The sequence below is a fragment of the Neomonachus schauinslandi genome, chromosome 1 (assembly GCF_002201575.2).
Source record: "Neomonachus schauinslandi chromosome 1, ASM220157v2, whole genome shotgun sequence".
Taxonomy (NCBI): Eukaryota; Metazoa; Chordata; class Mammalia; order Carnivora; family Phocidae; genus Neomonachus; species Neomonachus schauinslandi.
The window spans coordinates 196,085,761-196,216,349 of NC_058403.1; the positions used below are offsets into that span (position 1 = coordinate 196,085,761).

At 43.7% G+C, this 130,589-nt stretch overlaps 2 protein-coding genes across 5 annotated transcripts; both read right to left on the minus strand.

The window, feature by feature from the left end:
* Positions 1-10,411: 10,411 nt before the first annotated feature.
* Positions 10,412-44,851, minus strand: RBM5 (RNA binding motif protein 5). 4 transcript variants are annotated; one of them, XM_021686880.1, is made up of 25 exons: positions 36,486-36,592; positions 35,083-35,153; positions 33,304-33,469; positions 31,957-32,112; positions 27,061-27,130; positions 26,499-26,572; positions 23,937-24,020; positions 22,450-22,510; positions 21,915-21,980; positions 21,495-21,655; positions 20,950-21,047; positions 20,248-20,335; positions 19,992-20,069; positions 19,840-19,912; positions 18,918-19,003; positions 18,447-18,531; positions 18,141-18,232; positions 15,231-15,392; positions 14,637-14,786; positions 14,483-14,554; positions 13,711-13,890; positions 13,319-13,393; positions 12,224-12,321; positions 12,016-12,145; positions 10,412-11,065 (listed from the first exon to the last, which is right to left on the minus strand). In XM_021686880.1, exons 2-25 carry the CDS (start codon positions 35,097-35,099, stop codon positions 10,940-10,942), a joined length of 2,448 nt encoding a protein of 815 aa, XP_021542555.1. In that variant the 5' UTR covers positions 35,100-35,153; positions 36,486-36,592; the 3' UTR covers positions 10,412-10,939. The 4 variants fall into 4 exon arrangements, with proteins under 4 accessions (XP_021542555.1, XP_021542554.1, XP_021542553.1 ...); XM_021686879.1 differs by lacking the exon at positions 36,486-36,592 and adding an exon at positions 44,826-44,851 and having other exon boundaries at positions 12,016-12,321; XM_021686878.1 differs by having other exon boundaries at positions 12,016-12,321.
* RBM6 (RNA binding motif protein 6) lies at positions 44,686-121,393 on the minus strand. The gene is given in 20 exon segments (XM_021686877.2): positions 44,686-44,932; positions 45,692-45,821; positions 48,537-48,634; positions 49,564-49,638; positions 51,803-52,063; positions 53,234-53,299; positions 53,301-53,330; positions 54,423-54,569; positions 55,097-55,182; positions 55,427-55,508; positions 55,649-55,691; positions 56,378-56,475; positions 57,465-57,625; positions 58,037-58,309; positions 60,310-60,370; positions 66,927-67,001; positions 100,059-100,132; positions 117,213-117,282; positions 118,484-118,573; positions 119,993-121,393. Coding segments are annotated over 20 exon segments (3,147 nt in total). The 5' UTR covers positions 121,094-121,393; the 3' UTR covers positions 44,686-44,806.
* Positions 121,394-130,589: the final 9,196 nt, after the last annotated feature.

Consider the following 130,589-nt stretch of genomic DNA (forward strand, 5'->3'; position numbering starts at 1 on the left):
TGCCCTCTGCTCAAATCTGGCCCAGGGTTCCACTAGACTAAGCTCCTTAGCGCCAGGATACAGCATAAACAATACCTGTCCCCTATTGTCCTGGGGTCTGGGCCCTGGGGCCTTGAGATCCTCAGAGACACAGGTCGGGGGGGGGGGTCTCTGCTGATTCTCACTGCTCCTGCGTAGGCACATGGCCACAGGGGCTGCCCCCTCACCCATGCAAAGCCCTCTTCTTCTCACCACAGACCTGGGCCTGGAGAGGGAATGGGGAAGAGGCTGCCCTATTCTCCAGGGTCTAGCCCGGGTGGAGTAGTCGGGGAGGAACGAGGCCTGAGTATTTCCACCAACCCCTCTGACCTTCTACCTCCGGCTAGTGGTTGTAGCAAACCCCCCCCAAAACCCAACCTTCTAAGATTCAGAGAAGAAAAAAGAAGAATGAGGTGTCAGAGGATGAGGATTGAGGGGTGGAAATTACCTCAACTGAATTTTAAAAACCCCTGGCTGGTTGCCACGGTAACAGAAAGGTGCATCCCATTGCCATGGCAACAGGCAAACACCGAGGTCTGCCGCTGGGATTGGGGATTTGGGATGTGGCCGGAGGGGGCTGGCGGAGGAGGCTGGGTCTGAGCTAGAGCAGATGGGGGTGCTATCCGGCCTGGGATCACCCAGCCCCACCATTCCAGTGGCCAGAAGGCCAGGCATGGGGTCAGAGGAGAACCGGTCATTGGGGGAAATCCCCTAGCTCCCACCACCCACCCCTATCTCACAGGTCTCCACCCCAGGAGCCCCGAGTGGGACCCTGCGCCCGCTGAACTGGGCTCCAAACCGGGCAGAGCCTGGGGTTTGGAGACCATCCAAGTGGGTTCCTGACCTCAGGGAGGGGCAGTCTGGGAGTCACCATTATAGTCACTGGTCCCGAGAAACAAGTGCACAGCCAGGAATCCGCTCTGCCAAGCCTGAAGGACACCATGTAACATCTGAGGACAGTTACACCCACTTGAGTGGTTGTTACTGCGCACTCCTGGAGTATGACCACACACACCTGGACGATGGCTCCTCAGGGTAGCTGTCCTGCCCTCCAAGAGCCACAGCCCCTGGGACTCTAGCCCTATCACTGGGACCCTGGTTGAGTGCGAAGGTGCAGGGAGGGGCAGAAAGGCTCTTGTTCGGACACTACCAGGGACACTCTCAGGAGGCCCGGACAGCCTGGCAGCCAGAGGCACAGGTCCCATTCAACAGGTCCTGGTGAAGACTCAGGACTGACAACCCCCGGGGGGCTGACCCTCTCACACCCACAGGCTCCACGCGAGGGGCTCACTGGACCCATGGCCTGACATCTACCGTCAGAGGCCGTCTCTGGGGATCCCAGTGACTCCAGAAGATGCTTGTTAGGCACACCTGGGAGCTCGTGGCGTCTCAGGCTTTTCCATTAACGCATTAGTGTAGCCAAGGTTTGGAGATGCTGTGGGCTGCCCGTGGCCTTGGAGATGTGGCTTTGTGAGCAGGCACGGCCGTGTGCGCGCCGGTCCGTCAGCAAAGGAGGAGGGGGGAGTTTACCTTTCCAGACTTGTTCCAATCTAGACTCCCAGACCCTTCCGCGGAGAGTGTGGCCTGGGCACAAGAGTGCTTGGGAGACACTGGAGCATCAGAGAGGCTAGGCACCCCCCCACCAGGAGTACCTGGGTGGGTGGAGAATGGAGGGGAAAGCAGTCCTTGCGCAGGTAAGAGATGCCTCCTGACTCTGGAGAAGTAGGAAAGAACCCCAGGAACTCTGAGGCCTCCTGCCCCGCTCAGTTGCCTTGGCCTGCTCTTCTGGGAGGCTGGTTAGCAATGGTGAGAGGGACACCTAGAGGGGTCTCCGTCCGCAGAAGCTCTTCCACGGAGCTCCGAGAGCGGAGATCCAGACCAGGGTGGCCCCCCCAGAGTCCTGCCTCCCCACTGGCCCAAGTTGCTCTAGGTTAACAAATTTTGCTTGTACGGCAATAGCAATTCTGCTAAGCACAGAAAACATCCTGGTGGAGGCCCTGTGCACCCCAGCTTGGCCCGGCTCTGGGGACAAAGTGCCTGAGTTGGCTCAGATGGGGCATTTATCACGGGGGCAAAGTTAGCTCCGAAGCGTGGCTGGAGTTATGGCTGGCAGGCTGGGGGTGCACCCAGGCCCGCCTCTCACTCACACCCCTGGGCGCCCACAGGGACTGATGGCGCAGTGCAGCCAGCCCGTGGGTACTCAGGACCTCCAGCCTCCTGCACTGGCCCCAACGTGGCTGAGCCCTCTTCAGAGCAGGGACCCTCACCCCCAGGCAGAGCCTGCATCGGTCTCCATCCCCCCCTCACCCTAGGCCAAGCCAAGGAGGGCACAGCCGCCACTGCCCCAGGCTGGCATCTGATGCTTGGAGCCCCTGGGGCCACGTGTAAGAGACCAAGCCAGGTGCTGGGGACCCCAGCCTGGGCTAGTCCATCTCGGCCGGCCTCTGCCTCCGCGCCAGAGGAGCCTGGCCTTTCTCGCAGAAGGCTCGCCACGGGACACCCAGGCTCCCAGCACCAGTAAGCAGAAGGACAAAGATCTGGGGCCCCGTTAGGCAGGACCCAGAGCATGGGAGAGGTGGGGACTCCTCCCCCAGGCTTCCTGAGGCTGCCCGCCCCCCTCTTCATCACCAGGGCTTAGCCCAGCTTGGCAGAACCGAGTGGGCTGCCCTGTGGGATGGCACTCTGTGGGCAGGTTTAGAATCCACGGGTGACCCCATGGATCACTTGGGCCCCACCCCTTGGGCCAGGAACGCTCAGGGTCTCCCTGGCCTCACCATTATTGGCGTTCTCTTTTTAATTTCAGGGCTGCTTTGAATACCTCAACTAAGGACTGACCCCTAAATGTGGCTTCAATCTAACCCTGGGTAGGGTGGAGGGCAGGGTGCCATCCTGTCCATGCTAGAGCAAGAATTCGATGTGTCTCAAGTACAGTATGTACCCATGTCCCCACACGAGACCTGCCAGGGTTGGGGGGGATCGCTCTTGGCCAGTGGGGCACCTTGGAGGAAGCTTCCTCACTCAGCTCCGAATCCTGGGCGAGGTCCCATCCCAGCCCTCTCCCTGGCCTAGGAGGCCTACCCTTCAGGCTTGCCCCTACCCTGAACCTGGAGACCCAGCCTCTGCCCCCAGAAACTCAAGTTTTGACCCTGCCTCCCCCTCTGGTTCTCGGGACAATGGTTTGGGCTGGGACCTGGCAGATCCTGCTTATCTTGTCATAAATATTTATCAGGCTCTAGAGGCCAGAGCCTGCAGCTGGCTTGGAAGAGGGGGTGCGGGGGGGGGGCAGATGCTTCAGAAGGATCTCAAAGCCCTTCCCTAATGAGGGTGCCATGAGGGGAGTGTGCCACCTGGGCCTTGGAATCCTTGGGGAGGGGGAGGACAGATGGACAGCGGGACAGAGTCAGGGGAGCCTGGGGGGACTTGGGCATGCTCCAGCAACCAGACCTCCCCATGCACCCCAGGAATGTGGGGGAGGAAGAGTCAGAAGAGACCAAGGCTAGGGAAGACATGGCAAGCTCCTCCCTGGACTGTCCTTTCACAGAGTGTTCCTGGGAACTGTGCTCCCCACACATCAGGCCCCAGACTGTGCTCTTGCTCTCATAATTCTCCCCACAATCCAGAGCTGTGTTTCCCGCATCACATCATTTGAAGCTGTGCTCCCACCATCATCCTCCCAGACTTGTGCTCCTACAGATTCTTCTACCTGCAGAGCTGTGCTCCCTGAATACTGTCCATCTCCAAGGAGCGCTGCCGCACACAAACCTCTCCCCACCATCTCTGGTGACCCCACACCTGCCTCCTGGAACTGAGTCTTCCCAGGACTGTGACCCCAAAAGGGGCTACTCTGCACTCTCCATCGTCCAGAGCTGTGCTCTCCACACATTCAGGAGCCCCCCCTGCCCCGGTCATAAGCCCCTCTCCTGGCCCAGTGGGAGTCTGACCACAGGGGCTCTGGTGAGTGGAGCAGACTCCCCATCCCAGGGGTCCAGCCGCCGCTCAGTCCCAGCTTGCCTGTGTGCCGAGCAGCCGACCCCCGCCTCCCTCATTGGCATGCTAGTGGGACCCACAGGTGGAATCAAAGCCCTCTGCTCAGAGCCCGAGCCGAGCTGCACAGCGGGGAGCTGGGAGCTTTTGTCTCCCCAGCCCTGGGGGTGCAGGGAGCCCGGGGCAGAGAGAGCACGTTTTGGGGCCCAGAGCCTTCTCCTCACTGCCGTGGGCAGGCACAGCTGCAGACAAGGGGGGCAGCCTGAGCCAGTGAGCACCCCCAGTAGATAATGAGGGCCTGTGGGGGAAGGGACAGCCTCAGGCACAGCCTGGGGGGGGAAGGCTGCCTCCCAAAGCCCAGAGCGCTCATTAGTGGAAGCCTGGGAGGGGAGGCAGCTAAGTGGGTCAGTCTCCCTCCCCCAGCCTGCCTGACAGGTGTGGGTGGGAGGGAGGCTTGCCAGCCTATTGTCCCCCGTTAAAGTCGGTCCCCCTCTGAATCCCCCCTCCCCGAAGCCCCACCCCTCCAGCCCGCTCCCCCTTGGAACCCCCTTTCCCTCTCTGAGACCCCCTGTGTGGCTTCCTCCCCTTCCTGAGACCCCTCCTGAGCCCCTCCCCTCCCCACCACCCCCTCCCCCAGGTGCTGGCCCCTCAGCCAGCCTCCCCAAGGCATCCTCCAGACTGAGCCACACCTGGGAGAAATTGAAATCTTAGACTCTTCCCCTACCCCCGCCAATGAAGCAGACATCCCTGTCCTGGCCACGAAAGGCAGTAAAGCACAGCTCCACTGGGGCCGGCGGCCCAGGCCTGGGCCAGAACAAGCATCCAGATTTGGGGGCGGGAGTCAGGCGGGGCGTGCTGTGGGCTCCAGGCCGGGGCTCCTCTGTGCCCCCAACCTCCCAGACCGCTGTCTCTGGGGGCCCACTCTGAGCTGTCCAGCTCCCTTGTGCCCCCCCACCCCCAGTCGGGAAGATCACGGTCTTGGCATATCTATCTCGGGAGTAAGAGGCAAAGAAGGGATGGGGGGCATCACAGAGGGGGAGTCTTCTCCCTCAGGGTGGGGCGGTTCAAAGAGAAGGTGTCTGCTGCCTGGGTCCACCCTCCCAACTCAGGAGAGAGCCCGATGAGGGCAGGATGGACAGTGGAAATGTCAGCGGCCCACCTCCTCAGCCTCCTTGCCCCTCCAGTCTGTTTGGCTGGGCCCCTCCCTGATCAAAGGCCTGCTAGGGCTCCCCATTTCCTGTCAAGGCCACCTTCCTCAGGCTCTGAGAAACCTCTGGACCCACCCAGCTGGTCCCGGGGAGGAGGAGGGCTCTGCCACCCCTGCTCTTGTGGGGACACAGTTCTGGGAGAGCTGCGTGACCGTCCCGGTTCCCCCGAGCCCCACCCCAGCCTGAGGCCGCAGGGTCACTGCAGCCTGATGAGTCCTGGTCTGGCTGCACAAGAGTTAATCTCGGGGTGGCCCCCCCCACCACGTGTGCACAAATTCCAGGAACGCTTTCCATTAAGGACGCTTGCTCGGAGCGGATTTCATTTACATTAATAAGAACCAGAAAAATCTGGGTGGGGGGGCAACAGCGGGCGTGTGGTAGCTGCTCACGTTTTGCATCTGAGTTTGGTAGAGCCTGAGGGGCTCAGGCTGGGGCTCGTAGTTTTAGAAGAGAGGCCCCTCCAAGCTAGTCCAAGGGGAGTAAGCAGAGTCCATCCAGCCCTGGGAGATCCCTGTCTGAGGGAGGAGGCAGAGCCCAGCAGATTCTGGGGACCCCAAGGCTTGGGGGGGTGGTAGCAGAGCCATCCTGGCCCTAGGCTCTCCCGGTCTGAGGGGATGGCAGAGCCCAGCCTTGGGTGGGATAGGACACCAACCCGTGGGAATAACTAGGGGCAAGGGCAGGAGCTGGTTTCCACGAGCTGTTAGCAAACTTTATTAGCCAGGGTTTGCTGCTACCCATCTCTGAGCCTCAGTTTACCAGTTTGTTTGAGAAGGCTGCTTCCTCCCCTCCCCACTAGGTGTGGCTGCAGGTATTAGAAGGGAAGGTTCTGAGCTTTGAGCCAATCTATTTCAGGAGTATCGTGCCACCCTAGAGCTGAGTAGTGGACTCTGTTAAGTGAAAGAGCCTGGTCAGGGTGGAAACCCCCCAAGTCCTCCTACCTGGGGAAGAGGGAGCCACAGAGTGAGTGCATGCGTGCACAAGGGTGTACCTGGCCTCCCCCTTCCCAGCTCCCAGCTGGCTGCCAGACCAGCTTTCCTTCCTTGGGGGGCAGCAAGAGTCTGATTTCCGCCCCCTTGGGCCAGAGCAGCCTGCACGCGTGTACAGAGGTGAGCTTTCCTGACTGGACCTGGCCTGCCCACGTCCAGGTGGTCAGGGAGAGGTACGTGCAAGCTGGCATGCTTCACGCATGTGTGTGGGGGGTGTTGGGGTCTGCAGGCATCTGCGTGTCCTTCCCCCCCAACACACACACGTCGGCGAGGGTGGGTGCCGGGGAAGTCGGCCTGCTGCTGGATGACGATCCGGGCCTGTGCGTGCATGTGCGCTCATACTCCTGCTTGTGAGCACAGAGGGCTGACCCCCAGCCCAGGGAGTTGGGCAGAAAGCAGAAGGGGAGGAAACCCCCAGCCCGGTGCCCCGGGGATTTGGGTCCAGCCCTGCCTTCCTCCCGGCTCCACAGATGGGCATCCTGGGGCGCTCCGCACTGAACCCAACACTTGCACAGCAGGCGGGGCTCCCACAGCTGCACCACCCCCATCAGGGCCCGAGCAAGAGGATAGTGGGGGGACACTTAATTACACCCATGAATCATTCTCAAATAGCTCCTGTCCAGCCAGACTCAGGGGTGGCGGTGCCTGGGAGCCCGGAGCTGGAGCTGGGAGCTGGCCTGGGTGCACCAGGCTCTTGGGGGCCTTTCAGTCTGGCAGGCAAGTGGGGGTCTGGGCCAGGCCTCCTGGCCCCTCCTCCTCCCCCGCCTGCTGTGGCCTCACCTCCCCCATCAGTGTGCAGAATTCACCACTGCTGCTCAGCTGTCTTATCTGGGCGGCTGAGGCCAGGGGTTGGAGCGGGACGGACTCCCCCAGACCCAGCCGCCCCTACCCCTCGTTATCTTGCCCCTGCAGCCTCCTCCTGTCCCTTGCAGCACCGCAGATCTTTCCTGCTCCTCTTCCCAGCATCCTCTAGGCCTTGCTTTGTCTGCAGTTGTCTTTTTTCTCTGCCTCTCCCAGTCTGTCCTCTCTCTCTCCCCAGAGCATTATGGTGGTGGTGGTGGTAAGGGGGGTGCGTCCCAAGGCCCAGCTTGCTCCATCCCCAGCTCCTCAGCTGGAGCTGGAGCTAGTCCTACCCAAACCTGAGCCTGACCTTGGGCCTGCAGCTAAGGGCTCCCTTCTCCATGGAGTTCCTTCTGCCCAGGGGCCAGCTAGGCAGGAGCCCCTAGGTTGGAACCCACACTCAGCACTTGCCAGCTTGGTCACCTCCAGCAACTGTTCTGCTTTGAGCCTCAGTTTCCTCTTTAAACCAGAAGAAAGCAGTGCAGGGCCTAAACTGGGTAGGAGGGCCCTGCGTCTGGTTTGTGTCTCCGGGTGGAAAGCTCCCCCGCCTTTCCTTCCATCTTTGGGAAGCTGGGTGAGGGTACGTGGGTATCCCCTGCCTCCAGCTGAGAGCCCTGGGTGAGCTTGCCCCCACTCCCCCTGACTGTAGAGACTGGTCGTGGGCTCTGCCAAGAGAGTATTTCTGTGAGTCAATAATCAGGCTGGTGGGTGAAGGGTGTGCGAGAGGCAGAAATGCATTTTATAGACCATAGAAATTATTTACCTGCTTTGGAAAGAAATGCTGAGACTGAAGCACTCATTGTGCATGGGGCCAGCCTGGCCCGTGCCCCACAGCTGGGCAACAACTTCCCTTCTAGTTGCGGCAGTTGCGGGGCGGGGGGAGGGGAGGGGGGGAGGGTGGCGGGCAGCACTGTCGGTAGGGGACCTGTCAGGAACCTGTGGGGTCTGACAACTTGTTGCTTGCCTGGCTCCACATAGAGTTCCAGTCAGGTCTTCCTGAAATCTCAGAGACCTGGGAGAGGCCCTGGGCCCCTCCAGCACCCCAGAACCTGCCGAGAACCCCCCCACCCCCTAAACCAGGTGGCCCGATAGACGATGGGGTGCTGCCACCTGGTGGCCACCAGCAGCAGTGTCCTTCTCCAGGGCAATCTTCCCCCTCACACCCCACCTTGTCCGTGAGGACACTCATCCCTCGGGAATCAGGTTGACCAGTGGCTGGGCTCCGGGTGCCCTTGAGACCCCCCCAGCCAGACTGCGTGCCTGGGGAGCTTAGCTCAGGCCTGGCTGCTCATCTGGGCTTTGAAACTCGTTTGATGCATGGCCACGACAGCTGCTCCTGGATGGCCCTCAAAGCCTGAATATTGCAGCAGTTGTCCCAGCCAAGTGCAGGCTGGACTTGGGATCCCTGGAGGATCCCTCCAGTTCAGCAAGAGACCCTCCCAAATTTGGCATTTGGGTTTCCCTGACGAGGACATCTGCGCTGCCCTCACAGCTCCCCGTCAGGCATGGGGAGGAAGACCGGCAGCTCTGTGGCCGGGGCACGTTGGGGCAAGGCAGGCCACAGCACACACTCGTCGCTGGCCCTGGGGTTGGAGCAGACCACGATGGGCTGGTAGCGGGGGATGCCTGGGCCCTTGGGGCTTCAGCCTCAGGTCCTCAGGGTGAGAGCCGTTCAGTACCCAGGACTCCCAAATTTGGCCTTGCATGAGAGACCGGAGCCAAAGGTACTGTCAAACTTCCAGAAATGGGCTCATGGGTTCAGATGGAAGGCGAAGGCTGCAGTCACCTGGTTGGGTATGCTGGTGACAGGTGTGGCCAGTGCTGGGAAGTGGGAGAGGGGGCCTCCAGCTTCTTTGAACGGCTGGCTCAGACTGCTAAGGAGGCATGCAGACTTCATGTTTATAGGGGAGCCCATGTCAGGCTCAAAGATGCTATGGTCCAGAGCAGTCTTTGTGGGAGCCCTGAGCCCCTGAAAATGGCGTTGTGTCCGCACCAAGCGGTACAGGACAGATCCAAGTGCCCTTCCTGGTGTGGGGCAGCCCACGTGGGGCTCAACATGGCTCATGGGCCCTGGCTCCCCTGCCAGTGCTCAGCTGTGCCTCAGCGCCACACCCCCCTCCCCCCAAGAGGCTTCCAGTCAGCCTTTGATGAACTGGGTGCATGTAATTAAGAGCTTCCCAGGTCGGGCGCCTGGGTGGTTCAGTTGGTTAAGCGACTGCCTTCGGCTCAGGTCGTGATCCTGGAGTCCCGGGATGGAGTCCCGCATCGGGCTCCCTGCTCGGCAGGGAGTCTGCTTCTCCCTCTGACCCTCCTTCCCCTCATGCTCTCTTTCATTCTCTCTCTCAAATAAATAAATAAAATCTTTAAAAAAAAAAAAAGAGCTTCCCAGGTCTCAGGATGTATGTCTTCACCTGGAAGACCCTTCCAGGCCGGCTTGGTCAGCTGCACTTAATTAGGTTGCTTGTGACTGCCCCCAAGCTCCAAGAGCAGCCCCATGTGCGAGATGCATGAAAGCTCTGGAAGCCAGGCTGGTCTCCTCGCTCCAGCACTGACCCTGGAAGGCAGGACTCTGTCAGCTGGACCCTTACCTTGTCATCCCACAGAAGCCCAGCTGTGGGGCTTCTGCATTTGCCTCCTCATCTTCCAAGCACCCCTGGGAGCCTGGGGTGAGGGCCCCATGAGCACTCTCCTTTCAAGTGCCTCCTGAGTACTTTTCATCCTTTTACAAGGGCCGGGCCTACCTCAAAGTAAGAAAACGGGACCACCCACAAAAGCTGTGACGTTCTAGCTTTGAGAATAAGCTCCCTCCCTGACTATATGCCAAACACGGAGCCCAAGCACTCAGCTCAGTCAGACTGGCAACATGGATCCCCCATCACCACATCCAGCCTCAGACACACTTCCTGTCCTCGTCAAGATGAGGACAAGGATGGGATGACCCCATTTACCATTCAGAATGGTAAACTCTGCAACACCCCTCAGCAGTTCCTCAGCAGCTGAGGTGAGGGGCAGAAAGCGAGTGGAGTGCCACGGAGGGGGACGGGGGCCTCCTCAGTCCCTGCCCCTCTCAGCAGAGCAGTTAACAGCCCGACGCTGCATGCTGGAATAGTCTGGAAACTGGAGACACACAAGTGCTCACACTCACTTTGCTCTTTAGAAAATGGAAGTGGAAAAGCTGACTCCGTTATGACTGAGTTTCCATGAAGAATTTTAAAACACTCTTGAACTTAAGAATCTGAACATGCTTGGGGTAAGGAAAATAACATAAAATACTATTTATAAATGACTTTTAACACACTTATTTCACCACCAGGCTTGACTAGCTCAGACATGCTCGGCACACCTGGTCACCTGAGAATAAAGAGACACAGACACTCATTTTTTAAGGTATTTCTTTTGTAAAGGAGCCAGATTTGGCAACTAGACTGAAAATCTTCCAAAATTCTGTACAAATGTGTAATATACAAATATACACAAGGCTTTTGCCAAGAAAAGACAGCACAACAAATGACAGAGGCGGCTTTGGTGTCACATAACCACCTAGGGCATCTCAACACCCCCTAGGAGTGTGAGGGGCTGACAGACGATGACATGGGCTACACACATAAAACACACTACATTACACTATGTACACTGAAGTATAAAAGACCCACTGTCCCCCCCCGGCCAGCTCACAAGCCCTCTGGCAGGAAGGAAGGCCATTCGCCAGACAGCCCATATAAGGAGAACTCCTTTAAGTGGGAGAACCTTGTAGAATGGAGTGGTTCGCCCTAGAAACTATTAACAGCACAAGGCATGCCCTTAAAGAGACAGGTGCTAAAAAGTGAATTCAGGAGACGGACCCCTCCTTGTGCTCTGAGGAGCTCCTCGTCATCTTTCCCTCCCTCCCTCCTTCTCTGAGCCTCACTCCATCTCAGTGAACCGAGCAAACATGGCCTTCCGGACAGCATCTTTGTAGGAATCTGCACCCGACAGTCCGTATGCACTGCCTTTGGCTCCCAGGCCAGCTCCTTTTAGCCGGACTTGAGCCTAGGGGAACAAAATTTCTGTCAGCAGCTGACAGGTAGGGTGTGGACTGCTCCAACTCCTGCTCGTCCAGGCGACTCCCAAACAGGACCACCCACCAGGGACAGGAGGGAGGAAGCTTGGGAGACCTGGAGTAGGTTTAAGGACTGAAGGAATAAAATGGGCTAAGGAAGATATGCAGAGAGAGACACATCCCCTAACCCTGCCCCCCAGTGCCTGCTCGGCAAGCTTCTGTGCCGAGTAAGGGCTCCAAAGCACTCCACTGAAGCCTAGGAAGGCCTGGTAATTATGGGCACAGATCATAGCAGGACAGCCCGATGTCAGCAGAACTCGCTTGCACAAAACAAACATGTTCTGTCTATAACAGTCTGACCTAAGCTGTGTTGCCAGGTCAGAGAGGGATCGATCACTGGTGGTGCTCTGGTCTAGAAGGCCAGTGGGTGGGGACCTCGGATCCTGAGATTATATCTCAATCTGAGTAAACTCTGACCAACTAAACGATTTCTTATCATGCAAAAAATCCTACTAAATCAAAATTTATTTTATACATAACCAAGATCACTTAGAAAGAAATTAAAGCACAGTACACCTTTTAAAAAATCCAATCTAAGCTACATGGATCTGAGTCGGTGTTCAGTAAGGGACTGTTTCTAACAAAGGACACAGACATACACAGTTCTCAGAAGATGGCTTTTACCCAAAGATACCAAAAGACCAGAAAAATCAAGTAGGGTACCATCCCCAATCCTCCCAACTGACATCTTAAAGGGGGGTGACATAAGCAGAGGCTGCAGGAAGGGAGACTCCCACTGGGTGGGGGGCGCAGCCCAGAGGAGACTGCCCTGTGTGGTGACATCAACCCTCCCCTGGGCCCCAGGCCGTCTGGCTGCTTCCATCTCGTCTCCTCACTAAAATAAGCCTGCAAACCACTGAAGCCCAATCTTACTGCTTACCTCGATGGGGGCTGTGATGCCTTGACACTTTCTTCCCAAACCCGAGCCTTCCCGCCAACCCATGGCCTGCAGCATCTTGTTGCCAATGTTACTGTGGTCAATGCCATCTTTGGTGGGCTGCTCGTAATTCCTGCCAGTGGCAAACACACAGTTACTAAAAACAGCCAGAGCCCCTGCTAACGGAGTGGAAAAGGTGCACAACACATACACAGTGCCAGCATCAAACTGCTTCTTGCGCTTGGGCTCCGGAGGTTCTGGAATGCCGTACTTCTCCCGTCTTTCTGCAGCTCGATCTCGGTATTTCATCTACATCGGAGAACAAACGATGCTAGAGACATTCAAACTTTAATCTGCCACAGCCTGACGTACTCAAACTTCATGATTACCACCCTCAAGGACTTTCCCCATCTGTAGCTTGGCCCCTCAGAGTGGTCTGAAACACCAAACACCCTTGTTTTCCCCCTCACTGCCCTTAGTCCGATCCACTGCGTGTGGAACCTGGCGCAGAGCTACTACATCTGCAACAAGGAGTTTTATTTAATTAGCTGTCGCTGGTCAAGCACTTCGAGAGGCCTGCTGGGCTGTCGGTGCAGCCCAGAGGAGGGCAGAGCTGCCGCTCCTCTCACCACTGGGGACAGACGGCACTAAGGAGGCTTCCAGAGACCTGCCCATCAGTCCCTGGGGAGCTGGCACCATAAACAGTGGAAAAGAACAGGAAAGCAGAAGCCCTAACTAGAGACAGCCAGAACTACAAAATTCTCGTGGGCTGAGAAATCTCAAGTAACTCTGCCCACTGGTTCATTTCTAACCCATGGGCCTCTCTTTGCATTTTAAACCCGGCTGGCATCAACCTGCCTCATGAACTATCAAATGCTTGTCCATTATTGGCCTCACTTTTGCCTCCTTCACCCCAGACCCTGCCCTGTCTACTGCTTCCTTCCCTATCACCTGCAGTTGTCTTATGCCCTGATGTCTCCTGGGCCTAATGGGAAGCCTCCCTCATCACAGGCCGAACAAAATCACTTTCTCCTTACTAAAACCCAGTGTCCTCAACAGCAAGTACTTGGCATGCAGGACCCGTGAGCAGTCTTCAGGATGTGCTTCTGTGCATCCTCACAGACTCAGTGCAGAGCTCACAACGCACACAAAGCCCCCGGGTCCAGGCTACATGAGCCAAAATGGCTGGGTGACAAGTATGTGACAAATCCTACCTTGCCCCTGGGACCCAGAACTAAGTGCTACAAATAAAAGCTAAAGGCAGATACAAGACACTCCTTCCAGTGGCAGAGTGACCCTCAGTCACCTCTCTCTCCCTCAGCTCCAAGGCTTCCAACTCCTGCTCACTCAGCCGGGACCGTCGGTAGATATCCATGTTTTGCTGTACAAGAGATTTGACAGACACAGTAAGAATGCAGACCATCCTGATTTGAAATGTCTAGTTCTATCGGTATCTATTTACTCTAAGAGTCAAAGCCCAATTCAATACAGCACGGCACGAAAGCCAGAGCCTGCTGTATATGGAGCCACCATGCTCCTTGCCACTCTTTGATCTGGAATAGACCATATTAAGAACAGCCTTCTGAAAGGCGATCACTCCAGGCAGGGATCTGCTGAACCTTCACCACTGTCAGGGCACCCGTGTCGCCTCGCTCCCTCCCCTCCCTGCCTCAGATCAGCGCAGAGAAGCACGGCCACCTTGTGAAGGTCTGAGAGCTGCTGGTGCCGGACCAGGGCGTCTCTGTTGGGGAATTGGCGCCGGCAGAGCAGGCAGGCCATCTTCTTCCAGTCGGCCAGCTTCTCTTCCTCACTCTCAAGTCTCTCCACCAGCTCCTCTTCATTGTCACTGTCACCACTGTAAGCAGCAACCAGACCCCTCTGGGGACAAGAGGGTGGTCACTGGACACATACAGTAGGAAGGAGCCATGACTACGTATCTGGGTAAAGTAACGTGTAATTCCAGATGTGCGAGAACCCTCACCCGTGCCATACTTGGACAGCGAACTGCGTTTCGTTCAACTGTGCGCAAGTCAGGTCCTCAAGCGCGGGGCCTGCCAGCCTCCTGGTACCAACCCTCCTGGGGCCCAGGAAAAGTTCCCGGATGGCTGTTTTCAAACTCCTCACCATGAATGAAAACCCCAAATAGAACAGATCAGAGTAATGGCCCACCTAGACCAGTATCTATCCAGCAAAACATGTTTTACTGTCTCAATCTTCTCTTTCCAGACCGTTAAAACACTCTATTTACAAATGCAATAAAACTCAACTGAGCTTAGGAATCCAGCTCTCCAGCTCTCACCCAGAAAACAAAGCCCTGGACATGGATTCCATGTGCAGGAACTGCTCTAAATACCCACGAACAGTGAGCACACCCAGTTTTAAGGAGGAATCACAGCCAAGATGAAGCTTAGATTCCCAGGGAGACACAAAGCACACATACGGCCGTAAGACACCGGTGGTCCTGCCTTACCTTGAGAGGATTCTCCTCGTCTCCATTCCGCACCAGTTCTGGGATGAGCTGCTGCCTTTCTGCTAAGGCTCCCTGGGAAAGAGAGAATAACTCATAAGCCTCAAGTTTTACTTAAGTTCCCATCACGAAGTGCGGCCATTCATGCTACTGTTACCTTTTTCTCAAAGAGAGCAAAGCCAGCATCTGCTGCAGCGGACTCTCTCCTTTCTTCTTCCCTCAAGGAATTAACAGGTTGAAAGCTGTTCTTAAAATTTTCTTTCTGCTTGTTTAAACTCTTAGCCCAGCGTTCCATGTCTTTGGCGATCTAATGCCAAACAACCATGAAAAAACCATTTAGATACATGACTTTAGAGAACAGTCTCCTGTGCCACAGTAAGCAGCCATTAAGAGTCTCACCTCAATCACACGCTCTGCAACAAAACCCCCTTCGCCCTTACTTCTACCTACAAATATCTTCAAGAGATGTTACTGCATACGATCAAAGTCATTAACGAATATTGCTCAAAAGCCTGTGAATATTCTAGGATATTCTTCCCTCTAAGTATGAATACAGGCAGCCGACAAACAACGTATGGTAACATTAGAAAATTACAAAATGCTCTGCGAACTTAATGTAAATAAGATGTGTGGCCCAGTTTTTAAAAAAATCCAAATAAAGCTGACACATGTCCCAACAACAACGAAAAAAGACCAATCCTCCAGAGAGAACTGAGTCCCCTGGCTGGGTCATGGGGTCATGGTCTCGAACCTGCTGAGCTGTTTTGCTCTTGGGTTTCTCCTTCTTTTCCTTCCCCTCTTTTGCAGGAGGTAGGCCCGTCTGCTGGTGGGAGCTGGACTCTGCGGCTGGCACGTACGTCTCCTTCTCTCCATCCCAGTAAAGGTACTGCTGGGTCAAGGAATTGTAGTAGTACTAGAAACAAAGCACAATTAATGCAGACTTCCTGCTTTGTCAAACCATTAAAGGAATATTTTGTTAAAAAGGTATGTCAAGATTGTTTTGTCAAAAAAATTAAACATAGGGGCGCCTGGGTGGCTCAGTTGGTTAAGCGACTGCCTTCGGCTCAGGTCATGATCCGGGAGTCCCTGGATCGAGTCCCGCATCGGGCTCCCTGCTCGGCAGGGAGTCTGCTTCTCCCTCTGACCCTCCCCCCTCTCATGTGCTTGCTCTCTCTCATTCTCTCTCTCTCAAATAAATAAATAAAATCTTTAAAAAAAAAAAAAAAAATTAAACATAAACAAAACATGTTGCAGACCAGTAGTATTTCCTGCCCAGAGAGAAACTACTGTACATGTTGGTATGGTAAGGATGAAGAACCAGCCAGTGAAGAGGTGTGAAACTTCTTGGGCAAAGGTTGAATATGGTTTCTAAAGAGTGTAGTTCCATTAATCTAATCCCTGGGCCTGGAGGGCACCCAAAGAGCTATGTGTCTGACTCCTTTCCACAGACAGACCATTTTATACAAACCAGGTGGCCAGAAGAGGTGGTTTCATTTTTTTTTTTTAAGATTTTTATTTATTATTATTTTTAGTAATTTCTACACCCAGCGTGGGGCTTGAACTCACAACCCTGAGATCAAGAGTCCATGCCCCACCAGCTGGGCCAGCCAAGCGCCCCCTGTTCAGGAGGAGCTTTTAATTACACATCCTCCATGACAACCAGTTAATAGTTCATCATCGGGTTCAACCACCCAGAACCCTTTGGACACCCAGGTAAGCAAACATAGGGTTGTAAAGAGCCAGCTCAGGAGCCTGAAAGGTGGTAAGTGAAGGAACTAGATCTGACGTATGTAGGAAGAACTGCAATGGTGGATAGGTAGCACCCATCTCTCCTCTTCTTTATTCCCTAGTCATTCGCTCTACCTGCTCAGCAGGGACCCAGGAGAGATGGTCTGTTACGTCTCTTCTGGGGAAGGTGGCATGGATCAGACAGAGGAGTCATAACTGCTATGGTCACTAAGAACTGCTTGGGTAATGGTGGTCAGACTTCACAAGCAAGAGAAGTAGAACCATGCAAGGCTTAGCTTGCTCAGGTGGGTCCCTCACTGCTTCACACCTCACTCTCAGAAACCACAAGCTCTCAATGCCAAGTTCCTGTTAAAAGCACTTATTTTACTATTCTATATATACAGATCCTAGTCATAAGTAATTGCTTATTTATGGAGTGTTAAAACTGCCCTTCCTCTTTAAAATAATATACCACTACCCAAAATTAAACATCACCCAGAGATCTAATTTCTACCCGCAAGAATACATTAGGATGCTAAGTAAAAGAGGCTGGACACAAGAGGTCACATGTTATCTGATTCCATTTACATGAAATGCTTTTAGAAGAGGCAAATTTGTAGAGACAGAAAGCAAACAGTGGTTGCTGGGGTAAGGAGGGACTAAGGAGTGACTGCTAATGGGTACAGGGTTTCTTTTTGGGGTGATGAAAACGTTTTGGATTACAAACAAATAAATAGCAAAGGGTATCTGGCTGGCTCAGTTGGTAGAGCATGATCTTGATCTCAGGGCTGTAAGTTCAAGCCCCAGGTTGGATGTAGAAATTACTTAAAAATAAAATCTAGGGGTGCCTGGGTGGCATAGTCAGTTAAGCGTCCAACTCTTGGTTTTGGCTCAGATCTGATTTTGGGGTCATGGGATTGAGCCCCATGTCCTACTCCACGCTCAGTGGGGAGAGACTGCTTGGGTTTCTCTCTCCCTCTCCCTTTGCCCCTACCCAGTGTGTGTGCATGCTCGAACGTGCCGTCTCTCTCACTGAAGTTTTTTTTTTTTTTTTTAAAGATTTTATTTATTTATTTGAGAAAGAGAGCACAAGTGGGGGGTGGAGGGCAGAGGGAGAGGGAGAAGCAGGCGGGAGCCCGACATGGGGCTCGATCCCAGGACCCCAGGAGCATGACCTGAGCCGAAGGCAGACGCTCAACTGACTAAGCCACCTAGGCGCCCCCAAAATAAATAAATCTTAAAAAAAAAAAATCTTAAGGGGGCGCCTGGGTGGCTCAGTCGGTTAGGCATCTGACTCTTGATCTCAGCTCAGGTCTTGATCTCAGGGTCATGAGTTTAAGCCCTGTGCTGGGCTCCACTTTGGGCGTGGAGCCTACTTAAAAAAAAAACAAACAAAAAACCCCCACATACCTAAAAACAAACAAGCAAGGAAACAGTGAATTTTATCTCAATTAAAAAAAAATACACAGGAAGAGAAACCACATTTTCAAACTTCTATCTTTACATAAACACTAACAGCCACCTATAAATTTTAACTTGATAAAATAATCCATGGTACTGTAAGTCAGACTAGAGGTTACTGAAGAGGGCGGGTACTGACCAGCAAGGGGCATGAAGGAACTTTCAGCATGCCAGGAATGTTCTCTCATCTCAGTGCTGATATACATGTGTATACGTGTAAACATTCAAAGAAACGTACACTTCAACTTTGTGTATTTTTCTGTATGTACATTGTACCTCAAAACATTTTTAACCTTTAAATTAAAAATTAAAATCCTAAAGTAGAAATTACATCTTGGTGAGTCTGAAGAACTTAAAACTAATCCGGGCCACTCGCTCCTTTGCAGGAGATACTTCAAGTCATGCCTCATAAATGGATTAAGTGAAACGAAGACATTTCTAGTGAAACTGGGGAGGAAAACAGTGTATGTACCTGTGAGTTGGGGTCATAGTACAGCCCTGTCGTCGGATCGTAGTAATATCCTGACGATTCGTCATACTGGTAAGTGGACGTGTCGGGCACTGCTGCAAAAACAAAAACCAGCACACAGTCATTCCCGGTAAGAAGCGAGTGTTCCTTCAACCTCTAAGCCACTGAGATGCGGCAGGCCTTAATGGTTGTCTTCTCTCATATCCCCAAGTGTCCCTCTGGCACCCACAAAGGGAGAGGAACTCTTACTAGACACAGACAACAACTAGGACCTTCCAACTGTCAACAGCCCCATGAGGTTTGGCTTACCATATTTGGTACCAGGAACTACACCAGTGGGGGAAGCGGCTGGGGCCTGTGTACTTGTGCTAGTGCTAGGCTGTGCTTCCTCAGTCTGGAAAGAACAGCAGCTTCAATATAATTTCAACTGTAAAGCCTCTAAAGAGAACTAAATCACTGCAATCATCCAGGTGGAAGGGCTCCCCTGACAGACACACTGTAAGCAATGATCTAAGGCAATCCTTGAACAAAACACATGCTGACAACTTTCTTCCTAAAGGTCAAGTCGAGGCATGCAGAAAGCATACACCCTGTTTGGAATCTTATGTTTTAAATACATACCCCAATTATGATCTAATACTACATGACAGAGAGAAGTAACGTTGGAATGTCTGTGTATTATTCAATCCTGGCTCACATAGCAGGAAAGGATAATACTTGGACAGAAAAACAAAGTTTCCCCCACAGTCACCAGTTCTGTATTTAGGACGACAGGATTACCGGAGAGCTGGGTGGATTGGAGGTCTGATTATACAGCTGGGGACTCTGGGACACTACGGCCGCTGAGGTGGTGGTCACTGCTGTGCCTGATGATAAACACAGGTGGTTAGCAAGGGCCAAGGCACTGAACTCCAAGCCAAACATCTTTATCTGTAATGCCCAAACTAGCCTTCTGTCTTGGTATATGTCAGGTCTTTTTTTGTTTGTTTGTTTAAAGGTTTATTTATTTTTAGAGGGAGAGAGCAGTGGGAGGGGCAGAGAAAGAGGGAGAGAGAGTTTCGAGCAGATTCTGTGCTGAGCATGGAACCCAAAGCAGGGCTCGATTTCATGAGACCAAGATCATAACCTGAGCCAAAACGAAGAGTCAGCCACTAAACTGACCACGCCACCCAGATGCCCCATGGATGGGTCAGTCCTTAATAACCTAATTCCTACTAAATATCCTGGAACCTGTAACATTATCATTTTTATAATCCTACTAGAATGCTACACACAAAGTTAAATATTCTGCATGATTGTAACAAGAAGGAAGAATCCATAACTGGTCTGGGGTTCAGAAAAGATTTAACTATAAGGCTTTTATAATTCTAGAACAAAAACTAAAGCAAAGACTTCTTACAATGACCTTTCTGACTGATGTCTGGGCACCAGACCACATCCTCTGCTCCCATGAACCTATGTGGGCTCCCATGATTCCAAACATAGCCAGGGGAGATAACAAAGTTGAATTCTAAGAATGAACACTCATCATAACAGTCTCTAAGAAGCTGTTATCCATTCCTGATCTTGCCCAGAACCTTAGGCACACAGTGACAACCCTGAATGTGCACCCTCTGCCCCCGCCCTGCAGGGAAATGGACACGTCCTATCTCCTTAACCACAGCTACTTAAAAAAAGCTAAAACAGAGATGAAGTTTACTACCTGATGCAGATGATGCATCAGATTCCAATCCTCCAGCTTGTTGCTGATAAAACTGTTGGTAATCCTGTGAGTACTGAAGAAAAGTCCACTGTTAAAGCTGCTATTCTCAGACATGCTCTGGAGAGTAGCTGGATGCTGGTTAATCTACCTACCTGAGCATACTGGGCATAGCCATCTTGGCCCGGCTGCAGGTAACTGTAGTCAACACCGCCTCCTTCACCGCTCTGAGACTACAAAATGTCCAAAGAGGAGGACACACAGGCGAGGTTAGTGGACATCAAGGAAAGAAGGCAGGAAGTACTCCCTAAAACTGCCCCTGGAGAGCTCCTAAGACACAGCGGAAAGATCACTTCTGTGACTTTGGGCACCAACACACTACTCTGAAAAAAAAAAAACCCTCCACCTTACCTGGGTGGATGACCACTGAGCAGCAGCGATGGCTGTGCTAGCCACAGAGAAGGCGCTGACCCGGTTACCATCTGGCAGGACCAAGTCTCTGAAACCACAAAAACCTAAGCATGTGGCTCTCTCTCAGTATGCTCCCCATCTGTATCCCCCACACTGCCAAGGAAGAGCAATTCACTCTAGCCTTTGTTGGGAGCCCTCAAATGCTAGCAAGGCCTCATTTCAGAGCAGGAAGGGGTCTCCTTGGGTGAATTCCTTAGTGGGCAAATGTCTCTGTAGTATCACTGTTTACTCTGTATCCTGCCATCTAGTAAGGTGTCTGTTGGATGAGTAATGATACTACAAACAGGAAATTTAAATCTCTAGACTGAAGCTCATTCTATAGGAAGCTATAAGCATGCTGTTCTGGAAAGAATTATTTCAAGATAGGTTTGCACTATCCTGAAGCGGTTTGCACAGCACATATTCTCAACCCATCTGCCACGTGTGCCTTTGTCCTGCTCTGAAGTTTTCTGGCAACTTTTTTCAGGACAGGGGGGAATACACTGTAAGAGAAGAAAGACAACAGTCTCCCTCCCGACCTTGGCAACCAGGGAGGATTGTGTCTCAGTGTCGAGAACATGGGCTTAGGGTACAGTCAGCAAAGCAGCCATGCACAAGTGTGCAAGTACAGCAGTTTGAAATAAGGACAATAAAGCCACTCACTTTCTGGCACTTTTTGCAAAATCAACCCCAATAGTTTTGCCGTCAATTTTCAAAGGCGGATGGAGACTCTGTAATATCTGAAGCAGCTGAGAGGCATCCTGAAGGAGAATGTCAAGAAAGACAATTTTGTCATGTAATTAAAAATCTTCCCCTACCACCTACCCCATTCAAAGAAGTACAGCTTTCTATTAAAAAAAAGCAAAAACAAAAAAACACACACAGTAATTATTGTCTGTGCATATGAAACCTTGAAGAAATAAAAAAAAAAAGCCCTCTGTCCTCCAGCACATTAAGGTATCCCATATTATTAAAGGAGTAAATGCTAAACCAATCTAAAACAAAGCAAGAAGGAAAAATTAAGCTGTGGCTCAAACTTCACTTCTGCCAATTATCTACAGGTATACACATTATTTTTACCACTTATCATATGCAGCCTTAAACTTTGGGCTCCAGGAGCCTTACACATAGTATTACAGTTACATGAACCACATTTGCCTCGCACAACCCAGTTTCTTTTAAAAGGAAAGATTCGGCGAGCACCTCACCATTGCAGAAGACAGCTGCACAAACGCGAAGCCTCTGTTCTGCTGGGTCTGTTTATCTTTTATGAGGCGAATGTTATTGACAGCTAAGGACGCATAGGGAGACAGCGCTGTCATGATGGAATCCACCACAGTGTGCGGGGCTATGTTTCGAAGTATGATTGCTGGTGAAAGAGACAAATGACATATATGTGCATTCCCACCACCAGTGCTTTCCAAGGCAGGCTCAAGGACAAACACAGGAATACATTTTGGGAGATTCCCAGTATATTTTGCACTTTGACATGGAGAAGACTCTAAAACCAATCTTTTATGGGACAAACTTGAAGCCATCGCTGTTCATTAAAAAAGGGTAAGAGAACAAAAACTTCCAACTAAGGTCAACTTCTACCACAAAGGCCAAAAGAGCATAGTGGGACTTACTATCACAGTAGTAATCCACAGACTGAACAGATTCTGTGGTTCCAGGGGGCACTTCCTGTTCAGAGTCTACAAGGGAAGGAGACAGGGAGACTCAGTAACTGAAGACAAAAAATAAACCAGTGTATTTTTAGTAAAGAAATATATTCAAACCCCAAAGTTTTAATTATAAGTAAACGTAGCAGTCATTTTTTCCTTTTTAAACCATCTGTGGCTATAATAAAACATGATTAGTTTTGACGTGATAAATGTGGAATGCAAAAATTGGGCCGGTGGAGGACTGACAGTACCTCAGTACTAAAGAAAAGCAGATGCAGAACGCAAACCAGCGTGAGCTGGCTTAATTTTGGAAAATAAAAGAACTCTCTGCACCCACAATCATCAGAAGCATCTACCCAACGTAAGGTAAGAAAATTTAAGGAGAATATATGAATTACTTGTTGAAATGCCCTACAATCTATACTTTTCCTCAGGTTCGCAGACATTTCAATCAGTCAGGTTTTTAATGCTTATTCCAAACAGCTGAGTTTGGGCTTACCAAACTTGTCCGCTCCACATCGGAAGCATTTTAGTCTTTTCCTGAAATTGTTAAGGCAGCACTGGAAGAAAAAAAGTTTTCTCTGTAATTATTTCTCACAGTAGGCCAGGCTTACTAGTAATGAAGTGGGTTAGAGCAATAGGGCCATGGACAAGTCCCAGTAAGCAAATAAAAAAGCAGAGAGTGATATCATGTAACCAAGACAATGGGGTATTCACCTAAAAATTTAAAATGTTTCACTGTGAAATTTTCCAAGAAAAACAAATCTTGACAGATTTTGAAGTATAATTCCATTTTTATCAAGTTGGGGGAAAGCTTCAGTTCACCCAAAAACCCTACAGCAAACCCTATAGTGGCGAAGTTTTTTCTTGTATCAGAAGAGCACTCACTATATGGACCACTCTATATACACAAACACAATGTAAATGGAATACTGTCTAGTCCCCTACTAGACACGGGCCACATGCAAACAAAGAATCCAAGTACTTTCAGAATGTCAATGGCAACACCCAAGCTCAAAATGGTGCATTGGTGGGGCACCTGGGTGGTTCAGTTGGTTAAGCGTCTCTCAGTTTCCGCTCAGGTCATGATCTCAGGGTTGTGGGATCAAGCCCTACGTCAGACTCACCACTCAGCAGGGAGTCTGCTTGAGATTCTGCCCCACGCGCCCAGCCCACCCACCACTCGCACACGTGCTCTCAAATAAATCAATCGATCAATCTTAAAAAAAAAAAAAGGTGCACTGGTGACAGGACCATAATGTTCTTCTTTTAATTTTTATTATTTTTTAAAGTAAGCTCTATGCTCAACATGGGGCTTGAACTCATGACCCTGAGATCAGGAGTTGAATGCTCTACCAACTCAGCCAGCCAGGTGCCCCGACAGGACTATAACCGATCTTTCATAACTTGAACAGGGTCAGAAGGATTTAGTTAATTTAATTAAGAGACTATGCCATAAGTTGACAGAGACCTCTAGAAATCAAGAAACAGTAAAGTGGAACAAACCTAAAATCCTAATTGAAACACTGAGCTTAGAACCTGGATCTTTTTTTTTTTTAATGTAATCCTTTTTTTTTTTTTTTAAATTTCTTATTTATTTATTTGAGAGAGAGAGAGAGAGAGAGAGAAACAGCATGAGAGGGGATAGCGTCAGAGGGAGAAGCAGGCTCCCCGCTGAGCCGGGAGCCCGATGCGGGACTCGATCCCAGGACCCTGGGATCATGACCTGAGCTGAAGGCAGTCGCTTAACCAACTGAGCCACCCAGGCGCCCTAGAACCTGGATCTTAATAAATAAAACGGCTAGTGTTCTACAGACTCTATTATCTACACAGGAAAACCCAAAGAAAGTCACAAAGCATGAAAATTCCCCTAGGATTAAAAAGCTGGTGATTGTATACTTTTTAGTTTCCTTGTTCAGACAGACAAAGTAAAAAACAACAAAAACCTGAAGGAGTTTTGCCTGTTTGGTAAGAGTACATGCTTACCTTGTTACAAAGCCAATCTTCAAACTTAGGTCTGGGATTGCTATAATGCATTGCAATGTGCTTTCCTTGAATCACCAACTTTTTCTGTAAAAAAAGAAGTAATTAGTTATTCCCATTGTGAGGAACATGTGTCCATTTTCCCAGGGCAGAGCACACTTCGGAAAAATCAGTGCTCTGGAATTAAATGGACAACATACGGGGAGGACCAACCACCGCCACCTATACTCTGCCCATCCAATCCTTCAGATAGGCAGTAAGAGAATGGGATGCGGAGTAAAGGTAAACGGAGTCAGGGAGTGCTGAGAAAGCTGCCAAACTCTAACCGCTGACATGCACCAGGCCGTGTCTCCAGCAGAGACAGAAGTCCTAACATTCAGCATTGCCAGGCTGCCTGAGAGTGACAGTCTATTTCAAAAAGCAGAAGACACAACTCTCCCAGTTCTGAGATTGCCTCCTACTTTAGCCTCAGTATGGTGTCCTTGGGCTTTGCTTCACTTTTCCCCCAGTCCCCCGTCCTTATGCAAAGTAAAAGCTTTTCTATTTCCTCTTTTCCCCAAACTCCTGCTTCAGGATGTGTCCTCTGGGGGACGAGGGGAGGGGAGCTCAGTTTTAAAGGGAATGTGGTTACAATTCTTTCTTTGGAGGGCCTATTCTGAATGCCATCGACTCTAAAGCAGCTAAATGAGATTTCTTCCTGCCAACTGAAACCATGTTTTATGTCCTAGGTGACAGATGTGTTTTTCCCTGAAATACAAGGTACCCTCTTCAAGATGAGTAACCAGGAGGCCAATGAAGTTTCTTCAGGGGGGTCAGAAGAGTTCGTAAATGTATACACCACCTTGCCCTTCAAGTCAAGCATGTGACTAAAAGGGATGCAACTTTAAAAGGTCAAAACTTCGAGCTCAATCAGTCTAGCCAAGAGTATACCCAGCACCTGCCCCCAAAGAGCCTTCATTTAACAGGAGCACCTTTTCTTTTGCTTTTTATGGGGCGGCAAAGGGGGGAGGGAGCGGGTGTTCTGACACTATCAGAACAGATTTAAGGAGGAGGTTAGATATCCAGATTTTTAAAAGGAGTCTAACCCCTCTAAATATACATACTGTTGAGCAATTTGGTTCTTGCAAATCCTGGAAGAGTTAAGACATGCTGTGAATGTTGTCTCTGCAATATCTAAAGGCAAGACTGCATGTCTGGCCAAGAGGAAAGAGCTGAAGGGCCAGCCACTCACTGTGTTGTACAGAAACAAAAATGAAGCTGGGAGATATGTCAGAAGATCATCCCAGTAGGAGGGGTGTGTGCTGGGGGAGACTCCAAACTATCACTGAGTCCCTAATCCTATTGGCCTTTTATTTCTGGAGTGAATTTGAACTGTAATGAAATATTACACGTGAACTTAGCTTTGTATACATTAAAATTGTGGAGATTTTTAAATGTCTTGGGTTTTAATTTCCTTGGAGTTTTAAACTCCCAGGCAAGCCATTCTGATACAGCCACTGCATCAAAAGATGCTGTCACGTCAAGAAAGCAGACTCACATGAAGCCTGTGTGTAAGTTCTGAATTTACTAGGATGGTGTCCACAGTATGAAATGAATGAAGTTCTACTTCTGTAAGTTCAGGCTGTCATCTCTGGTTTAAGAAAATGAGAGGCTTAAAAATCTAACAAATCATTCAATCAAAATGATACCCTCATTAGTGAGTCTTTGTTATAAATAGCAATATATTACCAAAGAATATAACTTATTTATGGGTGATAAATCATAAAATGCTGCAGAAAAGCAACATAATGAGTTAAGCAAACCTCCCAGAACGCACTTGTTTAAGGCATTCAATACTGTCCTTTGGAGTTTTGGCAAAAAATGTTATTTAAGTGCCAAGTACTGAACGTCATCTTGACAAACTGTAGAACACTTCAGTTAATGCTACATCAAAGAGCCATCAATGATTTGCTTTGAACAGAATATAAAAGGCATTCTCAGGGAGATTAGGATGTTAATGCCACTTTAACTAGATCAGACAGCAGCAGGACACCAGCTCCCAGGCTAATCTCATCAGACTTATTGTTCATAAATTCCATGAGGTCCTTAAATAGTCCTTGAAGACCCACATGAGCACTTAGGCCTCCTGGAGGCTTGTGGCCTCCAAGCAGAAATAAGGAATAACTTCAAAATGCCTGTAGCAAACTTCTAGTGTGTTCTCTTCACTGTCAAATCGAGAGTTGGATATTTTAATATTACTCTCAATGGACATAATGAATAGGAACATAATCGGTAGCGGAAAAGGGAACGTCAAGATGTTCTGATAATCACCAGACAGGTATTCAGTGATTAACAAAGCTCTGCCAGGCAGCCATGTTTAAAGGCAGAGCAAATTCTACAATGCAGTCCTTGCTGCTGTATTTATCCTAATACTATCAATTTTAATATATACAAAGCTTTTCTTTAAAAAAAAAATCACTCCTTTGGAACAAACCACTCCTTCAACCTTTTTGTTTGTTTTTTGTTTTTAAATTGTACAGACTTGTTCCATTTTCATGAATATCTAGACTTGGTGAGTGAAGCAACCTGATTGGCTTCCATCCAGCTGGTAGCATCTTGCAAGTGATAAAACTCCACGAAGGCGAAACCACGGCTTACACCTAGAGACAGCATTCAGATATAGACGGGATACTCGTGTTAGTCAGTTCCTTTATAACAGGTGAATCTCTCTCCCACTGCTTCAACACTGCGTGACAAAGCCAATTGGGAAGCAGCTTTACAAATGTGACTTGACTTGGGGATCTTCTTGATACTTTGCCATGGCAAGGAACCAAGCCGCCTGAACTAAGTGCCACTCGATTTGATTCCACGCTTAAAAAGTAACCATGCAACCGACTACAAACAGTCAAACAAGGAGTTTATAAATCACTACTTACCGAAGGAAAAAAAAGTCCCTAAAAACAAAGTTTTTAAAAAGGTCCTCAGGTGCTCTCTAATATCGTTTTCAAAGAGTCACATTCCTTAGCCATGGCAAACCTTTCATTCTGAATTCATGTGCTTGAAGACTGGGGGAATCAGGATGGTCTTTAGGGGCTGAGGTGGGAATGGGGAAGAGAGCCAGAACAGCCGGAACTAAGCAAGCTCTCACCTGTTTTCCTCTTCATCAACCTCACGTCCGCAGGCTGAGGACCTTCAAAGGACTCCATCATTTCTCGAATCTGCAGAGTTTTACACATTTATAGTTAAAGCTTGAGCCATAAACTATTCCACATCAAAGAAAGTTCAAGGACCAGAAACTGCATCAACTGCTTAATCAGCCAAGTTTTTAACTTCTACCACCAAAATTTAATCATTTTAAAAACAGAATAAGGGGCGCCTGGGTGGCTCAGTAGGTTAAGCGGCTGCCTTTGGCTCAGGTCATGATCCCAGGGTGCTGGGATTGAACCCCGCCATCGGGCTCCCTGTTCAGCGGGAAGCCTGCTTCTCCCTCTCCCTCTGCCTGCTGCTCCCCCTGCTTGTGCTCTCTGTCAAATAAATAAAATCTTAAAAAAAAAATAAAAAAAATAAAAACAATAAAAAAAAAAAGAACACTTCTCATAGAAATGAATGTACTGTAACAGCCTCGAAAGCATTCTTTATATGCTGCCTGGGAATTTCTTTCAGGTACAAGTATTTATGTTACAATGAACAGTCTTGCTGGGGTGCCTGGTGGCTCAGTCGGTTAAGCATCTGACTTGATTTCAGCTCAGGTCATGATCTCAGGGTTGTGAGATCAAGCCCCGTGTTGGGCTCCGCACTTGGCGGGGAGTCTGCTTGGGATTCTGTCTCCTTCTGCCCCTCCCTGCTGGGTGCACTCTCTCCCTTTCTAAAATAAATCTCAGGGCACCTGGGTGGCTTAGTCGGTTAAGCATCTGCCTTCGGCTCAGGTTATGATCTTGGGGTCCTGGGATGGAGTCCCGCATTGAGCTCCCTGCTCAGTGGAGAGTCTGCTTCTCCCTCTCCCTCTGCCCCCACCCCCAGCTCATGTGTGCTCTCTCTCAAATAAAATCTTTAAAATAAATAAATCTTAAAAAAAAAAAAAGTCTTGCCCATAGCATGCTGTCCTATAAGCCTCTCTTAATCTCACCTCGCTGTCCTTTGTTCTAAATGCCCAGAAAGAAAATGAGATTTAGAAGAGGCAGAGGATGTGGCATTGTCCTCTGAAGTATATGATCAAGAATCAATAGCCAGGGTGCCTGGGTGGCTCAGTCGGTTAAGCGACTGCCTTCGGCTCAGGTCATGATCCTGGAGTCCCGGGATCGAGTCCCGCATCGGGCTCCCTGCTCGGCAGGGAGTCTGCTTCTCCCTCTGACCCTCCTCCCTCTCATGCTCTCTGTCTCAAATAAATAAATAAAATCTTTAAAAAAAAAAAAGAATCAATAGCCAAAAACAAGGAACTCTCTCAAACATTTTTTGCACAATTATCTTAAGAAAATAGTTATTTTCTTACATTTACACTAGTGCTGAAAATTAACAAAGCTCGTAACATTCCTAGGCTCCTAATAAGTCAAAATAAACATCAACTGAGCCTAGAAGAATGAATTTGGGCTGGTAGGTTGTCATTTTTTTTTTTAAAGCTTTTTTAAAAAAAATTTTTATTGTTATGTTAAGCTCCATACATTACATCATCAGTTTTTGATGTAGTGTTATATGATTCATTGTTTTTTTAAAGCTTTTATTTATTTATTTGAGAGAGAGAGAGGGAGAAGCAGACTCCCTGCTAAGCAGAGAGCCCAACGTGGGGCTCGATCCCAGGACCCTGGGATCATGATCTGAGCCAAAGGTAGACACTTAACTGACTGAGCCACCCAGGCACCCCTGGTAGGTTTGTTACTGATGTTAGACCAAGCCCTTACTGCAAAAGGCAATGAAATACACTAGTCTCTTAATCATGCCAGGCAGAAATACTCCCAGGAAAAAAGGAAAAACAGGGCCAAATTTGTGAAATAAATTCTTAGTGGTCCCCAACTTTCCATAATTACATGCAAAGGCTACAGGATTATATACTATTGATCCTCATTATTTGTGGATTCCGTATTTGCAAATTTGCCCACTCACTAAAATTTGTAACTCCCAATCAATACTTGTGCTTCCAAGTCATCTGCGGACATGTGCAGAGGAGGGAGAGATTTGAGTCGCTTGATGCACATGTCCCAGGCCGAGGCAATGCTTTGCCTTGTTTCAGCTTCCATAATGTAAAGAAGTGTCCTTTTCACAGTCTATTTAGTGCCAAGTTTTTCAAATTTTCATACTTTTTGTTAGTGATTTCACTATTATTACTATTTTTTTTAAGTAAGCTCTACATCCAACATGGGGTTTGGACTCCTGGCCCTGAGATCAAGAGTTGCATGCTCTACTGACTGAGCCAGCCAGGCGCCCCAGTGATTTCTCTATTTAACATGGCTCTCCAAGTGTAGCACAGGGAGGCTGTGATGTCCCTCAGAGAGAAAATACACATTGTTGGATAAGCTTCATTCAGGCATGAGTTACACTGTTGTTGCATGTGAGTTCAAGGTTATTGAATCAACAATATATATTAAATAAGGCATCTCTAAACCACAATGCACCTAAAACAAGGTTATGTGGGGCGCCTGGGTGGCTCAGTTGGTTAAGCGACTGCCTTCGGCTCAGGTCATGATCCTGGAGTCCCTGGATCGAGTCCCGCATCGGGCTCCCTGCTCGGCAGGGAGTCTGCTTCTCCCTCTGACCCTCCCCCCTCTCATGTGCTCTCTCTCATTCTCTCTCTCAAATAAATAAATAAAAAATCTTTAAAAAAATAAAAATAAAAAAAATAAAACAAGGTTATGTGTTGATCTGTTGATGAAAATGGTTGTGACCAGAGGCTCACAGGAACCTAACTTTGTATTTTCCCTAGGAGTGATGGTTCAGTATTCAGTATTCTATCTGTTGTCACTTTACAGACCATAACAACCACCAATAAAAAGAACTGACTATGTCTATTTTTTCCACAGAGTAGAAGTTCTACACTGAGCCAGACCCCATCATGTGACTTAGGTCCATGCTTAGTAACATAGTAATTGAAAAGTTAGTCATCAGAGTAACTAAAGACAGTTACTATAAAAGTGGTGGTAACAGTAACAGATATAGTAACATAGTAACTAAAGATACTCTAAGAGTTCACATATCAGTGGGAGGGCTAAACTAAAAAACGCAAGCAATGAGTATGATAAACTGAAGTTCAGGAGATTAAATACTATAATTTTAAAATGTTTTAAAGACTTCAACATGTGAATTTGCTAAGAATACTGCACAATTTGGGAACCTCAGAAATTCTGCTTTGAAAACCAGCCTTCTTATGGTAGGCACTTCTATTTCCCTGAAGAAGCCTGAAATACAAAAGCATTAAATCTTGTTTCATTGCCAGCAGGGAGGCCCCCCAAAGTCAGTGAGGGCACTGCTTCCCCATGCCACTCACTTCCTCGGCAGACTCCCAGGGCCATAGGCCAGCAGACTACTCAAGGGAGCAACCTTCTTAACAAGCAAACTTTCCTGAATTGACTCCTCCTGTAGGAATTCCTGCATCTCCTACTCCACATGCCCACTGCCGCCCCTACCTGAGCTCAGCTCTGCCTTCCCTGTCCTCCCACTACCATTCTTTCCCTCCAACATTCTAACCTGCACAACTCTTGCTACCAGACAAAGCCCTAAGTAACTTCTTTTATACTTATCTGGGCTTTCAATGATTCTAGCACCTGGCCTCAAAAGCACCTTCCCACCCACCTCTCTCCTGCCAAAAGCCTTTAAATTCAACCAAATGAACCTGATTGAAAGGCCTTGTCTACATTCAGAATCCTTCTATTCCCAAGTTTGCTTGTGTGATCCTACTGCCTGGAGGGCCAGTCTACCACACCTTTCCCCTAGTTCTCCACCAGACCCAAACTTTTAGATCCCTTAAGAATCAGCTCAACTAAGATCTCCCTGGAACCCTTCTTTACCCTACACTAGTAAAAACCTCCCTTAAAGAAGCTTCCAGAGGGCGCCTGGGTGGCTCAGTTGGTTAAGCGACTGCCTTCGGCTCAGGTCATGATCCTGGAGTCCCAGGATCGAGTCCCGCATCGGGCTCCCTGCTCGGCAGGGAGCCTGCTTCTCCCTCTGACCCTCCCCCCTCTCATGTGCTCTCTGTCTCTCTCATTTTCTCTCTCAAATAAATAAAATCTTTAAAAAAAAAAAAAAAAAAGAAGCTTCCAGAAACATTCCTTTTTTTTTTTTTAAATAAATCTTTCCCCAACAGGGGGTTAACCTTTACACCCCCAAGATCAAGATTTCTATCCCCCCCCCATTGAGCCACACAGACCCCCCCCCCCCCCCGCTCCTTTCCCCGAGACATTCTGCAGAACCTCTTTCAACATCAATCTGCCTTGTAGATCAGAAAAGGCCTCACATGATGGAGACTTCAAGCAGAAAAAGGCACACTGGTAGGATTAAAAACATGTCCAAAGTAGCTACAGGGGAGGCAGGTGGTGGATGTGGCTGGAAGAAATGGGTGAGGGCCAGAGAAGAGACTGCCACTGGAAATCAGGTAGCGCCCAGTATACCAAGCCCCTAGCTGGCCAGTCTGAGGAGTGGGGAGCCAGGGAATGGCCTTCCTTTTTGACAGGCTTCTCAGGTTTCAAATGGATAGCATACATTTCATCAAATCAAAGGGTAGCCAGATCATGAAGTGTTTTTACTGATACATCCTCACCAAATAAGTAACCAGTTCAATAAAAATGTACTGATTACCTTCTATGGGCTACTGAAGGAACAAGACCTGCTCCCTGTAGTTAAGGAATTTCTGAAAACTCAACTCTGTGTTGAACTTCAAAGCCTAAATATAAATGGTAATTTACCTCTGAACCAAGCTGAAAAGAACTCCACCCTAGAGACAGAAATATATTTCACTGGCTGAGATGTTAACTTGAGATAAAACAATAGCATGAGAAAACAGTAGAAGCCCCAAATCTGCTGGGCTGGACTGCTTGTTAGAACTGCTGTTTCCCCTTACATCGCTCTCCGTGATGGTGATGGGAAGGCCGCGCAGCATGATGGTCTTACTCTCCCTCTCATCACTGATGTCATGTCTGTAGTCATGCTCGCCATAGTCACCATCTGAATGGTAGCCGTCTTCGGATCGGTCACTGTTCCTTCTTTCACGTTCTCTCTGATTTACAATAAACAAAATTACAATTAAAACAATGCTGGGTTTATACCCTTTGATCCAGGCCCTCTATTCCTAGGAATTTATCTTTAGGAACAACAGAGAGGGTACAGGAACTCCATGATGATGTTCACTGTACTGTTTCTAAACTGGGGGGGGGGGGGGGGGGGGGGGGTGGGGGAGGAGGAGAAAGAAGGGCCATTTAGTTCAGGAAGAATGGTTTCACAACTCACGGTACAGTATTCACTACCACACAATGAAATACCACTACCTGTTACAATATGAAGATTACATGCATGGAAAATGAAAAAAAAACCTGCAAAATTACATGGGCAGCGCAATTACTTCTAAACAAAGCTACGTTTACATATAGAAAGGAATAAGAAGGGGCGCCTGGGTGGCTCAGTCGTTAAGCGTCTGCCTTCGGCTCGGGTCATGATCCCGGGGTCCTGGGATGGAGCCCCGCACTGGGCTCCCTGCTCAGCAGGGAGCCTGCTTCTCCCTCTCCCTCTACCACTCTGCCTACTTGTGCTCTCTGTCAAATAAATAAATAAAATCTTTAAAAAAAAAAAAAAAAGAAAGGAATGAGAAAGAACTATGCTGACTGAAACAACAACTTTTAAAAATATTTTTTTTTTTTTTTTTTTTATTTGAGAGAATGAGATAGAGAGAGAGAGCATGAGAGGGGGGAGGGTCAGAGGGAGAAGCAGACTCCCTGCTGAGCAAGGAGCCCGATGCGGGACTCGATCCTGGGACTCCAGGATCATGACCTGAGCCGAAGGCAGTCGCTTAACCGACTGAGCCACCCAGGCACCCCTGAAACTACAACTTTTAGAAGCAGCAGCCGAGGCACAGGGCTGGTATATTATTATGCTCCAATTGCCTCATCTTTAAAATGGGAAGACACCTACCATAAGGGATTAATTAAGTTCATGTAAGTCAGGTGCTCAAATGAGTGCCTGGTGTATGGTGAGCCCTATGTAAACCCTGGCCAGTATTTCTACTACCACAAGCTCAGTTTATCTTTGAGGATTAGAGTCACCTCAACAAATTTCAGAATAACAGAGGGTTTGAATATAATACTCAAGAGGAGAGTTCCACACTTGATATACTTATTACATTTCCAGAATCTTACAGGCTTTGTGTATGCAATTCATAATTCTAACTACACCATACCAGCTGCTGACCACTCACCTCTGGGCTGTCATAATCTCGGTAGTCGTCATATCTGTCGCCCCTCCGATCATCACTAGATCTTTTGTAATCTGAGTCCCTCCGCCTGCTTCTGGATTCACGCTCATCCCGATCATCCCTGTCTATGATGGAACCGTACCTTCCACTACGCTCTGTTCTACTCACTCTGCCAGGGAAAATAATTTTCATTTACTCTAAAGTACATCACATTTTATACCTTTAGAAAACACGGTTGAAAATACCCCCCTCCCCCACCACAGCTCAGTGTATAAGATATCCAAATAGTTTAACGTATCCCTTAAAATTTATCCCCAAACTCCAGTTTATAAAAACAAACACTAGGAAAACATCTACATCCCTTAAGGCAAAGATAATTTTCAGGAAATCATGCTAAATTTGATTTTATGGTTATCACATGTTTGGGTTTAATACTTTTTTTTTTCAAAAAAGGTCAGGTTGTCCAAGTTCATCCTGTATATTCCAAAGCCTGTAGTCTACACATATCACCCTTTTTATCACTGATTCAGATCTTAGTGATCAAAAATAGGAAGAAAGCAATTTTTAGCATTTCACCCAATTTCAAAGGAGAGTGTGTTCTGACTCATCTACTCTCAAGGGTATCACACTACTGGGAAATGGACCAACAACCTGGATGAGTTAAATTAATTTTTTTTCTTCATCAGGCAGTTAACCAAGTTCATTTGTTAGACATAAACAGCACCAGCAGAGAATATTATTTCCTATAACATCTGGTTTATTTTTGGTTACTGGATAGCACTGGGCCTCACAGGAAAATCTAGTAACAAGAGGCTTAAACCCACTTGACTACAGATACAGTTCTTTCACAAATTGTTTACCAGGTTCATAAAACTACTGTGTAAGGACAAGACAAAGGAAAGGCTTAGAAGGGCCTCATTTACAGTACACAAATTTAACAAAAAGACACCAATGAAACAAGTAGTCTAGGACTACTTCATAATGCGAAGTATGAGGAAGAAACCCTAAAAGGGTAAATGTTAATTTAATAAGTTATTTGGAACCACAGACTGCTAACACAGCACTAAAACAATCACATCACATGACACGAACATCTCCTGAGTCTCTCTGGGCCATCAATTTGATCTATCACTGGGACGAGACTCAATATTAAGTAGGAAGGTGGCTGAAAATGGTCGTATGTAAATCAAATAGTCTGAGTGGAAGAATCCATAGATCACATGGTAGCCAAATGCTCTCATCTTAATTCTCCACTAATTCTTTAGTAACTTTTCATTTATTTTTCATGTAACCCACGGTCCATCCAAAGCTTCTATAAATCTGGATCATCTTGCCACAGAGGGAACAATGACAAGAACTAGCATTCACTGATTGCTTGCTATAGCCAGCTACTGTGTAAAGTGGCAGACTTGTATGATATCTCCTGGTTTCTGCACAGGCTGTTTTCCACACTGGGAACCCTCAGTGACCCACTCCCTCCTCTGCCTAGTTCTTACTTACCTTAGAAAACATTTTCTCCAGGAAGCTTTCCTAGATGTTTCCAAGAAAACACATGCTTCCTATGTGTTCTAACAGCACCCTCGACTTCTCCTACATAGCACAGTTCACACAGTACTTCACTTCTCTCACTAAACTGCATGCTTGTAAGAGCAAGGCTCATGAAGGCACTAACAACAATGTCTGGCGCAAAATAGACACTCAAATATTTGATAAACAATTTTTTAAAAAATTTCAGTCCCCGATGAAATGCTGAAATCAAAGACATGTACAGTAGTAACTTACCGTTTGTCTGAACCCATTGTCCTACTGAAGATGTAGCACTCTGTTCCAAAAGGTTCAAATTTTGTTTTGTTCTAGGAAACAAAAGAGATTGGCTGCTGAAAATTTGAGAGATCACTTAAGTCAATCTTTCTGTAGGCTAGGACACTACTGAGGTTGGAATTTCATCAGACTATTAACAGTGATTATCCAAGGTGGGGGCAGGAAGGTGGGGGGATCAACTGTCAACATGAAAATCATTTGTTGAAATGAGCATAGCAGGAAGATGAAGCATACCTTAAAACATCAGATTCCCTATTCAATAACAAACTCATAAAAGGACGCAAGCAGAAGACTCCTTCCCTTCTCCTACTTTAGGATTACGAAGCAAAAAAGGGCAGAGATGCAATCAGCTCCCTGTGTTCTAATCAAAGCAACTCCGGTGGGGTAGTTGGCCGTTAAAACATAATCAAAGCGTCTTTACTAATACAAGGAGCAACATAAATTTCAAAATCTTCTAATGCAAAGTTTAAATCTTTTCGAAGCCGGGGATACTGCACTAATTGAAATCTACTCTATTTATAACGAAACGGCTGATCCTAAGCTATTTCAATGAGACAAGAGCAAACCTCGACACGACTTAGTTCCTCAGTAACAATAACCACCACTAACCCTTGAGGCTGCCAGCTGGGCCCTGCAGCGCCCCGGCGGTGATAAAACACACAGCTAGACCGCGTTCAATTCGTGGAGGTCTGAGAAACTAGTTTCAGCCGTCTCTGGCGCCTGTTCCAGAGTAGGCGCTCAACAAACATTTGCTGAATTAATAAATGGAAGAGAACCACCTGGGAGAAATAAGGCCCTGGGCAAAACCTCTAATGCCGCCCCTCGTCGCCCAGGCAGTGCCTGGACCCATCTCTGTGGGGTGTTGCGGCCGAGATGGCGGCGCCACAGCCTGCGCGACTGACTCGGGCGTCCGGCTTTCCCTTTCTGTCTGCACACGCCCCTCCCGACGCCCAAGAGGCTCCCCCAGCCTGCAGATCAGCCTTTACCGAACAACCTCCCGGAGAGGGCGGATTCAGATGCAGCCGCGAGGCGATGGCGGCTAGAAACTGCCGGTCGCCCCTGAGGAGTACCCGAGGGACAGGCGACGGCTCCACGTTCAGTTGGGCTGGGGACTCGGGAGACGCGTCCCGGCAGAGGCACAGTCAAAAGCCCGAAAGAAGCGGGCCTCAGGTGGCGCGGGAGGACGCCCTCTGAAAGCTGACAGCGCAGGCGGCAAGGAGGGGCGCGGCCCGCCAATGCCTTGGGTAGCTACTCGAGATGCGGCTGGGGCTGATCGGCCGCCACCCGCGGCTGTCAGGGAGGCTGCACAAGGCCTGCCTCAAAAGCAAGAACCGCGGATCGTTACGGGCGGCTGCCGCACTTACCCCCAGAAGAGACCAAAGTGGCAGAAGTAGCGGTTTTGTGCCCCAGATTATCCAACAGGGTACGGCCGCCTCACAAAATGGCGCCTCGGTCGACGGCCGTCTCCTACCCACAGCACCTCGCGCCTGTCCCCTCCCCCACGCCACCCGCCTCCCGAGGAGGCATCCAATCCTCGACGGTGTCTGGCTGCGCGAGGGCTGCTGGGAAGTGTGGTCGCTAAGGCATCCTGTCACTCACTACGCCCAGTGTTAATTTCCTGCGTATTTCTCTTTTTTTTCCCCCCAAACCAAGGGCGAAGTTGCCAGTCTGCCATTTGCAGACCCTGAATAGAGCTCTTATTTTTATTGGTAATTCTTTGTCTTTGCTACTAAGGCTTCAGAGAGCACAGTTTGCTTTCACTAACACAATGTAGAACATCACGTTTAATCTGGTTTTAAGAGAAGTCAGGTTAGTTGACTATTGTATTATTGGACTCATAGATTGTTGGGCTAGATGCTTTACAAATATCTACTTTCATTCTCGTAATCTATGAAATGGCTATTAAACCCATTTTGCAGGTGAGGAAAATGAGGTTTATGGAAATTAAGAGCTTTTTTTTTTTTTAATTTTAAGTAACCTCTATACCCAACATGGGGCTGGAACTCACAACCCCAAGATAAAGAGTGGTATGTTCTACTGAGCCAGCCAGGCACCTCCAAATTAAGAGAATTCTTTTTTTTTTTTTTAAGAAAGGTCTTCAGAGTGTCATTTGATTGATATTTTCTAGTCTAAGGCAAAGGCTCAGGAAAGTCATTTTCCAGGGTTAATTTAACAGTACTTGGGATGCCTAATAGCATCTCAAAAGTTGCAGCCAAAACTCAACCTTAACTCCTTCACAGCCTTCCTCAGCTCATAAATGGTGACTCCCTACTTCCAGTTACTCAGGACAAAAACCCTGGAGTCATCCAGGACTTTTTTCCTTGCACCCAATCTGTCAGTAAATCCTGTTGACTCTGTCTTCGAAATGTATCTAGGATCCTACCACTTCTAGCTGCCTCAATTGTTGTTTACCTAGTTAAAGCCATCATCACTGTCCTTGTTTGAGACAGAGTAGGTCACACAGAGTTAATAGTAGTGGAACTGGGATTTGAATTAATAAATTTCATTTCAGAGTCCATGCCCTCAACTACTAGACTGTAAACTCCAGAAGGGCAGGGACTTGTGTTTCTTTCGTTCACTACTGTATGCCTGGCACATGGTATGTACACAATAGATATTTTCTGAGTAAACAAATGAATCCATTAACAAAGAAAGCTAGACATGTAACGTTTGGGGCTGAAAAAGGCAAGGATTCTTGGGTAATTAAAAGAGGTATTCTGGACTGGGACTGGTCAGTGAGATGGTGGTATTGCAGTGCCTCTAGTTAGGATAATTTGCCCTTAGGCATTATTTATAGACATACTTTTAGTGGAACTAGTTTTTCAGGTCACATATACAGACATGAAAAATTAGACCATGATAAGGCAGAGGAAGGTATCAGTTATAGAACACTGCACTATACTTTTTTTTTTTTTTTTTAAAGATTTTATTTATTTGAGACAGAGAGAATGAGAGACAGAGAACATGAGAGGGAGGAGGGTCAGAGGGAGAAGCAGACTCCCTGCCGAGCAGGGATCCCGATGCGGGACTCGATCCAGGGACTCCAGGATCATGACCTGAGCCGAAGGCAGTCGCTTAACCAACTGAGCCACCCAGGCGCCCGAACACTGCACTATACTCTTTCTGATTAAGAGATCTTTCAAGAATAATGGAAGGATGGGGCACCTGGGTGGCTCAGTTGGTTAAGTGACTGCCTTCGGCTCAGGTCATGATCCCAGGGTCCTGGGATCGAGCCCCGCATCGGGATCCCTGCTCCATGGGAGGCCTGCTTCTCCCTCTCCCACTCCCCGCTTGTGTTCCCCCTCACGCTGTCTCTCTCTCTATTAAATAAAATCTTAAAAAAAAAAAAAGAATAATGGAAGGATGGGGGCACCTGGGTGGCTCAGTTGGTTAAGCGACTGCCTTCGGCTCAGGTCATGATCTCAGGGTCCTGGGATCAAGCCCCGCATCGGGCTCCCTGCTCCGCGGGATGCCTGCTTCTCTCTTTCCCACTCCCCCTGCTTGTGTTCCCTCTCTCGCTGTCTCTCTCTCTGTCAAATAAATAAATAAAATCTAAACAGAAAGAAAGAAAGAAAAAAGAATAATGGAAGGATGTCAGTGAGTAGATTCCAAACCAGAAGCTTCAAATACACTGGAAAATCTTTTTCTTGGAAAAGCATCCAGGAAAAATGTTCTTTAAACATGTTCTTACTATGGACATTCTACATTAAGGGCATTAAGTGATGGACACTGGAAACTCTTTGGGTAATTAAAAAACCTAACAACAGAAGGAAAGGGAGAAATTTCTGATTTTGGAACAATGGGTAACTTAACTTCCTTTCCCTCTTCCTATCTATCTATCTATCTATCTATCTATCTATCCATCCAACCATCCATTCATCCATCTCCGTTCAGGCTGCTATAAAGAAATACCACAGACTGCGTAGCTTATAAACAAAAAATTATTTCTCACAGTTCTGGAGGCTGGGAAGTCCAAGATCAAGGTACCAGCATGGTCAGGTGAAGGCCCTCTTCCGGGCCGCAGACTTCTTATTTTATCCTCACATGGTAGAAGAGTCTAGGGAGCTCTGTAGGATCTCTTTTACAAGAGCACTAATCTCATTTATGATGATTCCATTTTCATGAGCTTAATCATTTCCCAAAGTCCTCACCTACTAATACCATCACCTTTGAGAGTTAGGATTTCAGTGTATGAACTTAGGGGGGAGGGAACACATTCAGATCATAGCACTATCTACACACACACACACACACACACACACACTTCTACTTTTCCATATGTGTGTATGTATTTACATATAGTGTCCAATTTATGGGGAGGAGTAGATGTATGTAAAACTTCCATCATCAGAAAAAAGTAGAAGCATGTGACCAACAGAAGGCACCCAAATATGTTTAATGAAATTTAAAAGTTACACATCAGTAGGGTCATTGTAAACCCTGCAATGGATGATGTAGATGCCAAGAATTCAGAACCTGCTAGACTTAATGGCCACTAGCAGTTGACTGCCTTGTTCCCAAAGCAGTTCAACAAGCACTTCTGAGTATCCCTGAGGTGCCTGCTGGGTTGAGCTCCAGAGCAGTGCCCCCAAAAGCCTGTCTGGCAGCTGATGTGGGTCTGGGAAAGTTTAACAAGTCCCAAGCTAATAAAGAAAGAAAACAAAGACAACAGTCAGTTATTTTCTTGGGGCGCCTGGGTGCCTCAGTCGGTTAAGTGTCCAACTATCAATTTCGGCTCAGGTCATGATCTCGGGGTCATGGGATTGAGCCCCATGGCAGGCTCCGCACTTAGTGCAGAGTCTGCTTATCCTTCTCCTTCCCCCGATGGCTTTCATTCACTCTCTCTCTCTCAAATAAATAAATACAATCTTAAAAAAAAAAAGATTTTATTCTTAAGTCATCTCACACCCGACATGGGGCTCAAACCCACAACCCCGAGATCAAAAGTTGCATGCTCCACCAACTGAGCCAGCCAGGCACCCCTGTTTTTTGTTTTATTTATTTTAAAGATTTTATTTATTTTGACACAGAGACGGAGAGAGAGCGAACACTAGCAGGGGGAGTGGGAGAGGGAGATGCAGGCTTCGAGCTGAGCAGAGAGCCCGATGCGGGGCCCGATCCCAGGACCCTGGGATCATGACCTGAGCTGAAGGCAGGTGCTTAACGACTGAGCCACCCAGGCGCCCCTGTTTTTTGTTTTAAATAAAGCCATGTAGGGGCACCTGGGTGGCTCAGTTGGTTAAGCGACTGCCTTCAGCTCAGGTCATGATCCTGGAGTCCCAGGATCGAGTCCTACATTGGGCTCCCTGCTCAGCAGGGAGTCTGCTTCTCCCTCTGACCCTTCCCCCTCTCATGCTCTCTCTCTCTTATTCTCTCTCTCAAATAAATAAATAAAATATTAAAAAAAAAAAGCCATGTATGTTCAATATTGAGGAAAGTTTTTTTTTTTTTTTTTAAGATTTTTATTTATTTTTTGACAGAGAGAGAGAGAGACAGCGAGAGAGGGAACACAAGCAGGGGGAGTGGGAGAGGGAGAAGCAGGCTTCCCTGCCGAGCAAGGAACCCGATGCGGGACTCGATCCAAGGATCCTGGGATCATGACCTGAGCCGAAGGCAGACGCTAAATGGCTGAGCCACCCAGGCACCCCGAGGAAAGTTTTTTTAAGACTGCTTTTCCTGGGGAACCTGGGTGGCTCAGATGGTTAAGCGTCTGCCTTCGGCTCAGGTCATGATCCTGGGGTCCTGGGATCGAGTCCCGCATCGGGCTCTCTGCTCCTTGGGGAGCCTGCTTCTCCCTCTGCCTCTTTCTCTCTCATGAATAAATAAATAAAATCTTAAAAAAAAAAAAAAGACTGCTTTTCCTAACGTTCTGAGGTTTAAAAAAAAAAGTCCTCTTAACGAAATGATGATCTTATCTTTTTTTCCTTAATTTTCCACCATTTGGCAAAAGAATAAAACTAGTTCACATATTTTGATCTCAGGCGGGGAAATACTGATCCAGAATAAGTAAAGAAGACTTACATGAGAGAACTCTTGCCTATACCAAGAAACTAATTTCTTTTGTCAAAGATGGGCTTTGATAAACTGACAGAGATAGGCAATCAAAATTTAATTCAACATGCATTTTCTATAGACCTATGAACAAGGCATTATTCACTCATTTATTGGCTGCCTACTGTGTTAGTCCCTAGGGATACAGTAGTAAAGAAAATTACCCAAGATCTCTGCCCTTAGGTAGCTGGCATTCTGATCAAAGCCTCAGGGAACTGCCCAGGGACATGCTAGGGTGACACACTTTTCATTTCCATTCCAACTTTCAATACCCAAAGTACTGCCTTAAAAATATATGGAGCACTTTAGACCTTATTTCCAACAGCAAAATTTCTATTTAAGTGGCAAAATAAAGCTGGAAAACAAAATTAGGCAAACTAGTCTGAGGTCTGAGCTTTAACACTTTCTTCAGGGAAGATGCTGCCAATAGCTTGCTGTACTGTCTCTCATCACATTAGTAATTGCTCAATGTCCATCTTCCTCAGTAGACTAAGTCCCATAGGCACAGAGACCAACACTGATCTTGCTATAAGCCCCAGTGACAAGTAGAGTAGGCTCTCAAAACATTCATAGAATGACCACTTAATAACTCAATGGTGGTGGGAACCTGGGTGGCTCAGTCGTTAAGCGTCTGCCTTCGGCTCAGGTCATGATCCCAGGGTCCTGGGATCGAGTCCCACATCGGGCTCCTTGCTCGCCGGGAGCCTGCTTCTCCCTCTACTGCTCTGCCTGCCGCTCCCCCTCCTTGTGCTCTCTCTCTCTGACAAATAAATAAACAAAATCTTAAAAAAAAAAAAAATAACTCAATGGTGAAAAAAAAACAAACCTCAATGGTGTTTCTGCTGGGCAGCCAATAACTGGTGTTAACTAAGCAGCCCATAAAGGAGTCTTCAACAGTGGAGCATTTGATGTGTTCCACAGTTTAGGCCCAAACAGATAACACAAAGTTAGAAGGAAAACCTGGTCTGGCCAGTTTAGGACAAACTTGGACCAGCTTTCAAAAAGTATTCTGACGTACTCATTGATGTACTCAAAAAAAAAAAAAAAGAAAAAGAAAAAGAGATGCACCACAGAGGTACCTGCAGGCCATCAGACCAGAAGGGCTCTTGGACTACATCTGTCTGCAGCTGAGAGTCCAATGGCCCATCCTCTGTAATGCTGCACTAGTGGTAGCAAGGCCCAGAACTTGGGGCTCTTGATCCCTAAGCCAGTGTGCTCCTGATTTTGTTTGTTTTCCCTTTGGGAGGGGTAAAAAGACTTACTAAAGATTAAGAAAAAGGGATTATATTTGGACACTGCATGGCAAACAATTTAACTTCACATTTATCATTCCTGTTGCTAGATATGTTTTCTCCTTGGTATATACCTACCTCCCCTTACACCTCCTACCCCTCACTGCCCATCCCTTCCAAAATGCTAATACCTCCGTGCTATTTTTACAGAGCTCTCCTTGGTTCTGCCTTATGCAACCAGATTACACCCTTAGACCCGTGGGCGAATTCTGGCCTGCAAACTTTTTGTAAAGAAAGTTTTATTGGAATTCAGCCACAATCACTTGTCTATGTATTGCCTATGGCTGCGCTCTCACTACAATAACAGGGCTGAATAGTTTCAACACAGATCATCTGACCTGTAAGGTCTAAAATATTGACTCTGGCCCTTGATGGGTAAGTTTTTTTTTTTTTTTTTTTAAGATTTTTATTTATTTGACACAGAGAGAGAACACAAGCAGCGGGAGTGGGAGAGGGAGAAGCAGGCTCCCCACTGAGCAGGGAGCCCGATGTGTGGCTCGATCCCAAGACCCTGGGATCATGACCTGAGCCGAAGGCAGATGCTTAACCGACTGAGCCACCCAGGTGCCCTTTTTTTTTTTTAAAGATTTTATTTATTTATTTGAGAGAGAGAGAATGAGAGAGAGCACATGAGAGAGGGGAGGGTCAGAGGGAGAAGCAGACTCCCTGCCGAGCAGGAAGACTGATGCGGGACTCAATCCAGGGACTCCAGGATCATGACCTGAGCCGAAGGCAGTCGCTTAACCAACTGAGCCACCCAGGCGCCCCATGTTTTTTTTAAGATTTTATTTATTTATTTGAGAGAGCGAGCGAGCGAGCACAAGCATGGGGAGGGGCAGAGGGAAAGGGGGAGAAGCAAGCTCCCCACTGAGCAGGGAGCCCAACGTGGGGCTCCATCCCAGGACCCCAGGATCATGACCTGAGCCGAAAGGCAGACACTTAACCGAATGAGCCACCCAGGCGCCCCACCTTGATAGGTGAGTTTACAAACTCCCACCTTACACAACAAACTCTTCTAAACCTGCAGTTCTCTTCCTAAAAACCATTCCTCTGGAGACATCTGAAAAGTGCAATTCTTAGTACTCTAATATGTTATCTGGAAGAATTACTTTTTGAAGTTTTAAAGATTTATTTATTTGAGAGAGAGTGAGCGACTACAAGCTGGGGAGAGGGAGAAAGAGAATCCACAAGCAGACTCTCCACTGAGCGAGGAGCCCAACACGAGGCTTGACCCTAGGACACAGATCATGACCTGAGCCAAAACCAAGAGTTGGCCGCTTAACTGACTGAGCCACCCAGGCTCGTTTTTCAAAGTTTTAATAGTTCATAGGATATAGTCCTTTTAACTGCAAAGAATTTTATTTATTTATTTTTAAAATAATATTTATTTATTTGACAGAGAGAGACAGTGAGAGGGAATACAAGCAGGGGGAGTGCGAGAGGGAGAGGCAGGCTTCCTGCTGAGCAGGGAGCCTGATGCGGGGCTTGATCCCAGGACCCCGGGATCATGACCTGAGCCGAAGGCAGACGCTTAACGACTAAGCCACCCAGGTGCCCCATTAACTGCAAAGAATTAAAAAAAAATTTAAAACAACCCTCTCTTTTGAAGCAAATCCTGTGAAATGGTATGAGTGATATGGTAGAAAATTAATAAAGATTTGAAAGAGAGTGTCCAAAGACACCTCTTTGGAGAATTTTAGCCAAGGAGGGAATGAAAACCTGGGGTAGCAGCTGGAGAGGAGTGATAATGCTTACTATGCCAACTCATTGTGGTGATCATAACATGTGACACATTGAGCTCCCAGCAGGCACCCAGAAAAAGAGCTACCACACTGCTTCTCCCCCCAAACCCCCGCTAACAATGGGGAAGTCAGAAGATGACTTTCAAAGGTCTAATCAGCAGTTAACCAACATATGGAAGTATGTTCAGTCTCAGTAGTTACCAAAGAAATAGAAGCAAGCAATAATGAGATGCGGTTTTCATTAATTAGATTAGGAAAATAATTTTAAAAATCTGACAGTACTCACACAAGCTAGAGTTCAAAGGTCACAACACATCCACTCACACTGAGAAGAGGTGGTGTCTCAGGGCTCATGGTAGCACTTGCTGCCATTTCAGTGCACCTCAAATGGGCTGCACCAAGGCGCTCTCTCCCTCCTACCATAAGCCCCACCCCCACCCATCTATGGGAGAAAAATATAACCACCAAAAAAAAAAAAATCACATTGAAAAAAAGTTTATTTAAAAAAGTTCTAGCAGCAAGAACAGTAACAAAACAAAAGGAGAGACAGACAAACAAAACAAGAAGGAGGTTGTGTCCTATGGGACTTGTCTCCATTCTTTAATCTAGTTCTTTATACCGAGCAAACATGACTCTTCGCACAGCATCTCGGTAAGTCTCGTTGGACTGTCTCTTGCTGGTTCTTCCCGGAGCCCCCACACTGGGCCCCCTCATCCGGCCTTCAGTCTGTAACACAAAGACAAACAATGAAGTGGGCTCTATCAACTAATAAGATTTAGGGCTGGCCTTTGATTACAAGCATTTCTGGACCAGTAAGGATCAGGATTTCGGGGAATTTTTTAGAATGTTTAATTAGTAAACAAAACCCAAGATGAATAAGGAGGGTAGTGACATCATGACTTCAGGATACAGGATTTAATAATACCAGACATATGAGAAGCCAGTCTCCTCTAGTTGGCATTTTCAGAGGGGGACCAAGCCAACACAAAATGGGCATCGTTCCCTCTTACCACCTTTGCTCTCTTTTCTTCCTGAAATAAGTGAGGCAGAGCCCTTCATGAGAACCAGGACTAACCTCACACTCCTCAGATTTTAGCCATTTTAGCTCCTCTGATGATGATGCCTCTCAGAGATGCTTTTGTACCTTTTATTGCAGGTTCCCTGGTTCTTGTCACCAAATGATTCGTCAGTCTCAAACTGCCTGATTCCCATACTGCCCCATCTCTTACTCCACGGAAGAGTAAGATGAGCCCCATTTCCACTTCTTTCTCCCTTTCCCACTGGCAACCAAAATTACAAAGGGCCCAGAATGCCTAGCTATCATCCAATAATCAAGACTGATGGGCTCCTTCAGCTCCTGTGTCCTTCACTGGCAGTGGAGAAAGCCCAGCTAAAAGGCAAAGACACAGCTCTGAGCCACAGAGTGAGAGAAAGTTAAGTATATTCCAGGTTCACGCCACCCCCAAAAGATGGAAACCATTTCACCTCCTCTGCTGAAGCCAATCCGGGATGGCCATACCCGAGGCCCGCCCCCTTCCTCCAGCCAGCGGTCTGCTGGACACAGCCTCCTTTGTTGCTACTGTCGATTCCTTCTTTACCAACAGGTTTGCGATCACTGCGAAAGGAGCAGATGTACTTACATACCATCACTTTCAAAGTGACCTATTTGTGAGCCTAATAAAAACCTCTGTCCTCTTGATTCACATTTGCTTCCTCTTAAGTATATTAGGCAATATTTCTGAGTACCTGCTATCTATGCAATAGGCTTTTGTCCTGGGGATACAGAGATGCCCAAGACCCAACCCTGTTCACGGGGAAGGACATGAGAAGGATAGTATGTCCATAGATGCCTATAACACAGTGAAGAGCTCAGCCATGGATGTGGCACCAGGAGACATCTCCTATGGAAATACATCAGAGAAGACAAACTCTGAAGGAGCTTCACCAAAAATGATGAATTCCAACAAGAGGGCACATCTGAACTGACAAAAAGCATGAGAAGAAAGGAGGCCACAAATAAGAAGTGAAAGAATACAATTTGTCCAGGAGAGGAATGGTAGGAACTGACAAAACGCTTCCTGGGCCAGACTGAAAAGCCTTGAAACATCATGCTAAATCATGACTCTGGACTTCTTCCTTTAGGCAAAAACAAAAACAAAAACCCTGGACTCCAGACCTCCCTCTAAGCAAGGTATGTCCTCACAAAAAGGCAAGTTTTAAGAGATTTCTGTTCACAAAGATGATTTTGGTGCCAGGGTAGAGAGTACACTAGACGTTGAAGAAGAGAGACTGAGAGTAAGGAATCCAATTTGGAGGTAAGCTAGAAAGGGGGAAAAGCTTAATTAGGGATGTGGCCAGTAATGATACAGGGCATAAAGGAGGAAGACTGGATCAGACCAGGCAGGCCATGATGCAGTGATGTCACTACTCTGAAAGAGGAACACACAGCAGGTTTAGCAGGACTGGACCTGAGTATGATATGGAATATAATGCTGAGTAATTGTTTAGAGTGAGGAGCCTAAAAGGTCTCCAAAAGGACATTCCCAGGAGGTAAGTGGAAATAGTGATTTTGGGCTCAGAAAACCAAACTGCCTTAGAATGGAGTCATAGGGACCTATTAGCTTGTTAGTGATGGTTGTGGCCTTGAGTCTAGGTAAAGAGGGTGGAGCAGCAAGAATTAAACAGCACTGAGGGCAGAGTCCTGGAGAATATCTGGAGCTGCCCAGAAAACCATGAAAAGCAGGGGAGAAGACTAAGAAGGAAGGGAACCAGTAGAATGTGGTATGATGGGTGCCAAGAATACAGAAAGGTGTCTTTCTGCACCCAGCCCAGCTCACTCAGGGCTAAGGTGTCCTTCTTCCTCCTGAATGACTCCTTCACCTTTGGCTTAGCCCAGTATATTTCAAATTGCAGAGATGACCTAGTGGGATGTTACATTGATTAAGCAGTCCTTCCTTAGCACTTCTTAAGAATGCAAACAGGGGCACCTGGCTCAGTCGGTTGAGTGTCTGGCTCTTGTTTGGCTCAAGCCATGATCTCAAGCCCCATGTCAGGCTGCACGCTCAGTAGGCAGTCTGTTTGAGATTCTCTCTCTCTCCCTCTGCCCCTCCCCCTGCTCGTGTGTGTGCGCACTCTCACTCTCTCTCTCTCAAAATAAATAAATCAATCTTTTTAAAAAGTCACTCATCCTTAAAAAAAAAAAAAAAAGAATGCAAACAGAAAAAGCTAGAATAAAAATACCAGAGTTTATCGCACACACTAGGGAAGTATTTTTCATGAAGATTTCTTTTTCAGGTACTTACACACACATGATTATTGGGCCATGATTAAAAAATAATCTCTTACTGTGGGCAGTGAGCAAATAAGTCAGAATGCCACAATCCCAGACCCCATCAACCCTCCTTTGGGGCCTTTCTCCATCAATGGTCTCCCCCATCCCCACAGGCATAAGTTACCCTGGCTACTAGCTGCTCTTTTGCTTACCCCAACATAAAGACCTGTTTGAGTCTCATCAGATCAACACCCTCCTTAGAATCATTTCATAACGTCCCACTGCCCCAAGACAAAGTCTTAGCATGGTGTTCAAGGAGTATGAACTTCCTGAGCTGGCCTCCATCAAGCTACTGACAATTTCTCAAATGCATCATATGACTTCCATCTCTCTCATCCACAGCATATGCCATTTCCTCCAAATGAAATGCCCTCCCATTCTCCACTGGAATTCTGCCTGCCTTATGAGACACAGCATCACCTAAACCTTCCTTATTCTGTGTTCAGATAGTCAAGGATAATATATGTCTTGTCCACCTGAGTATTCCTTGAACTTAGTGCAGTACCTAGACACGATGGGTTATCAACAAATTCTATCTAACTCTGCTGGGCTCACGACTCTCAACTACCTGACTGGAAATAAGCACAGGAATCTAGAGATCATATAGGTCTATCAGCAACCAACCACTCATTCAACAGCTATGTGTGAGGATGGAGGTTCCCTAGAGAAAAAGCCTGAGAGAGTGTGACATTCTTATCAGGTCCATAGGAGGTACAGCATTACTGATGAGGAGAGAAAGAGTTCCCAACCATGGCCACTCCAGCCCTGGCTTTGAGCAGCTAAGTAGCCAGCCAAACTTCCATGCAAACACACATATTCCCTGAGTAAAGCTGGGTGGTCAGAGGTTGGAGTGAACCTCATGTTCAAGGAGTTCAGAAAGAACCTGCTCCTGCTGACTTCAGTTATCCCTGAGAGAGAAAAAAGCATCACAGCTGGAGAAGAAGATGGTTTCACCATTCGGCCTTGAGGCCTAGGCTGAATGAAAAGTTCCTGGCTTACCTGTCAGTTTCCCTGGAGTATTTAATTCGTTTCCTTTCTGGAGAGTCAAAAGATTGGAGCTTTTCCCTGCGATCACTTCCTCTTTCTTTAAACCTTCCCTGTTGGTAAGCAGAATAACAGATCTGAGATTTCCACTTAAGGGAGTTGAGTGGTGGGGAAGTTTCGCTTTATTCCTTATATTCCTTCTAAAGTGAAGGGAGTTCAACTGTTAACACCTGGAATCTTTTGCTCCTTCACATACTCTTCTTGAGAAAGCAGTGGCTTCTCTGACTGGTAAATTTGAGAAGAATGAGCTGGTGGGCTTGTCTCACAGCTGTGTTTACCTCTTCTGAGGAGGAGGTGCTCTCCAGTATACCTCCATGGGAAGATTCCTACCCATGACATAAGACCTGGCCCGGGCAGTGAAGCTTGTGGCTATGTAGGTGAGTCTGCCTAACTATGTAATCTAGGTAGCAAGTCCAACACTAAACTACTTCTACTAACTCAGCCTCTGACAGTAAAAGATGGTATTTCAGCAGCCCTATCCGACACTCCTTCATTGATTTTAAAAGCTGGGCAGGGAAGAAAAATGCTATTTATTTGACCTGTTTGGAGACCTTGAACTAGCACCACCTTTAAAATATATGTATCAGGGCGCCTGGGTGGCTCAGTTGGTTAAGCGACTGCCTTCGGCTCAGGTCATGATCCCAGGGTCCTGAGATCGAGTCCCACATCAGGCTCCCCCTGCTCTGCGGGGAGCCTGCTTCTCCCTCTGCCTCTGCCTGCCACTCCCCCTGCTTGTGCTCTCTCTGTGTGTCAAATAAATAAATAAAATCTTAAAAAATATATATGTATCAATTTTATTAAGGTATAATTTATAAATAATGAAGTGTACCCATTATAATGTAGTTTGATGAGTTTTGATAAATGTATACACCATCTTTTAGGGCCTCTTCATTCTGTCTTTAGCACAGCCTACAAATTCCACACCAGAAAGTAATAAGGGTTGGGGTCAAGGGAGTTAACAGGTTCATCAAAACTTACTTACCTCCTGTTCTCTCCTTTCCAGATAGGCTAGCTCCTGCTCAGACTGTTTTATCTTCCGATGGATTTCCAGGTTTTGCTGAGAAGAGAGAAAGTTCTATGAGTACAGGTCTAGAAAAAGTGGTCTTAGAAAATGCCTCTAGGCCTTTCCCAACAGCTGTTTTAGGACTGTGGCTTCTTTCGCTGACCACCTCTCCTGAGTGATCACTGTATCCTGCAATCAACAGTTCCTAACTGGACTGGCTTTAGGCTCACCAATGGGAACCCAAGTTGTTATACTGGCTTGTCACGCAGATTAGTTACATGGTGTGGCACAAGAGAGCCCTTCATTCTACTCCCCGAATGTAGAAAACAGGGGCACCTGGGTGGCTCAGTCAGTTAAGTGTCTAACTCTTGATTTCAGCCTCAGGTCATCTCAGGGTCGTGAGATCAAGCCCCGAGTCGGGCTCTGTGCTCAGCAGGGAGTCTGCTTGAAATTCTCGCCCTTTCCCCCCCCCCTCCTGCCCCCACACCCCACTATCTCAAATAAATAAAACTTTTTTAAAAATGTAGAAAACACAAAACTGGTTTATAGGTCTTTATCTAAAGTAAAAATTATGAGAGAGGGGAATCTGAGCACACCAGTGAAGAAAACTTAATGCCCACATGCTCTTCCTACCACTACCACTACCACCCACCATTCTCAGACACTATTCACTCTTTGAAGCCCCCAGAAAAACACGAAAAGGAGAACCCAAGGTCCTTAAAGAACAAAAAGACTGCTCTGAGAGTCCTGTATTCCTTAAGGGTCCCACACTTCTCAAGCATGGCTCTCCTACACAATACCCTCGAGCATATATTAAGAAACTTAAGGGGTCCAGAACAGCTCTTGTATGGACAGGGGATTCTTTGCACTGGATCACTACAAGGAAAGGAAAAAGTACCATAGTCTACTTTCCACTGTCCCAGGGTCAGTTCAATTTGTGGATTCACCAGATTTCTGGCTCCTCTTTCCTGATATTAGCCATTTATTAGCATTTTCATCAGACAGCTGAAATCTACTATTACTATTTTTAAAGATTTTATTTATTTATTTGAGAGAGAGAGAGACAGCGAGAGAGGGAACATAAGCAGAGGGAGTGGGAGAGGAAGAAGCAGGCTTCCCGTGGAGCAGGGACCCCAACGCAGGGCTCGATCCCAGGATGCTGGGATCATGACCTGAACTCAAGGCAGACGCTTAACAACTGAGCCACCCAGGCGCCCCTCTACTATTATTTTTTTAATTTTATATATCCTTTTGTTTTATTTATTTATTTTTTAAATTAAGCTCTATACCCAATGTGGAGCTTGAACTCACAACCCCAAGATCAAGAGTCACATGCTCTACCAACTGGGCCAACCAGGCGCCCCCAAAGAGCTGATATTTCAATGTGTCAGTCTCATGACTCAGAATTCCAGGTCAAAGGGACTTGGGAGGTAATCTGTTGCAGGGATTGTCAGGAACTTCTCAGACCCCTAAAAACTTTGCAGAGCCTCCACAGAGGCAGGGGCGAGAAGAGGTGTGCCTATTACCAAAAGCAGAGCTTCTCAGATTTTTAGCTACATTAAGACTTTAGATTTTATATTGAAGGAAAGTCTAAATCCGATCTCCTCACCAGCTCTAGCAACATCTGCTAGAGAAGGAGTGTGAAATAAATCACCCTATACTGAGAACATGAGTCTATCTAGGGGTTTTATTTGTCCAGTATTCCACTCTTTGGTCAGTACATCTGAACGGGAAGACTGCAGGGGAGGACCAGTGTATGTCAGTTTAACACTCCAACAATAGATGTTGGGCCGTGGCTTATAGCGGTGACTCACCACATGAAGGGATGGCAGAATGTGACCCACCTTTGGGAAAACTGCACAGTATCAGAACTAGACAGAACCAGAGGAAGCCACCAAATATCACAGAAGAGAAGAGGCTTATCTGAGGTCCACTTGTTAGGTTAATGGAAGAGCTCTGATGAGAAACTCAGCAAATAAGTTTCCTACTTCGTGACGCCCTCCTCTCCTGTCTTTAGCATGGCCACCGTGTCTGGTGCCCCAAACCCCAGCTATGCTGCCTGCCTGGGGTCTACATTCGAAGGTTCTTGAAGGTGGGCACAGCCTTAATGCAAAGCAACTCATGACAAAAGGTGGAGGAACAATTCACTTTGAAATCGGACTGTAATGCACGATGGTAAGAGTCCAGAGTTTGAAAGGTCAGGGCCCCTTCCCCATACCTTGTGCAGGTCTGAGAGCTGCTGGTGTTTGATCAGAACTTCTTTGTTGGGAAACTGCCTTCTGCAGAGCAGACAAGCCAGTTTATTCCAGTCAGTGAGTTTATCTTCTTCATTCTCCTTCTTGGTCAGCTCCTCCCTCTGTGAGGGCTGCGCTGTTCGGGGCTGTGGAGGAGGGGCCTGTTCCTCCTCTTCTTCCTCCTCATAGTCACTGTCTCCTCCATATTCACCCAGGAGGCCGATGAGTGGGTTTACCACCTTAGGCTGGAAGGAGAAGGCCAAAGATTAACACTAACCTCAACCTATATTGTGGGGCCTGTTTTCTGGATATTCCAATATGGCATCTCATTTCTTCTCTTTCAGTTTGAATAATGAACTGGGCTCAAAATAGGCCCGCTGACCACACTGCTCATTTCCCACAAAGAAGCAACATGGTTCAAGCTTGACTTTTCTCCTGGATTGTTGAGATAAACCAGAAAGATTCCCTTAGACGTGACTCTAGCAACAGAACAGTAAAGATAAAAAAGGGAAAGGGGAACTGACATAGAGGTAGGGAGAGTTAAAAAGTTACAAGTCACAAAGAGGAAGAGATAGCAGCAACCCCTCAAGTTACTGTAACCCATGGAGAAAAGGAAAGATAAACTTTATTAAGACTACAGTAACCCCTACAGCAAAAGGGATTTAGGAGGTGGATTAAAAGCAAACGAAGAATAAGCTCTCAGGTAGACATTCAGCTCCTGAGTGAGGCAAAGGCAAAGGCAAAGGCAAAGGCATGGTCAGGACTGAGGCTACAATGAACTGAACTAGTAATGTGACACAGGCAGAGTATTTATCAATAGTTCATAGGAACCGTGAAATAATGATGCATGGTCATTGGCTTGTGATCAATCGAAATAAAAAATAAAGCATGATCACTACTGCTACATATTTACATTTAATCAGAATCACCTGTGATTGCAGGAGACCATCACTTTAATGCATCTAAAAAATGGGTACCTATTTTAGCATTGTTGACTGTGGCCAGACAGGTAAACTGTAAAAACAACCATGCACGCACTCCACATCTGAGCTTCTTACAGAGCACCGAAAGGCAGGAAAAATCAGAGCCAGGAAAATGGGTCTCTTAGAAGAGAAGGATTAACAAGACCAAGATTATAACTTAAAAAGGCCCAGACATTCCCTTGTCTGATGGGAATGGTGCAGGGTACAAAGAAAGAAGACAGAAAGTTGCCTTGATTCTCCAGTTATATCCCTATTAGCAGGCAGGAACATTTATCTCATGCTCATACTCAAGAAAAGTCCTTGTTTGGGAGGTAGAACAAAAGGACCAACACCAAAGTGAAGCATCAGCCTTTGAACTTCCCTTCCCATTCAGAATCAGCCCCAGCCCAGCCCCAGCCCCAGCCCCAGCCCCGGGCCTTGGCTTAGCCTTACTGGTGGAGGACTTTCTTCCTTCTTCACAGTGGGAGGCAGGGGCTTCTTAAAGACGTCCTCTGGGGGGGGCTGTACCCTCACTGGCATTTTCCTGAAACTGATTAAACCCGTAATTCTTATATGATACTCATAAAAGCTGGGTTAAGAACCCTGTTGAAATTAATCAGATTTTCCAAAACTCCTAATCTGTGAAATATCTGTAATGCTGCCATAATGATTTCAAAAATAAAAAGCCTTTGAAAACATAACATTCAGTATATACTGAGTGATCGCTATATGTCAGGCAACAGATAGGACATTTATATGCATTACTGTCCTCAGCCTTTACTACAACCCTCCCAGATAGGCATTAATACCCTCATTTTACAAATGACTGGGAATATGGTTGGAAAGAAAAGTGGTAAAAGCTGAATCCAAATATTAAGCCAGCAGAACTCTAAAGTCTAAGTTCTCAGAAACACACACATATTTTCTCTCTCTCTGAATCTCTAGATAAACAACTAGCAGTATTAGAAGGGGAAACAGACAAGTTATAAATTGAGCCACAAGCAAATTCATCCATTTTCACTAATGCATAATCGGTGCCAGGGCAAATCAATGTAATTCTTTGGAAAATAATTTGGCTTTATGTCAGGAGATACCAAAATATTCAACATCTTCCATTTTGAAAGTTCATCCTAAGGAAGTAATTTAGAAGGAGAAATAAAAATGCTGAATGATGCATACTACAACAGAGTAAGACTAGAAAGAAAAGACCAATAATGCAGGATTGATGAAAATAAGGGTACAGTTTTACTGTGAGTTTTTACCATACAGGCATTAAAATAATAAAGAGTATTATAAAACCATGGAAAAACTACTTAAGATCAAATATAAACAGAGCAGAGAATACAGAATGGTAACCTCTGCTACAATTACACCTACAGAAACATGTATACAGAGTCACGCACTGAAGAGGGGGCGTAGGAAAGTGAAACTGTGCGGAGCCCAGGTGTTAGGGTTTGAGCTGAGTCACTTTGTTCTACCATCCACAGTTTTTGCATTTGTGAAAGAGTTACCACCAGCTGTAAGAGGCAAGGGGATTGCCTGCTTTTTGGTAACTTGACACCTCAACCCTACATCTCCTCTATGACTCTTTTATTTGAATCTGTAATTGTCTGGTAAAGAGCAGATTTACAAGTTCTATTACCCTTGTTACTCCTCGGTCTTTTTTCTCCTTGCCATCTCTTTTAGATGCTTCCTTCTTGCTACTTGACTTTCCTTGACTGGTGGACTTCTTTTCCTTGATCTCTTCTTCTTCAGGTGACCCAGGGTCCTGGGGCACATAGACTTCTTGCTGCAATACAGTTAGAAACTGTTAAGTCTACAGAATATCTCACTTTCCCAGTTAATTCTAGGTCTAAGGAACAAGTTCCCTTCTGGGAGAAAGAACAGCTCTCTCCCTCACAAGCCTAAGAAGAGACCACATCAAACAATCTTAAAACCCATTCCAGGGGCCAGGACACATCCAGACCACTCACTGTCCATTTTTCCAAGAGCAGCACTATTCTTACCTATAATGCCATATAGGTAACAGTTAACACAAAGGTCACCATCTTCAAATCCTGAATGAACACAACTCAATAAATACAACTCAATATAAGATGTGGACTTTAAAAAACACCAGACTAGACATGAGATACAGACAGTATAACAGCAGCTGCCAGGAATGGAGAAATATTTGAACTTCCATAAGATTTAAACTTTTCTACTTTTCATGTAATGAGCAACCAAAAAATCCAGGGAATAAAATCTTCAAAGTAACAAATTATAGGTACTTTTCTCAAAAGAATCATTGATAAAGTAAACAAACCAAAAACTCACCTGGGTGTTGGGGTCATAATAGGTTCCTGCCAAAGGGTCATAATAGTAGCCAGTAGCAGAATCATATATGTAGCAGTCAGATGATGCTAGTGGGAATAAAACCAGAGCCAATGTTAGTCCCTGTCCAGTGAAGCCCTGGCTGGGGACTCACTGAGAACAACCCAGGAATGGGGCTGGCCAACCCAAACAGGTACAGAACCTGTAGATGGTGCTCTCTCTGAATGTGCATCCCCAGTCAACAGTATCTCTTGCTAACTTTGTGACCACAAAGATTTCAATTAATGAGTAGTCAAGTCACAAAGAGCAATAGAAATAAAACAAGTGACTTACACTGTTGTCCTTGTCGATTTGTATCTGAAGCCCAGTCTGAATTTCTGCCTCCTCCTCTCCTATCTCGGAAATACTTTTTACCCTATCACAGAAAGGCTAGTTAAAATTATGGAACTTCTGATAGCTCTTAACCTTAACAGTCACCCACTGAAGAAAATTCAAGATCACTCTTTCAGTCACTTGAGGATTTTGACAGAGCACTCCCCAACTGCTGAAGCCTACCTGATAGTAGTGCATGTGGTCAGAATGGTCCCCAGAATCATTTCTGCAACAAATAATACAACACATCTTGAGTCTGCTACAAAAAGCCACTTGAGGATTGCCTAACCCTACAGATTTGCCAAGAAACTAACTTTCCCCCATTTTGGAGGGAAAGAAACCAACCCAGAGCAAGCAGGGCTGGCAGTACAGAGATTTCTACAAAGCTAATGCTGAAGCAAAACAGCAAACGAGTTGAGGGTGCTAGAGCAAGATCTGCCCCATTCCTGCAAGCCTGCCTCTCTGATGCAGCCATTTCCCAGTTACCACTCCTGGGTCAAGGTAAGTATAGGAATAAAGAGGAATTAGACTTCCCAGTACCATGGAGGCATGACCAGGGTCAGAGGAATGGGGAGTCAGGACAGCATTTTCTTAGGATTCTGAGGCGCAAGGATGTATCGAGATTTCTGCACATCCAAGACGGTATCATCATTTGGAACCCAAAGATACCAGGCAGTGAAGAGGGAAGGCACTTAAGTACCTAGTGCTGCTATTTAAGGAAAAACCAAACAAAAACAACAAAAAAAGACAACTAAAGTCAGAATAAGGCAAGCTTCATAAAAAGAAAACATGCACACTACCTGAAGAAACCCACATCGGAAGGTACCATGTCTTACCATCTCTACCTTTCAGAGTTGCCTCCCAAAAACTTGAGTAGGGGAATCACAAAGGAGCCCCACTCTTCTGCCTTACCTTCGTTTTCCAGTGGCCAAGTTTACAGCTACCATCTTCCCATCAATACTAAATGGTGGATCAAGGTTCTGCAAGATCTTCACTACACGAAGAGCTTCCTGGGAAACCAAAGACACATTGCAGCACAAAGAGAGAAAAGGCCATGTCCTCTGAAAGAGAACTGAACGTGGATTTTCTTCTCAAAAGAAAAATTTACTGAACATTATGTTCTGGTTGTAATTATAATAGTAAGAGCACCCTGGCAAAAACAGGCAACTCTTGATGAAGGGTTGATCAGAATAGTGATCATAGTAAACATCAGTTTCTGGTATTAATATCAGAAATTCAAATTCTCTTCTTTTAGGCTGCAACTCTCATTGCATCAGATCCAGTTTACAAAGTCCCTTGTGACTTCTGAGCATGAAATCTAAAAAATACCAACAAGGGGTGCCTGGGTGGCTCAGTTGGTTAAGCATCTGCCTTCAGCTCAGATTATGATCCCAGGGTCCTGGGATCGAGCCCAGCATCAGGCTCCCTGCTCAGTGGGGAGTCTGCTTCTCCCTCTCCCTCTGCCCCTCTCCCAGCTCGTGCTCTTTCTCTCTCAAATAAATAAAATCTTAAAAAAGAAAAATACCAATGATTTTCATTATTACTTTCCTGTTACCTCTATAGAAAAGGGCCCCACAACTAAAAATTTAAGCCACAAGAATCTCTTAAACAACATTTTATGGAAAAAGAGGAAATGTCCTGTTACCATCAAATATAAAACCATCTATGGCTGAGCAAAACAAATTTAAGAAACTAGAAAATTTGCTAAATCTTGCAAGGTTCAGTACACAGATTCTTCACAAGTAACTAAGTTCTCACGTTATTTTAATTGGACATTGTAAACGCCAAAAGACAAAACCAAATCTAGAAAAATGCTCAGAATTCTAACTTTCAAAGGCAGTCCCTTCCTCTGAATGAGCATTAAACCCAAAGGAAAGAACAAGAGGGTTTTGATACCAGGTAGCACATGAGAATTCCAATGATAAGGAAGTCCTTCAAACCTGCTTCAGGTTTCTATAGCCAGCTGTCCCTTGGACATTCCAAGGCAGAGGAAACTTACCGCATGGGAGTCGAGGTCAATAAAGCCGTAAGTGTGGCCCATGGGGCCAGTTCTGTTCTTGATGATACGGACATTGGCAGTAGTAAGGCGGACGTAGGGTTCCAGCACTTCCACTATGACCTCAGGTGGAGTGGAACGATAGATGCGCTTTAGCATAATTGCTGAACAAACCACATAGAAATGGGAGGAGCAAGGAAAGAGAGAAAGGTTAATTTCCAAAGCCCTCTGAGCCTGATTGTCTTTTTTTTTTTTACTGCAGATGCTATTCTGCTCCAGCAAGGCTGATTCTATAAAACAATGTTGGGTCATATACTTCAAACATTGCTTCACCAATACTCAGAAATCTAAAATGATGCCTTGCTGCATTTGAATAGCAACTTGCTATTTGGAGGATGTAGGTTCCTCCAACCTCCACTGGTACAGCAAGGCCTGCAGAAAGCAATAGCCTCTACAATCAGGCTGAGCAGTTTTACTAGGGTGTGGGAAACACCTGGTCCCTAGCCACAAAACAGGCCATCTATACTCGAACTGTGGTGGTCACAGTCTGGTTTGTGCCCTGACAAATCACTTACTTTTGCTCTCCCCATCCTGGCGTGTCTCCCCAGACCATGGCTCCTTTTCTCGGTCTCTTCGGAAGGTGAGCCCTTCCCTTCGAGGAGGCAGATACCTTTCTCCTTCTCTCTTTTGATGTCCCAAGCGTGGTTCTTGTCCTTCTTCCCGCTTCTTGGGTTCAGGTTCCTTATCAGCTGACCTTGGGGACTGGCTGGGTTGTTTTTCTGATGGTGCCGGTATGGATGTTTTCTGAGGCTGAGGATAGGTTATTAATTCTTGCTTGGCCTCTGTCACTACAGGAACAGAAACAGAAAGAGAATCTCCAGCAGGTTTCATCCAAAAAACACTACTGCTGTGATTCCTCCTTACCTGCTAACAAATACTCATACTGGAATGGTTTTAATAGTCTCAGAAATACCCACAAAAAAGTCCTTTAACAGATATTAAGCCAGGCCAATGATATAGCACATGAAATAGTTCAAAGAAACCCTTCAAGTACTTAAAAAATTTCATCTTACGAGTTTTCTATCACTTCCCAAACATTTAAATATAAGAAATACTTCATGAGATGCTGGGCCTGACTATTAAAACCAATGATAAGAACAGATATGGGAACAAAATTACCAAAGCTATGACCCTTGCCAGAAGTTTGGTAGAAACATATATCCCAAACGTATGTGTCTAGGAGTCTTGCTTCTTCCAGTGTTATGGTACTAAGACAGCTGTCTCCAATTCTGTAAGACCACAGGTCCCCTCTTCTCTGGGGAAGCTAACAGACCTACCTGCATATAGCTCATTCACCTGCAAATAATTGTAATGAGCAAATGTCCTTCAAAATATAAATGATTCATTCTCAATCTCTTTCTATAGCAAGACAATCTGTCCAATTAATTAGGAACATTTTTTTGCAACGAATTCAATTCTTGGGAAGGTTCACAGGAAGCCATGTAGTTCAAAAAAATACATTCTATAGGACCAATGTAGAGATAACTTAGCAGCAGTGATAGGCAACTAGTGAACACCTGTTTTACATGTTTTCAGGTTAAAGCTGTCTCAGCCCTCTTAGTGGTATGGTACCCAAGGATTTTTATAAACCAGCCATTCATTTGTTAGAATATACTGAGAAAGCAAGCCTTTCTTCAGGGAAAAAACCCACAATTTTGCGTAATCTGAATTGTAATACAAGCTAAAAATCTCAGTTATTTACTCACCTTCTCACAGGTTGGTTTGGTCTCTACAGCATCTAGAGCCTTCCTTAAAGATTTTCAGAACACCTGCTTCACAGTCCTCACTAGAGAGTAGAATCTCCACTATAGGCCAAAACCCCAGCTAAGAAACTCTTTGTAGACATACTAAGTCCTAAACTTGGAACAAACAGTCCTTCAGAAGGCTACCTGGATCCCTAAACTGAACTATATTTTATGGTCATGCCCTAGCTCTCCTGAAGGGGTAATATCAGAAACAGGCATATAATAGTCATTGCTGGGGCACCTGGGTGGCTCAATTGGTTGAGCACCTGCCTTTGGCTCAGGCCCCGATCCCAGGACCCTGGGATCGGGCTCCCTGCTCAGCAGGGAGCCTGCTTCTCCCTGTCTCTTTGCTGCCCCCCCTGCTTGTGCACTCACTCACTCTCTGTCAATAAATAAATAATCTTTAAAAAAGAAAAACAAACAAAAACAGTCACTGCTACAGATGCCTTTGACAGACTCTTCAAGGTTGCCTACCTAAAGGTTCTCTGGAGAAATTTACTTAAAGTTAAGTGACTGAGAAGCTGGTAGGTTTATTCCTTTATAAAAACAACATATACCCTCAATCCTGATTATTTTCTCTTGTTCATTTTTTACTGTTATTTTACAAATATTTTTCTGTTGAAGATCCTGAAATGTTTATATAGAGCGTAAATAAGAAAACAATCCCGATAACAGATGATTCTCAGTAACGCCAAAGCAGTGGGGGATAAGGGTCACATGGACGAATGCCACGGAGACTCTTTCTCAACCTAACATCCTTAAATGTATTCTAAATAACACTCCTACTGACCTCTGGTCAGCTGCCCACTTGGTTCCCTCAATGTGAGGATTTGGCAACCCATCTCTTTCCCCTGGTGGAACTGAGATCCACTATCATTCACTAACAGGTCACACGAAGTTAGAGATCACAATGCACTTTTAAGAGCTTTACAGATCAACTTGTCTTTAGGGATGACCACTCTTAAAAGCCAAAGAGAGCATGAAATTTGTTTTGATCAGTACATAAAATAAAAACTACCACCACCACCTCTAGCAACACTCACCTTCCCTTGGGCACTTGCAGAGTGAACATGAAGATCGGTGTCCAGCTACGCTGGCCTTACACTGCATGGGAAAGGGAAAGACTTCAATTTGACCAAAAACATTTAAAAAAACCTTACGTATATCCAACATAATAGCACCTGCCAAACATGAAAGAAATAAGCCATATCCCAGATCACCGTAAAGCCTAACAAATCTGATGTCCCCCCACTCATCAGAGCTGGCAGACAGAATGTGGGAAGCTGCTGTTTGAGAGCTGCCTTCTAACAGGGCACGTGGACCCCCGAGCAGCCCCAAATGCCTCTGTCAGGGACAAGGATTTCTTTCTTTCTTTCTTTTTTTAAATTTTATTTATTTGACAGAGAGAGACACAGCGAGAGAGGGAACACAAGCAGGGGGAGTGGCAGAGGGAGAAGCAGGCTTCCCACTGAGCAGGGAGCCCGATGCAGGGCTTGATCCCGGGACCCCGGGGTCACGACCTGAGCCGAAGGCAGACGCGTTAACGACTGAGCCACCCAGGCGCCCCAAGAGACAAGGATTTCTACAGGACATAAACTTAACTAGGAAAACTGGACTGTTAAATGGTTTATACGATACTACTGCCCCAAAGCCATTGCCCCTCATAGTCTGCATCCAACATTTGGTCCTAAACTGCTTATGAGAGCCCCATTCAGGCTGGGCTGGAACTGACAATTCTTGATGATCAACTCCCCTGATTTAAAAAAGGGGCAAGGAGGGGCACATGGGTGGTTCAATCCGTTAAACGTCTGCCTTTGGCTCAGGTCATGATCCCAGGGTCCTGGAATCAAGCCCTGAGTTGGGCTCCTTGCTCAGTGGGGAGCCTGCTTCTCCCTCTCCCTCTGCCTGCCACTCCCCCTGCTTGTGCTCTCTGTCAAATAAATAAAATATTAAAAAAATGATAATAAATTAAAAAAGGACAAGGAAAGAAGAGGAAGATACATAAGTAGTGCCTCTGGCAGCTCTTCTGAGGATGTTAAAAGGAAAAGGAACATTCATTCGCCCAAACAAGGGAAGAGACACTTTGCAATGTGAATGTAGTTCTTGTCTGAACCTATGAATAAAAAGGTAAGCACATTGCCAATCCCAAAGACACTGAACTTTTGCCAATGAGCTTCCAAGTAGTATGAGGACAGAGAGCTGACTGGCAGGAAACCAAAGAACAGGAACTGTGAAGAAAAGGCTGCTATTTGAGTAGGGCCTTGTAGGGTGAGCAAGGAGGGCATGCCAGATGGAAGAGAATAACCACCACAGCAGAAGCTAATGAGTAAACAGCACACACCAAGTACCTGGCCTGTTCCACAAACTATCACTTAAGTGATTCAGACAAACTCGAGTAAAGTCATTACAGTCGATTTTTTCCTTGTTCCCTTCTTGGTGCACGGACGGATCATACACACAGCCCTGCCCTCGGTCAAGCAACGGTGGTGTCTCCCTGCAGGTGAGTGCACTGCCCTCTCCGTTGGCAGCTTTGGCCACGTGTCTGGCTTTGGCCAACAGAGTGTGAGTGAACATGACCTGCACGGGCCTGGCAGAAGCTCTGAGAGCCATTGGTTGGGAGAATGAGCCTCTCATTCTCTCCCTTAGCCAGGGGGACAGCAGTGCCACATTGGGACTGCTCCTTCCAGCTGGGTCCCAAATTGAGGGGTCATGGAGCAGAACAAGCAATGACCCATAGTTCCAAACATGTAACTTAAATGAAGAATATGTCTGTGCATTTAAGTCACTGGGATTTGGAGGCTGCTTGTTATTACAGAAGAGTTGTTAAGTGGTGGAGTCAGGATCCTAACCTTGGTTTAAGTACCATAATGTTCACCTGTTTCAAATGTCCAATGATTCCTTTTTTTTTTTAAAGATTTTATTTATTTATTTGTCAGAGAGAGAGAGCACAAGCAGGGGGTACAGCAGGCAGAGGGAGAAGCAGGCTCCCTGCTGAGCAAGGAGCCCAATGCGGGACTCGATCCCAGGACCGTGAGATCATGACCTGAGCCAAAGGCACCCGCTTAACCAACTGAGCCACGCAGGTGTCCCTCTTTTTTTTTTTTTTTTAAGATTTATTTATTTATTTGAGGGGGGAGGGGCAGAGGGGCAGAGGGAGAGGGAAAGAAACTCAAGCAGACTCCTATGCTGAAAGCGAAGCCTGATGTGGGGCTTGATCTCACGATCCCCGAGATCATGACCTGAGCTGAAACCAAGAGTTGGATGCTTACCCAACTAAGCCACCCAGGCACCCCCAATGACTTCCAGTATACGTAGAGTGCAACCATCACCACAATCTAACTTCAGAACTTTTTTTTTTTTAAAAAGATTTTATTTATTTGACAGAGAGAGACACAGCAAGAGAGGGAACACAAGCAGGGAGAGTGGGAGAGGGAGAGGGAGAGGGAGAGGGAGAAGCAGGCTTCCTGCTGAGCAGGGAACCTGATGCAGGGCTCAATCCCAGGAGCTTGGGATCATGATCTGAGCCAAAGGCAGATGCTCAACTGACTGAACACCCAGGTGCCCCTAGAACATTTTCATTGGCCCAAAAAGAAACCTAGTGGAGTCATTTCCCATTCTTACCACCAGTCCCATGGAATAGTGTGATATAAGGTATTTTATTATTTTATGTCTGGCATAGTGTTTTCAAAGTTTATCCATGTTAGCGCATTGCAACATTTCATTCCTTTTATTTATTTATTTTTAAGATTTATTTATTTGAGAGGGAGAGAGCACGGGCACACGAGCAGGAGGGCCAGAAGAAGAGAGAATCTCAGCAAACTCTGCACTGAGCACGGAGCCTGATGCAGGGCTTGATCTTATGAGACTGAGATCATGACCTGAGCCAGAACAAGAATTGGAGGCTCAACTGACTGCGCCACCCAGGAGCCCCACTTCATTCCTTTTAACTGCCAAATAGCATTCCACTGTAGGGCTGTGCCGAGTGTTGTCTGTCTATCCATTCAGCAGTTGATGGATATTTTGTTGTTTTGACTTCTGGGACATTACAAATAATACTGCTATAAATGTTTTTTTTTTTTAAGTTGGTAGATTCCACATCAGGCCAAAGGTTGCATATGCAGGGCTGGTACTCAATCCTTCCAATAAAGCGCAGAAATTACAAGAACCCCCGAGACAGCTAAGCAAGTGGCTTGTCATCTTAGGGGACAATGTAACCAAGCCATTCTGTTCTTTCAAGCAACAGCTTTGGCAATAGCCATGTAATTTTGACATCAGATATCAACATTTGCTTTCTGCCAGTTAACAAAAAATAGAGTTTGGGGCGCCTGGGTTGCTCAGTCAGTTCAGCATTCAACTCTTGGTTTCAGCTCAGGTCACGATCTCAGAGGTGTCCCTCTCCCTCTGCCCCTCCCCCTGCTCACGTGCTCTCTCTTTCTCGAAAGTAAATTAATCTTAAAAAAAAAAAGAGTTCAAAATTATCCCTTTAATGCTAGCTCCCTCCATCCCTGATTATAAAAGAAACAATATATGGGTATTATAGCTGATAGGAAAAGTATAAGAGAGGGGGGGAAATTACCCATAATCTCAAAATGTAGAGGCAATCACTATTAAAATGTTAAATGTTATAAAAATCCTAATGGTCTTTTTGTAGAAATGGAAAAGCTGATCCTCAAATTTATATGGAATTGCAAAAGACACTCAAGAGCCAAAAGAACTTTAAAAAAGAACAAAGTTGAAAGACATACTTAGCAATTTCAAAACTTACTACAGAGCTACAATAATCAAAACAGCATGGTACTAACGTAAGGATAAAAATATAGAACAGAATAAAACTGAGATTCTATAGAAATAAACCTACAGATCTCTGGTCAACTGCTTTCCAACAAGAGTGCAAGACCATTCAACGGGAAAAGAATAGTTAATTCAACAAATGATGCTGGGACAAGTGGATACCCACATGCCAAAAATGAAGCTGCAACCTTACCTCACAGCATAAACAAAAATTAACTCAAAATAAATCAAAGCTTTAAATATAAAAGCCCAAACTATAAAATTCTTAGAAAACACAGGCGTAAATCTTCATCACCGTGGATTTGGCAAATGATTTCTGACACCAAAGGATAAGCAACAAAAGAAAAAACAGCTGAATTAGATTTTATCAAAATTAATTTTTGTGTAAAAAACATGGTAAGGAAGTAAAAGACAACACACAGAATGGAGAAAATAACTGCAAATCACACATCTGATAAGGGATTTATATCCAGAATCCAGTATAAAGAACTCTTATAACAACAACAAAAAGACAAATGACCCAATTAAAAATGGGCAAAGCATTTGGATAAACATTTCTCCAAAGAAGATATAAAAGTGGCAACAAACACATAAAAAGATGCTCAACATCACTAGTCACTAGGGAAATGCAAACTAAAATCATCAGATACTATTTTACACCCACTTAGGATGGCTATTATCAAAAAAGGGTTGGGGTGCCTGGCTGGCTCAGTTGGTAGAGTGCGTGACTCTTGATATTGGGGCTGTGAGTTTGAGCCCCACGTTGGATGCAGAGATTACTTAAAAATGAAAAAAATTTTAAAAAAGGGTTAAAATTACAAATGTTGGCAAGGGTGTACAGAAATTGGGACTCTCATACGTTGCTGGTGGGACTGTAAAATGGTGCAGCTGCTGTCTATGGAAAATAGCCTGGTGATTCCTCAAAGAGTTAAAACATAAAAGTACCATATGACCTCACAATTCCTGGGTATATACCCAACGGAACTGAAAATGTGTGTTCAAGCAAAAACTTGTACGTGAATGAATAGTCACAGCAGTCTTATTCACAACAGACAAGAGGTGGAAACAACCCAAATGTCCATAGACTGATGAATGAATAAACAAAATGTGGTATAGCCATATAATATTATTCAGCCATAAAAATGAGTGATATACCGATACATACTACAACATGGATAAACCTTGACAACATGCTAAGTGAACAAAGGCAGACACAAAAGGTCAAATGTTCTATGACTCCACTTACATGAAATGTCTAGAATGGGCAAATCCATAGAGATAGAAGGCAGATTAGTGGTTTATTAGGAAATGAGGGAAAGGAGACTGAGGAGTGACTGCTCAAGAGATACAGGGTTTCCTTTTGAAGTGATGAGAAGTTCTAGAACTAGATGGTGATGATGGTTGTACAACACTATGCATGTACTTAATGCCAGTGAATTGTATGTTTTAAAATGGTTAAAATGATAAATTTAATGTTACATGTATTTTATCACAATTTTTTAAAAAGTTAAATGTTTTCCTAAAATGACACCATGAAATATGAGTGCTCTGGTTAATGACAACCACAGCTATACAAATTATATTTCATTGAGGCTAATAAAATATCAACCTAATGTTTTTGCTGAATTTTATCAAGTTTTATAATGAATTTTTAATGAATCATGGTTCAGAAACTATACATTTTTCATAATTATTTTTGAAACTAAGTAGCAGCAATGAAAACTGGCAAATCTTATTTTCATGCTCATTTGCAAGCCAGCTGGACTTCAATAAGAGTACAGTCTAGGGGGGCGCCTGGGTGGCTCAGTCGTTAAGCGTCTGCCTTCAGCTCAGGTCATGATCCCAGCGTCCTGGGATCCAGCCCCGCATTGGACTCCCTGCTCGGCAGGAAGCCTGCTTCTCCCTCTCCCTCTCCCCCTGCTTGAGTTCCCTCTCTCACTGTCTCTCTCTCTGTCAAATAAATAAATAAAATCTCAAAAAAAAAAAGGGTATAGTCTAAGGGCGCCTGGATGGCTTAGTCAGTTAAGCATCTGCCTTCAGCTCGGGTCATTATCCCAGGGTCCTGGTATTGAGCCCTGCATTGGGCTCCCTGCTCCGTGGGGAGTCTGCTTCTCCCTCTGCCCACCCCCTCCCCCCATGCTCTCTCTTTCAAATAAATAAAATCTTAAAAAAAAAAAAAGAGTATAGCCTAAAATCTTTAAATATGCCATTCTAGGGTGCCTGGGTGGCTCAGTTGGTTAGGCGACTGCCTTCGGCTCAGGTCATGACCCTGGAGTCCCTGGATCGAGTCCCGCATCGGGCTCCCTGCTTGGCAGGGAGTCTGCTTCTCCCTCTGACCCTCCCCCCTCTCATGTGCTCTCTCTCATTCTCTCTCAAATAAATAAATAAAACCTTTTTAAAAAAATAAAATAAAATAAATATGCCATTCTAGAAGACTACTGGACTTCAAGAGAGGTAAAATGTCATGGTACCTGAAAGTTCTATATCCTTGGAAACCCTATAATAGCCAAAAAGTGTATGCCTCTGGCAGAACCAACCTCTCTAAATACTAATCCCCTATAATCACCCCCAGGAAGTTGGTAACCAGGGAGAGGTTTAAATCAACGCAGTTCGTAATCAATTGAAAAGCATGGTGTATGTCCCTTGAGAGGGTGCCTCCAATAGGCCTAGAGCCCTCTACGGCCACAGGCAGCAGCCAGAAAGCATGAATGGTGGCTGGCCTTGCACAGACCCTCAGTTCATCTGAAGTGAACTAAGGTAGAAGAGCTTTGTCCTTGGCAATGCATACTACCAGGGAGCACTCCTGGAGACACAGAGGAGCTGTGAGGCTAGATCCTTACTTCTAAGGAACGGAATTCTTGGCACTTACCCGTTTGCAGTACCAAAAATCTGGGCCTGGTATATACTCAAGGGTGACCTCTTTGTCATGGATCATTAGAGTTCCCTGTGAAGACAAAGACAGAAGACATCAACATCAACCCTCAGAGAAACAGAGAGACAGGAAGGCACAGAGAGCCTTTCCAGTCCCCAAGATGAAACATTTTACAAAGACTGAACCTATTTATCAACAAAAGGAAATGGCTGTTTTAAGCCACAGACTTGGGGCAGTGTGGCAGAGCAAGCTTAAGCTTAGGGAAAGGATGTGGGAAAATCAGTCTTCAGCCTTCGCTCTTGTGGGTCAGGGCGCTGTCCTTGGGCAGGTTAGGCCGAGTCTACTTCTCCAGAGGTATGTAGTGCACGTTCACGAGTCCCAGCAAATCCCCCACCTGACTCGGAGCGAGCACACTAGCAGAAGCCAACTCTTCCTTCTGCAGCTCAGAGGCACAGGAGCCCTCTCAATTATCTTCTTTTCCATGGCTAACTCAAATCTCCTTGGAAAGGCAGGTAGGGCTCTTAACTGTGGTGCCTGAAAACTTTCTTTGGAACACTGGCTGCATGGCAAAAGCCCCCGGAAAAAAAGGTACAACCCCGATGATAGGCAGAACGGAGAAAGGTGAAAGCTTCACGGCAGGTCACGTCCTATGGTAGGACCCTGAATGGCTGATGGTGGCGGCGGCGGCGGCGACGGCAGCTGCATCACTCTGGCTTGGAGCCTACAGAGCGAGCCAGCCATGAGATCTGAGGAGCAACCATTGGCAAATAAGCACTGGGGGGAAGTCTGGCACAGGAACAGGTGGGGAAAGGGGCTCAATAAGCTTGCAGTTACAGAGCTCCTTTGCCTCTGCATTTTGGAAAAGTCATCAATTCTATTTCCCATCAAGAAAAGGTAAGGCTTAATAAACACTAGCCAGCAGATATGTTAGAGCAGAGAGAGAAAAAAAAATCTCTGCTTACTGACAAGAGACCCTCACCCACACTGGTAAGTGAACTAACCGAGGATGCGACTCTGGAACTAGCCCCTGCGCTGTGTTCATTCTCCGCCCTCTAGGGTCCTCTGTGTCTCCTCAGACAGGGCTCTGAGTTCTACAAGGCATTTCTTTGCAATTGGACCTCAGTTTCTTGCTTGAATCCATACATCTGTCAAATAATGCTTTACCTCTCTGCTTTTCACACCAAAAGAGTCAAGAGAAATACATAGAATAAAATTATTGTCTTGTCAAAACCAAAGGAAATCTGCCCGCCTACTTAGGTCCTAGAGTCTGGTCTCTGAGAAATTGTTTTGTGGCTTCTTCTCAAGGCTAGAAGATGATGATAATAAAAATGTGCTATCATTTATTAAGTGCTTACTCAGAGCCAGCAACTATTAAGTATGTGATCTTATTTAATCCCTTGAATGATCTCATAAAATAACATTATCTCCACTTTACAGATAAGGAAACATGCTCAGAGCCAAGGTCACCCAGATGGTGAAAGGCAGAGCCAGATTCACATGTGGGCTGTAGATAAGGGACCTCCTACTGCATTCATCAACTCGTGCTCTGTCTTAAGGGCAAGCAATCTGATCTCAGAAACCAAACCAGGAAAGAGAAGAACTCTGCAGGCAGGGAGGTCAGGGGACTATCACTCTGCCAAGCTCTACCATACAGGAGGTTGGTCAGGATGGTACCCTTCTACCTAGAGGCAGTGTATCACATCATTTAAGAACATGGACTCTGGGTCAGGTTCCCTGAATTTGAATCTTGCCACCACCTCATGACCTCCAACAAGGACCTTATTAACTTCTATGTGCTTCAGTTTCCTCATTTGTAAAGTAGGGATAACAGTACCTGTTTCATAAGATGGTTATGAAGATTAAGTAAATTAATACATATAAAGAGCTTAGCATGAAATATAGTGAGGGCTCAATAAATGTATTTTGACTCCTAAGTGCTCAAAAAGGACTAGGATCAGCAGGTGAGACGAGACAGGTCAAAAAGCCACTCACTTCACCTCATTTGCTTGTCAGGTAATATTTCACAACCCATTTCAATCTACTAAAAGACTAAGCTTTCATAGGAAATGGTCACTGCACGTCAGAACCCGTATCTTTACGCTAGCACTTAGTGTCAGTTGTCAATTGCTGGGCCAGATCTTAGTGTCCAGGCTAAATCTTGCTGGCCTTTTATTACCAGTACCAAGTGCAGTACTTGGCACAGAAAAGGAACTTAATAAGGGCTGTGGAAGGAACAAAAGACTGAATGGATCCAACTATCCCTGAAGACTGGAGTGCTTAGCACACAGTGGCTCTGGAGGGAGGTACTGCTGTCACAGTGTGCATCTGTACACCCTGGCCACAAAACGTGTGGGTTGCCACGTAAAGAGTGAACAGTGCCACAGGCACAAGGCACTACTGCGAACATAGTCATCTGCAAATTTTGATTTCACCACTTGGAGGTATCACTAGACTCAGAAATTTCTGAGGCAAGGAGTCTTTATACTTCTAGTGTGACAAATATGCTGCTCCAGGAACCACGGATGACTTTCGTCCAGGGTAGCAAACTCCTGCCAGGAGCACTCATTAGCATATCTTCCCATTTGAGAAGATTGCCTTTCCCTCATGTGTCACAAAGGTAATGATTTCCAATTCCTCAGAGTCCCCTACAGCTAGGACGGCTTTCTTTTCAATCTGCACGTGGCTAGACATAAGGCTGCCAGGAGACCACTACTAAAGAATATGAAATGCTTTACATCACCGTTGAAGAACAGCCAATTGTTTTAATAAGAATAAACAGAGAAATCACTTGAATGAGAACAATCAGGTTTATCTATGATTTGATTCCCCAGCTGCTATCACATACAGGCTGCCCAGATATACCAAGCATGGGGTGACATACACTATGACCCTCCCTATCCTGGCCAGGCCCTTTCTTCAGATTTCACAGGGTAAAGATCTGCCAATGTCTCCTAGGGAAGCAGACTGTGGGGAGTTGGATTAATAAATGAGTAGGATAAATATTAATAAATAATAAATCAATAAGTCATTAATGAATGATTTCATCATTTTTGGTTGTCCACTTTTGTCTATTACCTACCATCTTCACACATTAGTATTTTTAGTCATCATTTGAATTATTGGATTATTAAGCTACTAAAGCAAAGGAACCATGAAGACCACGAGTCTGATTAACCAGGTCTGGCTCCTGAAGAGGCGTCACACATTTGAAAGTAGAACCAGAGACACCTCCTTTCTTAGTGTTAGATTAGGCTTAAATTAGATCAAAACCTGCAAAAATTTATCTCCCAAACCCAAAGCCCTCACTTGACAAAGTCACATATAGGTGTTCCTAAGTATATCCCCGGGGTTCTTAATGTAAAGCTGCAGAAAGCTAGAGATAACTGCATTCCTGAACAGTAAAGCCAGTCAAGTCCATATTCTCCACCTCAGGGACACCAGAGAGGAGCACCCTCTGGGTCTGAGGGCAGCTGAACTCAACATCCACATTTCCATTTCCCTTTTCAGCTGCTGTTCCTGGAGGCTTCGTAACTTCATTTTGTGACTGTCAACCTGTGAAAAGGACTTGGGTCAGAGAATTATGGCTCTACCACATGGTCCAGCTGGCTCATAACCAAACCCCAAGAATCCTTTCTTAAGGTACTGGGGAGGTACAAGAGCAAATGGGAAGGGAAGAACATTTCTGGCCAGCAGCTCGGCATGTTTGTTGACGATCTCCCAACACAAGCACGGTCACAATCACATTTTGTACTGAGAGCACGGTTGCTGTGCGACAGAACGGGTCATCCCATCGAAGCATGGAGAGACACAGACAGGATCAAAAGTCAGGGAGAAAGTATGTGAGCCTTGTGAATACAACTCACACTGAAACATCAGCAATCCCTCCTTGTAGATTTGTGCTTCTTCCAAACACAGGATGGGAGAATCAGGTTACTGGTGGCTGAGAACTGGTACTGTTTATCAGAGATAGTAATCTTTATTCACAAGGCAATTACAGTTTACAAAGGCATTCTTCACAAATGTCACCTAGCTCAAGCCTCACAAGTAGGGCATATATAAAACTTACTTCCACATAGGAAAGTATGGCTGGGATACATGGAACAGCCTGCCCAAGATTACAGAGCTACTTAGCAACACATACAGGACCAAGAGTCAGGTTTTCTTTTTGCCATATTGCTTTTCTTTGTTTTACACATCCAGGGAGTCAGCCAACTCGTAACAGTTGCCACACCAAAGATGTGGCTTCTGATAAAAAGATGCATAAAGTCTAAAGAAATTCGCAGGCAATGGCCCCACAGGGATTTTTTAGAGACTGTCATAAAGACCCTGCTCCCTGATAGCACTGCCAATCCCCCAAGCTGGCCTGCTCAAGTGGTCTTTGTGTTCTTAAAGCACTACAATTACTTTAAGGCACAGTACCTAACACAAAGAGAGCAGCTAGTAAGCAGGTGCTACAAGCAGTTTCAACAACCCAGCAATCAAATGGACTTGCAGAAAAAGTAAAGCAAGAGGAACCAAATAACAGGTTTAAAACAGATGTACGTCATTCCTCTTGTATAAAAGGGTAGTTTTATAGAAATCTTTTGCAAAGCAGCCAGGCTCATTCTTTCTGGTGCAAGAATATGTTATAGCTCAAACATCTAGTAAAACTCGGTATTTCCAAAGGCCAAAACTAAAATGAGACAGAAAGAGGAAAGGAGGAGAGGGAGGAAGGACGGAAGTAGAGGAAGAAACCCTAAGGGAAACACACAGAAAGCTCTGTGATAACTCTGTAGTAGCTCTGTCCATTGATCTCTATACCCTCTGTTAGACTGGCTTTTCTTTTCTTTTTTTTAAAGATTTATTTATTTGAGGGGGCGTGCATGTACTGGGCGGGGGTGAGGCGGGTAGTGGGAGAAAGTCTTCCGTAGACTCCGAGTTGAGTGTGGAGCTGATACGGACTCAATCTCAAGACCTTGAGATCACAACCTGAGCAGAAACCAAGAGCCAGACACTTAACTGACTGTGCTACCCAGGAGCCATAGACTGACTTTTCACAGAACAGGATCTAAGTCACTCTGTGAGCAGCCAGGAGATGAGACTCTAATGGGATCTCCAATGGAAATAGAATCCCACTTCAGGGTCCAATTTAAAGTTGAGGGGCAAGGAGACACTGCACTCTCAGCTGATACTTCATCTGGATATCTTTTCTTGTCTAGATGAAAGCACAAACATTTTTTCCTGAAATGCTCCTTAGTAATATTTTTCATGGGGCGTCTGGGTGTCTGTCTGTTGGTTAAGCGTCTGCCTTCGGCTCAGGTCATGATCTCAGGGTCCTGGGATCAAGCCCCATGTCAGGTTCCTTGCTTAGCGGGGAGACTGCTTCTCCTTCTCCCTCTTTCCATCCCCCCCGGCTTGTGCTCTCTCTAATAAATAAATAACATCTTTTAAAAATAGTAATAATATTTTTCACTACCTGACCAGTTTATCTGTCATTTCCTAAGGGGACACCAACAGCATCTTGCTAAAACCTTATGTGTGCTCCCTGAAGCAGTATGGCTGGCTGTGTTTCACTCAGCCCAACCCACCAGGCTCCAACCTGGCCAGAGTCAGGGTCTCAAGAAACACAATACACTCGAGACCAGGCCCCGACATACAGCAAACTGATTATTTCAAAGGTATCTGGTGCTGAGAATACATTCCACCCCCCCTCCACCACCACTCTCTGCCAGTCTTTGGTGTATTTTTTTTTTTTATTTTTTTATTTTTTTTTTTTATTTATTTATTTTTTTTAAAGATTTTATTTATTTATTTGACAGAGAGAGACACAGCGAGAGAGGGAATACAAGCAGGGGGAGTGGGAGAGGGAGAAGCAGGCTTCCCGCCGAGCAGGGAGCCCGATGCGGGGCTCGATCCCAGGACCCTGGGATCATGACCTGAGCCGAAGGCAGACGCTTAACGACTGAGCCACCCAGGCGCCCCAGTCTTTGGTGTATTTTAAAATAAGATCTCAGTTCTTCTACAAAATGCCTCTTGTCATTATGAAAGAAAACCTGCAGTCTTGGAAGTAATTTCATCAACTTAGCTCCCAGACTTGTCTATCAGGGTATTCATAAAATTCTCGAGCTCTAAGAGTCATTCGGGTCAAAAACAAAGAGGCAATATATAAACAAACAAATGAGTAAGCAAATAAGTAAATAATAAAATGCCAAAAGTCTTTTGTCTCCCTGTGAGAAGGTGAGGTTCTATCAGAGACTGAGACCAGTAGATGGGGCACTCAGCAAACTCCTTCACCACCAACATCTTACTATGAAGAAATAATTATAAAGATTCCCCTGGGGGTGCCTGGGTGGCTCAGTCGTTAAGCGTCTGCCTTCGGCTCAGGTCATGATCCCAGGGTCCTGGGATTGAGCCCCGCATCAGGCTCCCTGCTCGGCGGGAAGCCTGCTTCTCCCTCTCCCACTTCCCCTGCTTGTGTTCCTGCTCTCACTCTCTCTCTCTGTGTCAAATAAATAAATAAAATCTTAAAAAAAAAAAAGATTCCCCTGAAACTAATAATACAGTATATATTAACTAAATTGAATTTAAATGAAGAATTAGAAAAAAAAAAAAGGATTACAAGATCCAGGTATTAGTACTTAGAATAACTTAATAAATGTGAACCACTAAAATGCAAATACTTTTGAAACTGTCAGTTTGTTATAATTCTGTATGTTTTTTTTTTTTTTTCAAGATTTATTTATTTGAGAGAGAGAGAGCAGGAGGGGCAGGGGGAGAGAGAATCTGAAGCCGACTCAGTGCTGAGTGCAGAGCCCAAAGCCCAAAATGGGGCTCAATCTCATGACCCTGAGATCAGACCTGAACTGAAACCAAGAGTGGGTCACATAACCGACTGTGCCATCCAGGCACCCTAATTTTGTCTTTTTTTTTTTTTAAGATTTTATTTATTTGAGAGTGAGCGAGTGAGAGAGAGAGAGAGCATAAGCCAGGGGAAGAGGCAGAGGGAGAAGCAGACTCCCCACTAAGCAGGAAGCCCGACACAGAGCTTGATCCCAGGCCCCTGGGATCGTCATGAGGCAGACGCTTAACTGACTGAGCCACCTAGGCGCCCCAATTTTGTATGTTTTAAAGCAGTATTTCATCCAATGTTGATAAGGACCTCAGCCTAGTTAAGATTTTCCTGGTCAATTAATAATTTATTTCCAAACAATTCTTAGTGGAAGTAGATCATATTTGAACACATCTTACTGGTAATCCTCAGAACTCCCTTCAGAATTCAAGCTTCTATAACCTCTGTTTCATTTTTTTTTCTCAGTTGGTTTCAATCACATCATAATGAAATCAAAGTACTCATAAAGTAGAACAGACATAGAAACGAGATACAGCTTGTTCCTTCCTAACAATTTTCTCACTTAGCCCTAAAATAATTGTGGGGTATGCAGGGCAGAGGTTTTAGTCCCAGATAAAAGAGGGGCTCTCCGCCTACTGAGGCCCTTAGGGCCATTTTCTCCCCACACCGTTGAATACTAGAACACTATTTAACACTCCTGCATATTCTGAAATGACCTTTTTTAAAAAGATTTTATTTATTTATTTATTTATTTGAGAGAGAGAGAGGGAGGGAGGGAAAGAGCAGGGGGTGGAACTGAGAGACAGGGACAAGCAAACTTTACACTGAGCACAGAGCCCAATGCAGGGCTCGATCTTGCGACCCTGAGATCATGACCTGAACTGAAACCAAGAGTCGGATGTTCAACTGACTGAGCCACCCAAGCGCCCCGAGATGACTATTGTTCTAGCTCCCCAACACTCATTTCTCTGGAAAAAGTGGACCCTAAATTCAACATATACACATGCTTCATTGTCTAGGTCTCTAAATTGAGTCACTGTAAAGGAAGAAAAGGGTGTTTCTAAAATCAACGTGGTAAATGTAAAGCTTCTTACTTTACTTTGTCTATTGAGTAACATAATCAAACCGTTTCTCTCTCATTTCTTTTTCTTACAGAGCTCATGATGGGACATGGGAGGAATAGCCAAGAGAAAATGCGAGGCCCACAAGTCCTAAGGCACTGCACAGATCACACTGCTGAGCCCACCACAAAGGCTGCAGTGTTTCTCAGGTACCCCCCAAAGAACCAGCAGCTATTCTTCTGGCCTCACCATTGAAGAGATTACTTCTACTGGCTCTTCATCTGCTACCTCCCACCCAAGAACCTTAGGTCTCTTGAAGCTTGTCTCTATTAGCCTCTCTGGCTTCAATGTCCTTGCTCAGACATTTCAAAAAAAAACCCTGCTGACCTACTTTCTGCAGAAACAATGCCCTGAAAAGATGAATAAAACACAATGCCACCAGACTTCTGAACACACACTGCTCAACTGCCATTTTAGGGAGGTAACCACCCACCATTATTTTTTTCTTAGGCAAAAAGCTACAGACCCAGGGCACCTGGCTGGCTCAGTTGGAAGAGCATGCAACTCTTGATCTGAGGATCAGGAGTTCAAACCCCATGCTGGGTACAGAGATTAATAAACAAACAAACAAAAAAAAGGCTACAGACCCAATGACACTCTGACAATAGCTACAACACTAAGAATGGAAGCTCTGAGTCAGAAAAGGTCCATTGGGACAGAAGATTAGGACCCTAATCCTTATCGGGTCTATTCATTCTCACATGGGAATAAGAGGATTATCAAACTTCAGTCCTAATAAAAACAAGGGGTGGCTTTTCACATTTAAGGCATGCTCAAGTCAAATTACTCCATATTGAGGAAGCAACATTTGCTGATCTATATCATGGCTGCCATTGTAGCAGGTACATATAGAGAATGAGGGAATGATCTCTACACAGGGCAGAAATCTCAGGTAATCCAGGAATTTGAGAGAAGACAAAGCCAAGAGGTCTCTAATGATGCCCCAGCTAGAGTTGCAGCCAAGTGCTACAAAGGCACAGCCCACAGACATCAAGAAACTCTCCCTGATCAAACCTGTATGCCCTGAAAATCTAACACAGACTTAACCCTTGGATACCTTTAAACACCCTCAGACCTAAGACATATCATCCAGTGTATTAAAAGGCATTCTTTATATCTATTTAAAGCTCTCAAAATAACCAAGTGATCATATAATTGAAAATTTCTCCTCTTGGGATGCCTGGGTGGCTCAGCAGGTTAAGTGTCTGCCTTCGGCTCGGGTCGTGATCCCAGGATCCTGGGATCGAGTCCCACACTGGGCTCCCTGCTCAGAGGGGAGTCTGCTTCTCCCTCTGCCTGCTGCTCCCCCTGCTTGTGCTCTCTCTCTGACAAATAAATAAATAAAATCTTTAAGGGGCGCCTGGGTGACTTAGTAGGTTAAGCGTCTACCTTCGACTTGGGTCATGATCCCAGGGTCCTGGGACCGAGCTCCACATCGGGCTCCCTGCTCGGTGGGGAGCCTGCCTCTCCCTCTCCCTCTGTGCTCCCCGCCCCCCTCTTGTGCTCTCTCTCTCTCTGTCAAATAAATAAACAAAATCTTAAAAAAAATTTCTCCTCTTTATAAGAAAAACTGGGAAAGAAATTTATTTATTTTTAAAGATTTTATTCATTGATTTGAGAGTGAGAGAGAGAGAGCACGAGATGGGGGAGGGTCAGAAGGAGAAGCAGATTCCCCCTGAGCAGGGAGCCCGATGTGGGACTCGATCTCAGGACTCCAGGATCATGACCTGAGCCGAAGGCAGTCGCTTAACCAACTGAGCCACCCAGGCACCCCAAGAAATATATTTAAAAAGGGCCAGCCTCAAGCAGTGTTAGGAAGCAACTTGAGGTTTCTCTCTCTCTCTCTCTTTTGAAGATTTCATTTATTTTTTTTGAGAGAAAGAGAGAGAGTTATGCGCATGAGCATGTGTACGGGCAGAGGGAGAGGGAGAAGCAGACTTCCCATGGGGCAAAGAGCCCCCAACTCGGGGCTTGATCCCAGAACCTCGGGGCGGAAGAGAGACACTCAACCAAATGAGCCACCCAAATGCCCCTTGAGGTTTCTCTTATACACAATAGCCTGAACGTCTAGATTTTCTAAAATGGTCCCAAGTTCATGTTCTGGTCTGTTGAAAAGCTATATGTTAAGCAATGCAAACCGATCTGAGGTTCAGGAAGATGGTCAAGGTTACAACACATGACTGGCTCCTCTCCAAAAGACTTTACTGAGATTTCTTTTTGTGAGAAGACTATTCTAGAATTTTAAAGATTAAAAAGCACCTTTACCACTTCCTTACCACATCCTCATGCCCCCCCAAAATTAGAATAGAATATTTATTCGATTTTTGGGGTTTTTTGTTTTTTATTTATTTATTTTTAAAAGATTTTATTCATTTATCTGACAGACAGAGACACAGCGAGAGAGGGAACACAAACGGGGGAGCGGGAGAGGGAGAAGCAGGCTTCCCGCTGAGCAGGGAGCCCGACGCGGGGCTCGATCCCAGGACCCCAGGACCATGACCCAAGCCGAAGGCAGACGCTTAACGACTGAGCCACCCAGGCGCCCCTGCTTTTTAAAGATTTATTTATTTGAGAGAGCGAGCGAGTGCATGAGTGTGCACGTAGAGGGGGCAGAGAATCTCAAGCAGACTCCGAACTGAGCATGGAACCTGATGCAGGGCTCAATCTCAAGACCCTGAGATTATGACCTGAGCTGAAATCAAGAGTTAGATGCTCAACCAACTAAGCCACCCATGCGCCCCTAGCATATGTACTCTTAACAAAATTTTTCTCACAGGTGACTGACTAGGCATGGGGTGGGAGCGTGTTCAGCAGTGAACAAATCCTAACAATGCTCTCGAGCTTGTTTTAAAGCACGAGGACAAGTATACTTTTAAACAAATAAGAAACACATACCTGTATCTGAAATTCTTATAGGAAAAGTACAGAATGGAAAGAATTCTTTAACACTGCTAGAAGTCAAGAGAGACAAAAGGAGAGTGAGAAATTATGCTCAGAGGTCAAGTATGCTGATGGTTCACCAGGTATAAAGTGCACTGTAAGCAGTGCATACAATAGACAAAGCTGGATGTGACCCACAGAGGAGAAAATGATAAACCACACTTAAGTGAAAAAGCCCAGAAATAAGATCAACATATATTCTTCTTCTTGCTAAGAAAGGCCTAACAGAAATGCTGCATTCTACCTCTGTCTTCTGTAATTCCTCTATGTTTATATGTAGTAAGATTTAGAACAGCTCATGCAGGGCGCCTGGGTGGCTCAGTTGGTTAAGCGACTGCCTTCGGCTCAGGTCATGATCCTGGAGTCACAGGATGGGAGTCCCACATTGGGCTCCCTGCTCAGCGGGGAGTCTACTTCTCCCTTTGACCCTCCCCCCTCTCATGCTCTCTCTCTTTTTCTCAAATAGAACAGCTCATGCAGAAAAATTACATCAAAAGCTGCCCAGGTAAAACACGGTCTTTATCATACTATGACTTCCCTAGCTTCTGCATTCATTGATCTTATATTCAAACTTTTAAAATTACAGAAGTACGCTTTTTATATTTTATTATCTTAAATCTATTTTGTTATTATTTAGTATATTTTTTATTATAAGGATAATTAAGGTTTGGAGAATTAAGTTCTATAAACTGAAAGAATTTGAAATCTGGTTCTTACTCTGGAAAATGAAGAGACTCCAAGGAGTCTCCCAATGCCTATTTGCTGCTTCTTCCCTGGAGGCAAACTCTTTTTGTTTGTTTTTACGATTTTATTTATTGGAGAGAGACAGCATGAGCAGGAGGGGCAGAGGGAGACGGAGAAACAGATTCCTAGCTGAGCAGGGAGTCTGATGTGGGGCTTGATCCCAGGACCCTGAGATCATGACCCAAGCTGAAGGCAGACGCTTAATGACTGAGCCACCTAGGTGTCCCAAACTCTTCATTAACTGAGTCCATGGCTACCTGGAATAAAGAAGTTTCCCAGACCTCTCTGCTGTTAAGTGTGGCCATGACTAAATTCTGATCAACTGGGCATAAACAGAAATAGTGCTTGCAAAGTCCAGGAAGTATTCTTAAAGTGGAAGGGGGCATGTCCATTTTCATTCCTCCTTCTTTCCTGTTGGTTGGCAAGTCAAAGTGATAGCTGACACTCAAGCAGCCATCTTGACAATAAGGTGAAAGTCACATGTTGAGGACGATAGGGCTACATGATTGAAGGAGCCTGGGTCCCTCAGGATCACAGAACCACCAGAAGAAAACCTGGACAGCTTAGACTTCATTTACATTAGAAAGAAATAAACTCATTTTTTTTTTAAAGATTTTATTTATTTATTTGAGAGAGAGAGAATGAGAGACAGAGAGCATGAGAGGGAGGAGGGTCAGAGGGAGAAGCAGACTCCCTGCCGAGCAGGGAGCCCGATGCGGGACTCGATCCCCGGACTCCAGGATCATGACCTGAGCCGAAGGCAGTCGCCCAACCAACTGAGCCACCCAGGCGCCCCAGAAATAAACTCATTTAAGCCAATCTAATCCTAACCAGTACAGATGCTTTTAGAAATTATTGGTGATAGGGGCACCTGGGTGGCTGAGTCGGTTGAGCAACCAACTCTTTTGATTTTGGCTCAGACCATGATCTCACGGTCCTAGGACTGAGTCCCATGTCAGGCTCCACATTCAGCAGGGAGTCTGCTTGAGGATTCTCTCTCCCTTTCCCTCTTCCCCTGTTCGTGCTCTCTGTAAGATAAATAAATCTTAAAAAAAAATTATTGCTGATAGGCAGAGGTAGGTATTTTGCCCAAAAAAACAGATTATGAAATAAAGGGAAAGCTGTAGAATAAAATAGTTAAGTAGTGGAACCAAAGGTATAAAAAATGGCAATGGAAAAAAAACCCAAAAACCTCATGAGTTTTCTACTAAGCTCTAGTCCTATATCTAATGGTCACCTAAAGGTTCTGCTGTCACCTCACACTCAACATACCTAAAACAATCATCTTCATCCCTTCCTCCCAAATGCCTTTGTTTCCCACATGCTTTATTTCTGTTTAAGGTACTACCATTCTTCTAACATGAGTGGCCCTTTGAATCTGTCCTCTCTTTTGCCTTTCTGTTCAATATTCAGTGTTAACAGACCTCAGAGATTCTTTGTGCAAACTCTCTTGCAAACCTCACTTTTCCCTTACATAGCTGCTGCCAGCCACTAGTGCAAGCCATCATCTCTTCACATCTCAACCACTGCACTAGACCCTAAGGCCTTCTCCTTTGCAGTTTCTCCCCTCTCACCTCTAGTTAAGACTATATACTGCCATAAGAAAAGTTTCCCTATGGTGTCACTTTGATATTGCTGTATTCATGTGGCTCTGCCCTGTCTTCAAATTAAAAATAAAATGCAAGTCTCTTGACAAGCTACCTTGCACCAAGTTATTCCTCTCACTACTTCCCAGAGTATGAGGACAACAATCACGCAGGAATTTGGAAGCTGTAACAAACAAGATGTGGCTACCTCTGGTAAGAATAGAAACAGCATATTACTATTTGCTATCAAAGATGATAGGGTTGAAACCTAATAGAAGTACCAGAATCTGGGAAGTCAAGAAGTGGCTCAGGTTGGAAGGACAAGAGCCTTCTACATTATGCAGAAACTAGAAAGACTGCTAAGAGCTTCTAAAGAAGGAATATGGAGTCAGAAACTATTCAACATGTATTAACCCAGTGAACAAGTATTTATTCAGCACATCACGTGTTGCCAGGTATAGCTCTAAACCATTTCGACAGTGAAGAGAAAAAAAAAGGTGAAAAGGGGCGCCTGAGTGGCTCAGTCGGTTAAGCGGCTGCCTTCGGCTCAGGTCATGATCCCAGGGTCCTGGGGTCGAGCCCCGCGTCGGGCTCCCTGCTCAGTGGAGAGCCTGCTTCTCCCTCTCCCCGTCTCCAAGCTTGTGCTCTCATTCTCTCTCTGTCAAATAAATAAATAAAATCTGAAAAAAAGGAAAGAAACAGTCCTTGACCTCATGAACCTTTCAATCTAGAGATGTCCAATTATATCTGGTGGCATGTGCTTTACTGTACATAGATCTTTGCCAGTCATTACCCAGGTACTTTGTCTGGTTTAGTGATTTACTCCTTCATTCCATATTTCTCAGGGCTCCAGTACTGTCTTGAAAATACCTAAGCAAATGCCTGACAAGCGCTCAACCCAAGCACTCAAAAGAGAAACAAGGAGCATTTTCCTAGGCAAGGTGCCCAATCCAATGTTCTCTGATCTTCAAGAGGTCTGTTGAGCTTGGAAACTTGATAGGAATAAACACAAACATGCCTGAGCTGGCTCTCCTCCAGTTTGTGGGGAGCCCAACATATCCTGTATTGCTGTGGATTCACATTACACAAGAATCGGGTCAAAGAAAAAAAAAAAAAAAAAGACCTTTACCGTGTACCTTTAAAATAAATACCTCAGAACTAGACAACATGAGCATTACCAGACGCATAGGCAGGAAGAATAAATGTGCTACTTAATAGTTGCAAGATAATCTATAAGGAATGGAAAGAAGAAAATTAGCTATTCAAGTGTCAACTGCAAATCCTGAACATGCCCAAAATCCAAATAACAAAGACAGATCAACATCCAGGGCAGCAAGTACCTGGAGACATCCAGTCAAAAAAACCCCAGTCAAACAAACAAACAAAACACCCCCCAGCCCAAGGGAGAATCCAAAATGGCAATATGAATATCCAAAACAGAAGTGAAACCCGGCCACTGGAACTGTAAGTGGTCCATGTAGTCTACTACACTACTCTAATATGGGACCTAATGAACTACCCATTTGGAGAAAACCCCCCAAAACACCCAAAAGCTTTAGCATTTCCACTCCTAGATATATACCCAAGAGAAATGAAAACATATGCCCACAGAAAAATGTGTACATGAGTGTTCACAGCAGCATTATTCATAATAGCTGCAAGTGGAAATAACCCAAATGTCCATCAATTAATTAGCAGATAAAGAAAATGTGTTACATTCATACGATGGAACACTCAACCATAAAAAGAGATGAAGTACCAATTCATACAGCAACATGGATGAACTTTGAAAACATAATGCTAAGTAAAAGAAGCCAGTCAAGGGCGCCTGGGTGGCTCAGTTGGTTAAGCAACTGCCTTCGGCTCAGGTCATGATCCTGGAGTCCGGGGATCGAGTCCCGCATCGGGCTCCCTGCTCGGCAGGGAGTCTGCTTCTCCCTCTGACCCTCCTCCCTCTCATGCTCTCTCTCATTCTCTCTCTCTCAAATAAATAAATAAAATCTTAAAAAAAAAAAAAAAAGAAGCCAGTCAAAAAAGTTTATGACTCCATCTATATGAAATATCTTGAACAGGCAAATCTATAGAGACAGAAAGCAGACTAGTGGGCCTTTAGAGTGTGGGAAGGGGAAAGTGGAGGGAAATGGAAAGTGATTACTAATAGGGACAGGGTTTTTTTTTTTTTTTTGAAGTAACAGAAATGTTCAGGAATTATATAGTGGTGATGGTTGCATAACCTTGTGAATATACTAAAAATTGCTAAGTAGTTTAAAAGGGTGAATTTTATGGTATGTGGATTTCACCTCCATTAAAATAAAACAGAATAACAGTTTCAGGGCCGCAAGCAAGACTACTGCCAGGACAAAGACATTTAGTTATTTCATTCCTCCCTCTCTGCCATTCACTGGCTCACTTAACCTGCCTCCACCACACAGCGTCTCAGGGACCCTCTTGCCTCCAACCTCTTCTCCTCTAATCACGCCTGCCTCTGCCACCTTCACCTTCCTTATCGAACCCCATTCTTGCCCAAAGCTCTGGTTCCCAAAGACCATATTTAACTGAAAATTAGAGAATTCTGGGGCGCCTGGGTAGCTCAGTTGGTTGAGTGTCCGGCTCTTGGTTTTGGCTCAGGTCATGATCTCATGGGTGGTGAGGTGGAGCCCTGAGTCCTGAGTCAGGCTCCAGGCTCAGCAGGGGGTCTGGTTGGAAGATTCTCTCCCTCTGCCCCTCCCCCCACTCAAGTGCGAGAGCACACATGTGCACGTTCTCTCTCTCAAATAAACAGATCTTGAAAGAAAAGGAAAATTAGAGAACTCTAACTAGAAAGGAACATCTATTTTCCCAACAAAAAGATGGCCAAAAAGCAATCTGACTGAATTTGAATGAATAAACTTTTAGGGATGTGAATGAACTACTTATACTTAATTTATTATTTTAATTAGTCTTATACACTTAAATTATAAAATAATATGGTCTTAATTACAACCATACACCCAATACCTACACAATTTTTTTCTTTACTTCTTTAAAAAAACAACCAACTAACCCACCCACCCCAGATTCTAGTAGTTGACCTCTGTAAGCATCCAAACCTAGCATGGGCTAAAGTCAGTGATTAATGTATCTTCCTCAAATAATACTTTGTGACTCAAAAGAACTGAGAAAATACTTTATATAGCAAAGATTTTAAGATCTTAAAAAAAAAGATTCTTTTCTGAGGGATAAATTCTTAGGAAATCCCATCTCATATTTAGGTAATATACTAATTTTCAACATTTCAAAAAAGTCTAGGGATGCCTGGGTGGCTCAGTCGGTTAAGCGTCTGCCTTTGGCTCAGGTCATGATCCCAGGATCCTGAGATCGAGTCCTGTATCGGGCTCCCTGCTTAGCAGGGAGCCTGCTTCTCTCTCAGCCTGCCTTGTGCTTGTGCTCGTGCTCTCTTCTCTCTCTCTCTCCTTAACAAATAAATAAATAAAATCTTAAAAAAAAAAAAAGAAAAAGTCTAACAGATGTTCCACATGTATTTACCTTAAGACTAGACAGGGTAACTAAGATGTCCTACCTTTTCTCTCTTAGCTGAATATATATACAGAAATACAAATAACTAGTAACTAAATATGAAAACGTTCTCACTAATAACCTAAGACAGGAAAATCAAATCATTCCTTTCTTTGCTACACTGGCAACTTTCTTTAAAAAAAATATGAAATAATTTCAAACACACAGAAAATTAGAGAATACAATAACAAATATCGATGTACTGCTACCCAGTATAAGTATTTTTTTTTTTTTAAGATTTTATTTATTTGACAGAGAGAGACACAGCGAGAGAGGGAACACAAGCAGGGGGAGTGGGAGAGGGAGAAGCAGGCTTCCCGCCGAGCAGGGAGCCCAATGCGGGGCTTGATCCCAGGACTTAGGGGTCATGACCTGAGCCGAAGGCAGACACTTAACGACTGAGCCACCCAGGCACCCCAAGTATTTTATTAATACTTGGCACTGGTTGGGATGCAGGGAGAACAGATAAACTCAAACACTGCTGGTAAAAAAGAATAAATTGGGAAACTTCTAGATGGCAATCTGACTACATTTACCAAGTCATAAAATATACTTACATCTTAATCTGGCAAGTCTACCTGAAGGAAATTCACTTGAAGTAACTAAGGATGTGTGACTATTTAGCTACAAGGGCATTCATCAGCGCATTGTTTAATAAAATAATGACAGACCTCAAAATATCAAATGAAGAACTAGTTAAATCATGGTGATTTATACTACGGAGCATTATAGACCCATCAAAAATGATATGATAAAAATGTATTTAATGATAAGGAAATATGTCCACAACACTTGAAATACAAAGGTTATAAAATCATATGTACAGGGTCGCCTGGGTGGCTCAGTCGTTAAGCGTCTGCCTTTGGCTCAGGTCATGATCCCAGGGTCCTGGGATCAAGTCCCACATCGGGCTCCCTGCTTGGCCGGAAGCCTGCTTCTGCCTCTCCCACTCTCCCTGCTTGTGTTCCCTCTCTTGCTGTCTTTCTGTCAAAAAATAAATAAAATCTTAAAAAAAAAATGTACAAGATTATCCTACTTTGTAAATATAGTGATTATAGATGATATGTGCACAGAAAAATCTGAAAAGGCACACATCAAAATAACAGTACTCTAATCAATATTTATATAATATGTCATATAACAAGAGAAGAATGCACATCCCTTTCAAGCTTACATGGAACACTCACTAATACAGAAAACATTCTGGGCCACAAAACACAACTTAACAAATTTAAAAGAATAGAAAATCATACAATGTATGCTCTCAGACCATAAAAGAATTCAGCTAAAAGTCAGAAACAGAAAGATAGCTACAAATCCTCAAATACTGGGGAGATTAAACAGCACATTTCTAAGTAACACATGGGGCTAAGAAGAAATCTCTCAAGATAATTTTTTTAAATTTGGAACTAAATGAAACTGTAAGCACAACTTAACCAAATTTGTGGGATGCAGTGAAAGCAGTGCTAGAGGGAAATTTATAGCACTGAATGCACATAGTAAGAAAACATCTATAGATCTAAAATTAATAATCTAAGCTTCCACCTTAGGAAACTAGAACAAGAAAAGCAAATTAAATCCAAAGTAAGCAGAAGAAAAGAAATGATAAAAATTAGAGCAGAGGGGTGCCTGGCTGGCTCTCTGTCAAATAAATAAAAAATAAAATCTTCAGTCAGAAGAGCACGCACTTTTGATCTCAGCATTGTGAGTTCACGTCCCACACTGGGTGTAGAGATTACTTAATTAAATAAAACTTAAAAGAATTTAGAGCAGAAATCAATGAAACTGAAAACTGGCAATCCATAGGGAAAAATCAATGAAACCAAAAACCAGTTCTTTGAAAAGATCAATAAAATTGATAAACTAGACATCTAACTAGGCTAAGAAAAAGAGAAAACATATGTTACTAATACCAAAAATGAAATAGGGGCACCACTACTGACTTCACAGACATTAAAAGAATAATAAAGGAATATTATAATTATATGGCCACAAATTTGATAACCTAAATAAAAAGGACCAATTCTTTAAAAAAAAAAACACCATCTGCCAAAACTCACACAAAAAGGAAAAGACAATCTAGATAGGCCTATACCTATTAAAGAAATCGGATCAATAATTGGGCGCCTGGGTGGCTCAGTCGTTAAGCGTCTGCCTTCGGCTCAGGTCATGATCCCAGGGTCCTGGGATCGAGCCCCGCATCGGACTCCCTGCTCAGCGGGAAGCCTGCTTCTCCCTCTCCCACTCCCCCTGCTTGTGTTCCCTCTCTCGCTGTGTCTCTCTCTGTCAAATAAATAAATAAAATCTTAAAAAAAAAAAAAAGAAATTGGATCAATAATTAATAATCTTCCAAAACTAAAAGCACCAAGCCCAGATGGGTTCACTGATGAAGACTACCAAACATTTAGAAAGAAATTACACTAATTCTCTATAATCTCTTCTAGAAGATAGAAGTAGAGAGAATACTTCCTAACTCATTTTCTGTGGCAAGCATCATCCTAATACCAAAATCAGACAAAGACACTATAAGAACTACAGACCAATTATCTCCCATGATTGTAATGCAAAATCTTCAACAAAATAATATCAAATCAAAACCAACGATGTATAAAAGGAATGATACACCACAACCAACTGGGATTTATTCCAGGTATGCAGGACAGGTTCAACATTCAAAAACCAATTAATGTAATACATCACATCAATAGGCTAAAGAAGAAAAAAAAAAAAAATCACATGATCATATCATTAGATGCAGAAAAGCATGTGACAAAATCCAACACCCACTCATAATGAAAACTCCCAGCAGGGACGCCTGGGTGGCTCAGTCGTTAAGCGTCTGCCTTCGGCTCGGGTCATGATCCCAGGGTCCTGGGATCGAGTCCCACATCGGGCTCCTTGCTCAGTGAGGAGCCTGCTTCTCCCTCTCCCTCTGCTGCTCCCCCTCTCTCTGACAAATAAATAAAAATCTTAAAAAAAAAAACCCACAAAAACAAAAACTCCCAGCAAACTAGGAATAGATGGGAACCTCCTCAACTTGATAAAGAACACTGGGGAAAAAAAAAAAAAAAAAAAGAATAGCAGTACAGAGTTTACTAGAGATGTTAACTCTTCCTTTTAACTTGTGTTTTCCACTTTTTCTACAGAGTGAATAACAACCACACTGAAGAGCAGATGCGGTGGTGAGGAACTAATGTAAGTAACTTTGGAAAACAGAATTTTGATTATATACTCACAGGCTGAAGACAAAAAGAACTGTACTGCCCTACTGCACTCCAGTTTTTCACAGGGGTAAGAATGAACAATTCTGAAACTACTTTATGTGTACTCTAGGACTGAGAAAATAAGTAAATACATTGTAGATAATGAGACCTAGGGTTTTCACTGCTAGGGAAGGGAATTATAATTAAGGCTGAGGTAAAGCTGGATGAACTCTGTGGTACTGGATTGGAATTGGAATTATCATGAAATCATGGTTTTTAATATATATGACATATACTTTTTAGTTCTGTTCACTAAATAAATAAGGGAAAAGGGATGGCTCTTCCCCATAGTAGAATTCTAACAAATGTGTAAGGAATGATGGAAATAGCAAATTACCATTACACAAACCCCACAGTAATAACTGTTACAAACAAGACTCATTGGTGGATGGGGCGCCTGGGTGGCTCAGTCGTTGGGCGTCTGCCTTCGGCTTGGGTCATGATCCCAGGGTCCTGGGATCGAGCCCCGCATCGGGCTCCCTGCTTGGCGGGAAGGCTGCTTCTCCGTCTCCCACTCCCCCTGCTTGTGTTTCCTCTCTCACTGTGTCTCTCTCTGTCAAATAAATAAAATCTTTAAAAAAAAAAAAAAGTGTATCCAATAATAAAACTGTGTTCTTTCTTTAAAAAAAAAAAATTTAATCACAAGAAAACAGACAAATCCAAATTGAAGATGTCCTATAACTGCCAGTACTCTTAAGAAGTCAAGGTCATGAGAGACAAAGCCTGAGGAACTATCACAGAGAAAAAAGGGACAGGACAACTGAATACTACATGTGATCCTGGACTGCATCCTAAACCAGTGGGACAACCAGCAAAATGTGATAAAGTTCTGTACATAATATTGTATCTATGTTAACTTCCTGGTTTTGATGACTGTGCTATGAAATGTATCAGTGGGGGCACCTGGTGGCTCAGTGGGTTAAGCAACTGGCTCTTGATTTCGACTCAGGCCATGGGGTGTGATAGAGCCCCACGTCAGGCTCCATGCTCACTGGGGAATCTGCTTCTCTCCCTCTCTCTCTTCTCAAATAAATAAATACATCTTTAAAAAAAATAAGAAAGAAATGTACGAGTGAAGAGTGGTATTCCTTTTCCTTTAAAAAAATATTTTATTTATTTTATTTTTTAAAGATTTTTATTTATTTGACAGAGACAGCGAGAGAGGGAACACAAGCAGGGGGAGTGGGAGAGGGAGAAGCAGGCTTCCCGCTGAGCAGGGAGCCCGACGCAGGGCTCGATCCCAGAACCCTGGGATCATGACCTGAGACGAAGGTAGACGCTTAACCATCTGAGCCACCCAGGTGCCCCTCATTTATTTATTTTAGAAAGAAAATGCGTGTGTGCAAGCCAGGGGAGGGGCAGTGGGAGAGAGAGAGAGTTTCAAGCAGACTCCCCGATGAGTGTGAAGGCCGATATAGGGCTCAATTTCATGAGCCATTATGACCTTAGCCAAAATCAAGAGCCAGACAACTGACTGAGCCACCCAGGCACCCTTGGTATTCCTTTTTTTTTTTTTAAACTTTATTTATTTAAGTAATTTCTACACCCAACATGGGGCTTCAACTCACGACCCCAGGAGAGGCAGAGGGAGAGGGAGAAGCTGACTTCCCACTGAGCAAGGAGCCTGACATGGGGCTCAATCCCAGGACCCCAGGATCATGACCTGAGCTGAATGCAGATGCTCAACTCACTGAGCCACCCAGGCACCCCTAAACATTAAAAACTTTTAAACAGTCTCATCCCACTGGAACATAAGGAAATGTATCCATTTTATTCATTATTAAATGTATACTACCTAGCCCAGGTCCTTGCACGTGGGAGGTGCTCCATATCCACCATGTTAATAGAAGTTAAAATGAGTTGCTTCTGTTATTTCCAATGGGATTCCAGATGGATCAATCAGTATTACCCGGCAGAGTAGGTCCCATTTACAGCAAAATGCTATTATATTAAGATAAAATATATGCATTTTTTACTTTGAGTTTAGTCTCTATAACTAGTTCAGACTGCTGGCTCCAGTTACTTGGCTCTGTAAAATCTTCTAAAATAAAGCTAAATGAAAAGATGATCCAGAGACTTCAAATGTTTGATACATTATAACTAAGGGCTATGAAAATCAGCACCCACATTTAAAATATTCCCTGGAAAACTATCTGACATATGAAGTACAATTTGTTTAGAGAACTCTCAACTTGTTTGGTTTTTCTAGTAACTGCTACCAAATGTGTGTAATCTGCTGCCCACCCCCATATCCCGCAGATATGTCTCCTGAATAAGAGTATCTTAGTCAAGGCACAGGTTGAATCTAAAAATCATCTTTGATGGTCAATACCTCAAACAGGTCTCATTCCTTTTTTAAAAAATTATTTATTTATTTGTCAGAGAGAGAGAGAGAGAGAGCGTGCGAGCGAACACAAACATGGGGAGTGGCAGGCAGAGGGAGAAGTAGGCTCCCTGCTGAGCAGAGAGTCCAATATAGGACTCGATCCCAGGACCCTGGGATCATTACCTGAGCCAAAGGCAGCCACTTAACCGTTTGAGCCACCAGGCAGCTCCCCATTTTTTTTTTTAAGATTTTATTTATTTATTAGACAGGGAGGGAGAGAGAGAGAGCACAAGCAGGCAGAGAGGCAGGGGGAGAGTAAGAAGCAGGCTCCCCACTTAGCAAGGAGCCTGATGAGGGGCTCGATTCCAGCACCCTGGGATCATGACCTAAGCCGAAGGCAGACGCTTAACCATCTGAACCACCCAAGTGCCCCAAACAGGTCTCATTCTAAAGCTCCTCTCCCAAGGGCATAAACTAGGCCTGGGACTGCTACTCTGGAGTGGGGGCAGGAACAGTGTCTGCACTCTTGCTATACTTCTAATCCCACCCACCACTCCCAACTCTGTTAGGACCAGGAAGAAGGCAAGGAGAAAGATGATTCATTAAGAGACAACCCACGGCAAGATGGGTCATTCTCTCTTTGGTTAACCACAACTCCTATCCCTTTATACCAGGGTTTCTCAACATCAGTACTACTGACATTTGGAAGCAGATAATTCTTCATATGGGAGCTGTCCTGTACATTGTAGGATGTTTAGCAGCATCCTTGGCCTCTACCCAGTAGATGCCAATGGCAACAACAAAAATGTTTCCAGACACTGCCGAATGTCCAAAGGTTAGGGAAGGGAGAAGACGGTGTCAAAACTGCTTTCCCCCTGTGCCCCCCACTGTTAAGAACCACTGTCTTACAAAAACATTATTAGGCCAGTGTCGTTGTCCCTGCCGCCCGCCCCCCCCCCCCCCCCCCGCCCCCGCGCTGCTGTTGCTTCTTGGTTTAATGCTGACTAGCAAGTAGTCTCTTTGAGTATCAGGCATCCAAATGTCAGCCCTCTGATGGGAGAACACATTTGCTGGTTTACTGAAAAGCCCCACAGAAACTTCGCAGTGCCCAGGAGTGGGAAGTTTGAATCTGTCCCTATTTCCTATTCCTCAACCTCAACCCCAACCTCAGCCCTCCCCCTGCTGGAGCACTGACAAGACAGCTTAAGCCCCAGACACCTTCCAAAGCATCCATTCAATCCCAGACATTCACATACCTTCCCCTACCAATGAGCACCTCTAACCACCAAAAGAGGGTCTGGTGGGAGGACAAGTCAAATGATGCCTCTTTCCAAGAGAAGGGGACACTGCTATTCAAAAATCTCTGCATTCAAATTTGGTAAAGTGTTAACATTTGATGAATCTGGGTACAAAGCATATAGGTATTCTTTGCATTGTTTTTGCAACTTTTCAGTTAGTCTGAAATAATTTTTTTTTAAATGAACCTCAGTTAGTTAAATGTCTGACTCCTGATTTCAGCTTGTTTTATTTTTTTAAGATTTTATTTATTTGACAGAGAGAGAGAGAGAGCGAGCACAAGCAGGGGCAGCAGCAGAGGGAGAGGGAGAAGCAGGTTCCCCGCTGAGCACGGAGCCCGACACGGAGCTTGATTCCAGGACCCTGGGATCATGACCTGAGCTGAAGGCAGGTGCTTAACTGACTGAGCCACCCAGGCACCCCCAGCTTGAGTTTTGATCTCAGGGTTGTGGGATCATGCCCCATGTCCAGCTCCACGCTAGGCGTGGAACCTGCTTGGGATTCTCTCTCCCCCTCTGCCCTCTCCCCCCTTGCTCGCATGCATGTGCTGTGCACCCGCTCTCTCTCTCAATAAAAAAAGCACCTCAACAATCTTATTGGAGTAATAAGGATGTTCTACAACTAGATTATGATGATGGCTGCACAACTTGGTAAATTAACTAAGAACTGTTGAATTGTACACTTAAAGTGGGTGGATTCTATGATCCGTAAATTATCACAATAATTTTTTTCTTAAAAAAAAAAGAAAAAAAAAAAAGGACCCCTGTATTCCCCTTGTACTACAGGTTAAAGATGACAGCCACAATGTCAATGCTGCTGGAAAGAAGCCTCTGAGGAAGATATACAGGAAAGGAACCTATCCCAGCAGTGAACTGATCCTCACCCCACCTCCCACCCCAGCCCACCCCTGCTTTGAGCTTTGGTTAACAATTCTAGGAAAATAGGAAAGATCCACATTGGTACCTACTAACCATCCGATTACAGCAATATCACCTCTAAAAACCAGCCCAAGGATTTCCTAAGTGGCGTTTTTATTTAAAATCTACTTCCAATAGTTCTTATTAATTTCTAACTGTATGGATACTAAAGCAGAAAGCCCACTCAAGGGGCTCCTGGGTGGCTCAGTCGTTAAGCGTCTGCCTTCGGCTCAGGTCATGATCCCAGGATCCTGGGACTGAGCCCTGCATCGGGCTCCCTGCTCAGCGGGAAGCCTGCTTCTCCCTCTCCCCCTCCCCCTGCTTGTGTTCCCTCCTCGCTGTCTCTCTGTCAAATAAATAAATAAAATCTTAAAAAAAAAAAAAAAAGCCCACTCAACTCTACTGAGCAACTACCATGCACAAGCCACGTGGCCACTTCAACTGTGGTGTGTTACTCAATTCCAATCATCATCTTCCAGATTTTCAGCTTACGTGTTCTTCTGTGGTAAGCAGATACCATTAGCAAAGAAATTCTTCTTACATTTTAAGATTGAAGTTCTAAATCTCTAGCTTCCAGACAAATTGACAGACACCTTTTTTTTTTGTAGCTGAATCTGTGTTTTATTTTAGACCTGGACTCATTCCCACTGGACTGGGACCCTGAACTAATTTCCATGCTAATTTTAAAAACTTTTTTTAAAAAATGAGATACAGTTCACATACCATAAAATTCACTCTTTTATTGTGCTTTCTACAATGCAATGGGTTTTAGTATGTTCACAAGGTTGGTCAATGAGCACTACTATCTAATTCTAGAACACTTCATCACCCTGAAAAGAGACCCTATTACCTATTAGCAGTCACTCACTATTCCCTCTTGAGAGCACTTATCCCTAAGTGGCTGGTAACCAATAATCTACTTTCTTTTTTTTTTTTTTTAAGATTTTATTTATTTATTTTAGGGAGAGAGAGAGTGTGAGAGCAGGGGGAGGAGCAGAGGGAGAGGGACAAGAAGACTCTACACTGAGCATGGAGCCCGATTCAGGGCTCAACCTCACAACCTGAGACCATGACCTGAGCGGAAATCAAGAGTTGGATACTCAACTGACTGAGCCATCCAGGTGCCCCCAATAATCTACTTTTGTGATAAACTTCTTTCTCTTTTACTTATTTTCCTTTGGAAATAGCATTTATACAGATTAAACACAAATTTCACTTAGTCACAGAATTTGGTAAAATATACGTTATTAGGATATAACATTAGCATTGCTAATCTCATGTTGTGAGATTAAAAATAATTATTAATCTAGATAAGCTTATCCATGATTATCAAAATCATACCATCAATGCTCTTAACAAGAAATAAGTACATATTATATATAATATATATCTATCTCATACATAAATGAGTTAGAAGGTGAAACAACAGCAGCTGAACACTTGGCATGGGAAGAATGAGACACAAAGACACTTATAACCTCCAAGTTCAGGGGGTGTGTGGGTGGCTCAGTCAGTTAAGCATTTGCCTTTGGCTCAGGTCATGATCCCAGGGTCCTGAGATTGAGCCCCATGTCGGGCTCCCTGCTCAGCAGGGAGTCTGCTTCTCCCTCTGCCTCTACCCCTCCCCCCCCCAATTCGTGCTTGCCCGCTCGCTCTCTCTTACTCTGCTGCTAATAAATAAATAAATAATAAAAAAAATCTTAAAAAAAAAAAAACCCTCCAAGTTCAGCTCAGATGGAGAAGATACCTAATAACATTGAATGCCACAGGTAGCCTAAGAGAATTCTGTGATGGGACGAACAAGGCTCCCTCCACCCCCAGGAGGGCTGGCATGGCCACGATCCTCTCTTCCCTCACATGCCTGGATGGATGCCTGTGCACTCATCCCGCAGACAATGTTGGGATAGATGCTGCCCAGCCTTTTCCACTTTCAGTCCGGGCAGCCCAGTCTCACGATAGAGGTAATGGCACCAGCAACAGCACCATCAGAATTGGCTGCCAAAGATCTACCTGCCACCCAAAGCAGCACTACCACTTCTCAGGCATCCCTCAGTCCCAAGAGGCGAGTAAGCAATCAAGGAAAAGGAAGACAACCAGGCAGAGTCCAGTGTTAAAGAATCACTCTCTTCAGTACCTCTTCTGGTAGTGAGCACCCACCACAGGCTGACCACTGTACCAAGCGTTTCAGAGATTAATCTCACAACTGCTCTGAGGGGGGTACTATGATTATTCCTCCATTTTACAGATGAGACTCTGAGACTGAGAAGTTACAAACGAACTAGGAAGTGACAAAGCTGGAATTCTAAACCTCTCAGTGCTCCTAACACCCTACACTGTCTGGAAGTATACAAAATCATAAACCAAAGTTAAAATCAAGATCACAAACTGAACCGTGCCTTTGTATAACCCCTTAGATAGTTAATTAGAATTATACATATTCTGCTTGTTTTTTTCAATAACTGTCTGTAATCAAGTTCCAAAGGCCACAAGACTGAAAATTAGCACTTTACACAACCCCGTTTTTATAAAAAGTACAGACATTAACTAAAAATACCAGATGAAAGAGGAGGTACAACATCAAAGAAAAGACTAAAATACATAGGCATAGTTCCAATTTAGAACAAATTAAGAACTAAATTACTTCAATCTGGAGAAATGAACCATGATATATATACATGACAAAAATAATTATAAACCTCATCATAGGAGACACACTGGAAGTTCCCCTTAAAACTGACAAATGAGGGGTGCCTGGGTGGCTCAGTCAGTTAAGCGTCCGACTCTTGATTTTGGTTCAGGTCATGATCTCGGGGTCGTGATACTGAACCCCACATCGAGCTCTGTGCTAGGCGTGGATCCTGCTTAAAATCCTCTCCCCCACCCTCCGCCCACCCCTCTCGCTCACATATGTGTGCACTCTCTCTTAAAACAAAACAAAAAAACTGCCAAATGATTCAAGAAAATTAAACTGACCAGCTTAGAGCACCTCTTGTAATTCTTGCAGAAAGTCTGAGATATGGTAAAGCTAGGGGCTGGTCATCAGAGCTTAGGGTTTTAAGGCCACAGGCTAGGGGCACCTGGGTGGCTCAGTCGGTTAAGCTTCTGCCTTCAGCTCAGGTCATGATCCCAGGGTCCTGGGACTGGAGCCCTGCATCAGGCTCCCTGCTCAGCAGGGTGTCTGCTTCTCCCTCTGCCCTTTCCTCTACTCGTGCTCTCTCATTCACTTTCTCTCTCTCAAATAAATAAATAAAATATTTTTTAAAAAAGCCACAGGCTAGGTTTGGTCTAACCATACTCCATGTCCCCCATGTGGTGTGTCTGGCTCTTTCTCTTGGGAGAATTTAAGATTCGACGGCTAATGCAGCAGAAGCGCCTAGAGACCTGGAAGCAGTCCCCTGAGAATCAGTCCCAGTCAACAGGCTAAATGGGAAATACTGTTGATACAAAAATAATCCCCCTGGGTACTGCCACCAAATCCCTTTTTAGCCAGATACCCCAAGAAGCCAAGACTGAAGCTGCTGTCACTTAAGACTTTCTTGTTCCAGTCAGATGCAAAGTTGTTGTGATAATAACAACTATGGACTCAGTGTTCATGTGTGCCAGGCCCAGTTCTAATCGCCCTACATGCATTAACTCATTTAATCCCTAGATGTGTGAGAGGACACTGGGACACAGAGACATTAAGCCACTTGTCTAAATCACACAGAGAAAGGTGACAGAACAGAAATGAAACCCCAGGCAGTCTGCCTCCACATATTTAATTACTAAGATATACTGCCTCATGCCATTCAAGACTCAATTACTAGACAGGTAATTCTCTTAAATCCCGAGAGCAAGAATTTTCAGTAACTACTGATTTACACTCATTTTAGAATGCATTTTCCTTTCGATTTCCCACCAATAACCTCTACTGAGGACAATCAGAAGTACTGAAATTGAAGTTTCCAGGAAGAATGGCATAATTCAAGACATAAGTTATACAGCTGAGCCCTGGCTGGGGTGCCACATTCTCTTCAGTGAAGTAGTTTTGGGGTGTGGGTTTAGGCAACAACACAACCTTGCAGGAATTTATAAAGATTACTGCTTTTTTGTTACTCGGAATGTACACAACTTAAATACTGAAGTGTTTCATACAGTAATGCTATCAACCTGAGTAAGATTCCAACAAACTAGGTCTTCACCTATTTTTTCCACCATGGCCTCACAAATAAGTCTTCCAAATGTCCACCCTCCAAAACATACGCTTTCTGTTGATCTCATTTTAATCAAAAGACAGACACCATTTCAGATTTGGCTTCCTTTACATTATTTTCAGAACCACCTTGGACATCCTGGTATCTTCAAAAACCCAAATTCTCTTAACTTTGGTGACACAAAAAACACTATTTCATAAAATTTCATCCCCCTCTGTACCAGCAAAGGCCAGTGTCTCAAAGAATTTTCACGTTAGGTGATAATGGCATCTTTTCTTTCCACTTCATAAAGTCAGGCTGATTCTGTCATACAGCCAAGTCATCTTTGGCTAAAGAAGGCCACCAAAGCTAAGACAGCTGAAGTAAAAATTCCAGAGAAATGAATTCTTCCAGAGCTATCCTTTATAAGGGCATTTAGCATTTGGTTAAATGGGAACAGACAACAAACATCACACCTGCAAATGGAAGAAAATAAAATGCTAATTTCTGTAGACCAACTGACAACAGCTTGAAAGAGCTAGTACTGGGCAACCACTAAAAGGGATTGATACTCTAATACAGTGCTTCTTAGTCCCCTAAGTCCCAGTGCAATGGCACACACAGCAAAAGGAGATAATATTCACCCTCAAACCGCAGGGACTTGGACAACAAAGAAAGCCCAGGGTATATGACACTGCTAGAAATACTTTTCCCAGTAGGGGTAAAATAAAAACCCCTGCCTCACAGTGTTTGCTGGCTTTCTAATTCTAGACAGAGACGGTGAAGGTATGCTGACAGACCTCTGCTGGAAATGAATTGCCCAGACAGCTGCTGGCTAGGTTTTGCCCTGAGGAGTCTTCTTGGCCACAATGCTCAGTACTGCGGTAGAGTGTCCTACTGTCTGATGTCTCCATGAAGGCCCTGGAAAAGGGCTAGAGGGGCCCTGGTTATCATCCAGGACAACCTCTTGAAGGCACACATATACCACAGTATTTGATAAAGCAAGCTGGCAGAAGGCTCCTTTATTCCCTTCCCCTAGACTTGTAAGTATCAGTCAATGATAAATAGACATTTCACATCAAGAATCAGGATAAGCAAATAATTGTAAAAAAAAAAAAAAATTCAACCCAAAGCATTCGACAGAAACCTCCTCAGAAGCATATACACAGATTCTACTCAGAGGTGTCCAGCAGATGGTGACTCAGAATCTGTACCAATCTGGTCTGTAAGTAAAACCCGGATGGTAGGAGAATGAATGAATAGACAAAGACATTCATCTTCCATGAACACCTGCTTTATGCACTCTGAGAAGGACTTCTCTCACATTCTTAACATCTCTCCTAAGATTTTGTACTGTTACTGGGCATCTGAACCACATCCATTTCCTTAAAGAATATCCAGATATAAAAATAAATTTATTTTCCTAGAATTATGATTGGAAATTACTTGACATGCAGAAGGGAGAGGGAGCAGGAGATGATCATCTAATTTCAAATGCTTACTAGGTACCAGATCCTATGCTAAGTGTTCTGTACACATTATTCACCAAATGTAATGTCACTCCTCAAGAAGCTCACCTGACCACCCCATGTAAAATTGTCCCCATCATGCATTCTTTCAATACCCTGCTCCATTACCTTTACAGAACTCAGCACTATCTTATATTGTTTTATATTTGTCTACTTGCTTATGCTCTATCTCCTATCACTAAGACAGAAGTTATATAATGTCTTGTTTACTGAAGCATCTCCAGCATCCAGAAAGCTGCCTGACACACAGCAGGCATTCATGAACATATGCTCTCATTTAGTCCACACCAGAGCCCCATGAGGTACTGGTAACAGAGGGAACTGAGGCTGAGGGAGGTAAAGAAACCTGCCAGAGACAACCCAGCTAGGAAGTAACATCTGACTACAGAACCTACACTCCTCTTTGCCATGCTATAGTACCTAGGTACAAAAATTCCCCTGGAGATCCCATTCTCAAAAATCTTTCCATCAAAATGACTTGCACACATCTTAGTTGGGGTAAAGATTATTAGAAGGATGCTGAGTGGATCATAAAATCTATACAGTTCAGGAAAAGGATTCTGTTGTGTGGCAGTGCTAGCAATATGTCCTGTGTCCCATGACTAGGGGAAGAATAAAAAGCTAGGAAAGGAGGTTGACTGAATAAGGATATGGTGCTACCTTCTTTAGGAATTATTCCAGTGAATATTAAAAATGAGATCATACAAAAATTTGGAATTTGAGAGAACACCCCATGGGATCTATGAATACCACCATAATGTCTGTCACTTTCTTGGTCTAAGCTCCTGGAAGACAGAGGCTGTCTCTTATTTGTACTTCTACACAGAGTACCTTATGGTACATATGCATAAGGATAGCTACCTGTCAAAACATCCTATTTCACCCTGAAAGAACTTTGGCACAGCTCGTGCTTTGTTCTGGTATCTCATTCACCGGGCAGGAGTCGGTCAACAGGGACTTGGGAGCCCTAAGAATGTTCACAGAATGTGTGGGGAGGGTGGGAGTAGAGATGTTGAAAAGCCATACCCCCTCAATGAATATTTAATGTAGTTTTAGTACATTAAATGTACTAAATGTACATGTAAATTTAGAGTAAATGAATATTTTCCAGATATGGCTAAATGTACATGTAAATTTAGTGTAAATGAATATTTTCCAGATATGGCTCCAAAAGAAACCCTGCCTAGGATAAACCTTGTTTTTAAAGAAGGCTGTCCTGGTTCTATTTAACACTTCATCTTTAAGGGGCTAGAAACTTTAGGCAGGATTTTTTGTTGGGACAGAGGGAAGAGGCAGTTAAAACACAATATTGTTATTTTTTAAGATTGAAGATCAAATAGCTCTGATAAAAAGTAACACCCCTCTAGGAGAAACACACAGTTGGGAGAATGGTACAAAAGAGAACGGCATGGCATGTGCCATGGTTCCCCCATTTATGTTTCCACCACCCATAGTATTATTTAGCACAGTGATCGCACAGTGACAAAGGCCTTAATGATTATTTACTGATAACAAGACGTTCATGAATTAAATGAGTGTTCTCAAATTAGGATAGTCAGAATGGAATCAACCATAAGCATAAAGATTGGGACCTTCACTCTTCTCTCAAAATATTGGTAGGTGGCACAGTTTCTAACATAACTAATATCTATTAAATGACTGGCTTAATGATGGACAATGAACAAATCAGTCAACAAGAACTCTGTCAAGGGGGTATGGTCCTAATCCAGTCATTCTCTGAGGATCTAACAGTATTTATACTACTAATAATAGGTATGGATACGTCAAATTTTCCTCTAATTAGTGCTTGTTCCCAAAGGACTTACAGCATCTTATTTCCATACCCATAAGGGGAGAACATGGCCAAAGAAGGGAAAAGGTGAAGTATAATGAGCCATGCTGAATGGAACAAAGCTGATGAAAGGGCATCAGGCTCTAAGAGAGGAAGAATTCTCATGCAACACTACTCTTCTCTGGCAGAGCCTTAAGGGCTCTTACCCTTAAGGGCACACTGCATTCACAGTTAAGTACAAGCAGTGGATACATAAAAATCAAACTGTATCATTAAGCTTCTTTCTTCCACTTTACAGATGAAGGAACTAAGACACCACAAAGAAAATAACTTTCCCCAAGGAAACACCGTGACAAGAAGGATTCTATCCACTTCATAATTCCTTCCAAAACTACTAGGCAGGATTCAATTAAAAGTCCAAATGACAGTTCTAGGTGGCAAGCTGAATACAGCTAGATGTTTTAAACATAAGGTAAGTATAGATTCAGATTCACCAGCTCTGACTATATGCAGCCAAGAACTTGAGTACAAAACTCCAATCTGTAAAAGAACCATGATGAAGGCAATACACACGAACAAGCCACTCCTCTTTCCCTGATGGCCGTCTTGAGAAAGCAGCACATGCAGGCAGGACCTGAGTGACACAGGAGTTGCCATCAGTGGTCTTCACCCTAGGTCTGGGTATAAGTACTGAGCTAGAATTCCTGTGCCAGGCAGATCCTTGAGATCACAGACAGTCAAGGATCATTCTTTGCATTAGGATCTCCTTATCTGTCACACTCCAAACCTGTCATTTTTTCCCATCTACTGTCTTTGTCATCTAGTCCAACTGCACATGGGCTCTAGTTTTTAAAATACACTTGTGTCCATTAACTCTTACAGAGAAACCCTCCCAGCTTCTTCTGAAGTTTCTCCTCACAATCGCTTTCTGGTTGGAATGTGGTATGCTCCAAATACAGATTTCTAGTACCTTTCCAAAGTTCAATCATTTGAAACCCTCCCTCCCCATACATAAAAAATATATCCTTCCAGCATCATTTGACCGAAGTATAAAGCAACCTGGTTGGCCTCCATGCATCCGATGGCATCTTCCAAGAGTGAAAACTCCACGCAGACATAGCCATAGTCGTAACCTGGGGACAGCATTTAAATACAGACGGGAGTGGTGTTAGTGCCTTGCAAACACAAAAGACACACTTAAATCCCCTGTTTCTGAACCCCTTAACATAAGCCCTCCCAACTAGACCCTCCCTCCCCTATACTAGGCAAAGCTGCTACCCCAAACAGAAAAAAGTACTGAAGGAAAATCTGGATGTTTCTGGGCTTTGAGAGTCATTCCAAAATGGTTTTTTCTATTAACCAAGAAGATCTGCCCTCTTTAGCACTGATGGTCTGGTGAGGGTGCCCCAGAGTTAGGTAATCCCAAAGAAAGTTCAAGTGGGGACCCAGAACATTTCACCACAGGCTGAATCTTCTGGAAAAACAAAGTCAACAAGAACAGGAAAGTATCTGGGGGGGGGGAAAAAAAAAACGTAGCCCGAGAGGAAGGAGAAGCAATTATCCCAAAGCTATGCTAATAGTCACCACTTTTCAAGCAGAAACCACCTTCAAAGACAGAAGTGCTGCTGACAGACTGAGGCAACTATTCTGTTTGGATACCACAGGAGGCTTCTGGTTGGCAGGGGACAGACCATTTCAGGTCTCCTCTTTTTTTCCTTGTTTCAACTCAAGTCATAAACCAGCTTAAATCTTTATGAAAGGAAGAAGGTGTAAAAGCATAAATAAGTACAAATAGCTGGGTCCAAAATTGTGCTTGTGCACAAAGACTGGCGGTAGAGTAGGCTGGGGGAGAGATAGCAGTTGTTAGCAATCAGTACAAGTTCAAGAATCGTATAAACCACTGGAGTTATAGGACTCTTCACCTTTCTCCTAAGCAATGTCATGTGCAACTCTCATGACCCATGAGATTGGGAACTCATGGGATTTACAGGCTGCTGAGTTCTAATACGAACCCATCCTATAATTTCCCGGATACTGGTACCACATGACTACAAAAACGCACTTGGCAATACAATGCTCCACAATGGCTTCCACGCTTCCTCCACTGCCTCATAGGATAAAGAAGCTCATCTTTAGGAGTGATGCTGTGCAAATGAACAGCAAGAAAAAGATGCAATTTGTTCGGATGAGAAACCAAACTCAGGGAGGAGAAACAACACAAAACCCAGGCCAATTCTGAGCACAAAGTATATATAACAATAGGAAACTGAGTATCATTAAATCCAGGTATCAAAGACCAAAAAAATAAAAACAAAACAAAAACTAGAGCAACAGAAAATATAACTTAAAAACCAGACCGAATTTGGTGAGATGGGTTGGATTCCTTGTCACATGGAAGGAATGGCCTGAAATGTTTTGTTATGATGATAATAAAACTGTGACTTCAGACTTGTTAAACTCCAAGTTAAATACTCCACTCTTACAATGGTATCGGCTGATTCTTGCTTAGAATTTTAGGAAATGACCAAGAGGAAGAAAACAAATCTGCTAGAAATCCCAGCATCACCTTAGGTTGAGAGAGAGATTTTTCTATTTGATTTTACAGCTTTGACCAATATAGATTAAAACTAACCACTGCAACCTCTACTTAAATTTACTACAAAATCAGCCTCCTCTGATTAGTAACTATTTGAAGAAATGAAACTACTTTAAAGAAACAGTATATGTATTTATATATATCCTATTAACAATAGAAATTGTTTTGTTAGTTAATTCTGTTCAAGTGGATTTTCTTTATCAAACTCAGTGAAATTCTCCTACAGAAACTTTCTGCATTTTGGGGACCCCTGGGTGGCTCAGACTCTTGATCTCAGCTCAGGCCTTGATCTCAGCTCAGGTCTTGATCTCATCAGGGTCGTGAGTTCAAGCCCTGCATTGGGCTCCATGCTGGGTGTGGAGCCCACTTTAAAAATAAATAAATAAATAAATGAAAGAAAGAAAGAAAGAAAAAGAGGGAGAAAGAAAGAAAGAGAGAGAGAGAGAGAGAAAGAAAGAAAGAAAGAAAGAAAGAAAGAAAGAAAGAAAGCAAGCAAAGAAAAGAAAGAAAGAAAAAGAAAAAGAAAACTTTCTGCATTTTGTAAAGCGCTCTGAATGTTCTTGGAAAACACTGTAGAATAGCAGAAGCAACTAAGGTGCCTTTTATCAGCAAATATCTACTGCATACACTCAACTGCATGTCCACAATCAGAAAGGGGTAGCCATGGAACAAGCAGATATACTCTCAAGTGTGTTGGTTACCTCTACAGAGCATATCAAGGTCCAGGTGTGTAGAAAGCAACCCTCTCTACAGCTGCCAAAATGAAAAACACAGAGAACTAACACTACATTGGAAAAGCCCTGAGTTTCGTTTCTGCACTTAAAGAAGTAACTATTGTGGCCCAGAGGAGCGCACAGAATCTGTGGACAAAGAGAAAGAGAGATTTATGACAACATTCATACTTTACTAAAGAACAAACAAGACTTTGATACTACAGTCACTGGGAAGGAAAAGATACAGTTTGCAAGAGACATTATGAGCATCTCCATATACCAACTCTGCAATACATATGTTAACAATGTACTTCAGATTGAATATTAAATCCACAAGCTCAACATTCAATTTCTTTTGCCTGAAACTTTAGCTATTAAATAATACCAAAATTTAAGGTTTAATTATAATGCCTGAAACTTAAAAAGAAAAAAAAAAAAAGTACCCAATCTTGATCGTAGGGATTTTGTGTGTCAGACTCACAGTTGTACAAGGATTTTCAGGAATTGCCCAAATGGACAACAATACTAAATAATACTTAGTATGTAATACTTACAAGGCACTTGTTGGTGCAAGGCTGCATTCTAAACACTTAACACACACTAATTAAATCCTCACAATACTACCCTATGAGGTAAATACTATTAACCTCATTTTACCAATGGGGAAGCAGGCAAAGAAAGAGTAAGTAATTTCCTCAAAATCACCTCAGGGATAAGTAGCAATACGGGCTCAGAGCCAGGCAGTCCAGATTCAAACTGATGCTGTTAACTGGTACACTGATAGCCTCTCACCTTTAAATAAAATCCTAGACTGATAGAAGTAATCTGAACTCTGAACTTTACTAAGCCCTGCCACAGAAAGAGTCCCACATGCCCAAGCACAGATAAGACCATGTCTATAGTTGAGAAATATAGAAATCTGCAGCACACCAGTTACCCCTATTCTAAAATACCTATAGCAGAACCTTGTGCGTGGACCCAAGTATGCAAGTTAGAAGGCATTTACACTCATGGACTGCTATACTGGCTACCAAAAGTCTTCCGCAAAGACAAAAATCCAAAAGTCTTGTTGTAATGATAGCTATAAAAATTATAATACAGTAAGATACTTGATATGGGATATTTAATAGAGCATATTTTAAAAGCTTTAAAAATGAGGACAATTATATAAAATGTGTATAGGAAAAAGAACTGAAATTTTAAATACTATGAAGTCACATCTAACTCAGAAGTTAGAGATAAATAAGTCTGCATATGAGATGAAAACTTCATGCATTGTCAAAATCATACTCGAACACCCCAACTTGAAGAACAACATACCATCTCTCAATATAGGTTAAGTCCAACACTGCCAGTTTTTCCTCCAGCGTCGCAACAGATCGCTTTCCTTTTGGTTGACACCAGATGAAGAAGCTGGCTTGCATTTAAGGGCCATAATGTATGAAAAACATATCACTTTAAATAACAGAATCACAGCTAGCACAGTGAATGCTCACACTTAGGGAAACTTGGGAGACAGAGACTAACTGAAGCCATGACTGAGTCACATCCCACCTCTCATGCTCACTCCATGAGAGGGAAGATGGGGTTGGGAGAGGGGTTGAGCAAGCACAGGTGAATATACGGAAATCTGAAAATGATGTAATGCAACACAACTGTACACGAACATGATTACAGTGGTTGTATTGTTACAGTGGGATTTCTTTTTAATTCCTCAGATGTAATTTTATAATTCACAGAATAAGTTCTAGTAGACCTATTCCACCCACAGACCTAAACATTCTGAAAACGACCAACCAACCTTGCATTCAGAATTGCTAGGAACCAGGGTGCCTGGGTGGCTCAGTTGGTTGAGCGACTGCCTTCGGCTCAGGTCATGATCCTGGAGTCCCGGGATCGAGTCCCGCATCGGGCTCCCTGCTCGGCAGGGAGTCTGCTTCTCCCTCTGACCCTCCTCCCTCTCATGCTCTCTGTATTTCATTCTCTGTCTCAAATAAATAAATAAAATCTTTAAAAAAAAAAAAAAAGAATTGCTAGGAACCATTTAGGAATCATTAAGAGGGTAAACTCGGTGTTAACAGTCCCATAGATAGATTCTGACCTAAGGAGTAAAAAAAATCTTTTATTACCTTTTTCTTCTATTGCCACATGCTAGAAGTCTGGTGGGCTGATGGGTCTTTGTGCTTATTTATATGACTATTAAAAAAAGCATATTTTACTCCATTTTCTAACCTAACTAAATGTATAGATTGCTCATAAAAATGTGAATGCTCCTTACAGGTTTTTTTGTTTGTTTGTTGGCAGCTGAGAAGGATGAGAACAGGGAAAGAAGGAAATCTATAAAGGTAACATTAAAATTTCAATTCTTCTTCATATTCATTAATCATATGATTGCCTATTACCCAAAAAAGTATCTGTGATAAAAGCTAACAGGTGCTTAAGGGGGAACAAGGTACAGAAAACAAAGCCCTAATGAATAATATCCAATATCTTTTAGTCTCTGCTCCTAAAAAAGCTGACTCAGAGATGCTGACAAACATGGCCCTTAATTGTTCAAGTCACCTGTAATGTCTATGCCAAGCCCAGCTTTTATAATAATTATACAGCAATATTTACTTAGGCAAATGAGATGAGCAGCCTTCTGTTCGAACTAGTCTAGAAAAGCCCAACTAGCATAACCAAGTCCAGCTGATCTTTCCAGTAGGTACGCTGATAAAGCCAAGAATATACATACCAACTATGGAATGTAAAAAAGGAATCAGGATTTTAAAGGACATAAGGGGAGGGGAATCATGATGAGCACTGAGTAATCTATTGCTGAATCACTATACTATATACCTGAACTATATATGCCACCCAGGTGTCCCCAATGTACAAGATTTCTAACAGGTACTTTGCTCTGTTAAAGCCTCAAGCCGGGGTGCCTGGGTGGATCAGTTGGTTAAGCGGCTGCCTTTGGCTCAGGTCATGATCTCATGGTCCTGGGAAAGAGACCCGTCTCGGGCTCCCAGCTCAGCAGGAGTCTGCTTCTCCCTCTGCCCCCACCCCTGCTCATGCTCTCTCTCTCAGTTAAATAAAATCTTAAAAAAGAAACACCTCAAGTGAATATGCACCTGCAGCTTGCATTATGAAAATTAGGAAAATATCTGATTTATAGGTCAACCTACTATCTGAGAGGAACACAACTGGACTCCATGAAATACATCATTTCGACATCTTACAAGCACTTTCAACCCTCTTCCCCTCAACTATTCACATAAGGCTTGCTGGTTTATAATAAAAGATGAAATGAGGAAGATACAGAGTCATGATTACTTGCTAAATTTTTGAAAACTGCATATGGTTCTATTTTATTTAGTGCTCCATCTGTGCCAACTGGTTATTAAAAAAAAAAGGAGGGGGGTGGTTGTATTTTCAAGTAGCTTTCAAAGTCCAAAATTAATCTTAGGGTTACTTCATCTTAATGATGGTTGTCTGGGCCCAGGATATCATTTGTTAGGAAAATCTCACCCTTATTTAATTCATTTTAATTCCAATGACATTAACAACGTTATGTAAGCACATTGGAAGGGTATGTCCTTGACATCAGAGAGGTTTTGTTTTTTTTTTCTTCCAGATTTTGTTTATTTATTTGGGAAAGAGAGAGAGAGAACTAACAACAGTGGGGAGGGGCAGAGGGGGAGAGAGAGAAGCAGACTCCCCACTGAGCAGGAAGCCTGATGCGGGGCTCAATCCCAGGACCCAGAGATCGTGACCTCAGCGGAAGGCAGAAGCCCAACCGACTGAGCCACCCAGGCGCCCTGAGCTCTTTTCATTTCTATTATCTCCAACACTAGCATAATACCTGGTACACGATGGTGCTCAGTTAACACCACAGCAACTGTAAGGAGTTTCTTCACTGGAGCAACACACAAGAAAAGTAACTTCTCCAGTTTGTACATATGCAGAAGCTAACTCATCATGTGCTTTCAGTCGAGCCACTTCTCTCTAGGCCTGGGTTATTCATATGCCAAGTTGCAATGACGGTAACTCCTTTGCAGGGTGGTTTCAGAGTGCATGAGATAATGCATTTCAGAACCCCCACATTTCTATTACAAAGCATTATCAGGGACTAAAGATCAGACAGTACCTGTGTTGGTGCTCCTCAAATATGCCCCAGTATTAAAATTTTATTTTTTTAAAAGATTTTATTTATTTGAGAGACAGAATGAGAGAGAGAGAGAGAGAGAGTGCACATGAGAGGGGGGAGGGTCAGAGGGAGAAGCAGACTCCCTGCTGAGCAGGGAGCCCGATGCGGGACTGGATCTGGGGACTCCAGGATCATGACCTGAGCCGAAGGCAGTCACTTAACCAACTGAGCCACCCAGGCACCCAACCCCAGTATTAAAATTTTAGCACTGATGAATTGCCTCACTGATTTCTAGTTTATGCTAAGAATATATCTGTCTTCCCCATAGATCACAAAGCTATTTTCATTTTTTTTTTTTAAGATTTTATTTGACAGAGAAAGACACAGCGAGAGAGGGAACACAAGCAGGCAAGTGGGAGAGGGAGAAGCAGGCTTCCTGCTGAGCAGGGAGCCCAACGTGGGACTCTGATCCCAGGACCCGGGGACCACGACCCGAGCTGAAGGCAGACACCCAACGACTGAGCCACCCAGGCACCCTAAAGCTATTTTAATTTCAAGTGGGGAAAAAATATGGCCCACAAACATTTTTCCATTGCCCGGACCCTAGTGCAAATAAAAGGACAAGTCACCACTGTTCTAAGGGGCTCTGGGAAGGTTCCACAAAGATAGTGGCTTCTGAGTTGGAAGTTGCTCAAGATGAGAACAGATCGCACTAGTCCAGCCATTTACCTATTCCGGAAGTAAAATAGCATCCAGAGAAGAGTCAGACAACTGGCATTCCCTGAGACTCACACTCTGACCAGACCGTAAGCCTAGGTCACCTATACCTTGTAACAGAAAACTGATGCCCAACTAAACGTACTAGATACCAGCGAGATCCACATTTGGGATCCCCATCTGTGGTAATATAGAAAGATACTTGGTCTCTGTTCCAGTTTCCTGGCATGGAGTTCTTAAAACTCTTGGAATTTCCTGAATGATAAGGGTGATATGAGTGCCTTTTGTTCTAACGAGGTGACTCTTGGCGGGCTCCTAGATAGCATCAGGATGGGGCCTGGTGATCAGAATGTCCAAGCCTTGATCCGAAGCTTGGTACTTTCAGCCTAACCCCTCCTATTTACGGGAGGGGAAAGGAGCTGGAATTTAAGCTAATCACCAGCAGCCACAATGATTTAATCAATAATGACTACGTAATGGAACCTCCCATAAAAACCCCTCAGTGATGGAATTTGGAAAGCTTCCACGCTGGTAAAAGCACCCACATGCATCTGTGTGCAATTTTCTCTACTTCTTGTCTGATCATTTCCTGTTAACACCCATGAAAAGTCCTGTTTTATTTATTTTTTATTTTTTTTAAAGGTTTTATTTATTTGACAGAGCACAAGCAGAGGGAGAGAGAGGGAGAAGCAGGCTCCCCGCTGAGCAAGGAGTCCGATGCAGGACTCGATCCCGGGCCGAAAGCAGCCGCTTAACTGACAGAGCCACCCAGGCGTCCCAAAAGTCCTGTTTTATTTTAACTCTCTGAAAATAAGGGGACATCATTAACAATTACTTGCTGACCTCTCTGACCAACGATTATCTCCAATCATTCATTTAGGTATTCTTTTTTTTTTTTTAAAGATTTTATTTATTTATCTGTCAGAGAGAGACACAGCACGGGGAGCAGCAGGCAGAGGGAGAAGCAGGCTCCCCACTGAGCAGGGAGCCCGATGTGGGACTGGATCCCAGGACTCTGGGATCATGACCTGAGCCGGAGGCAGACGCTTAAGCGACTGAGCCACCCAGCTGTCCCAGATGTTATTCTTTTTCTAAGCCCGTTAACTCTAAAAGTCCTATGTTTGTCATCCTCTAGTGACTTTAGGATTAGAAATAACTGAACATTTTTTGGGACGCCTGGGTGACTCAGTCAGTTGGGCATCTGCCTTTGGCTCAGGTCATGATCCTGGGGTTCTGGGATCGGGTCCTGAGTCAGGCTCCTTGCTCAGCTAGGGAGCCTGCTTCTCCCTCTGCCTGCTGCTCCCCCTGCATGTACTCTTGCTCTCTCTCATGCGTGCTCTCTCTCTCTGGCAAATAAATAAATCTTTAAAAAAAGTAAAAAGAGGGACGCCCTCTTTTTTTCCTTTCCAGCCAGGAAACTGGAACACCACTGGGTGGCTCAGTTGGTTAAGCGGCTGCCTTCGGCTCAGGTCATGATCCTGGAGTCCCGGGATCGAGTTCCGCATCGGGCTGCCTGCTCGGCAGGGAGTCTGCTTCTCCCTCTCCCGCTCCCCCGTCTTGTGCTCTCTCTCTCTCTCTCTCTCTCTCTCTCTCAAATAAATAAATAAAATCTTTGAAAAAAAATAAAGAAAAAAAAAGAAAAGAAATAACTGAACATTTTTCATCAAGTTATTCAGAGTGGTAAACTTCAAACTTTCAGCCAAAAAGAACCCATGATCCCTTAAAAAAAAATTGATTTATAAGATATTGTGGCCTATTCAGATGAGTACAGAAAAGTCAACCCATATACCCATTTTCCACAGAAACTGAAGCCCCTAAGGTCAAAGATTACAATGCTCGTGATCACCAACGTATCCTCTGCATCTCAACATGTTATAACTATTGGTTGGATAAATAAATCAATAAACAAACAATAACATTCTCTAGTAGTCTGTAGAGCCATACACTAATCAGAATGGCACATATTTGGTAGGTAACACCAAAGAATGAATCATAACCTTTTCAAGGTTATAGGGTGCTATTTTATTTTTAAAAGATGAAAATACAACATTTTCTAAGCATACCATAATGAATTGAACTGAGACTAGGGACAATCAATTATGAACTCCACCAATAACGTGTAAGTACCAGTTAGTAGGCCATTAATATCTGCACTGAAGCTCCGTAAATATTCTATATACTCATGAAAATGCTGTTAAGAAATCAATCTTTATATGACTTGTCAACCAATTTTCAAGGCTTATTTTCGAAAATTGAGATATAATTTATACCATAAAATATACCGTTTTAGAGTATACAATTCAGGGGCACTTGGCTGGCTCAGTAGGTGGTGTGCGACTCTTGGTCTCAGGACTGTGGGTCCAAGCCCCACGTTGGGTGTAGAAATTACGTAAAAATAAAGGGGCGCCTAGGTGCCTCAGTCAGTTGGGCATCCAACTCTTGGTTTCAGCTTGGGTCATGATCTTGGGGTGGTGAGACTGAACCCTGTGTCAGGCTCCCCACTTAGCGCAGAATCTACTTGTCCTTCTCCCTCTCCTACCTGCCTCTCTCATAAATAAAAATAAAATCTTTAAAAAGAAATCTTAAGGGATGCTTGGTCAGTTAAGTGTCTGACTCTTGATTTTGGCGTAGGTCATGATCTCAGGGTTGAGACGCAGCCCGTGTCAAGCTCTGCACTGGGTGTGCAGCCTGCTTAAGATTCTCTCTCCCTTTCCCTCTGCTTCTCCCCACCTCCCTCCAAAAAAATCTTAAAAATAAAATGAAACAAAATAAAGTGTACAATTCAGTGGTATATTTACAAAGTAGTGTCACCATGACCACTAAGTAATTCCAAGAAGGCTTACATGTAAATTAGATAGAAGACCTAAATGCTAACATGAGAAACAAGGAAGCAGGTAAAAATTGCTTTAATTTACATTTTGAGGGTGGAGAATTTAAGCTAGAAAGGGTGAGCACAGATCAGATGTTCTGGTGCAAGGAGAAAGTTAAAAGAAGAAGCCAATGTATTTTCATATCCTATAAATAGTTTGTATGTATGGCCTCTATCTTGATAGTGCCCATTGAAGGTAATTGTACAATGACTTTTCCTCCATGGACTGAAGCTGGGAGTCACTGTCATGCTACGTTCCCATGCTATGTAGTTTAGGTAGAGATCTCCAAGACTACACAGTCTACCAACCAAAAAGCACTAAGGTGGTGGTCCTTGTTTCTGAATAAAATGATGTCTTGGGTTGTGAAGATGTTCCATTATCAGATCTAGAATGAAACTCCAGGGGCACCTGGGTGGCTCAGTTGGTTAAGCATCTGCCTTCGGCTCAGGTCATGATCTCAGGGTCCTGGGATCAAGCTCCACGTCCGGCTCTCGGCTCAACAGGGAGTCTGCTTCTCCCTCTTCCTCTGTGCTCTCTCTTTTTCCCTCTCTCTCCCTCAAATAAATAAATAAAATCTAAAAAATAAAATAAAACTTATAGAATGAAACTCCATACCCCAAAGCCCCAAGGAATGGAATAATGCAGGCAGTCCAATAAAAGTCAACAATAGGGCGCCTGGGTGGCTCAGTTGGTTAAGTGACTGCCTTCGGCTCAGGTCATGATCCTGGAGTCCTGGGATCGAGTCCCGCATCGGGCTCCCGGCTCAGCGGGGAGTCTGCTTCTCCCTCTGACCCTCTTCCCTCTCATGCTCTCTCTCAAATAAATAAATAAAATCTTTAAAAAAAAAAAAGTCAACAATAATATTAAAACTTCCCTTCCAGGGCTATAGATTACCACAGCCATCCTTCATAACCTAAGTGGTTTCAACAAAGGAGCTTAAACTGGAGAACGAGTCAGCTCCCAGAACAGAAAATGAGTTTCATCTTAAGTGTAAGGAAAGCTAACCACCCCAAAGAAAAAGGCTGCTTTGGTTAAGCCAGTAATCCTAAAGTACTGCTTTCCAAAAACAGTACTGAGATTCTACCTTTTTAAAAAAGATTTTATTTATTTATTTATTTATTTATTTATTTATTTATGGGGGGGGGCAGAAGAGGAGGGAGAGGGATAAGCAGACTCTGCACTGAGCACGGTGCCTAACACGGAGCTCGATCCCACACCTCTGACATTACAACCTGAGCCAAAACCAAGAGTTACAGATGCTTAATCGACTGAGCCACCCAGGTGCCCCAAGACATTCTTATTTTCAAAGCTTTTCATCTTTGCTTAAGGCTCCCCTGTAAACATCCTCCCTAAATGTGGTACCAAACCTAGTAAGACTCCTGGATGAAAACACCTGCAGTTTTAGAAATGTGACAAGTAAATGTGATACTTTCTGATTAGCCTATGGTCAGTTTTCCCCTAAGACCTAAAAATATTAGTCTATTCTATAAATGCCAAAAATACTGCAAAAAAAATGTGTATTTGCATTTTTCCAACTCTATTTTTTCTAAATGAGGTTAAGCTATTGTGTCTTCAGCTACTCCATTTGGAATACCATAAACTACACATCTTGTATCATCAGTGTCAATCCATTTCACAATGGATTTCTGCCCCTAAAGTGACAGATTCTCTCTGGGTTTTTCTTCTTTTCTTAAAACTTCTATTTTATCAACATGGTGGTAAAAACCATTTCAACTGTGAAAAATGAAAGGATATGATATGATATAAGCCTGTTACCCAGGGCCACAGAAAAAGTGCCCATTCATTATATGAACGCTGCCAGACTCAATGCAAGATACTCCTTCTTCCTAACACCACCTCCATTAGCCTTCTAACTTTGCTATGCTAATTAATAAAACAGTTCTGTAATAATTCTGTAACACTTCAGTCACTATGGAGAATTACTTTCTATGTTTGAGACTTTTAGGAAACATAATCCAGAAACTGTATTATTTTTGCTTAAATAATACAAATTCCTTTGGAAAAAGCATCATAGCAAGCTTGTATACTGGATAGCATGTAAATCCATCTAAAAACCAAGAACAATTCTGTCTGTATTCATAAGTTACAGATACACTTTGGGATACCTGGGTGGCTTAGTCGGTTGGGCTCTGCCTTTAGCTCGGGTGGTGATCCCAGGGTCCTGGGATCAAGCCCCACGTCAGGCTCCCTGCTCAATGGGGAGTCTGCTTCTCCCTCTGTCTCTCCCTCCCTCTGCTTCGGGGCTCGTGCTCTCTCTCAAATAAATAAAATCTTTTAAAAAATGGTATTAAAGTTACAGAAACACTTTGAGAATGAGAACATCTACCACCATTCCACGATCTCTGGAGGAAATATGCTACATAAACAGAAAGTACAACTAAGGGCATAAAATAGCATCAACCCTACTCTAGCTCCTGCCCCAGCTCAGTACAGCAGAACTGGTATCAGGTAGGCAAGGCAGGTGTTTGCCATGGGCTCCTAAAGCCCATAAGCATTAGCCTTTTTGACTTAAAGAATGTCCACCTGCTTGCTAAGTCTCTTTTAAACTGTGCCAAAAAGTTCTAGAATAAAGAATATAATTAATCTAATGCAGTGGTTCTCACAATTCAGGGCACATCAAAATCACGTGGACGACTTGTTAAAGCAAAGAAGGCTGGGCTTTGCCCCCAGAGTTTACGATCTGGTAGGTCTAAAGTGAGGCCTGAAAATTTGTATTTCTTTTTTTCCTTTTTCTTTCTTTCTTTCTTTTTTTTTTTGTCGGGGAGTGGGGGGAGAGAGCACAGCAGGGGAAGCAGTAGGCAGAGGGAGAAGCAGGCTCCCCACTGAGCAAGGAGCCCGATGTGGGACTCGATCCCAGGACACTGGGATCATGACCCAAGCTGAAGGCCAAGGCTTAACCAACTGAGCCACCCAGGCGTCCCAAGAATTTATATTTCTAACAAGGTCTGAGGTAGTGCTGACACTGCTGGTCCAGAACCCACTCTGAGAACCATTGTTCTATTGTTCACAGAAGCTGTTCATTGTAGTCTTTATCTTGCAAGAATTCTGATCACTTAACAATAAAATACATCAGCTGTACTGTCAGTTTTTCAACTTTTTATTGAAAATCATTTCCAAGTTACAAAAAGTTGCAAGAATAATAGCACAAAGAACACACGCATGGACCTGTTACCCAGATTCAGCTATTGATATATTTTGTCATATCTACTGTATCATTACTCTCTTCCTCCCCTGTCTATATACATCAAATATTTTTCGCTAAATCACATGAGAGAAAAAAAGCATGCACCATGGTCCTCCACCCGTAAAAACCTCAGTTGTATTTCCTAATAAGCATGTTCTCTTATATAAACACAGTAGTTACCAATTTCAGTGAATTTAACATCGATACACCACTATCACAATCCATATAGAGAATAGTTCCATTGTGCCCAAAATTCCCTCATGCTTCCACTTTACAGTCGACTCCTTCCCCAACACCCTGGCAACAACTATTTTCTATTCCTATCATTTTGCTTTTTCCAGAACGTCACAGAAATGGAATCATATAGTCTGTAGTCCTTTTAAAAATTATGATCAAATACACATAACATAAAATACACCATTTAACCATTTTAAAGTGTGCAATTCAGTGGCATTTAAATACATTCACAATGTTATGCAACCATCCCCACTATCTGGTTCCAGAATATTTTTATCACCCCAAAAAGGAAACCTTATACCCATTAAGCAGTTACTCCCCATTTCCCCGTTCTCCAGCCCCGGCAACAACCAAGCTACCCAATCTGCTTTCTTCTTCTATGGATATGCCTATTCTGGATATTTTATATAAATGGGATCATACAATATGTGCTCTTTTGTGCCTGGCTTCTTTCACTCAGCACAATGTTTTCAAGATTCATCCAAGTTATAAGCATGTACCAGTATTGCATTCCTTTTTATGGTAATGTGTAGCCTTTTCAGTCTGGTTTCGTTTACTCAGCATAATACCTGAGATTCCTCCATGTTGTTATGTACATGTGTAGTTTCGTTGTTTTTATTGCTGAGTAGTATTCCATTGTATGTACATACCAAAGTTTGTTCATTTGGTCACCAAAAGACATTTCACTCTTGATACTTCTCCCAGGAATGTAATCATTTTACTCAAGGAATTTACAATTAATGGGGTTATAATATATTTGCAAACGGCAAAAGAAAACTCAAATATATACAACATATGTAGATTCATAATTCCTTTTCTGCGATTCCAAAATCCCTTAAATAGTAAATTGTTTGGTAAATTTTCAAATCATCTGAAGTCATTTGGAGACAAATCCTGACCTGTAGTATACTGAGTCTCTTTACAGTCTTTATTTAGTCCTCTTAGTGAGAATATTCATATATTTTGCTGCAGAAGTATTATTATGACTGATATACATCCCACTGGGGGATATAATTCATATATGATCTAGGTACCGCATTACCTTTCTGTATTCAGAAAAAGTCATAAACTTATTTGACCCCACAGATTTTGGATAAAAGTTGTGGCCCTGTACTCACACAGCTCTAAGTGAAACAAAAATTAAATCAATGTAAATTACTAGAGTCAATGAACAGGCATTAATCTTTTCTCTCCATTACAGACTGGCTCCCCATTACACCAACTAAAACTCTGCCCTACAGTCCCCTTCTTATGAGCAATGCCCATCCTGCATGGTCTCTGCAGGTTATCACAAGCCTAAGGAAACAGACTGCCATTTATAAAAGTCACCTCTTCCACTAAAATACACATAGAGTCTTTTAACAAGCAAATGTTAAAAACATTCTTAAAATATCTGATTGCTCCAAGGCGTATTCTTCAGCAGATGTAAGGCTGCACTGCTCTGAAACCTAAATGACCCTTTAACGTTCCTCACCTGAGAGGAGAACGCAGCTGCTCTCCATACACATCACAGACACTTACTCATTCCATGCATACTGGGAACTCAGCAGTGCCAGGGAGAGTGGTAAGCATGGGGGTAGCAGGAGGGAACAAGATAGACAAGGCTCCCACTGACATGGACCTAACTCTCTGGGAGGAATAAGACACAAAACCACTGAGAAAATATCAAAATGATCGATCCTATGACAACAAACCAGGATATGATGAAAAACAATCAGGGAGTGATTTTGGATTGGATGGTGAGGTAAGGCCTTGAGAGGTGAAACTGAAGCCAAGAACTAAATCCCAGAAGACAAGTGAGGATCAGAGGGAAGAACAGTGCAAGGGCCTTGAGAGAGAAAGAAGTCTGTATTGGTTAAGCCTATAGAAAGGCTCAGTGTGGCTAGAGCATATAAGAAAGGTGGAGAGCAGTACGGGATGAGGTCAAATAGCCAAGGGCCAGGTCATGCAGGATTCTGTAAGTCAGAACAAAGAATTGCGAATTTCTTCCAAATGAGATGGAAAACCATTAGAGGATTTTAGGCATGGCAGTAACATGATCTGACGGATATCTTCAAAAGTTCATTCTATTTGCCATGAAGAGACGGGTAAGATGGGACTGGTAATCCAATTCTCTCATTAAAAAAAGAACCATGTATACATATTTAATGCACTGTCACTTCATATAGTAAAATGCCAAGGAAAGATTATATCTCCTGAAAGGTGATTTTTTTTTTTTAACGACTGTCTTGATTTCACGTGAGTATCAATGTCTTTGGTCTGCCAATTATGTTTCTAATAGCTACTAGAGCAAGTAAATTTAAGAACTTCTTCTATGGACCTTATACATTAAGTATTGCTCTGCTAATAAATCTGACAATAGAAAGTCAATGAGTACTAAAGAAATGAAGAGTTTAAGTTGCTATTTGAACATCAAAACATCTCTACTTTCCTTAATATACTAATATTTAATAAAAACACAGTTCATGAAACAAGACCAAAGTTGAGGTTACTGCCGTCAGTTAAAAAGTAACTGCAGCCTATAAATTCTATTTTAGTTCCTAAAGATAACAGTAAATCTAGAAAGCATGTACAAGACATGCAAAACAAAAAAAAAAGACACGAATGTATAAGAACAACATAACTACTCTTGTGTTTCCACAAATTCAGAATTGATGCTTTTAAAACAAAAAAAAATAGCTTTCTGAAAAATAATGTTTCTGAGTTTATTCTCAAATTACAGAAAAAAATATTTCTGGACTTGACAAAAATACCAAATTATTTCAAGCACAAAAATTTATCTCTATGGATAGTTTCCCTCTGCAGAACCAAACTGAAGCAGCAGTTATCTAGTTAACACAAAGAAATTTATCCCATGGTAAACTATTTAGAAGTAAACTATATCCTCAAAAATATAGCATACTCTTACTTGAAAAGTTCTTTACTTTGGATTACTAAAATTCTAAGTTCTGTGAACAGATTATCTACTTTCTTCAATTTAAAATTCTGCAAAAGAGATCACTTAAAGATTACCTTCATTTTTAAACCACTTCATATTATGTAAACTAAAATATCAGTCAATATCTTGAGTGCCTAGCATTTCACTTCCACTTTTTTCGTAGTAAGATTTGAAGGAACTGACTGAACGTGATACACTAAAACACTGAGACGATATTATGAAAAGTTTAATCTGCAGTTCAGACCACAGAGCGAGGTCAAAGAGAAAGCTCCTCTGGATCTACTCATGGGTTTCAACAAAACAGCTGTTGCAGGGCTTCATTCTCAGAGCAAGACTGAAAATTCAAGAAACCACTAATTTGCACAATTTCTCTGGAAAGTTGTAAATTTCACGCTGAAGCAATGAAATGTAAATTTTTAAACATAGTAAGTTTATTAAATCCTAATAGGCTCAAACATAAACACTCCACCACGATGAAGAACATATATAGCAAGTTTAATGATTATATAAAATATATCCAGGGATAAATGCTACAACACTAACTTTATATCTTAAATGCTGCAACACTCACTTTGTATTTCATAGGCACCCAGAAGAACTGGAACATGCATCCTCATCGCCCAAGTGTGGACAAACAGCCACAAAGAACCCAGCTAAGACTAAAGTTGGCTGTTATTTGAAGGCATCAACAGGAGGCTTCTGGAAATCTTAACTGTGGTTTCTTAAAAAAACTTTAAGTAGCACATGATGCAGAAATCTGACAAAGACCCTTCCTAACCCAAGGCCACATTCACGTCCAGAAACTCACCTGTGTTATACTCCTTTAACTCCAAGTCCTTTACAGGCATGCCATCAGGAGTCCGAAAGGCATTAAGAATCTGCAAGCACATGGTGTATATACGAATGACGCAAATCATTACCAAATACTGAATATTTAATTTTCCCTACTGGTTTTTATTCTACGTAATTTAAAGCTATCATTACTTTATCAAGGCAAAATTAACCCATATACACTCTAGGCATTCAAAACTGTTAATGAGTAGAAAATAATTATTCAAAAATTCCTACGTATATAAAAAAGGCAGAAGAACATAACCATCAAGAACCCAAGCTCTGAAATCAGACTGCCTACATTCCAAGCCTCTCTTGAGTGTTTTCAGTACTCAGTTTCTCATCCATTAAACTTAAGATGATGCCCTGGGCTCATGCCAGTCCAGGGCCATGGCACTTAACTCGCTCAGCCTGGTCAGTTCTTTTCCTCATCTTCAGATGGACTGTTCTCTCGCAGCATTCAGGCCTGGGCTCAAATGTCATTTCCTTAGTGATGCCTTCCCCTCACTAACCAATTGAAAATAGCCCCTACCCCAGTTATGCTCAACACCTTTACTTTGGTTTCCTTTAGAGCATTTATCACTGCCTGAAATTGTTTCTTTGTTTACCTTTTTATTATCCATGGAGGCAGTGACTATCACTGCTATATCACTGAGTGCCTAGCATGTGGTTAGTGCTTTGTATTTGGAGGGAATGAATAAAGAACACCTATTCATAGGATACTGTGATAATTAATGAACTAATGCTTGTAAGCATCACATAATGCCTGGCACAGAGTAAGCACAGTTTGTTCTTCCGATTATAATAGCCTGACCAGATTCTCCTATTAAGTTCAGCCATAATTTACTCAGCCAGTCCTTTAACACTGAAGAGTTATGCAGCTCCCAGGTTTTACTACTGTAAATAAACTGCATCTTTATGTATGTAATCCAATCCTCCCTTTTGGATTATGCCCTAAAAGATGATTATCAGGTCTGAGGACAGCAATCATAAACCTCATGTCAGTGAGTGAATGTGTAACTGCTGAAATCTAAGTAAGTTCTGTGGATTGTACCAAAACCAATTTGCTGGTTTAGCTATTGTACTATAGTAATACAAGATGTTAACATTGCAGGAAGGACACCCAATATGTCCCTGTATATTTCCTTGCACCTTCCTATGACTCTATTAATTTCTCAAAATAAAAAGTAAAAATAATTTCTTTAATTGACAAAAAAAAGGAAAAAGAAAAAGAAACAAGAGCCTTACCTCTTCTTTTGTGGCATTTTCAGGCACCCCACTTAATCGAATAAGCTTGCTTGGTTTTTCCTCATTTGGACCAGTCCTATAATCTTGATCCTTGAATCCAGAATAAAAGATTATTTCAGAAATAAAAATATGTTAGTGTGCAGATGAAAGTGAAGGTGAAATACAGGTTCTCAGGATCAAATACCAAAATCATTTGCATCATATTAAGATATAAAAAATTAAAATTCTCTATTTTTCTGAGTTCCAAAATTTGATTTCCAATCATTAGCATGTAAGTGTGCTACAATCAAGGCTCATTGAAGAGTCTTGAAATAGTAAAGCAGAACATTAAGAGAAACAGTACTGAATAGGACTTATAATCAGGAAAAAAAACCTAACATATTCTCAAAAATATTTTTCACATAAAATAAATGTATAATTTTCTTTTCCTGAATGAGAAAATAGAAAAAAAAATTTAATCAGGTGCCATTCGTCAAAGATGTCAACTATAAATAAATTTCAGAACAAAATCAAAAGGTGTCATCTGACCATACAATAGTACAATTCAGAGAAATCTGCATTCTCCATATTCATAGAAGCCTTAACTCCAACATCCTCTTTTACTCTTTAAAGTGTCCTGATCTGAACAATAAATTATATAGTCAATCACCTCTAACATTCTCAAAATTCATTACTTGGTTAACATGTCTTAAGATTACTGTCCAAAATAACAGAAACCTGGGTAGAGATGAGGAAAACCTATTTCAAAAGATAATATTTGCATTAACCAACTGCAAACTTAATTATTCTCACTTAAATTATATACACCATAGAGTATATATTATATATATTGAAATTCAACATTTAAGTCAATTAAGTTACCTGTAAGAAGATACTTGAAATATTAACATCACCTCCGCATGACTAGGGAAAGACTCCTAGGTATTCTGTATATCCTAAACGAGTTTCAGAAAATGCACCTACTGGCTGGCTCAGTCAGAAGAGCCTGCGACTCTTGATCTTGGGGTCATGAATTCGAGTCCCACATTGGGTGTAGAGATTACTTAAATAAATAAAAACTTAAAAAGAAAAAAATGTACCCTAATAGCCACAAGGCCTAACAAGAATTGAAAGAACCAACTCCCAAAGACATACTTTCTAACTAAATTATCCCAAGGCATTTAAATCAACAGCATAAACAAAATAATGAAGAGAGACACACCAAAAGTATGAACTGAGCTGAGAACCACTGCTCTAGAGATGTACATTCCGTTCTTGAATATACATTTTTTTTTTAAGATTTTATTTTTAAAAGTAATCTCTACACCCAACATGGAGCTGACACTTAGAACCCCGAGATCTAGAGTCGCATGCTCTGCTGACTGAGCCAGCCAGGTGCCCCCATTTTGTTTTTTAATGGTTATAGAAGGAGAGACCCAGGACCACGGATCCTGGACTCTACACTTTATCCTTCAGAAAAGCCTTATGATTCAACAACAAACAGAAAAGCAATCTACTCTGTTAACACACCTGAAGGTCCCGTTGGGCGTCTCGGGAAGTTTTGCCCTCTGGAAAAGACTTGCTCTGGCCATAGCCAAATATCTGGCTTCCCGGCAGCCTGTGATCCACATCACGGTACTCCATGCTTCTGTAATCAGTGTCTTCCCGGCCAAGAAAGTCCAGACCACCTTCTTCTTTAAACACACCAGCATCTGAACTCTGTTGTTCACCTCCAGAAAGCTGTGACTTGTCTTGGTCTTGAAGTGGACTTTGGCTGTTTTGAAAGTCCGATGCAGACTCATGTTCAAAGGCTACATCTTGTTTTTCTCCTTCTCTTGTTTCTGAATGTTCAAATTCTCCCTTCTGAATGCCAAAAGCAGGCCTTTCTGTTGTATGGTCATGTATGGATTCTTCTCTCTTGTTCACGTTCATTCCAGAATGTTCTTTATCTTGTGTAGAGGGTTGTATGTAATCCAAAATATTTGGATCCACAGAGGGCATCTCCCTATCTTTAAACTCCATACAAGGTCCCACCTCTCTGCTCCTAAAATCCTGATCAGTCCTGGACCGATGTCTACCTCTGAAATCTGAATGTGGCGTATCCCTGTCCCTAAAGTCTAGATCACTAGTACCTGAACCTCGGCCTCTAAAGTCCACCTGTGTTCCATCTTTGTCCCTGAAGTCCAAATCAGACACATCTCTATTCCTAAAGTCAGAACGGGACTGATCTCTGGCCCTGAAATCCAAATCTGATAAATCTCTTCCCCTAAAATCTGTGTGGGATCCATCCCGGCCTCTAAAATCTAAATCATAAGTGCCCCGGCCCCTGAAGTCAGATGAAGGAGCATCCCTACCTCTGAAATCAACGGTGTGAACTTCCCTGTCTCTGTAGTTCATGTGAGATGTCTCCCTACCTCTATAATCCATAGAAGTACCATCTCCACCCCTATAGTCCATAGGTGGTCCTTCTCTATCCCGAAAATCCCCAGAATGTATGTCCCTACCCCTGAAGTCCAACTGTGATGAATCTCTGCTCTGGAAATCAGAAGATGAAAAATCTCCCCCCCCTGAAATCATGTCCAGGTCCCTCCCCTCCTCGATAGTCACCATGTGGTCCGTCTCTAGCTCCATAGCTGAAAGAATGCTCCTCTACATTTGCAAAGGGAGGCCCCGAATGCCCCTGGAAATCAAAGGGAAGTGAATCTCTGCCAGGAAAGTTGCCAGAGTGTCTCTCTTGAGCATGACTCTTAAGGGGAGGAGGAGGATAATCCCTGTTCCACCCGGGAGCAAACCTTTCTTCTTGGCTCCCACTGTAGAAACAAAGACAGTGTTATTCATATTGTCCAGAGAGTTTGAAATCTACACACCAGCATATTCTTCTCTAATCACAGCACATTCTTCTGTAAACACTTTTTTTTTTTTTTTGGCAGAGTTCTGTAACAAGGTCCTAGATCTGCAGAAAACAGCAATGTTTTGCTATTTTAAGACGAAGTGGCGGAGTAAACTTTTATGTTCCCATTTCAGAACACGAGGAAAGTCAACACAAGGTTTTCAACATGACTGCTGCAGAAAAAGCTTTCACCCAGTCCTGCAACAGGGAAAATCCGCAACACCAGATAAGCTAGCAATGGTGACACACTACAAAAATTTCCATTTCCTACAGCCAGGGAACTTAGAATTCCAAGATCAACATGATGATTCCTATACATCAAATAAATCAATGCACCATAAATATATTACAGTAAATTTCAGGAGGTGTCTTTCTCATTTCTGCATACAGCAATGATAACATCTCAAAATATGTGATTACAGCTACAGCATGGACACCACCCAGATTGGAATGGATGCACGCCCAAAATGAAGGAACACTGGCTGTAAATCACCAGTAGGAGCACACAAGTGTACACCAGCTGAGCATCAGCCCTGGCTGCATCTAAAATCCAGTTCTACAGTGGATCCACCTAGAAGTACTCTCACCTGGGTCCTATTATTTTAACTACCCAAGAGTATCACAAAAGGCAGCATGAATCATGCCACAAAGCATATGTACATCAACCTAGCCAAGTAACAGTATCTAGGAGCTTAATGCTGAAAGGGACCTAGAGAGAGCATTAGGCCTTCAAGTATTATCCCCAGGTCCCAAATGAAGCAGCTGATATTCTAGATTCTAATGCCTCATGCTAGTTTTTCATAGTAATAAAATATATTTAAAAATAAGCAAAATATTAAATTCACATTCTCAGTTTACAAAACTCAAGAGATAAATGAGAACTGGCCTAGTCTTTTATTCTACCCAATTCTTCCCTTTGCCTAGCCTTCAGACCATTTACATGCTTAGGCTTTGGTAAAAGGGAATTTAAGTAGGCAATTAGATACCTAGGATCCTGAGCTTGAGGGTGAGGGGAAGGTACAAAAAAGAAAAACATGAAAGGATCTAAAGGGTTATCTGCTATTTAGCAGTAAAACAAAAGTATTAGGAAATCAAGTCCAACTCAGTTCTCTCCTACCAGAATATACAGGATCTATTTTATGACCCTCTGAGCACAGACTACACCACCAGAGAAAGACTCAAAGGACAACTGATTCTGGGTCACTCAGTTCAGGAGAAAGAGTTACAAGGCCAAACCCGTTCTTAAAGTAATAGGACCTTAACAACAGTAACCTGAACATTAGAATGATGCATATTTAATGGATTTTCAGAACATGATGACTTCCATTAGCTCCCATTAACATTAGTTATGTCTATATGGTTCATCATAAGAGGAGAAAGTTTAAACATTCTTCATAAGTAATACAGTTTTGCATAAAATTAAGACATTGCCACTAACTCTAGTGTCTCCCGTATTTAAAATCATCAAATCCCAATAGTCAGCTTGCAGGAAGACTTAAGCCTCAGCAAACACTCATGGGTACTGAGGCATCTAAACCTACATGTTTTCTGACCAGAATGTTTCTTTTTTTTTTTTTTTAAAAGATTTTATTTATTTATTTGAGAGAGAGAGAGAGTGAGAGACAGAGAACATGAGAGAGAGGAGGGTCAGAGGGAGAAGCAGACTCCCCGCCGAGCAGGGAGCCCGATGCGGGGCTCGATCCCGGGACTCCAGGATCATGACCTGAGCCGAAGGCAGTCGCTTAACCAACTGAGCCACCCAGGCGCCCCTGACCAGAATGTTTCTAACACTGTCTTTGAATACTGCCCTAAAGATTATCTTAACCCTCTTAAGTTGGGAAGATCAAATAGATCAAGAGTAACTTACTGTACTAGGGTTCTTAGAACTGTATTTTATGCAGACTATTCAAGAAACAGTTCTATTAACAGAAAATAGCAGTGACTATGAAAATCATTTTCAGGGGCACCTGGGTGGCTCAGGTGTTAGGCGTCTGCCTTCGGCTCAGTTCATGATTCCAGGGTCCTGGGATCGAGCCCCACATTGGGCTCCCTGCTTGGCAGGAAGCCTGCTTCTCCCTCTCCCACCCCCCCTGTTTGTGTTCCTGCTCTCGCTATCTCTCTCTCTATCAAATAAATAAATAAAATCTTAAAAAAAAAAGAAAATCATTTTCAACCAAATAAAATAAAATATAAGAAGCTGATAAAATGTGGGGTGCTTGGGTGGCTCAGTCGTTAAGCGTCTGCCTTCGGCTCAGGTCATGATCTCAGGGTCCTGGGATCGAGCCCACATTGGGCTCCCTGCTCCGCAGGAAGCCTGCTTCTCCCTCTCCCACTCCCCCTGCTTGTGTTCCCTCTCTCGCTGTGTCTCTCTACGTCAAATAAATAAAATCTTTAAAAAAAAAAAAGCTGATAAAATGAAATATAAAATCATTTTCCTGTTAAGATACCTTATTTTTTTTTAAAAAGATTATTTATTTATTTATTTGACAGAGAGACACAGCAAGAGAGGGAACACAAGCAGGGGGAGTGGGAGAGGGAGAAGCAGGCTTCCCATGAGCAGAGAGCCCGATGTGGGTCTCGATCCCAGGACCCTGGTATCATGACCTGAGCCAAAGGCAGACGCTTAACTGATTGAGCCACCCAGGCACCCCAATATACCTTTTTAAAAATCCAAATTAGTCTTCCAAAAAGTTATGCCATATAAACTACATCTCCATTCTAGTCAAAGATCTTAAAAATAGCACATAATAACATATTTAAACTAAAATTACAGTGGGGGAATATAATTTTAAATAATAATTTGGTCAAAGAAAAAATGTTCTGAAAATTTTTTTAAAGTTACAAAATAGAGCTAAGGTTACCCAACATTTCTGAAGCCTTACCTAAACAATCTAAATAAATAAAAAGTTAAAAAAGTAATCCAAATTAGATTAATTCTGTAAGAAATAGCCTTACTTACAAAATAGTTATCCATAAATATAAGTAAAAAAGGATAGATTACAACCTAAATATTTAAAAATGTTGAAGTATAAGCCCATTGATCTAAACTAGGGATCGGCGAACTTTCCACAAAAAGCCAGACAGTACTGATATTAGGCTTTGCAGTCTGTCACAACTATTCAACTCTGCCATTGTGGCATGGAAGCAATCATAGACAATTTGTAAACAAATGATCATGGCTGTGTTACAATAAAACAAAAGTGAGCTGCAGGCTATAATTTGCTGACCACTGATGCAGACCCTAAATTTTGAAAGGAAAAACATACCCAGCATCATCACCACTGCTTTAATTTAAAGATTGCTGAGCCAAAAGTAAAGACCCCTATCATTTAGTATTTATGAAACACTAGCTTTACTAAATATTATATGGATTTTAAAACTCAGTTCTCTACCTAATTTTTCAGAATAATGTAATAAAGTAATAGGACCTTAACAACAGTAACCTGAACATTAGAATGATGCTCAGAATAATGAGAACACCTCTTGAATTTGCGTGATAAAATCTTGCAGACTGCCAATCCAAAAGAAAATTTACTAATAACAGAAGTTTCAATTGGAGCATTTTTAAAATATATATATATTTACAATATATATATAAATATTTTTTAATATATAACTTTGAAGGTCAGATTTCTTTGGCCAAGTAAAACCATAAAACCATAAACCATAAAAATCACATTCCTTTAGCATTTTATTAATTGTAAGCACAATGCAAAAGCTTTAAAAATACAGTCATCATAATTTATTATATTCGCTATTAGAAAATTAACTCCCTACAAATCTAAAATATAATCTACTAATAACTGAATGGTACTACCTTTCAACTAATCTTTGTACCCAGTAACCCTTAATATTGAAATGTACCTTAGAAAATTGCATCCAGTAATTTTTTTTTTTCTCAGAACTATTTTTGATAACTGAAACACAATGTGCCATGGGCCAAACACAGCTCTGGATTCTAGACATAAATTAGTGAAATTAACAAAACTTCTATTTACATATATAAATGTTCATGTATGTTTTTGCTAGCTTTCCTTATCTGCCAAGTATGTATTACTTTGTTAAAAGAGATTTAAAAAAATAATTGGGGGATTATTTTTTAATGTTTAAAAAGTGCTGAAACACTGGGACACCTAGGTGGCTCAGTCAGTTAAGTGTCTGCCTCTGGCTCAGGTCAAGTTCATGGCACCTTGCTCATCAGGGAGCCTGCTTCCGCCTCTGCCTGCCGCTCCCCATTTGTGCTCTCTTGCTCTCTGACAAATAAAATCTTCAAAAAAAAAAGTGCTGAAACACAAAACACTTGGCATGCTCAGTATTCAACCTCACAAGCACTTTGGAAATGACTAGAAATTTTTTAAATAGCTTCTATTTTTAAAAAACCAGAGCTATTTCTATACAAAGAAAATATCCCTCTTTATGACAGACCATCTTTATCATTAAAATATTACAATTTCAATATTCAAATTTCAAGACTTACCGAAAAGGTCCTGTTCTGTTAGCAGATCGAGAATCACCCCACATCTCTTTCTATGTTAAGAGAGCCCAGTAAGTAGATCCTTTTGCTATCAAACTCTGGTTATAGTAGTACCTGTATAAAACAAACCACAAAATATAAACACATTAGAACATGAAGAAAAGGCTAAACTAATTTCTTCCACCTTGGCTTATCAGGAACAACAACAGGGATATTTTTGGAAGTCATTTTTAATTTTATTTTTTTTTTATTTTAGAGAGAGCACACATGCATGAGTGGGGTGAAGGGGAGAGGGAGAGAGAGTCTCAAGAGGACTCCACACTGAGCGCAGAGCCTGACGCAGGGCTTGATCTCATGACCCTGAGATCACGACCTGTGCCAAAACCAAGAGTTGGGTCACTTAACCAACTGTGCCACCCAGGCACCCCTGGAAGTCACTTTTAAACATTTACTTATTAATTTATACCAAGAGAAATACTTTTTTTTTTTTTTTTGAGAGAAAGAGTGAGCGAGGGGGGTGGAGGGGCAGTGGGAGAGGAGGAAAATCCCAAGCAGGCTCCATGCCCACCGGTAGAGCCCACCGTGGGACTTGAGATCACGACCTGAACCAAAATCAAGAGTTGGGACACTCAACCGACTGAGTCACCAAGGCGCCCCAAAATGTGTACTCTGGGGGCACCTGGGTGGCTTAGTCAGTTAAGTATCTGCCTTCAGGGGCGCCTGGGTGGCTCAGTCATTAAGCATCTGCCTTCAGCTCAGGTCATGATCCCAGGGTCCTGGGATTGAGCCCCGCATCGGGCTCCCTGCTCCACGGGAAGCCTGCTTTTCCCTCTCCCTCTGCCCCTGCTCATGTTCCCTCTCTCGCTGTCTCTCTCTCTGTCAAAAAAAAAAAAAGTATCTGCCTTCAGCTCAGGTCATGATCCCAGATTCTGCTTCTCCCTCTCCTTCTGCCCCTCTCTCCCACTCATGATCACTCTCTCAAATAAATAAATAAAATCTTTAAAAAAAATGTGCACTCTGGGGCATCATAAATTTCTCAATGTAGTAAGAATGCTTTACATTTACTAAATACTTACTAATTTTTCTATCATCTATTCACCTTCCTTTTTGGAAACAGCTTTTTTAACACCATTCTCAACCTCAGCCCATGGTTGATTCTACACAGTCCAGCCCTGTCAATCAGAATAGTCTACCACTTACAGTAATTGCTCTAAAAATGGGCATGTACCAAGATGTACCACACTATGAGATAAACATTATTGGGAATTAACACAAATCAAAACCTAGCAGAAAAGCTCTTTACCTCCTTCTTAACTGTCTGACTGTATCAGGAAGAGTATTAACAGAGATTCCTCTTTACCAAAAAACTTATCTGCATAATAGGGCAAAGTTTGTTTCCTAAACATCTCTTCTCACCTTTCTGCTAAGGGTCTTCTTCTTTGTACCCTCAGGCCCCTGATCCTCTCCTTATTCAGTATGTCATATAAACCTCATGTTGCCAGACTACCTGGGGAATTTCATGTCTGCATGGATTCCTCATATGTATGACACTAAATTTAATTTTCTCCTGCTAAAAAATAAATAAAATTAAAACTAAAAATGGACATGTAACCCAAGTCAAGCTGAGAACTCATCTCCAGGACCTTTGCTACAGCTACTAAAAAAGATGCCAACTTTCATTACCCTGGATTTGGCAATGGTTTCTTAAATGACACCAAAAGCACAAGGAAAAAATTAAGTGGACTTCATCAAAATAAAAAACTTTTGTGCAAAGTATACTACCAAGAGAGTGAAAAGACAAACCACATTTCAGCAAAATGGCAGATGAGGAAGTTCCAAAGTCTCATTCCTCCACAGAAACATCAAAAAAAGGCAGTAAATGTCTGAGCCAGCCCTGCTGGAGCTTAGAAAGCAGCCAAAGGTGTACAACAACCAAGAGAACGCTCAATCAAGAAAAAGCTATCTTCCGGGCACCTGGGTGGCTCAGTCATTAAGCACCTGCCTTTGGCTCAGGCCCTGATCCCAGGGTCCTGGGATCAAGTCCCACATCGGGCTCCCTGCTCAGCGGAAAAGCCTGCTTCTCCCTCTCCGACTCCCCCCTGCTCATGTTCCTGCTGTTGCTATCTCTTTCTCTGTCAAATAAATAAATAAAATCTTAAAAAAAAAAAAAAAAGAAAGAAAGAAAAAGCTATCTTCAGAATAACAGTAAGGTTTTGTGGTGTTTTTTACTCATCCCTGGCCCACCCACCCTTGCACAGGCAGAGGTTTTGGTCTTGAAGAAGTGGCAACCCAGTTCCCAGCTCCCTCCTTCAAATCAGAGGGAAACCTGATTTGCAGATTACTGTGCACATCTCTTCTAATCTGTCTGGGAGATAGCTGAAGGATTGATGTGAGGTGTTGGTGTTTGTCTGTTTCACCTAAGTCAGAACTTTAGTGGTGGGTGGGGATGGGGCAAGCATTGCTAATAAAAGCTGCAAAGCAGACTCACAGATATGGGGAAGTTGGGGTGAAAACACTTTGGGAAATTAGGACATTCCAAACAACAAGCACAGGGGAAAATTTAGAAAACTACACGCATACCCAGGCAAGACACATGATGAGACAAGACCTGAAAAGACCTTAAGCTTTCACCTCAGGTTGATCCTTTTTGTTCGTTTTCATTTGTTTGAGCTTCTGCTGTTCATGGAAAACATTAGATGAACATTAGCTAATGGGACAGACATCAGTGATCACACAGTGATGACATGGAATAGTCTTTGCAAAATAGTTTAGAAAAAGCCTCAAAACAGACTACTACAGCCTTCAGCAATCCCCCCGCAAAAATTGACAAACCCCAACAAAAGGGGAGCATCTGATTTCCAGAGTTATCATGATAGTCAAATGCCCGATTTTCAATAACAAGAAAAAAAAATCACAAGACATAAAAAGAAACAAGAAAATATGGCCCATTCAAAGAAACAAAATAAATTGACAGAAACTATCTCGGGGCACCTGGGTGGCTCAGTCGTTAAGCGTCTGCCTTCAGCTCAGGTCATGATCCCAGGGTCCTGGGATCGAGCCCCGCATCGGGCTCCCTGCTCAGTGGGAAGTCTGCTTCTCCCTCTGAACCTCCCCCCTCTCATGCGATCTCTCTCTCTCTCTCTCAAATAAATACATAAAACCTTTAAAAAAAAAAAAAACCTTTGTGCACCAAAAATAAATAAAAGACAGATGCATAAAAAACAATTATTAATCTAGGTTACTGGGGACACAATTTATAAAGATGTTACCTGTGACACTGATAACAGAAAGTGAAGAAGCTGTACAGAAGTGGAATTTTTGCATGCTACTGAACTTCAGTTGATATAAATTCAAATTAAGTTGTTATAACTGTTGGATGTTAAATGTAATTCCCATGGTAACGCAAAGAATACACATGCAAGAAAATGAGAAGGAAATCAAAACATTTCACTGCAAACAAAAAAAACAACTGAACATAAAGAAGGCCACAATGGAAGAAACGAAGCACAAAAAAAAGCTATAGGCCATACAGAAAACAAAAAGCAAAATAGCAAAAGTCCCTCCTTATCAGTAATTACTTTCAATGTTAATAGTTTAAAATTTTCTAATCAAAAGAGGACATGAGCAAAATAAATTAAAAAAACATGATCTAACTACAACTGATCCTTGAACAACACAAGTCTGAACTGCAGTGAGTCCACTTTTCACGGATTTTTTTCAATAAATATAGTGGAAACATTTTTGGAGATTTATGACAAAGTTGAAAACTTGCAGATGAACCATGTAACCTAAAAATACTAAATAAAACTAAGAAGAAGTTAGGTATATCATGAAGGCACAAAATATATGTAGATATTTGTCTATTTTATCACTTACTACCATAAAATACACACAAAAGTAATAAAAAGTTAAATTTGGGGTGCCTGGGTAGCTCAGTTGGTCAAGCGTCCGGCTCTTGATTTCAGTTCAGGTTCAGGTCATGATCTCATGGTCCTGGGATGGAACCCTGTGTTGGGCTCCCTGCTCAGCAGGGAGTCTGCTTCTCTCCTTCTGCCCTTCCCTCCACTCAAGTGCGCACTCTCTCTCTAAAGTAAATAAATCTTTAAAAAAAAAAAAAATTTAAATTTATCAAAATTTACAAACTCACAGACCATAAGTTGTACCATTTGAAGTTGAGAAAAATGTAAACAAATGTAAAGACACTGTATTAAATCATAATTATATAAGATTAACTGTAGTACATACTATACTACTGTAATAATTTCACAGTCATCTCCTGCTGCTATTTCAGTGAGCTCAAGTGTTTGTAAGTATCCCCTTAAAAAAAAAAAAAAAAAGACACTAATCAACCCTGCAGAGTCCGTTAGTCTTTCTGGCAAATTGCCTATCACAGTAAAAAGTGATTTCTCCCGGTTCTCCTGTATTTTTCATCATGTTTAATGCAACACCATAAACCTTGAATAACACCATGGGACCCATATGAAGTGCCATTAGTGATGCTGAAAGTCTTCCCAAGAAGCAGAGTAAGTCATGACACTGCAAGAAAAAGTTGAATTGCTTGATATGTACCACAGAGGTCTGCGGTTGCAGTTGCCTGCTGTTTCAAGATAAATGAATCCAGTGTGAAGGAAGGAAGGAAGGAAGGAAGGAAGGAGAGGGAGAGAGGGAGGGAGGGAGGGAGGGAGAGAAAGAAAGAAAGAAAGAAAAGAAAGAAAGAAAGAAAGAAAGAAAGAAAGAAAGAAAGAAAGAAAGAAAGAAAGAAA

Excerpts from the sequence above, each read along its gene's own strand:
- RBM5 (XM_021686879.1), bottom strand. Across the intron at positions 19,913-19,991 it reads GCTATGCCCAGTATGCTCAG|TACTCACAGGATTACCAACA; the intron begins GTAGGTAGATTA and ends ACTTTTCTTCAG. Across the intron at positions 13,394-13,710 it reads AGCTCTCAGACCTTCACAAG|CAAAACATGGATATCTACCG; the intron begins GTGGCCGTGCTT and ends TCTCTTGTACAG.